The sequence below is a fragment of the Mesoplodon densirostris genome, chromosome 1, assembly GCF_025265405.1.
Source record: "Mesoplodon densirostris isolate mMesDen1 chromosome 1, mMesDen1 primary haplotype, whole genome shotgun sequence".
In the NCBI taxonomy this organism is placed as follows: Eukaryota; Metazoa; Chordata; class Mammalia; order Artiodactyla; family Ziphiidae; genus Mesoplodon; species Mesoplodon densirostris.
The window spans coordinates 184,743,496-184,887,674 of record NC_082661.1 but is presented as its reverse complement, the minus strand read 5'-3'; the positions used below and the strand labels follow the sequence as shown (position 1 = coordinate 184,887,674).

Here is a 144,179-nt window from a genome sequence, read left to right as displayed (position 1 = left end):
GAAATACTGCCTTTTCCAGGCTTCTCAATTACACACCGGATCACCAAGCACATATACCTCTCTTCTCTGACAAGCCAAAGGAGGCCCTTGGAACACAATTGGGCCTTCTGCGATGAAACTTTGGGATGCAGTGTGTTCTGCATGTGCTGAATGGCATAATCCTCTAAATGCCCTCAGGAGGCCTAGGTGACTTTGCATGTTCCAAGTGCCTAGCAAGGCTCAGGGTAAATCTCTACTTTATTACGGGCTGGACCTAAAGTCTACTTTCTGCCTCACTTAGAGAGACGTCGAGCAGGAGACCCCAAAGTGGATTGGAGCCCCGGTGGTGTCTTTCAGGGAAGCTTAGGTGTCTCAACGTGGCAGACCCGCATGGAAAGCAAGCCTGCCCGAGAACCGTGCTCCTGGGGCTGTTTCAAAGCTGTGGAACGCTAGCCATAGAGAACAGATTAGTTGCCGGCCCTTTCACCTGCATAGTGAGGGATGGTCCCAGAGCCGTGTATCCCTTGATTGCGCTCAGAAGGCTTTTGGTACACGGTGCACTTCCTTGGAAAGAAGTGCCCCCGTGAGAGGCTTGAGCACTGTGAGGCCTACTAAAGCTAACGCCGTCCATTGACTAAGACTTCCTGGAAACTGGTGCACCCCTGCCTCTGGTAATGGGAAAATGTGCACCTTACCTCGAGACTAGAGGTCACATTTAGTTGGCACGTTAGCTACAGTATGCTCTGGGCTGAGCTCCCAGGAAGGAAGCGCAAGCGCCCGGTTTCTTCTGCGAAAGCTCACTGCTCCTCAGAGGCATCTGTGGAGTGAACAGTGTCCTTGGTGGTGTGGTGTTCAGGCAGCTTGGAAGCTGCACCGAAGTTGCTTTCCAAAGGGGGAGAGTCGGGCTTCTCCCACACGCTCCACTTTCCAACTTGACCCCACAGCGCCTTTACCGGCACTCTCTGACTGACGACTGGAGACTTTCGGCCACACGGGGCCTTTCTGTGATCACACTTCGTTGCAGGCGGGGACTTTTGCATGCCGTGCATAGCATTACCCGCTTAATGACTTAGTCAGGCCTAGGTGACTTTGGATCGTCCAAATGTCTCACAAGTTGACCGGTTTTTCTGTTCTTTCTGTCAGGCTGGACCTACAGTGTACCTTGCGTCACAATAGAGAGATGACAGGTAAGAGCTGCCAGGGGGCTCCGTAGGCTCAGGGATTCTTTCAGTGCAGTTCAGAGGGCCTCCACAGAGGGAGAGCCACGTTGAATGTAATACTGGCGAAAACGTTGCCCTGGGGCTGCTTTACAGCGCTAGAAATCAAGCTATGCAAGCGAGGATCAGTTCATTGCCCTTCCCTCTGCATAGAAAGGGTTGACCCCAACAGCCTGTTCTGCGCTGTGTGGCTCGGAAAACAAAAAGGGGACTCACGGCACCCACGCTCTCCCTCAGAAGGGAATTCATACGCGACTCTCTGAGGCCTCCGGAGAGCCGAAGAGGAGTGAAAGCACTCGATCGAGTCAGGGTTCATGGAGATGGCTGCACAGTAAACTTTGCTGATAGGAAACACTCGTGCTTATCTTGAGGCCTGGGGTCACGGTTACTTCGCACTTTAGCTAGGGCAAGGCGTGGGATGAGCTCCTGGCAAGGCACTGGCGACCACCTGGATTCGTAGGAGAAAACTCACTTGCTTCCCTGAGCCATTCCTAGCAGTGACTAGAAGACGGGTAACAGCACTGCCTTTCAGTCAGCCTTGAGGCCGCCACTATGTACCTTTCAAATGGGGGGAAATACTGCCTTTTCCAGGCTTCTCAATTACACACCGGATCACCAAGCACATATACCTCTCTTCTCTGACAAGCCAAAGGAGGCCCTTGGAACACAATTGGGCCTTCTGCGATGAAACTTTGGGATGCAGTGTGTTCTGCATGTGCTGAATGGCATAATCCTCTAAATGCCCTCAGGAGGCCTAGGTGACTTTGCATGTTCCAAGTGCCTAGCAAGGCTCAGGGTAAATCTCTACTTTATTACGGGCTGGACCTAAAGTCTACTTTCTGCCTCACTTAGAGAGACGTCGAGCAGGAGACCCCAAAGTGGATTGGAGCCCCGGTGGTGTCTTTCAGGGAAGCTTAGGTGTCTCAACGTGGCAGACCCGCATGGAAAGCAAGCCTGCCCGAGAACCGTGCTCCTGGGGCTGTTTCAAAGCTGTGGAACGCTAGCCATAGAGAACAGATTAGTTGCCGGCCCTTTCACCTGCATAGTGAGGGATGGTCCCAGAGCCGTGTATCCCTTGATTGTGCTCAGAAGGCTTTGATACACGGTGCACTTCCTTGGAAAGAAGTGTCCCTGTGAGAGGCGTGAGCGCTGTGAGGCTTACTAAAGCTAAAGCCGTCCATTGACTAAGACTTCCTGGAAACTGGTGCACCCCTGCTTTTGGTAATGGGAAAATGTGCACCTTACCTCGAGACTAGAGGTCACATTTAGTTGGCACTTTAGCTACAGTATGCTCTGGGCGGAGCTCCCAGGAAGGAAGCGCAAGCGCGCGGTTTCTTCTGCGAATGCTCACTGCTCCTCAGAGGCATCTGTGGAGTGAACAGTGTCCTGGTGGTGTGGTGTTTAGGCAGCTTGGAAGCTGCACCGAAGTTGCTTTCCAAAGGGGGAGAGTCGGGCTTCTCCCACACGCTCCACTTTCCAACTTGACCCCACAGCGCCTTTACCGGCACTCTCTGACTGACGACTGGAGACTTTCGGCCACACGGGGCCTTTCTATGATCACACTTCGTTGCAGGCGGGGTCTTTTGAATGCCGTGCATAGCATTACCCGCTTAATGACTTAGTCAGGCCTAGGTGACTTTGGATCGACCAAATGTCTCACAAGTTGACCGGTTTTTCTGTTCTTTCTGTCAGGCTGGACCTACAGTGTACCTTGCGTCACAATAGAGAGATGACAGGTAAGAGCTGCCAGGGGGCTCTGTAGGCTCAGGGATTCTTTCAGTGCAGTTCAGAGGGCCTCCACAGAGGGAGAGCCACGTTGAATGTAATACTGGCAAAAACGTTGTCCTGGGGCTGCTTTACAGTGCTAGAAATCAAGCTATGCAAGCGAGGATCAGTTCATTGCCCTTCCCTCTGCATAGAAACGGTTGACCCCAACAGCCTGTTCTGCACTGTGTGGCTCGGAAAACAAAAAGGGGACTCACGGCACCCACGCTCTCCCTCAGAAGGGAATTCATACGCGACTCTCTGAGGCCTCCGGAGAGCCGAAGAGGAGTTAAAGCACTCTATAGAGTCAGGGTTCATGGAGATGGCTCCACAGCATACTTTGCTGATAGGAAACGCTCGTGCTTACCTTGAGGCCTGGGGTCATGTTTACTTCGCACTTTAGCTAGGGCAAGCCGTGGGATGAGCTCCTGGCAAGGCACTGGCGACCACCTGGATTCGTAGGAGAATACTCACTTGCTTCCCTGAGGTATTCCTTGCAGTGACTAGAAGACGGGTAACAGCACTGTCTTTCAGTCAGCCTTGAGGCCGCCACTATGTACCTTTCAAATAGGGGGAAATACTGCCTTTTTCGAGGCCCCTCAATTACACACCGGATCACCCAGCACATATACCTCTCTTCTCTGACAAGCCAAAGGAGGCCGGCCCTTGGAGCACAATTCGGTGTTCTGCGATGAAACTTTGGGATGCACTGTGTTCTGCATGTGCTGAATGGCATAATCCTCTAAATGCCCTCAGGAGGCCTAGGTGACTTTGCATGTTCCAAATGCCTAGCAAGGCTCAGGTAAATCTCCACTTTATTTCCGGCTGGACCTAAAGTCTACTTTCTGCCTCACTTAGAGAGACGTCGAGCAGGAGACACCAAAGTGGATTGGAGCCCCGGTGGTTTCATTCAGGGCAGCATAGGTGTCCTCAACATGCCAGACCTGCATGGAAAGAAAGCCTGTCCAAGAACCGTGCTCCTGGGGCTGTTTCAAAGCTGGGGAACGCTAGCCATAGAGAACAGAATAGTTGCCGGCCCTTTCACCTGCAGAGTGAGGGATGGTCCCAGAGCCGTGTATCCCTTGATTGTGCTCAGAAGGCTTTTGGTACACGGTGCACTTCCTTGGAAAGAAGTGTCCCTGTGAGAGGCTTGAGCGCTGTGAGGCATACTAAAGCTAAAGCCGTCCATTGACTAAGACTTCCTGGAAACTGGTGCACCCCTGCCTCTCGTAATGGGAAAATGTGCACCTTACCTCGAGACTAGAGGTCACATTTAGTTGGTACTTTAGCTACAGTATGCTCTGGGCGGAGCTCGCAGGAAGGAAGCGCAAGCGCCCGGTTTCTTCTGCGAATGCTCACTGCTCCTCAGAGGCATCTGTGGAGTGAACAGTGTCCTGGTGGTGTGGTGTTCAGGCAGCTTGGAAGCTGCACCGAAGTTGCTTTCCAAAGGGGGAGAGTCGGGCTTCTCCCACATGCTCCAGTTTCCAACTTGACCCCACAGCGCCTTTACCGGCACTCTCTGACTGACGACTGGAGACTTCAGCCACACGGGGGCTTTCTATGATCACACTTCGTTGCAGGCGGGGACTTTTGCATGCCGTGCATAGCATTACCCGCTTAATGACTTAGTCAGGCCTAGGTGACTTTGGATCGTCCAAATGTCTCACAAGTTGACCGGTTTTTCTGTTCTTTCTGTCAGGCTGGACCTACAGTGTACCTTGCGTCACAATAGAGAGATGACAGGTAAGAGCTGCCAGGGGGCTCTGTAGGCTCAGGGATTCATTCAGTGCAGTTCAGAGGGCCTCCACAGAGGGAGAGCCACGTTGAAGGTAATACTGGCAAAAACGTTGTCCTGGGGCTGCTTTACAGCGCTAGAAATCAAGCTATGCAAGCGAGGATCAGTTCATTGCTCTTCCCTCTGCATAGAAACGGTTGACCCCAACAGCCTGTTCTGCGCTGTGTGGCTCAGAAAACAAAAAGGGGACTCACGGCACCCACGCTCTCCCTCAGAAGAGAATTCATACGCGACTCTCTGAGGCCTCCGGAGAGCCGAAGAGGAGTTAAAGCACTCTATCGAGTCAGGGTTCATGGAGATGGCTGCACAGCATACTTTGCTGATAGGAAACACTCGTGCTTGTCTTGAGGCCTGGGGTCATGTTTACTTCGCACTTTAGCTAGGGCAAGCCGTGGGATGAGCTCCTGGCAAGGCACTGGCGACCACCTGGATTCGTAGGAGAAAACTCCCTTGCTTCCCTGAGCCATTCCTAGCATTGACTAGAAGATGGGTAACAGCACTGTCTTTCAGTCAGCCTTGAGGCCGCCACTATGTACCTTTCAAATGGGGGAAAATACTGTCTTTTTCCAGGCTCCTCAATTACACACCGGATCACCCAGCACATGTACCTCTCTTCTCTGATAAGCCAAAGGAGGCCCTTGGAACACAATTCGGTTTTCTGCGATGAAAGTTTGGGATGCAGTGTGTTCTGCATGTGCTGAATGGCATAATCCTCTAAATGCCCTCAGGAGGCCTAGGTTACTTTGCATGTTCCAAATGCCTAGCAAGGCTCAGGTTAAATCTCTACTTATTTCGGGCTGCACCTAAAGTCTACATTGTGCCTCACTTAGAGAGACGTCGAGCAGGAGAACCCAAAGTGGATTGGAGCCCCGGTGGTTTCATTCAGGGCAGCATAGGTGTCCTCAACATGGCATACCCGCACGGAAAGAAAGCCTGCCCGAGAACCGTGCTCCTGGGGCTGTTTCAAAGCTGTGGAACGCTAGCCATAGAGAACAGATTAGTTGCCGGCCCTTTCACCTGCAGAGTGAGGGATGGTCCCAGAGCCGTGTATCCATTGATTGGGCTCAGAAAGCTTTTGGTACACGGTGCACTTCCTTGGAAAGAAGTGTCCCTGTGAGAGGCTTGAGCTCTGTGAGGCATACTAAAGCTACAGCCGTCCATTGACTAAGACTTCCTGGAAACTGGTGCACCCCTGCCTCTGGTAATGGGAAAATGTGCACATTACCTCGAGACTAGAGGTCACATTTAGTTGGCACTTTAGCTACAGTATACTCTGGGCTGAGCACCCAGGAAGGAAGCGCAAGCACCCGGTTTCATCTGCGAATGCTCACTGCTCCTCAGAGGCATCTGTGGAGTGAACAGTGTCCTGGTGGTGTGGTGTTCAGGCAGCTTGGAAGCTGCACCGAAGTTGCTTTCCAAAGGGGGAGAGTCACGCTTCTCCCACACGCTCCAGTTTCCAACTTGACCCCACAGCGCCTTTACCAGCACTCTCTGACTGACGACTGGAGACTTTCGGCCACATGGGGCCTTTCTATGATCACACTTCGTTGCAGGCGGGGACTTTTGCATGCCGTGCATAGCATTACCCGCTTAATGACTTAGTCAGGCCTAGGTGACTTTGGATCGTCCAAATGTCTCACAAGTGGACCGGTTTTTCTGTTCTTTCTGTCAGGCTGGACCGAAAGTGTCTCTTGCGTCACAATAGAGAGATGACAGGTAAGAGCTGCCAGGGGGCTCTGTAGGCTCAGGGATTCTTTCAGTGCAGTTCAGAGGGCCTCCACAGAGGGAGAGCCACGTTGAATGTAATACTGGCGAAAACGTTGTCCTGGGGCTGCTTTACAGCGCTAGAAATCAAGCTATGCAAGCGTGGATCAGTTCATTGCCCTTCCCTCTGCATAGAAAGGGTTGACCCCAACAGCCTGTTCTGCGCTGTGTGGCTCGGAAAACACAAAGGGGACTCACGGCACCCACGCTCTTCCTCGGAAGGGAATTCATACGCGACTCTCTGAGGCCTCCGGAGAGCCGAAGAGGAGTTAAAGCACTCTATCGAGTCAGGTTTCATGGAGATGGCTGCACAGCATACATTGCTGATAGAAAATGCTTGTGCTTACCTGGAGGCCTGGGGTCATGTTTACTTTGCACTTTAGCTAGGGCAAGCCGTGGGATGAGCTCCTGGCAAGGCACTGGGGACCAACTGGATTCGTAGGAGAAAACTCACTTGCTTCCCTGAGGCATTCCTAGCAGTGACTAGAAGACGGGTAACAGCACTGTCTTTCAGTGAGCCTTGAGGCCGCCTCTTTTAAATGAGGGGAAATACTGCCTTTTTCGAGGCTCCTCAATTACACACCGGATCACCCAGCACATATACCTCTCTTCTCTGAGAAGCCAGAGGCTCTTGGAACACAATTTGGTTTTCTGCCCTGAAACTTTGGGATGCAGTGTGTTCTGCATGTGCTGAATGGCATAATCCTCTAAATGCCCTCAGGAGGCCTAGGTGACTTTGCATGTTCCAAATGCCTAGCAAGGCTCAGGGTAAATCTCTACTTATTTCGGGCTGCACCTAAAGTCTACATTGTGCCTCACTTAGAGAGACGTCGAGCAGGAGAACCCAAAGTGGATTGGAGCCCCGGTGGTTTCATTCAGGGCAGCATAGGTGTCCTCAACATGGCAGACCCGCATGGAAAGAAAGCCTGCCCAAGAACCGTTCTCCTGGGGCTGTTTCAAAGCTGTGGAACGCTAGCCATAGAGAACAGATTAGTTGCCGGCCCTTTCACCTGCATAGTGAGGGATGGTCCCAGAGCCGTGTATCCCTTGATTTTGCTCAGAAGGCTTTTGGTACACGGTGCACTTCATTGGAAAGAAGTGTCCCTGTGAGAGGCTTGAGCTCTATGAGGCATACTAAAGCTACAGCCGTCCATTGACTAAGACTTCCTGGAAACTGGTGCACCCCTGCCTCTGGTAATGGGAAAATGTGCACCTTACCTCGAGACTAGAGGTTACATTTAGTTGGCAGTTTAGCTACAGTATACTCTGGGCTGAGCTCCCAGGAAGGAAGCGCAAGCGCCTGGTTTCATCTGCGAATGCGGACTGCTCCTCAGAGGCATCTGTGGAGTGAACAGTGTCCTGGTGGTGTGGTGTTCAGGCAGCTTGGAAGCTGCACCGAAGTTCCTTTCCAAAGGGGGAGAGTCGGGCTTCTCCCACATGCTCCAGTTTCCAACTTGACCCCACAGCGCCTTTACCGGCACTCTCTGACTGACGACTGGAGACTTTCGGCCACACGGGGCCTTTCTATGATCACACTTCGTTGCAGGCGGGGACTTTTGCATGCCGTGCATAGCATTACCCGCTTAATGACTTAGTCAGGCCTAGGTGACTTTGGATCGTCCAAATATCTCACAAGTTGACCGGTTTTTCTGTTCTTTCTGTCAGGCTGGACCTACAGTGTACCTTGCGTCACAATAGAGAGATGACAGGTAAGAGCTGCCAGGGAGCTCTGTAGGCTCAGGGATTCTTTCAGTGCAGTTCAGAGGGCCTCCACAGAGGGAGAGCCACGTTGAATGTAATACTGGCAAAAACGTTGCCCTGGGGCTGCTTTACAGCGCTAGAAATCAAGCTATGCAAGCGAGGATCAGTTCATTGCCCTTCCCTCTGCATAGAAAGGGTTGAACCCAACAGCCTGTTCTGCGCTGTGTGGCTCGGAAAACAAAAAGGGGACTCACGGCACCCACGCTCTCCCTCAGAAGGGAATTCATACGCGACTCTCTGAGGCCTCCGGAGAGCCGAAGAGGAGTGAAAGCACTCTATCGAGTCAGGGTTCATGGAGATGGCTGCACAGTAAACTTTGCTGATAGGAAACACTCGTGCTTATCTTGAGGCCTGGGGTCACGTTTACTTCGCACTTTAGCTAGGGCAAGGCGTGGGATGAGCTCCTGGCAAGGCACTGGCGACCACCTGGATTCGTAGGAGAAAACTCACTTGCTTCCCTGAGCCATTCCTAGCAGTGACTAGAAGACGGGTAACAGCACTGCCTTTCAGTCAGCCTTGAGGCCGCCACTATGTACCTTTCAAATGGGGGGAAATACTGCCTTTTTCCAGGCTCCTCAATTACACACCGGATCACCCAGCACATATACCTGTCTTCTCTGATAAGCCAAAGGAGGCCCTTGGAGCACAATTCGGTCTTCTGCGATGAAACTTTGGGATGCAGTGTGTTCTGCATGTGCTGAATGGCATAATCCTCTAAATGCCCTCAGGAGGCCTAGGTGACTTTGCATGTTCCAAATGCCTAGCAAGGCTCAGGTAAATCTCTACTTTATTTCGGGCTGGACCTAAAGTCTTCTTTCTGCCTCTCTTAGAGAGACGTCGAGCAGGAGACACCAAAGTGGATTGGAGCCCCGGTGGTTTCATTCAGGGCAGCATAGGTGTCCTCAACATGCCAGACCGGCATGGAAAGAAAGCCTGCCCAAGAACCGTGGTGCTGGGGCTGTTTCAAAGCTGGGGAACGCTAGCCATAGAGAACAGATTAGTTGCCGGCCCTTTCACCTGCATAGTGAGGGATGGTCCCAGAGTCGTGTATCCCTTGATTGTGCTCAGAAGGCTTTTGGTACACGGTGCACTTCCTTGGAAAGAAGTGCCCCCTTGAGAGGCTTGAGCGCTGTGAGGCATACTAAAGCTAAAGCCGTCCATTGACTAAGACTTCCTGGAAACTGGTGCAACCCTGCCTCTGGTAATGGGAAAATGTGCACCTTACCTCGAGACTAGAGGTCACATTTAGTTGGTACTTTAGCTACAGTATGCTCTGGGCGGAGCTCGCAGGAAGGAAGCGCAAGCGCCCGGTTTCTTCTGCGAAAGCTCACTGCTCCTCAGAGGCATCTGTGGAGTGAACAGTGTCCTGGTGGTGTGGTGTTCAGGCAGCTTGGAAGCTGCACCGAAGTTGCTTTCCAAAGGGGGAGAGTCGGGCTTCTCCCACATGCTCCAGTTTCCAACTTGACCCCACAGCGCCTTTACCGGCACTCTCTGACTGACGACTGGAGACTTTCGGCCACACGGGGCCTTTCTATGATCACACTTCGTTGCAGGCGGGGACTTTTGCATGCCGTGCATAGCATTACCCGCTTAATGACTTAGTCAGGCCTAGGTGACTTTGGATCGTCCTAATGTCTCACAAGTTGACCGGTTTTTCTGTTCTTTCTGTCAGGCTGGACCTACAGTGTACCTTGCATCACAATAGAGAGATGACAGGTAAGAGCTGCCAGGAGGCTCTGTAGGCTCAGGGATTCTTTCAGTGCAGTTCAGAGGGCCTCCACAGAGGGAGAGCCACGTTGAATGTAATACTGGCAAAAACGTTGTCCTGGGGCTGCTTTACAGTGCTGGAAATCAAGCTATGCAAGCGAGGATCATTTCATTGCCCTTCCCTCTGCATAGAAACGGTTGACCCCAACAGCCTGTTTTGCGCTGTGTGGCTCGGAAAACAAAAAGGGGACTCACGGCACCCACGCTCTCCCTCAGAAGGGAATTCATACGCGACTCTCTGAGGCTTCCGGAGAGCCGAAGAGGAGTTAAAGCACTCTATCGAGTCAGGGTTCATGGATTTGGCTGCACAGCGTACTTTGCTGATAGAAAACGCTTGTGCTTACCTTGAGGCCTGGGGTCATGTTTACTTCGCACTTTAGCTAGGGCAAGCCGTGGGATGAGCTCCTGGCAAGGCACTGGGGACCACCTGGATTCGTAGGAGAAAACTCACTTGCTTCCCTGAGGCATTCCTAGCAGTGACTAGAAGACGGGTAACAGCACTGTCTTTCAGTCAGCCTTGAGGCCGCCACTATGTACCTTTCAAATAGGGGGAAATACTGCCTTTTTCGAGGCTCCTCAATTACACACCGGATCACCCAGCACATATACCTCTCTTCTCTGACAAGCCAAAGGAGGCCGGCCCTTGGAGCACAATTCGGTCTTCTGCGATGAAACTTTGGGATGCAGTGTGTTCTGCATGTGCTGAATGGCATAATCCTCTAAATGCCCTCAGGAGGCCTAAGTGACTTTGCATGTTCCAAATGCCTAGCAAGGCTCAGGTAAATCTCTACTTTATTTCGGGCTGGACCTAAAGTCTACTTTCTGCCTCACTTAGAGAGACGTCGAGCAGGAGACCCCAAAGTGGATTGGAGGCCCGGTGGTTTCATTCAGGGCAGCATAGGTGTCCTCAACATGCCAGACCCGCATGGAAAGAAAGCCTGCCCGAGAACCGTGCTCCTGGGGCTGTTTCAAAGCTGGGGAACGCTAGCCATAGAGAACAGATTAGTTGCCGGCCCTTTCACCTGCATAGTGAGGGATGGTCCCAGAGCCGTGTATCCCTTGATTGTGCTCAGAAGGCTTTTGGTACACGGTGCACTTCCTTGGAAAGAAGTGCCCCCGTGAGAGGCTTGAGCGCTGTGAGGCATACTAAAGCTAAAGCCGTCCATTGACTAAGACTTCCTGGAAACTGGTGCACCCCTGCCTCTGGTAATGGGAAAATGTGCACCTTACCTCGAGACTAGAGGTCACATTTAGTTGGTACTTTAGCTACAGTATGCTCTGGGCGGAGCTCGCAGGAAGGAAGCGCAAGCGCCCGGTATCTTCTGCGAAAGCTCACTGCTCCTCAGAGGCATCTGTGGAGTGAACAGTGTCCTGGTGGTGTGGTGTTCAGGCAGCTTGGAAGCTGCACCGAAGTTGCTTTCCAAAGGGGGAGAGTCGGGCTTCTCCCACATGCTCCAGTTTCCAACTTGACCCCACAGTGCCTTTACCGGCACTCTCTGACTGACGACTGGAGACTTTCGGCCACACGGGGCCTTTCTATGATCACACTTCGTTGCAGGCGGGGACTTTTGCATGCCGTGCATAGCATTACCCGCTTAATGACTTAGTCAGGCCTAGGTGACTTTGGATCGTCCAAATGTCTCACAAGTTGACCGGTTTTTCTGTTCTTTCTGTCAGGCTGGACCTACAGTGTACCTTGCATCACAATAGAGAGATGACAGGTAAGAGCTGCCAGGGGGCTTTGTAGGCTCAGGGATTCTTTCTGTGCAGTTCAGAGGGCCTCCACAGAGGTAGAGCCACGTTGAATGTAATACTGGCAAAAACGTTGCCCTGCGGCTGCTTTACAGCGCTAGAAATCAAGCTATGCAAGCGAGGATCAGTTCATTGCCCTTCCCTCTGCATAGAAACGGTTGACCCCAACAGCCTGTTCTGCGCTGTGTGGCTCGGAAAACAAAAAGGGGACTCACGGCACCCACGCTCTCCCTCAGAAGGGATTTCATACGCAACTCTGAAGCCTTTGGAGAGCCGAAGAGGAGTTAAAGCACTCTCTAGAGTCAGGGTTCATGGAGATGGCTGCACAGCATACTTTGCTGATAGGAAACGCTCGTGCTTACCTTGAGGCCTGGGGTCATGTTTACTTCGCCTTTTAGCTAGGGCAAGCCGTGGGATGAGCTCCTGGCAAGGCACTGGCGACCACCTGGATTCGTAGGAGAATACTCACTTGCTTCCCTGAGGCATTCCTAGCATTGACTAGAAGAAGGGTAACAGCACTGTCTTTCAGTCAGCCTTGAGGCCTCCACTATGTACCTTTCAAATGGGGGAAAATACTGCCTTTTTCCAGGCTCCTCAATTACACACCGGATCACCCAGCACATATACCTCTCTTCTCTGATAAGCCAAAGGAGGCCCTTGGAACACAATTCGGTTTTCTGCGATGAAACTTTGGGATGCAGTGTGTTCTGCATGTGCTGAATGGCATAATCCTCTAAATGCCCTCAGGAGGCCTAGGTGACTTTGCATGTTCCAAGTGCCAAGCAAGGCTCAGGTAAATCTCTACTTTATTTCGGGCTGGACCTAAAGTCTACTTTCTGCCTCACTTAGAGAGACGTCGAGCAGGAGACACCAAAGTGGATTGGAGCCCCGGTGGTTTCACTCAGGGCAGCATAGGTGTCCTCAACATGGCAGACCCGCATGGAAAGAAAGCCTGCCCGAGAACCGTGCTCCTGGGGCTGTTTCAAAGCTGTGGAACGCTAGCCATAGAGAACAGATTAGTTGCCGGCCCTTTCACCTGCAGAGTGAGGGATGGTCCCAGAGCCGTGTATCCCTTGATTGTGCTCAGAAGGCTTTTGGTACACGGTGCACTTCCTTGGAAAGAAGTGTTCCTGTGAGAGGCTTGAGCGCTGTGAGGCATACTAAAGCTAAAGCCGTCCATTGACTAAGACTTCCTGGAAACTGGTGCACCCCTGCCTCTGGTAATGGGAAAATGTGCACCTTACCTTGAGACTAGAGGTCACATTTAGTTGGCAGTTTAGCTACAGTATACTCTGGGCTGAGCTCCCAGGAAGGAAGCGCAAGCGCCCGGTTTCTTCTGCGAATGCTCACTGCTCCTCAGAGGCATCTGTGGAGTGAACAGTGTCCTGGTGGTGTGGTGTTCAGGCAGCTTGGAAGCTGCACCGAAGTTGCTTTCCAAAGGGGGAGAGTCGGGCTTCTCCCACATGCTCCAGTTTCCAACTTGACCACACAGCGCCTTTACCGGCACTCTCTGACTGACGACTGGAGACTTTTGGCCACACGGGGCCTTTCTATGATCACACTTCATTGTAGGCGGGGACTTTTGCATGCCGTGCATAGCATTACCCCCTTAATGACTTAGTCAGGCCTAGGTGACTTTGGATCGTCCAAATGTCTCACAAGTTGACCAGTTTTTCTGTTCTTTCTGTCAGGCTGGACCTACAGTGTACCTTGCGTCACAATAGAGAGATGACAGGTAAGAGCTGCCAGGGGGCTCTGTAGGCTCAGGGATTCTTTCAGTGCAGTTCAGAGGGCCTCCACAGAGGGAGAGCCACGTTGAATGTAATACTGGCAAAAACGTTGTCCTGGGGCTGCTTTACAGCGCTAGAAATCAAGCTATGCAAGCGAGGATCAGTTCATTGCCCTTCTCTCTGCATAGAAACGGTTGACCCCAACAGCTTGTTCTGCGTTGTGTGGTTCGGAAAACAAAAAGGGGACTCACGGCACCCACGCTCTCCCTCAGAAGGGAATTCATACGCGACTCTCTGAGGCCTCCGGAGAGCCGAAGAGGAGTTAAAGCACTCTATCGAGTCAGGGTTCATGGAGATGGCTGCACAGCATACTTTTCCTCTGAGCAATGCCAGGGCTGCACACAGAGTGGGAATCTCTCCTTTTGTAATGTTACCTTTATCTCACACGCCAGGAACCAAGGACCTTCCCATGTTATTGCAAAAAGTCTTTCTGCCTCAGGCAGAAAAGTCCTTCTCCTTGGCAGCTGGAAAGCTTTTTCCTGTCATTCTCAGGTAAATTCCTCAGGGAGGAGGGTGTTCAGCTTAAGCTATGAAACCTGCAAGGGACCAAATCCCTATACCTTAAGCTCTCATTTCTTGAGCCAAGCAGGAAGACTCTATACACTGAGGTCATTGTCTTCTCAACCATCCTCTTACTGGTTATGAAATCTCACATATATTTTACCGGTTAGATACCAGCCATCTAGGATAACTAGAGGAATTCGCCTCTACTCACCCTAGGAAAGTAAATTGAGCACTTCTCAATTTCCAGCTGGACAGAGGTGTATTTCAGAGCTCTGCAACATTTCACCTACCCACACTCCTTCCTCTGCTCGGGACTCCATGACAGAGACAGTACAGTACAAACATGAGCGAAATCCTGTTCATCTCCATGTGACAGGAAAACAACATTTAATGCTGTAGAAATGGGCCTTATTCTGTCGAGGAAATCATGTCTAGCCAACTCAGGCTTGCACCTCCTACATGAAGGCAGCTATAAACTAATGAGAGGAGACCGTTGTAGTGCCAGCTTGCTGCGTGGATAGTAGCCTGTTCCCTTGTGACTGAGGAGTCTCACGTGCCAGATCAATACAGTGGGTGAAATTTCTTAAATCGAGCGTGCCTCTGAATCACCCTTGACCTCAGGAGAGCAGCTGGCAGGTTACAAATTTCACAGAGTGTTTTCTTCTACTGTGTATGCAGAGATGAGTGCATTTTTTCAAGTGGCTCTTCACATCTTGCTTGGACTGTCGATTTAGCGGAGCTCCCCAGGCACTTAACATTCCACATGGTTATCGTCCAAAGGACAGAATGCTTCTGCTAGACTTTCTCTGAAAAACAGTGTTTGCAATCCATAGTGTTGTGTAGGACAGTCGGGTATCAGCAGGTAACACTAAAGTCTCTTCCTTCCATACTCTGATACTCAGCGGTCCACATATGTAATCAAAACTGCCCTTGGCAAGGCTATGCTGAGCAACCCCAGGGGTCCGGGGAGAGTGCGAATTTCTGTTTCAATAATAATAAATATTACTCAGCTAGCAGGTACAGAAGGCCCTTCAGATGGCATTGAAGAAAGGCCTTCTGCTGAAAAAAACAAATTACTTCCCTTTGGACAGGTAGAAGGCTTTTTCTTCCATTTCTCAGTTCAATATCTCGAGGAGGAGGGTGTTCAGTGTAGGTCCTAGAAGCAGCAGCGACCAACGACCTATGCTGCAAACACTCCTCGCATGATCCAAGTGATGCTCGCGTGATTTCCATGGAGGTCAGTGTCCTCTAAAACATCCTCCTGGGAAAACCATGTATATTTTAGAAGTAGAACACCAGCCTCTCAAAGAAACTTAAAGGCAGTCGACTCTATTCACACTGGCATACTATGCTGCATGCGTCTTATCATTCGGGTGAAGAAGAAGAGGTTTGCAGAACTTTGCATCCATTCTAACACACTGTTCCCTCTGGTGTGTACTGTTGGACAGAGAGTACAAGGTAAGCGGAATTCCTTTTTTCCTCAATTTCACAAGAACAAAGTATCTGCGATTAGGAGGACACAAAGTTTTCATCCAAACTTAAAGGCATTTACCTGTAACCACCCTGGGAAACTGAGCTGAGCGCTTCTCATCATTCGGCTGAAGAGGAAGAGTGTTAATGCAGAGCTCTGCAACCATTCTCACACACTGCACCGTCCGGTATGTACTCTTGGATAAAGAGTACAGCATAAGCGGAAATACTTTTGCTCAATTTGACAAGACCAAAGTAGTTTTGTCCAGAATATGGATCATTTTAGACATTGGAGACGATTTCGAGTCAACTCACCGTTGGTTACCTTACCTGAAGGCAGCTGTATACTAATGTGCAGAAACCGTTGTAGTGTAGGCCTTCAAGAGGGATTGTAGCCTTATTCCAAAGAGAACAAAGAGCTTCAAAGGCCGAATGGATACAATGGGTGACATCTCTGAGGTCCGGCATGCTTGAGATTCACCCATGGTCTTCAGAGGGAAGCTTTGATGACATATATTTCACACAGTTTTCATAGTAGATGGATCCACCGTGTATGCTGACACAAGGGCATCATTGAAGTGCCTCTTCTTAATTTGCATGGCAGTCCCTTTAACAGGGCTTTCCATGCAGGTGGCTTCCATTTGATCCTGCAACCTAAAGAAAGGGCTCTTCCACTAGACCTTCCCTGCAGTACCCAGGAAGCAAGCGCTACTTCTCGTGGAAGAGGAACTGGTCTAAGGAGGTAACAGTAAAGTCTCCGCCTTCCAAATGCTTTGATTAAATGGTCAATGTTCGCCCTGAAAACCACCATAGTAAAAACTACCCTGAGCACTACCAGGCTTCCATGCAAAATGCAAATTTTTCCTTCTGCAACACTACCATTTTCTCACACTCCTGGAACACAAGGCCATTCCCCGGGCATTGCAGGAAGGCTTCCTGCTTCAGAAAGGAAGCTACTACCCTTTGGCACGTTGAGCACTCTTCCAATCATTCTCAGTTACCTACCACAGGAGGAGGTGGTGGTTCAGTTGAGTCCCTAGAAGCAGCAACAACAAAGTCTTATGGCTAATGCTCTGCTCTCGTTTTCTAACTGAAATACTCTCTCCAAGGAGGTTGATGTTTTCTCAACCATCCTTTGGCTAGGAAAAATCACATGTGTGTTATCAGTAGGACATGAGCCTTTCAGACTAACATAAAAGCATTCCCCTGTAGACATCCAGGAATGTAAGCTGAACACTTCTCGCCATTCGGCTGTCGATGAAGAGTATGGAAGACCTCTGGCACCATTCTGAAACCCTGCTTCCCTTGCGGATGACTGCTTGACAGAGAGAGCACAGCGTGCCCAAAGTTCCTTTCATCTCAATTTGAAATGTCAGAAATATTTTCTGGTCGGCTTACAGATCGTTTAAGGCAGTGGATGTGCTTTCTAGCCCACTCACCCTTGCCTCTCCTTCTTGTAGGCAGGTATAATGTAATTTGAGGAAACCGTTTTAATGTAGCATTGCCAGTGGAATTGTAGCCTTTTCCAAAGGTGCTCGAAGAGTTTCCAAATCCCATTCCACCCAATGTGTGAAGATTCTAAGACATCGCATGCATGAGACTCACCCGCGGCCAGCAGAGAGCAGCTCGTAGGATAAACGTTTTACACATCCTTCACTGTCGGTGATGCTACCGTGCTCACTGAGGTGAGTGCAGGTATCAAATGCCTTTTGTTAATATGCCTGGTGGTGAGCTTAAGGGTGCCCTGCACACGTGACTTCCATTAGACTATCCACCTAAGGAGAGGGCTCTGCACGTACAATTCCCTGCACTTCCCAGAAACCAAGCCCTGGTCTGTGTGTAAGAGAGAATGGTCTCCCAAGGTATCAGTAAACACTAGGCCTTTCAAATGATTCCACCACTGGTCACCATTCCTAATGAAAGCTGCCCTCAGCAAAAGTCCTCTGAGCAACTCAGGGCTCCACACAGAGTGGGAATCTCTTCTTTTGTAACATTACCTTTCTCTCACACGCCAGGAACCAAGGCCCTTCCCATGTCATTGCAAAAAGGCTTTCTGCCTCAGGAAGAAAAGTCCTTCTCCTGGCAGCTGGATAGATTTTTCCTGTCATTCTCAGGTAAATTTCTCAGGGAGGAGGCTGTCCAGCATAAGCTATAAAACCTAGCAAGCAACCAAAGCCCTATACCTGAAGCTCTCCTTCTTGAGGCAAGCACGAAGACTCTCTCCACTGAGGTCATTGTCTTCTCAACCATTCTCCTTCTGGTTAGGAAATCTCACATATATTTTACTGGTTGGATACCAGGCTTTCAGACAAACTTGAGGAATTTGCCTCTACTCACCCTAGGAAAGAAAAGTGAGCACCTCTCAATTTTCAGCTGAACAGAGGTGTATTTCAGAGCTCTGCAACATTTCACCCACCCACACTAGTTCCTCTGGTCGGGACTCCATGACACAGACAGTACACCATGAGAGAAATCCCGTTTGTCTGCACGTGACAGGATAACAACATTTAATGCTCTGGAATCGGGCCTTTTTCAGTCAAGGAAATCATGTCTAGCCAACTCGGGCTTGCACCTCCTACATGAAGGCAGCTATAAACTAACGAGAGGAGACCGTTGTAGTGCCGGCTTGCTGGGGGAATAGTAGTTGTGACTGAGGAGTCTCACATGCCAGATCAATACAGTGGGTGAAATTTCATAAGTTGAGCGTGCCTCGGAAACTCCCTTCACCTCAAGAAAGCAGCTCACAGGATACACATTTCAAAGAGTGGTTTCTTCTACTGGGTATGGAGAGATGAGTACATTTTACAAGTGGCTCTCCACATAGTGCTTGGACTGTCGATTTAATGGAGCTCCCCAGGCACTTGACTTTCCACATGGTCATTGCCCAAAGGACAGAATGCTGCTCCTAGACTTTCTCTGCAAAAGAGGGTATGCAAGCTATAGTGTTGTGTAGGACAGACGGGTATTAGCAGGTAACACTAAAGTCTCTTCTTCCATACTCTGATACTCAGTGGTGCACGTTTGCAATCAAAGCTGTCCTTGGCAAGACTATGCTGAGCTACACGAGGGGTCTGGGGAGAGTGTGAATTTCCTTTTCCATAATAATAAATTTTTCTCAGCTGGCAGGTACAGAAGGCCCTTCAGATGACATTGAAGAAAGGCTATCTGCTGAAAAAAACAAACTACTTCCCTTTGGACAGGTTGAAGGCTAATTCTTCCATTTCTCAGCTCAAAATCATGAGGAGGAGGGTGTTCATTGTAGGTCCTAGAAGCAGCAGCGACCAAGGCCCTATGCTGCAAACACTCCTCGTGTGATCCAAGTGATCGTCGCATGATCTGCATGGAGGTCGATGTCCTCTAAAACATCCTCCTTGTGCCTGGGAAAACACATGTATGTTTTAGAAGTAGGACACCAGCCTCTCAAAGAAACTTAAAGTCAGTCAACTTTATTCACACTGGGATACTAAGCTGTGCATGTCTTATCATTCGGGTGAAGTGGAAGAGGTTTGCAGAGCTGTGCATCCATTCTAACATACTGCGCCCTCTGTTGTGTACTGATGGAAAGAGAGTACAAGGTAAGCGTAATTCCTTTTTCCTCAATTTGACAAGACCAAAGTAGTTTTGGCCAGAATACGGAACATTTTAGGCAGTGGAGATGATTTCGAGGCAACTCACCATTGGTTACCTTACCTGAAGGCAGCTGTAAACTAATGTGCAGAAACCGTTGTAGTGTAGGCCTTCAAGAGGGATTGTAGCCTTATTCCAAAGAGACCAAAGAGTTTGAAAAGCCGAATTGATAAAATGGGTGACATCTCTGTGGTCGGGCATGCTTGAGACTCACCCATGATCTTCAGAGGGAAGCTTGGACGACACACATTTCACAGAGTTTTCATAGTAGATGGATCCACCGTGTACACTGACACAAGGGCATGATTCAAGTGCCTCTTCTAAATTTGCCTGGTAGTCCTTTTAACAGGGCTCACTATGCACGTCGCCTCCATTTGATCCTGCAACCTAAAGAAAGGGTTCTTCCACTAGACCTTCCCTGCAGCACCTAGGAAGAAAGCGCTACTTCTCGTGGAAGACGAACTGGTCTAAGAAGGTAACAGTAAAGACTCTGACTTCCAAATGCTTCCAGTAAACGGTCAATATTCCCGCTGAAAGCCACCCTAGTAAAAACTCCCCTGAGCACTGCCAGGATTCCATGCAAAGTGAAAATTATTCCTTCTGAAACACTGCCACTTTCTCACACCCCTGCAACACAAGGCCATCCCCCTGGCATTGCAGTAAGGCTTTCTGCTTCAGAAAGGAAGCTACTTCCCATTGGCATGTTGAGTGCTCTTCTGATCATTCTCAGTTACCTACCACAGGAGGAGGTGTTGGTTCAGTTGAGCCCCTAAGAGCAGCAGCGACAAAGTCTTATGCCTAACAATCTCCTCTCTTTTTCCAACCATGAAATACTGTCTCCATGGAGGTCGATGTTTTCTCAACCGTCCTTGGGCTGGAAAACTCACATGTGTGTTATCAGTAGGACATGAGCCTTTCAGACAAACGTAAAAGCATTCTCCTCTAGACATCCAGGAATGTAAGCTGAACACTTCTCGTCATTCGGCTGTTAACGAAGAGTATGGAAGACCTCTGTCACCATTCTGAAACCCTGCTTCCCTTGCGGATGACTGCTTGACAGAGACAGCAGAGCGTGCCCGAAGTTCCTTTCATCTCAATTTGAAACGACAGATATATTTTCTGTTCAGCTTACAGATCGTTTAAAGCAATGTATGTGCTCTCTCGTCCACTCACCCTTGCCTCTCCTTCTTGAAGTCAGGTATAAAGTCACGTGAGGAAACCGTTTTAATACAGCATTGCCAGTGGAATTGTAGCCTTTTCCAAAGGTGCCCGAAGAGTTTCCAAAACAGCTTCCACCCAATGTGTGAAGATTCTGAGACATCGTATGCATCAGACTCCTCCACGGCTATCGGAGAGCCGCTCGTAGGATAAACATTTTACACATCCTTCACTGTTGGTGATGTTACCGTGATCACCGTGGTGAGTGCATGTTTCAAATGCCTCTTGTTAATATGCCTGGTGGTGACCTTAAGGGTGCGCTGAGCACTTGACTTCCATTAGACCATCCCGTTAAGGAGAAGGGCTCGGCTCGTAGAATTCCCTGCAGTTCCCAGAAACAAAGCACTGCTCTCTGTGTAAGAGAGAAATGTCTCACAAGGTAACAGTAAACACTCGGCCTTTCAAATGATTCCACCAATGGTCACCGTTCCCAATGAAAGCTGCCCTCAGCAAAACTCCTCTTAGCAACTCCATGGCTCCACACAGAGTGGGAATCTCTCCTTTTGTAACATTACCTTTCTATCACACGCCAGGAACCAAGGCCTTTCCCATGTCATTGCAAAAAGTCTTTCTGCCTCAGGAAGAAAAGTCCTTCTCCTTGGCAGCTGGAAAGCTTTTTCCTGTCATTCTCAGGTAAATTCCTCACAGAGGAGGGTGTTCATCTTAAGCTATAAAACCAGCAAGTGACCAAAGACCTATACCTGAATCTCTCCTTTCTTGAGCCAAGCCCAAAGACTCTCTCCACTGAGGTCGTTTTCTTCTCAACCATCCTTCTTCTGGTTAGGAAATTTCAGATATATTTTACCGGTTGGATACCAGGCTTCCAGGAAAATTAGAGGAATTCGCCTCTACTCACACTAGGAAAGTAAAGTGAGCACTTCTCAATTTTCAGCTGAACAGAACTGCATTTCAGAGCTCTGCAACAATTCACCCACCCACACTGCTTCCTCTGGTCAGGACTCCATGGCAGAGACAGAACACTGTGAGCAAAATCCTGTTCGTCTCCATGTGACAGGACAACAACGTTTAATGCTCTGGAAACGGGCCTTTTTCTATCTAGGAAATCATGTCTAGCCAACTCAGGCTTGCACCACCTACATGAAGGCAGCTATAAACTAACGAGAGGAGACTGTTGTAGTGCCGGCTTGCTGGGCGAATAGAAGCCTGTTCTGTTGTGACTGAGGAATATCACATGCCGGATCAATACAGTGGGTGAAATTTCTTAAATTGAGCATGCCTCTGAATCACCCTTGACTTCAGGAGAGCAGTTCGTAGGATACAAATTTAACAGAGTGGTTTCTTCTACTGGGTACACAGAGATGAGTGCATTTTTCAAGTGGCTCTTCACATCTTGCTTGGACTGTTGCTTTAATGGACATCCCCAGGTACTTGATTTTCCACATGATCATCGTCCAAAGGACAGAATCCTGCTTCGAGACTTTCTCGGAGTGTATGCAAAAGAGTGTATACAAACCGTAGTGTTGTGTAGGACAGACGTGTATCCATAGGTAACACTAAAGACTCTTCATTCCATACTCTGATACTCAGCGGTCCATGTTTGCAATCAAAGCTGCCCTTTACAAGACTACGCTGTGTAACCCCAGGGGTCCAGGGATAGTGCGAAATTCCGTTTTTGTAATAATAAATTTTTCTCAGCTGGCAGGTACAGAAGGCCCTTCAGATGGCATTGAAGAAAGTCTATCTGCTGAGAAAACCAGACTACTTCCCTTTGGACAGGATGAAGACTATTTCTTCCATTTCTCAATTCAATATCACGAGGAGGAGGGTGTTCAGTGTCGTCCTAGAAACAGCAGCAACCAAGGCCTTATGCTGCAAACACTCCTCGCGTGATCCAAGTGATCCTCGCGTGATCTCCATGGAGGTCGATATCCTCTAAAATATTCTCTTTGTGCGTGGGAAAATTCATGTATGTTTTAGAAGTAGGACACCAGCCTCTCAAAAAAACATAAAGGCAGTCGACTCTATTCACACTGGGATACTAAGCTGCATGTGTCTTATCATTCGAGTGAAGAGGAAGAGGTTTGAAGTGCTGTGCATTCATTCTAACACACTGCGCCCTCTGGTGTGTACTGTTGGACAGAGAGAACAGGGTAAGCAGAATTCCTTTTGCCTCAATTTGACAAGAACAAAGTATCTCCAATAGGGAGGACACGAAGCTTTCATCTGAACTTAAGGCATTTACCTGTAACCACCCTGGGAAACTGAGCTGAGCACTTCTTATCATTCGGCTGAAGAGGAAGAGTGTTAATGCAGAGCTCTGCAACCATTCTCACACAATGTGCCCTATGGTGTGTACTCTTGGACAGAGAGTACAACATAAGTGGAAGTACTTTTGCCTCAATTTGACAAGACCAAAGTAGTTTTGCCCAGAATACGGATCATTTTATGGAGTGGAGATTAGTTCGAGGCAACTCACAGTTGGTTATCTTACCTGAAGGCAGCTGTAAACTAATGTGCAGAAACCGTTGTAGTATAGGCCTTCAAGAGGGATTGTAGCCTTATTCCAAAGAGAACAAAGAGTTTCAAAGGCTGAGTCGATACAATGGGTGACATCTCTGAGGTCGGGCATGCTTGAGAGTCACCCATGTTCTTCAGAGTGAAGCTTGGATGACACACATTTCACACAGGTTTCATAGTAGATGGGTCCACCGTGTATGCTGACACAAGGGCATGATTCAATGTCTCTTCTTATGCAAGACAGTCCCTTTAACAGGGTTCACCATGCACGTGGCTTCCATTTGATCCCACCACCTAAAGAAAGGGCTCTTCCACTAGACCTTCCCTGCAGTACGTAGGAAGCAAGCTCTACTTCTCGTGGAAGAGGAACTGGTCTAAGAAGGTAACAGTAAATACTCTGCCTTCCAAATGCTGCAAGTAAACCATCAACTTTCACCCTGCAAGCCACCCTAGTAAAATCTCCCCTGAGCACTGCCAGGCTTCCATGCAAGGTGTAAATTTTTCCTTCTGCAACACTACCATTTTCTCATACCCCTGGAACACAAGGCAATACCCCTGGCATTGCAGGAAGGTTTTCTGCTTCAGAAAGGAAGCTACTTCCCTTTGGCACGTTGAGCGCTCTTCTGATCATTCTTAGTTACCTACCACTGGAGGAGGGGGTGGTTCAGTTGAGCACCTACAGGCAGCAGTGACAAAGTCTTATGCCTAAAACTCTCCTCTCGTTTTCCAACCACGAAATACTGTATCCATGTAGGTCGATGTTTTCTCAACTGTCCTTGGGCTAAGAAAACTCACATGTGTGTTATCAGTAGGACACGAACCTTTCAGACCAACATAAAAGCATTCCCCTCTAGACATCCAGGAATGTAAGCTGAACAGTTCCCGTCATTCAGCTGTCAATGAAGAGTATAGAAGTCCTCTGCCACCATTCTGAAACCCTGGATCCCTTGCGGATGACTGCTTGACAGAGACAGCACAGCGTTCCCAAAGTTCCTTTCATCTCAATTTAAAATGACAGAAATATTTTCTGGTCGGCTTACAGATCGTTTAAGGCAGTGGATGTGCTTTCTAGCCCACTCACACTTGACTCTCCTACTTGAAGGCAGGTATAAAGTAACGTGAGGAAACCGTTCTAATGTAGCATTGCCAGTGGAATTGTAGCCTTTTCCAAAGGTGCCCGAAGTGTTTCCAAATCCGATTCCACCAAATATGTGAAGATTGTGAGACATCACATGCATCAGACTCCCCCACGGCCATCGGAGAGACGGTCGTAGGATAAACATTTTACACATCCTTCACTGTCGGCGATGCTACAGTGCTCACTGTGGTGAGTGCAGGTCTCCAACCCCTCTTCTTAATATGCCTTGTGGTGCCCTTAAGGGCATCCTGTGCACTTGACTTCTATTAGACCATCCACATAAGGAGAGGGCTTGGCACATAGAATTACCTGCAGTTCCCAGAAACCAAGCCCTGCTCCCTGTGTAAGAGAGAAATGTCCCCCAAGGTAAGAGTAAACACTCGGCCTTTCAAATGATTCCACCAGTGGTCACCATTGCCAATGAACACTGCCCTTGGCAAAACTCCTCTGAGCAATGCCAGGTCTGCACACAGAGTGGGAATCTCTCGTTTAGTAATGTTACCTTTATCTCACACGCAAGGAACCAAGGCCCTTCCCATGTCATTGCAAAAATGCTTTCTACCTCAGGAAGAAAAGTCCTTCTCCTTGGCAGCTGGATAACTTTTTCCTGTCATTCTCAGGTAAATTCCTCAGGGAGGAGGGTTTTCAGCTTAAGCTGTAAAACTAGCAAGCATCCAAAGACTTATACCTGAAGCTCTCCTTTCTTGAGCCAAGCACAAAGATACTCTCCACTGAGGTCGTTGTCTTCTCTACCATCCTCCTTTTGGTTAAGAAATCTCACATATATTTTACCGGTTGGATACCTTCCTTTCAGGCAAACTAGGGCAATTCGCCTCTACTCACCCAAGGAAAGTAAAGTGGGCACTTCTCAATTTTCAGCTGAACAGAGGTGTATTTCAGATCTCTGTAATATTTCATACACCCACACTGCTTCCTCTGGTCGGTTCTCCATGACAGAGACAGTACACCATGAGCGAAATCCTGTTCGTCTCCATGTGACAGGACAACAACCTTTAATACTCTGGAAACGGGCCTTTTTCTGTCGAGGAAATCATGTCTAGCCAACTCAGGCTTTCACCTCCTACATGACGGCAGCTATAAACTAACGAGAGGAGACCGTTGTAGTGCGGCTTGCTGGGCGAATAGAAGCCTGTTCCATTGTGACTGAAGAGTCTCACATGCCGAATCAATACAGTGGGTGAAATTTCTTAAAGTGAGTGTGCCTCTGAATCAAGCTTTACCTCAGGAGAGCACTTCGCAGGATACAAGTTTCACAGAGTGGTTTCTTCTACTGGGTACGTGGAGATGCATTTTTCAAGTGGCTCTTCTTATCTTGCTTGGGCTGTCGAATTAATGCAGCTCCCTAGGTACTTGACTTTCCACATGGTCATCGCCCAAAGGACAGAATGCTGTTCCTAGACTTTCTCTGCAAAAGAGGGTATGCAAGCCATAGTGTTGTGTAGGGCAGACAGGTAACAGCAGGTAACACTAAAGTCTCTTCCTTCCATACTCTGATACTCAGTGGTCCACGTTTGCAATCAAAGTTGCCCTTGTCATGACTACACTGAGCCACTCCAGAGGTCGATGGAGAGTGCAAATTTCTGTTTTTGTAATAATAAATTTTTCTCAGCTGGCAGGTATAGAAGACCCTTCAGATGGCATTGAAGAAAGGTTATCTGCTGAAAAAAACAGACTACTTCCCTTTGGACAGGATGAAGGCTATTTCTTCCATTTCTCAGTTCAATATCACGAGGAGGAGGGTGTTTTCTGTAGGTCCTAGAAGCAGCAGTATCCAAGGAATTATGCTGCAAACACTCCTCACGTGATCCAAGTGATCCTCACGTGATCTCCATGGGTGTCAATGTCCTCTCAAATATCCTACTTGTGCCTGGGAAAATGCATGTATGTTTTAGAAGTAGGACACCAGCCTCTCAAAGAAACTTAAAGGCAGTCGACTCCATTCACACTGGAATACTAAGGTGCACACATTTTATCATTCGGGTGAAGAGGAAGAGGTTTGAAGAGCTGTGCATTCATTCTAACACACTGCGACCTCTGGTGTATACTGTTGGACAGAGAGTACAAGGTAAGCGGAATTCCTTTTTCCTCAATTGACAAGACCAAAGTAGTTTTGTCCAGAATGCGGATCATTTTAGGCAGTGGAGACGATTTCGAGGCAACTCACCGTTCGTTACCTTACCTGAAGGCAGCTGTAATTTAATGTGCAGAAACCGTTGTAGTGTAGGCCTTCAAGAGGGAATGTAGCCTTATTCCAAAGAGACCAGAGAGTTTCAAAAGCCGAATCAATACAATCAGTGACATTTCTGAGGTTGGGCATACTTAAGACTCACCCATGGTCTTCAGAGGGATGCTTGGACGACACACATTTCACACAGCTTTCATAGTAGATGGATCGACCATGTATGCTGACACAAGGGCATGATTCAAGTGCCTCTTCTTAATTTGCATGGCAGTCCCTTTAACAGGGCTCACCATGCACGTGGCTTTCATTTGATCCTGAAACCTAAAGAAAGGGCTCTTCCACTAGACCTTCCCTGCATTACCCAGGAAGCAAATGCTACTTCTCGTGGAAGAGGAACTGGTCTAAGAAGGTAACAGTAAAGATTCCGCCTTCCATATGCTGCAAGTAAATCGTCAACCATCGCCCTGCAAGCCACCATACTAAAAGCTCCCCTGAGCACTGCCAGGTTTCCATGCAAAGTGTAAATGTTTCCTTCTGCAACACTACCATTTTCTCACACCCCTGGAACACAAGGCCATTCCCCTGGCATTGCAGGAAGGCTTTCTGCTTCAGAAAGGAAGCTACTTCCTTTTGGCACGTTGAGCGCTCTTCTGATCATTCTTAGTTACCTACCACAGGAGGAGGTGGTGGTTCATTTTAGCCCCTAGAAGCAGCAGTGACAAAGTCTTTTGCCTAACGCTCTCCTCTCATTTTCCACCCGCGAAATACTGTCTCCATGGAGGTCGATGTTTTCTCAACCGTCCTTGGGCTAGGAAAACTCACATGTGTGTTATCAGTAGGACACGAGCCTTTCAGACAAACATAAAAGCATTCTCCTCTACACATCCAGGAATGTAAGCTGAACACTTCCCATCATTCAACTGTCAACGAAGAGTATGGAACACCTCTGTGACCATTCTGAAACCCTGCTTCCCTTGTGGGTGACTGCTTGACAGAGACAGCACAGCGTGCCCGAATTTCCTTTTGTCTCAATTTGAAATGACAGAAATATTTTCTGTTCGGCTTACAGATAGTTTAAGGCAATGGAGGTGCTTTCTAGCCCACTCACCCTTGCCTCTACTTCTTGAAGGCAGGTATAAAGTAACATGAGAAAACCATTTTAATGTAGCATTGCCAGTCGAGTTGTAGGCTTTTCCAAAGGTGCCCAAAGAATATCCAAAGCCGATTTCCCCCAATGTGTGACGATGCTGAGATATCGCATGCATCAGACTCCCCCACGGCCATCGGAGAGAAGCTCGTAGGATAAATATTTTACACATCCTTCACTGTCGGCGATGCTACCGTGCTCACTGAGGTGAGTGCAGGTTTCAAATGCCTCTTTTTATTATGCCTGGTAGTGCCCTGAAGGACGCCCTGTGCACTTGACTTCCATTAGACCATCTACCTAAGGAGAGGGCTCGACACGTAGAATTCCCTGCAGTTCTCAGATACCAAGCCCTGCTCTCTGTGTAAGAGAGAAATGTCTTCCAACGTAACAGTAAACACTCGGCCTTTCAAATGATTCCACCAGTGGTCACTGTTCCCAATGAAAACTGCCCTCAGCAAAACTCCTCTGAGCAATGCCAGGGTTCCACACAGAGTGGGAACCTCTCCTTTGTAACTTTACCTTTCTCTCACATGTCAGGGACCAAGGCCCTTCCCATGTCATTGCAAAAAGGCTTTCTGCCTCAGGAAGAAAAGTCCTTCTCCTTGGCAGCTGGAAAGCTTCTTCCTGTCATTCTCAGGTAAATTCCTCATGGAGGAGGGTGTTCAGCTTAAGCTATAAAACCAGCAAGCGACCAAAGCCCTATACCTCAAATTCTCCTTTCTTGAGCCAAGCACAAATATACTCTCCACTGTCATTGTCTTCTCAACCATCCTCCTTCTGGTTAGGAAATCTCACATATATTTTACCAGTTGGATACCAGACTTTCAGGTAAACTAGAGGAATTCGCCTCTACTTACCCTATTAAAGTAAAGTGAGCACTTCTCAATTTTCAGCTGAACAGAGGTGTATTTCAGAGCTCTGCAACATTTCTCCCACCCACACTGCTTCCTCTTTTCGGGACTCCATGACAGAGACAGTACACCGTGAGTGAAATCCCCTTCATCTCCATGTGACAGGACAGCAACCTATAGCTCTGGAAACGGGCCTTTTTCTATCTAGGAAATCATGTCTAGCCAACTCAGGCTTGCATCTCCTACATGAAGGCAGCTATAAACTAACAAGGGGTGACTGTTGTCGTGCCACCTTGATGGGCGAATAGTAGCCTGTTCCATTGTGACTGAGGAATCTTACATGCCGGATCAATACAGAGGGTGAAATTTCTTAAATCAAGCGTGCCTGCAAATCACCCTTGACCTCAAGAAAGCAGCTCGCAGGATACAAATTTCACAGAGTGGTTTCTTCTATTGGGTACGCGGAGATGAGTGCATTCTTCAAGTGGCTCTTCACATCTTGCTTGGACTATAGAATTAATGGAGCTCCCCTGGTACTTGACTTTCCATATGGTCATCACCCAAAGGACAGAATGCCGCTCCTAGACTTTCTCTGCAAAAGAGGGTATGCAAGCCGTAGTGTTGTGTACGACAGATGGGTGTCAGCAGGTAACACTAAAATATCTTCCTTCCATACTCTGATACTCAGCAGTCCAAGTTTGCAATCAAAGCTGCCCTTAGCAAGACTACGGTGAGCAACCCCAGGGGTCCAGGGAGAGTGCGAATTTCTGTTTTTGTAATAATAAATTTTTCTCAGCTGGAAGGTACAGAAGGCCTTTCAGATGACATTGAAGAAAGGCTATCTGCTGAGAAAGCCTAACTATTTCCCTCTGGACAGGTTGAAGGCTATTTCTTCCATTTCTCAGTTCAATATCACGAGGAGGAGGGTGTTCAGTGTAGGTCCTAGAAGCAGCAGCGACCAAGGTCCTATGCTGCAAACACTCCTCGCGTGAGCCAAGTGATCCTTATGTGATCTCCATGGAGGTCGATGTCCTCCAAAACATCCTCCTTGTGCCTGGGTAAATGCATGTATGTTTTAGAAGTAGGACACCAGCCTCTCAAAGAAACATAAAGGCAGTCAACTCTATTCACACTGGGATACTAAGCTGCATGTGTCTTATCATTCAGGTGAAGAGGAAGAGGTTTGCAGAGCTGTGCATTCATTCTAACACACTGCACCGAATGGTGTGCACTGTTGGACAGAGAGTACAAGGTAAGCAGAATTTCTTTTGCCTCAATTTGACAAGACCAAAGTATCTCCGATAAGGAGGACACGAAGCTTTCATCCAAACTTAAAGGCATTTACCTGTAACCACCCTGGGAAATTAAGCTGAGTGCTTCTCATCTTTCGGCTGAAGAGGAAGAATGTTAATGCAGAGCTCTGCAACCATTCTCACACACTGAGCCCTCTTGTGTGTACTCTTGGACAGAGAGTACAACATAAGCGGAATTACTTTTGTCTCAATTTGACAAGACCAAAGTAGTTTTGGCCAGAATGTGGATCGTTTTATGCATTGGAGATGATTTCGAGGCAACTCATCATTGGTTACCTTACCTGAAGGCAGCTGTAAACTAATGTGCAGAAACCGTTGTAGTGTAGGCCTTCAAGAGGGATTGTAGCCTTATTCCAAAGAGAACAAAGAGTTTCAAAAGCCGAATCGACACAGTGGGTGATATCTCTGAGGTCGGGCAGGCTTGAGAGTCACACATGGTCTTCAGAGGGAAACTTGGATGACACACATTGCACACAGATTTCATAGTAGATGGATCCACCCTGTACGCTGACACAAGGGCATGATTCAAGTGCCTCTTCTTAATTTACATGGCAGTCCCTTTAACAGGGCTCTCCATGCACGTGGCTTCCATTTGATTCTGCATCCTAAAGAAAGGGCTCTTCCACTAGACCTCCCCTGCAGTACCCAGGAAGCAAGCACTACTTCGCGTGGAAGAGGAACTGGTCTAAGAAGGTAACAGTAAAGTCTCCACATTCCAAATGTTTCCAGTAAATGGTCAACATTCGCCCTGCAAGCCACCCCAGTAAAAACTCCCCTGAGCACTGCCAGGCTTCCATGCAAAGTGTAAATGTTTCCTTCTGCAACACTACCATTTTCTCACAACCCTGGAACACAAGGCCATGCACCTGGCATTGCAGGAAGGCTTTCTGCTTCAGAAAGGAAGCTACTTCCCTTTGGCACATTGAGTGCTCTTCTGCTTATTCTCAGTTATCTACCACAGGAGGAGGTGGTGGTTCAGTTGAGCCCCTTGAAGCAGCAGTGACAAAGACTTATTCCTAACATTCTCCTCTCGCTTTCCATCCGCAAAATACTGTCTCCATGGAGGTCGATGTTTTCTCAACCGTCCTTGGGCTAGTAAAACTCATATGTGTGTTATCAGTAGGACACGAGCCTTTCAGCCAAACGTAAAAGCGTTCTCCTCTAGACGTCCATGAATGTAAGCTGAACACTTCACATCTTTCGGCTGTCGACTAAGAGTATGGAAGACCTCTGCAACCATTCTCAAACCCTGCTTCCATTGTGGATGACTGCTTGGCAGAGACAGCACAGCCTGCCTGAAGTTCCTTTCTTCTCAACTTGAAATGATAGAAACACTTTCTGGTCGGCTTACAGATTGTTTAAGGGAGTGGAAGTGCTTTCTCGCCCACTCACCCTTGCCTCTCCTTCTTGAAGTCAGGTATATAGTAACGTGAGGAAACCATTTTAATGTAGCATTGCCAGTGGAATTGTAGCCTTTTCAAAAGGTGCCCGAAGAGTTTCCAAAGCCGATTCCACCCTATGTGTGAAGATTCTGAGACATCGCATTCATCAGACTCCCTCACGGCCATTTGAGAGCAGCTCGTAGTATAAACATTTTACACATTGTTCACTGTTGGCGATTCTACCGTGCTCACTGAGGTGAGTGAAGATTTCAAATGCCTCTTGTTAATATGCCTGGTGGTGCCCTGAAGGGCGCCCCGCACACTTGACTTCCATTAGACCATCCACCTAAAGAGAGGGCTCGGCAAAAAGAATTCCCTGCAGTTCCCATAAACCAAGTCCTGCTCTCTGTGTAAGAGAGAAAAGTCTCCCAAGGTAACGGTAAATACTAGGATTTTCAAATGATTCCACCAGTGGTCACCATTCCCAATGAAACGGTGGTCATTGGTCAACGTTTGCAATCAAAGCTTCCCTTGGCAAGACTATGCTGAGCAACCCCATGGGACCAGGGAGAGTGCAAATTTCTGTTTTCGCTATAATAAAGTTTTTCTCAGCTGGCAGGTACAGAAGGCCCTCCAGATGGCAATGAAGAAAGGCTATCTGCTGAAAAAGCCTAACTATGTCCCTTTGGATAGGTTGAAGGCTATTTCTTCCATTTTTCAGTTCAATATCACGAGAAGGAGGGTGTTAAATGTAGGTCCTAGAAGCAGCAGTGACCAAGGCTCTATGCTGCAAACACTCCTCACGTGATCCAAGTGATCCTCGCGTGATCTCCATGGAGGTCAATGTCCTCTAAAACATCCTCCTTGTGCCTGGGAAAACGCATGTATATTTAGGAAGTAGGACACCAGCCTCTCAAAGAAACATAAAGGCAGTCGACTCTATTCACACTGGGATACTAAGCTGTGCATGTCTTATCATTTGGATGAAGAGGAAGAGGTTTGCAGAGCTGTGCATTCATTCTAACACAGTGCGCCTAGTGGTGTGCACTATTGGACAGAGAGTACAAGGTAAGCAGAATTCCTTTTGCCTCAATCTGACAAGACCAAAGTAGTTTTGGCCAGAATACAGATCACTTTAGGCAGTGGAGATGATTTCGAGGCAACTCACTGTTGGTTACTGTACCTGAAGGCAGCTGTAAACTAATGTGCAGAAACCGTTGTAGTACAGGCCTTCAAGAGGGATTGTAGCCTTATTCCAAAGAGACCAAATAGTTTCAGAAGCTGAATAGATACAATGGGTGACATTTCTGATGTGGGACATGCTTGAGGTTCACCCAGGGTCTTCAGAGAGACGCATGGGTGACACACATTTCACACTGCTTTCATAGTAGATGGATCCACCGTGTACGCTGACACAAGGGCATGATTCAAATGCCCCTTCTTAATTTGCATGGCAGTCCCTTTAACACGGCTCACCATGCACGTGTCTTCCATTTGATCCTGCAACCTAAAGAAAGGGCTCTTCCACTAGACCTTCCCTGCAGTACCCAGGAAGCAAGTGCTACTTGTTGTGGAAGAGGAACTGGTCTAAGAAGGTAACAGTAAAGACTCCGCCTTCCAAATGCTTCCATTAAATGGTCAACTTTCACTCTGAAAGCCACCCTAGTAAAAACTCCCCTGAGCACTGCCAGGCTTCCACGCAAGGTGCAAATTTTTCCTTCTGCAACACTATCATTTTCTCACACCCCTCGAACACAAAGCCATTCCCCTGGCATTGCAGGAAGGCTTTCTGCTTCAGAAAGGAAGCTACTTCCCTTTGGCACATTGAGCGCTCTTCTGATCATTCTCAGGTACCTACCACAGGAGGAGGTGGTGGTTCAGTTGAGCCCCTTGAAGCAGCAGTGACAAAGTCTTATGCCTAATGCTCTCCTCTCTTTTTCCAACAGTGAAATACTGTCTCGATGGAGGTCGACATTTTCTCAACCATCCTTGGGCTAGGAAAACTCACAAGTGTGTTATCAGTAGGACACGAGCCTTTCAGACAAACGTAACATCATTCTCCTCTAGACATCCAGGAATGTATGCTGAACACTGCTCATCATTCAGCTGTCGACGAAGAGTATGGAAGACCTCTGCCACCATTCTGAAACCCTGCTTCCCTTGTGGATGACTGCTTGACAGAGAGAGCACAGGGTGCCCGAATTTCCTTTTGTCTCAATTTGAAATGACAGAAATATTTTCTGGTTGGCTTACAGATTGTTTAAGACAGTGGATATGCTTTCTAGCCCACTCACTCTTGCCTCTCCTTCTTGAAGGTAGGTATATAGTAATGTGAGGAAACCATTTTAATGTACCATTGCCAGTGGAATTGTAGTCTTTTCCAAAGGTGCCTGAAGAGTTTCCAAAGCCGATTCCGCCCAATGTGTGAAGATACCTAGACATCGCATGCATTAGACTCCCCAACGGCCATCGGAGAACCACTCGTAGGATAAACAGTTTATCCATCCTTCACTGTCGTCGATGCTACCGTGCTCACTGTGGTGAGTGCAGGTTTCAAATGCCTCTTGTTAATATGCCTGGTGGTGCCCTTAAGTGCACCCTGCACACTTGACTTCCATTAGACCGTCCACCTAAGGAGAGGGCTCGGCACATAGAATTCCCTGCCGTTTGCAGAAATCAAGCCCTGCTCTCTGTGTAAGAGAGAAATGTCTCCCCAGGTAACAATAAACACTCGGCGTTTCAAATGATTCCACCAGTAGTCACCGATCCCAATGAAAGCTGACCTCGGCAAAACTCCGCTGAGTAATGCCAGAGCTCCACACAGAGTGGGAATCTCTCCTTTTGTAACATTACCTTTCTCTCTCACGGCAGGAACCATGGGCCTTCCCATGTCATTGCAAAAAGGCTTTCTGCCTCAAGAAGAAAAATCCTTCTCCTTGGCAGCTGGAAAGTTTTTTCCTCTCATTCTCAGGTAAATTCTTCAGGAAGGAGGGTGTTCACCTTAAGCTATAAAACCAGCAAACGACCAAAGCCCTCTACCTGAAGCTCTCCTCTCTTGAGCCAAGCACAAATATACTCTCCACTGAGGTCGTTGTCTTCTCAACCATCCTCCTTCTGTTTAGGAAATCTCACATATATTTTACCAGTTGGATACCAGTCTTTCAGGCAAACTAGAGAAATTCTCCTCTACTCACCCTATTAAACTAAATTGAGCACTTCTATAAATTTTCAAGTGAACAGAGGTGTATTTCAGACCTCTGCAACATTTCACCCACAAACACTGCTTCCTCTGGTCAGGACTCCATGACAGAGACAGTACACCATGAGCGAAATCCCATTCGTCTCCATGTGACAGGGCAACAACGTTTAATGCTCCAAAAACGGGCCTTTTTCCATTGAGGAAATAATGTCTGCCCAACTCAGGTTTGCACCTCCTACATGAAGGCAGCTATAAACTAATGAGAGGAGACCATTGTAGTGCCGGCTTGCTGGGCAAATAGTAGCTGTTCCGTTGTGGCTGAGGAGTCTCACATGCAGGATTAATATAGTGGGTGAAATTTCTTAAATCAAGCATGCCTCCGAATCACCCTTGACCTCAACAAAGGAGCTCGCAGGATACAAATTTCACAGAGTGTGTTCTTCTACTGGGTACGCGGAGATGAGTGCATTTTTCAAGTGGCCCTTCACATCTTGCTTTGACTGTCGAATTAACAGTGCTCCCCAGGTACTTGACTTTCCACCTGGTCATCGCCCAAAGGACAGAATGCTTCTGCTAGACTTTCTCTGCAAAACAGTGTATGCAAGCCGTAGTGTTGTGTAGGACAGAAGGGTATCAGCAGGTAACACTAAAGTCTCTTCCTTCCATACTCTGATACTCAGTGGTCCACGTTTGCAATCAAAGCTGCCCTTTGCAAGACTACGCTGAGCAACCCCAGGGGTCCAGGGAGAATGCGAATTTCTGTTTTTGTAATAATAAATTTTTCTCAGCTGGCAGGTACAGAAGGCCCTTCAGATGGCATTGAAGAAAGGCTATCTGCTGAAAAAAACAAACTACTTCCCTTTGGACAGGTTGAAGGCTATTTCTTCCATTTCTTAGTTCAATATCACGAGGAGGAGGGTGTTCAGTGTAGGTCCTAGAAGCAGCAGCGACCAAGGCCCTATGCTGCAAACACTCCTCACGTGAACCAAGTGATCCTCGCATGATCTGCATGGAGGTCGATGTCCTCTAAAACATCCTCCTTGTGCCTGGGAAAACGCATGTATATTTTAGAAGTAGGACACCAGCCTCTCAAAGAAACTTAAAGGCAGTCGGCTCTATTCACACTGTGATACTAAGCTGCACACGCCTTTTCATTCAGGTGAAGAGGAAGAGGTTTGCAGAGCTGTGCATTCATTCTAACACACTGCGCCCAATGGTGTGCACTGTTGGACAGAGAGTACATGGTAAGCCGAATTACATTTGCCTCAACTTGAAAAGAGCAATGTATCTCCGATAGGGAGGACATGAAGCTTTCATCCAAACGTAAAGGCATTTACCTGTAACCACCTTGGGAAACTGAGCTGAGCACTTCTCATTACTCGCCTGGTGAGGAAGAGTGTTAATGCAGAGCTCTGCAACCATTCCCACACACTGCACCCTCTTGTGTGTACACTTGGACAGAGAGTACAACATAAGCGGAATTACTTTTGTCTCAATTGACAAGACCAAAGTAGTTTTGGCCAGAATACGGATCATTTTAGGCAGTGGAGATGATTTTGAGGCAACTCACCATTGGTTACCTTACCTGAAGGCAGCTGTAAACTAATGTGCAGAAACCGTTGTAGTGTAGGCCTTCAAGAGGGATTGTAGCCTTATTCCAAAAAGAAGAAAGAGTTTCAAAAGCCGAATCGATACAATGGGTGACATCTCTGAGGTCGGGCATGCTTGAGAGTCACCCATTGTCTCCAGAGGGAAGCTTGGATGACACAGCTTTCATAGTAGATGGATCCACTGTGTATGCTGACACAAGGGCATGATTCAAGTGCCTCCTCTTAATTTGCATGGCAGTCCCTTTAACAGGGATCACCATGCAGGTGGCTTCCATTTCATCCTGCATCCTAAAGAAAGGGCTCTTCCACTAGACCTTCCCTGCATTACCCAGGAAGCAAGCGCTACTTCTCGTGGAAGAGGCACTGGTCTAAGAAGGTAAAAATTAAGACTCCACATTCCAAATTCTGAAAGTAAATGGTCAAACTTCACCCTGCAATCCACCTTAGTAAAAACTCCCCTGAGCACTGCCAGGCATCCATGCAAAGTGTAAATTTTTCCTTCTGCAACACTACAATTTTCTCCCAACCCTGGAACACAAGGCCATGCACCTGGCATTGCAGGAAGTCTTTCTGCTTCAGAAAGGAAGCTACTTCCCTGTGCACGTTGAGCGCTCTTCACATCATTCTCAGTTACCTACCACAGGAGGAGGTGGTGGTTCAGTTGAGCCCCAAGAAGCAGCAGTGACAAAGTATTATGCCTAAAGCTCTTCTCTCATTTTCCAACCGTGAAATACTGTATCCATGGAGGTCAATGTTTTCTCAAACATCCTTGGGCTAAGAAAACTCACATGTGTGTTATCAGTAGGACACGAGCCTTTCAGACAAACATAAAAGCATTCTCCTCTAGACATCCAGGAATGTAAGCTGAACAGTTCCCCTCATTCAGCTGTCAATGAAGAGTATGGAAGACCTCTGCCACCATTCTGAAAACCTGCTTCCCATGTGGATGACTGCTTGACAGAGACAGCGCAGTGTGCCTGAAGTTCCTTTCGTCTCAATTTGAAATGACAGAAATATTTTCTGGTCGGCTTACAGATCGTTTAAGGCAGTGGAAGTGCTTTCTAGCCCAGTCACCCTTGCCTCTCCTTCTTGAAGTCAGGTATAATGTAACGTGAGGAAACCGTTTTAATGTAACATTGCCAGTGGATTTGTACCCTTTTCCAAAGGTGCCTGAAGAGTTTCCAAAGCCGATTCCACCCAAAGTGTGAAGATTCTGAGACATTGCATGCATCAGACTCCCTCACGGCCATTGAGAGCAGCTCGTAGGATAAACATTTTACACATCCTTCACTGTCGGCGATACTACCATGCTCACTGAGGTGAGTGCAGGTTTCAAATGCCTCTTGTTAGTATGCCTGTTGGTGCCCTTAAGTGCACCCTGCGCACTTGACTTCCATTAGACCATCCACCTAAGGAGAGGGCTCGGCATGTAGAATTCCCTGCAGTTCGCAGAAACCAAGCCCTGCTCTCTGTGTAAGAGAGAAATGTCTCCCAATGTAACTGTAAACACTCGGCCTTTCAAATGATTCCACCAGTGGTCACCGTTCCCAATGAAAACTGCCCTTGGCAAAACTCCTCTGAGCAACTCCATGGCTGCACACAGAGTGGGAATCTCTCTTTTGTAACATTACCTTTCTCTAACACACCAGTAACCATGGCCCTTCCCATGTCATTGCAAAAAGGCTTTCTGCCTCAAGAAGAAAAGTCCTTCTCCTTTGCAGCTGGATAGCTTTTTCCTGTCATTCTCAGGTAAATTCCTCAGGGAGGAAGGTGTTCAACTTAAGCTATACAACCAGCAAACGACAAATTCCCTCTACCTGAAGCTCTCCTTTCTTGAGCCAAGCACAAATATACTCTCCACTGAGGTGGTTGTCTTCTCAACCATCCTCCTTCTGGTCAAGAAATCTCAAATAAATTTTACCGGTTGGATACCAGGCTTTCAGGCAAACTAGAGGAATTCGGCTCTACTCACCCTATTAAAGTAAAGTGAGCACTTCTCACTATTCAGCTGAACAGAGGTGTATTTCAGAGCTCTAAAACAGTTCACACACCCACACTGCTTCCTCTGGTCGGGACTCCATGACAGAGACAGTACACCATGAACGAAATCCCATTCGTCTCCATGTGACAGGACAACCACGTTTAATGCTCCTGAAATGGGCCTTTTTCCATCGAGGAAATCATGTCTAGCCAACTAATTCTTGCAACTCCTACATGAAGACAGCTAAAAACTAACGAGAGGAGACCGTGTAGTGCCAGCTTGCTGGGCGAATAGTAGCCTGTTCTGTTGTGACTGAGGAGTCTCACATTCAGGATCCATACAGTGGGTGACATTTCTTAAATCGAGCATGTCTCCGAATCACCCTTGACCTCAAGAAAGCAACTCGCAGGATACAAATTTCACAGAATGGTTTCTTCTACTGGGTACATGGAGGTGAGTGCACTTTTCAAGTGGCTATTCACATCTTGCTTAGACTGTCGATTTAACGGAGCTCCCCAGGCACATGACTTTCCACATGGTCATCACCCAAAGGAGAGACTGCTGCTCCTAGACTTTCTCTGTAAATGTGTGTATGCAAGTCATAGTGTTGTGTAGGACAGACGGGTATCAGCAGGTAACACTAAAGTCTCTTCCTTCCATACTCTGATACTAAGCGGTCCACGTTTGCAATCAAAGCTGCCCTTGGCAAAGCTATGCTGAGCAACCCCAAGGGTCCACAAAGAGTGCAAATTTCTGTTTTTGTAATAATATATTTTTCTCAGCTGGCAGGTACAGAAGGCCCTTCAAATGGCATTGAAGAAAGGCTATCTGCTGAAAAAAACAGACTACTTCCCCTTGGACAGGATGAAGGCTATTTCTTCCATTTCTCAGTTCAATATCACGAGGAGGAGGGTGTTCAATGTAGGCACTAGAAGCAGCAGCGACCAATGCATTATGCTTCAAAGACTCCTCACGTGATCCACGTGATCCTCACGAGATCTCCATGGAGGTCGATGTCCTCTAAAAATCCTCCTTGTGCCTGGGAAAACGCATGTATGTTTTAGAAGTAGGACACTAGCCTCTCAAAGAAACTTAAAGGCAGTAGACTATTCACACTGGGATACTAAGCTGCACGCGTCTTATCATTTGGGTGAAGAGGAAGAGGTTTGCAGAGCTGTGCATCCATTCTAACACACTGCACCCTCTGGTGTGTAGTGTTGGACAGAGAGTACGAGGTAAGCAGAATTCCCTTTGCCTCAATTTGACAAGAACAAAGTATCTCCAGTCGGGAGGACACAAAGCTTTCACCCAAACTTAACGGCATTTTCCTGTAACCACACTGGGAAACTGAGCTGAGCGTTCTCATCATTCGGCTGAAGAGGAAGAGTGTTAATGCAGAGCTCTGCAACCATTCTCAGAAGCTGTGCCCTCTTGTGTGTACTCTTGGACAGAGAGTACAACATAAGTTGAATTACTTTTTCCTCAATTTGACAAGACCAAAGTAGTTTTGGCCAGAATACGGAACATTTTAGGCAGTGGAGATGATTTCGAGGCAATTCACCATTGGTTACCTTACCTGAAGGCAGCTGTAAACTAATGTGCAGAAACTGCTGTAGTGTATGCTTTCAAGAGGGATTGTAGCCTTATTCCAAAGAGACCAAAGAGTTTCAAAACCCGAATAGATACAATGGGTGACATCCCTGAGGTCGGGCGTGCTTGAGACTCACCCATGGTCTTCAGAGGGAAACTTGGATGACACACATTGCACACAGATTTCATAGTAGATGGATCCACCGTGTACACTGACACAAGGGCATGATTCAAGTGCCTCTTCTTAATTTGCATGGCAGTCCCTTTAACAGGGCTCACCATGCACGTGGTTTCCATTTGATCCTGCAACCTAAAGAAAGGGCTCTTCCACTAGACCTTCCCTGCATTACCCAGGAAGCAGGCGCTAATTCTCGTGGAAGAGGAGCTGGTCTAAGAAGGTAACAGTAAAGACTCCACCTTCCAAATGCTTCCAGTAAATAGTCAACGTTCGCCCTGAAAGCCACCCTAGTAAAAACTCCCCTGAGCACTGCCAGGCTTCCACGCAAAGTGCAAATTTTTCCTTCTGCAACACTACAATTTTCTCACACCCCTGGAACACAAGGACATTACCCTGGCATTGCAGGAAGGCTTTCTGCTTCAGAAAGGAAGCTACTTCCCTTTGGCATGTCGAGCACTCTTCCGATCACTCTCAGTTACCTACCACAGGAGGAGGTGGGGGTTCACTTGAGCCCCTAGAAGCAGCAGTGACAATGTCTTATGCCTAGTGCTCTCCTCTCGTTTTCCAACTGCGAAATACTATCTCCATGGAGGTCGATGTTTTCTTAACCATCCTTGGGCTAGGAAAACTCACATGTGTGTTATCAGTAGGACACGAGCCTTTCAGACAAACATGAAAGCATTCTCCTCTAGACATCCCGGAATGTAAACTGAACACTTCTCGTCATTCGGCTGTTAACGAAGAGTATGGAAGACCTCTGCCACCATTCTGAAACCCTGCTTCCCTTGCGGATGACTGCTTGACAGAGAGAGCACAACATACCTGAAGTTCCTTTCGTCTCAACTTGAAATGACAGAAATATTTTCTGGTTGGCTTACAGATCGTTTAAGGCAGTTTAAGTGCTTTCCAGCCCACTCACCCTTGCCTCTCCTTCTTGAAGGCAAGTATAAAGTAACATGAGGAAACCATTTTAATGTAACATTGTCAGTGGAATTGTAGCCTTTTCCAAAGGTGCCCGAAGCATTTCCAAAGCCGATTCCACCCAATGTGTGAAGATTCTACGACATCGCATACATCAGACTCCCCCACGGCCAGCAGAGAGAAGCTCGTAGGATAAATATTTTACACATCCTTCACTGTCAGCGATGCTACCGTGCCCACTGAGGTGAGTGCAGGTTTCAAATGCCTCTTGATAATATGCCTTGTGGTGCCCTAAGTGCGCCCTGCACACGTGACTTCCATTAGGACATCCACCTAAGGAGAGGGCTCATAACGTAGAATTCCCTGCAGTTCCCAGAAACCAAGCCCTGGTCTGTGTTTAAGAGAGAATGGTCTCCCAAGGTAACAGTAAACACTCGGACTTTCAAATGATTCCACCAGTGGTCACCGTTCCCAATGAAAGCTGCCCTCGTCAAATCTCCTCTGAGCAACGCCAGGGCTCCACACAGAGTGGGAATCTCTCCTTCTGTAATGTTACCTTTCTCTCACACGCCAGGAACAAAGGCCCTTTCCACGTCATTGCAAAAAGTCTTTCTGCCTAAGGAAGAAAAGTCCTTCTCCTTGGCAGCTGGAAAGCTTATTCCTGTCATTCCCAGGTAAATTCCTCTGGGAGGAGGGTGTTCAGCTTAAGCTGTAAAACCAGCAAGCGACCAAAGCCCTATACCTGAAGCTCTCCTTTCATGAACCAAGCACAAAGACTCTCTCCACTGAGGTCATTGTCTTCTCAACCATCCTCCTTCTGGTTAGGAAATCTCACATATATTTTACTGGTTGGATGCCAGGCTTTCAGCAAACTGGAGGAATTCGCCTCTACTCACCCTAGGAAAGGGAATTGAGCACTTCTCAATTTTCAGCTGAACAAAGGTGTATTTCAGAGCTCTGCAACATTTCACCCACCCACACTGCTTCCTCTTGTCGGGCCTCCATGACAGAGACAGTACACTGTGAGCAAAATCTCGTTCGTCTCCATGTGACAGGACAACAACATTTATTGCTCCGGAAACGGGCCTTTTTCTGTCGAGGAAATCATGTCTAGCCAACTCAGGCTTGCACCTCCTACATGAAGGCAGCTATAAACTAATGAGAGGAAACCGTTGTAGTGCCAGCTTGCTGGGCAAATAGTACACTGTTCTGTTGTGACTGAGTAGTATCACATGCCGGATCAATACAGTGGGTGACATTTCTTAAATCAAGCATGTCTCTGAATCACCCTTGACCTCAAGAAAGCAGCCTGCAGGATGCAAATTTCACAGAGTGTTTTCTTCTACTGTGTATGCGGAGATGAGTGCATTTTTCAAGTGGCCCTTCACATCTTGCTTGGACTATCGAATTAATGGAGCTCCGCAGGTACTTGACTTTCCACATGGTCATCGCCCCAAGTGGAGAATGCTGCTCCTAGACTTTCTCTGCAAAAGAGTGTATGCAAGCCGTAGTGTTGTGTAGGACAGATGGGTATCAGCAGGTAACACTAAAGTCTCTTCCTTCCATACTCTGATACTCAGCGGTCCACGTTTCCAATCAAAGCTGCCCTTGGCAAGACTGCGCTGAGCAACCCCAGGGGTCCAGGGAGAGTGCGAATTTCTGTTTTTGTAATAATAAATTTTTCTCAGCTGGCAGGTACAGAAGGCCCTTCAGATGGCATTGAAGAAAGGCTATCTGCTGAAAAACCAGACTTCTTCCCTTTGGACAGGAGGAAGTCTATTTCATCCATTTCTCAGTTCAATATCAGAAGGAGGAGGGTGTTCAGTGTAGGTCCTAGATGTAGCAGCATGCAAAGCCCTATGCTGCAAAGACTCCTCATGTGATCCTAGTGATCCTCGCATGATCCCCAAGGAGGTCGATGTCCTCTAAAACATCCTCCTTGTGCCTGGGAAAACGCATGTATGATTTAGAAGTAGGGCACCAGCCTCTCAAAGAAACTTAAAGGCAGTCGACTCTACTCACACTGGGATACTAAGCTGCGTGCGTCTTATCTTTCGGGTGAAGAGGAAGAGGTTTGCCGAGGTGTGCATCCATTCAAACACACTGCGCCCTCTGGTGTGTACTGTTGGACAGAGAGTACAAGGTAAGCGGAATTCATTTTGCCTCAATTTGACAAGAACAAACTATCTCTGATCGGGAGCACACGAAGCTTTCATCCAAACTTAAAGGCATTTCCCTGTAACCACCATGGGAAGCTGAGCTGAGTGCTTCTCATCATTCGGCTGAAGAGGAAGAGTGTTAATTCAGAGCTCTGTAAACATTCTCACACACTGCACCCTCTGGTGTGTACTCTTGGACAGAGAGTACAACATAAGCGGAATTATTTTTGCCTCAATTTGACAAGACCTAAGTAGTTTGGGCCAGAGTACGGATAATTTTAGGTAGTGGAGATTATTTCGAGGCAACTCACCATTGGTTACCTTACCTAAAGGCAGCTGTAAACTAATGTGCAGAAACCGTTGTAGTGTAGGCCTTCAAGAGGGTTTGTAGCCTTATTCCAAAAAGACCAAAGAGTTTCAAAACCGGAATCGATACAATTGGTGACATTTCTGAGGTTGGGGATGCTTGAGACTCACCTATGGTCTTCAGAGGGAAGCTTGGATGACACACATTTCACACAGCTTTCATAGTAGATGGATCCACCCTGTACGCTGACAAAAGGGCATGATTCAAGTGCCTCTTCTTAACTTGCATGGCAGTCACTTTAACAGGGCTCACCATGCACATGGCTTCCATTTGATCCTGCAACCTAAAGAAAGGGCTCTTCCTCTAGACCTTCCCTGCATTACCCAGGAAGCAAGCACTACTTCTCGTGGAAGAGGGACTGGTGTAAGAAGGTAACAGTAAAGACTCCAGCTTCGAAATGCTTCCAGTAAATGGTCAACGTTCACCTTGAAAGCCACCCTAGTAAAAACTCCCCTGAGCCCTGCCAAGCTTCCACACAAAATGCAAATGTTTCCTTCTGCAACATTACCATTTTCTCACACCCCTGGAACACAAGGCCATACCCCTGGCATTGCAGGAAGGTTTTCTGCTTCAGAAAGGAAGCTACTTCCCTTTGGCATGTTGAGCGCTCTTCTGATCATTCATAGTTACCTACCACTGGAGCAGGTGGTGGTTCAGTTGAGCACCTACAGGCAGCAGTGACAAAGTCTTATGCTTAAAACTCTCCTCTGGTTTTCCAACCGTGAAATACTGTATCCATGTAGGTCGATGTTTTCTCAACTGTCCTTGGGCTAGGAAAACTCACATGTGTGTTATAAGTAGGACACGAGCCTTTCAGACAAACATAAAAGCATTCTCCTCTACACATCCAGGAATGTAAGCGGAACACTTCTCATCATTCATCTGTCTACGAAGAGTATGGAAGACCTCTGCCACCATTCTGAAACCATGCTTCCCTTGCGGATGACTGCTTGACAGAGACAGCACAGCCTGCCCGAAGTTCCTTTCGTCTCAATTTGAAATGACAGAAATATTTTCTGGTCGGCTTACAGATCGTTTAAGGCAGTGGAAGTGCTTTCTAGCCCACTCACCCTTGCCTCTCCTTCTTGAAGGCACGTATAAATTAATGTGTGGAAACCGTTTTAATGTAGCATTTCCAGTGGAATTATCGCCTTTTCCAAAGGTGCCCGAAGAGTTTCCAAATCCGATTCCACCCAATGTGTGAAGATTCTGAGATATCGCATGCATCAGACTCCCCCACGGCCATCGGAGAGATGCTCATAGGATAAACATTTTACACATCCTTCACTGTCACCGATGCTACCATGCTTACTTATGTGAGTGCAGGTTTCAAATGCCTCTTGTTAATATGTCTGGTGGCGCCCTTAAGGGTGCCCCACGCACTTGACTTCCATTTTACCATTCACCTAAGGATAGGGCTCGGCACGTAGAATTCCCTGCAGTTCCCAGAATCCAAGTCCTGCTCTCTGTGTAAGAGAGAAAGTTCTCCCAAGGTAACAGTAAACACTCTGCCTTTCAAATGATTCCACCAGTGGTCACCGTTCCCAATGAAAGCTGCCCTCAACAAAACTCCTCATAGCAACGCCAGGGCTCCACAGAGTGGGAATCTCTCCATTTGCAACGTTACCTTTCTCTCACACGCCAGGATCCAAGACCCTTCCAATGTCATTGCGAAAAGTCTTTCTGCCTCAGGAAAAAAGTCCTTCTCCTTGGCACCTGGAAAGCTTTTTCCTGTCATTCTCAGGTAAATGCCTTAGGGAGGAAGGTGTTCACCTTAAGCTATAAAACCAGGAAGCGACCAAAGCCCTATACCTGAAGCTCTCATTTCTTGAGCCAAGCACGAAGACTCTCTCCACTGCGGTCATTGTCGTTTCAACCATCCTCCTTCTGGTTAGGAAATCTCACATATATTTTACCGGTTGGATACCAGGCTTTCAGGCAAACTAGAGGAATTCGCCTCTACTCACCCTACGAAAGTAAACTGAGCACTTCTCAATTTTCATGTGAACAGAGGTGTATTTCAGAGCTCTGCAACATTTCACCCACCCACACTGCTTCCTCTGCTCTGGACTCCATGACAGAGATAGTAAACCATGAACGAAATCCCGTCCATCTCCATGTGACAGGAAAGAATATATATTGCTCCTTAAACGGGCCTTTTTACATCGAGGAATCCGTGTCTAGCCAACTCAGGCTTGCACCTCATACCTGATTGCAGCTATAATCTAACGAGTGGAGACTGTTGTAGTTCAGGCTTGCCAGGTGAATAGTAGCCTGTTCCGTTATGACTGAGGAGTCTCACATGCCGAATCTTTACAGTGTGTGAAATTTCTAAATTTGAGCATGCCTGTGAATCACCCATGACCTAAGGAGAGCAGCTTGCAGGATACAAATTTCACAGAGTGGTTTCTTTTACAAGATACGTGGAGGTGAGTGCATTTTTCAAATGGCTCTTCACATCTTTCTTGGACTTCGATTTAACGGAGCTCCCCAGGTTCTTGACTTCCACATGGTCTTCCCCTAAAGGACAGAGTGCTGCTCCTAGACTTTTTCTGCAATAGAGTGTACGCAAGCCCGAACTGTAGGTTTATTCCAAGTTGACCAAAGAGTTTTAAAAGCCAAAGTGATACAATTTGTGAAATTCCTGTAATCTCGCCTGCATCAGATTCACCCCTGGCCTCTGGAATGCAGCTTGTAGGATATTCATTTCACAGTCTTCCCTCTAGACTAGTCTACCTTTTATGCTGAGATGAGTGCTTCTTCTTATTTTGCCAAGCTGTCTCTTTAACAGTGCTCCCCATTCAATTGACTTACATTTGATCCTCCGCCTAAGGTGATGGCTCTGCCCCTAGACTTTTCCTGCAGTATGCAGTAAGAAAGTCCTACTCTCCGTGTACGAGAGACACATCTAACCAGGGAATATTTAACATGGCCTTGCAAATGCTTCCTCAAAATGTTCTAGATTCACAAAGAAAGCTACCTTTGGCAAAACTCTTCTGAGCATCCCTAGGATTCCACAAATAGTGCAAATTTCTCCTTTTGAAATATTATATTTTCCCCAGCCATCTGGAAGTTAAGGCCCTTCATATAGCGTTGAAGAAAGTGTTTCTGCTTCAGAAAGGAAGGTACTTCTTTGTGGCAGTTTGAAATTGTTTTCCCTACCCTTCTCAGTTAAATACCACCGGGAGGAGGTTGTTCAGGTTAGGCCCTAGAAGCAGCAGCGACCAAAGCCCTATGCCTACAGCTCTCCTAGTGTGATCCAAGCACGATAGTCCATCTCCACAGAGGTCGGTGTCTTCTCAACCATCCTTCTTTTGGCTTGAAAACTCACATATATTTTACCAGTAGGACCCCAGCCTTTCAAAGTAAAATTCATGTGCCTGTAGTTACCCTAGGAAACTAAGCTGAGCACTTTTTGTCATTCGGCTGAAATGAAGAGTATTGCAGAACTCTACAACCATTCTCACACACTGCTTCCTCTGTGGATGAGTCTTTGACAGAGACTCTCTGACAGAGACAGGACACAGTGCCCGTATTTCCCTTCTTCTCAATTTGAAAAGACAGAAATATTTTCTGGTCGGAATACAGATCTTTTAAGGCAGTGAAAACGCTTTGTAGCCAATGCACCCTTGCCCCTCTTACAGATATAAACTACCGTGAGGAAACCATCATTGTGTAGGCCTGCCAGAGGAATTGTAGCCTTATTCTGAAGTGAGCGAAGAGTGTCAAAAGGTGAATGAATACAATGTGTGAAGTTTCTGTGATCCAGCAATCATCAGACTCACCCATGGTCTTTGGAGAACAGCTCATAGCATACACATTTCACATAGCCTTCACTCTAGACGTTTCTATCGTGTATGCTGAGATGAGTGCATTTTTAAAGTGCCTCTTCTTTATTTGCCAGGTTGTCCCTTTAACAGGGCTCCCCATACACTTGACTTTCATTTCGTCATCCACCTAAGGAGAGGTATCTGGACCTAGTCTTTCCCTGCAGTACCCAGTAAGCAAGCCCTTCTCTCCGTGTAAGAGAGACAGGTCTAACCAAGTAACACTAAGGATTCGGCCTTTCAAATACTTCCATTAACTGTCAACGTTTGCAATGAAAGCTGCTGTTTGTAAAACTCCCCTGGGCACTGCCCAGTCTTCACGTACACTGCGAATTTCTCCTTCTGTAACATTACCTTTTTCTCACCCACGTGGAACACAAGGCCCTTCACATAGCATTGCAGATGCATTGCAGATAGGCTTTCTGCTTCAGAAAGGCAGCTACTTCTCTTTGGCTGGTTGTATGCTTTTCCCTCTCCTTCTCAGTTCAATACCACAGGGAGGAGGGTGTTCAATATAGGCCGTAGAAGCAGCAGATACATGAGTCTTACATCCACAGCTCTTCTTTTGTTATCCAAGTGCGAATGTGCATCCCCACATTGGTCAATATCTTCTCAACCATCCTCTTTGTGGCTAGGTATTCTCACATATGTTTTACCAGTAGGACACCAGCCTTTCATACAAACTTAAAGGCATCCCCCTCTAGTCACACTAGGAAACTAAGCTCAGCCCTTCTCGTCATTCGGCTGAAGATGAAGAGTATTTCAGAGCTCTGAAGCTATTCTCACACCCTGCTTCCTCTGGTGGTGACTCTTTGAAAGAGACAGTACACTGTGAATGAAATTCCTTTCTTCTCAGTTTGAGATGACAAAAATATTTACTGGTCTTAATATGGGCCTTTTAGTAGTGGAAACGCTTTCTAGGCAACTCAGGCTTGCACCTCTTACCTGAAGTCAAATATAAACTAAGCTGAGGAAACCGTTGTAGTGCAGGCTGTCAGACAAATAGTAGCATGTTTCCAGTTTGACCGAAGAGTTTCAAATGGTGAATCAATACATTGTGTGAAATTTCTGATATCTAGCATGTATCTGACTACTCATGGCCTAAAGAGAGCAGCTTGCAGGATACAGATTTCACACAGTGATTGCTTGTACCGGCTACCCTAAGATGAGTGCATTTTTCAAGTGACTCCTCTTGTCTTGCTTGGCTATCCCTTTAACAGGGCTCCCCATGCACTTGACTTCCATTTGATCATCCACCTAAGGAAAGGTCTCTGCACCTAGACTTTCTCTGCTATAGACAGTAAGTAAACCCTACTCTCCATGGAGGAGAAACAGGTCTAAGCCGGTAACACAAAGCCTCTTCCTACGAATTGTTTTCACAAATGGTTTCACTTGCCATTTCATACTGCCCTTGGCAGTGCTCAGCTGAAGATCACCAGACCTCTAATTGCAGTGGGTATTCCATCCTTCCTAATATTACTCTTCACTGAAATGTCCGTGCCTGGCCTTGGTACACATGGGTGTGAAGAAAAACCTTGTACATAGGAAAGGAATCTGTTTCTGCTAGGAGGGGTGAAAACTTGTGTCTTAACCATTCTTGGTCAAACACCTTATGGAGAAGCATTTCAACTGTAGCCCATATAAGTCTCGAAAAGACCAGTCCTTCCCCAATGCTTTCATCTCTCTGTCACTGGCCTAAGGTCAGTCTCCCAGTCTATGGTATGTTCTCTCCTTCCTCCTAGTAGCTTGCAAAAGTCCGTATGTTTTACCCAGTAGGATGCAAGCCTTGCAACAGGCTTAAAGACATTCACTTCTAGTTACCCTAAGGAATTAACCTAAGTCTGTCTCTTCATTTAGCTGGAGATGCAAGAATATTGCCAAGTTCAGGAACAATTCACGAAGTCCTACTTCCCTTGGGGATGATTTTTTTGTTTTGTTTTGTTTTGTTTTTTTACAGAGAAAGTACATTATGCCTGAAATTCTTTTCCTCTCACTTTCAGAAGACACATAGGATTACAGCACAGAACACAAGCCTTTTTAGGTAGTGGAAGTGCTTTCTCTCCAAGTCACCTTTGCACCTCTTAGCTGAATGCAGCTAAGGAAAAAAATCGCACTGTAGGTACTTGTTTGAATTACAACTTCTGACAACCAAAAATGTTTGAAAACGTCAAAGTTAATCAAATGTTGATCAAAATGAGTTTTTCAAACAAGGACAAGTTGAGCATAAACTGAACATAGTATTTAAAAAGTTGCACTGCACATATTGTTAAAAGCATAGGTTGTTTTTTACACTAAATTTCGTATTTCTTGTTATGCACATTTGGTTTCTCAACACATTGATTTATTAAACTTATATCTCAATGTGATTTGTTTATAAATAATTGTTGAACAAGTGAAAATAAATTTCAGAGTCAGGGGAAAAATACCGGCAACAAGTTTAATTACTTGTCAATGAATAATAACTGCATTCAGACAATTTAGGATTGAGCTTCTTTTAAATTAAAAAAAAGTAGATGGGCTTCCCTGGTGGTGCAGTGGTTGAGAGTCCGCCTGCCGATGCAGGGGACACGGGTTCATGCCCTGGTCTGGGAGGATCCCACATGCCGCGGAGCAGCTAGGCCCGTGAGCCATGGCCACTGAGCCCGTGCGTCCGGAGCCTGTGCCCCGCAACGGGAGAGGCCACAACAGTGAGAGGCCCGCGTACCGCAAAAAAAGAAAAAAAAAAAAAAAGTAGAAATCCTTGTTATTTTAAAGTCTTTAAAGAAAAGTCTTTGTTTGTTTAAGGATTACCTATGCTAATTAAGTGGTATTGATTTTGGTTACCTTATCAGCACACAGTCCTCTGCCTATTAGGTCATTGTGTGGACTGGTTTGATTTTAGCCAGATTATCCACTGAGTACATATACAAAGCGGGGAACTTTACATTAAAGAAACACTCGGAATGGGTTTTCAGCTGTGTCGACAAGGGGTGACTTCTATCCAGGCCCTTTGTGGCTGAGTTGCACAAAGAGAGTATGTAACATTGACAGAATGCAATCCCAGGCACTCTTCCAAGTATTCTATCTGCATGATTTCATTCAATACTGACAGCAACGCTCTTAAGGTGGCTATTAATATTATTATCTTTATTTATTTATTTTACAGAAGAGGAAACTAGGGTGTACAGACGTTAACTTGCACGATGTCACGCGGACAGAGGGAGGTGCACCAGGATTCAAACGCACAGTTTGACTCCTGAGCCTGCAAACGTCTCTATTTTGCTATTCTGTCTCATCTGTCAGTGCACTAGTCCATTAGTACACTACTACGATTCACAGAACTTCATGTCTGTAACAACTGTGGCTAAACGATGGATGTGCTTCGTGTGGCTGAAGATCCTAATGCCACTGACAAGCGCCGCTCTCAGCGCGCAGGTGGGAGCTGGACAGGTCCTGTCTCCTAGGTAATGACTGAAGCACAGGCGGCCGATAAAGCACCCTTCTCCCCAGACCCAGAGGGCTGATGTCATTTCCTTCGTCTGGGCGGTTGCACCAGTGACACGGAGGGTTGTAGGGCGGTGTTAGGTACCCGAGAGACCTGCAGCGCCCTATGTCACTTCCTCCCAGAGACGCTGTTTCCTAGCAACACCTTCCCACTTCCGTTCTTAGTACAGCCTCCTCGCTTACTGCAGAGTTGATCTCTGAGAGCAGCCAGGCGCAGGCCCAGGAGAGGGGGCCAACAGCTGGTTCCTCCAGTCGTGGGGAGACATCCGCAGGAATTCAGAGTGAGTACAGACCGCGGGACTTGAGGGTTGTGGAGAATCGGGGCAGAGGCGGCGCTCGGCTGTGCACGTACCTGGCTAGTGGCGGGTGCATGGTCGGCCACACGGGGCAGAGCGGGCAGGGACAGGGCGCCACCTGGCCGGGTCGTAGCAGTCCCCCTCCCCGCTCTGCTGAGGGCGGCGGGGAGAGTGAGCAGCCTCCTCCTGGAGCACTGGAAACGTCCACAGGACCAATTAACAGAGATTTTAATGCAGTTCATCGCAGAAGCTTCTTTTTGTTTTATCTAATAGTATTTCAATACTTGTGAGAGGGAAGAGTGGCTGGAAAAATATCACTATTTACGATCTTTTCCTTTCCTTTTGTAAACTTAAAAAAAAAGTTATGTTCTTAGTTATGTACACTAAGTCCCCTACCTATGAACCTTCAAGTTGCGAACTTTAAAAGATGCGAACCTGCATTCTCATGTCCAATCACGTACGTTAGTTCACGTGTATGGTGTACACTGTCACGTGTGTGCATCCTCTACAAGTGGTTGTGCTTTTGTGTACTTTACTGTACAGTACTTTATAGGGCACAGTAGTTCAGTATCTTTATTTCAAGCCCAGGATCCCCGGAAGCAAGAAGGTAGATAGAATTGAAAGCAGCCAGGAAGCAGAACATGTGCCATCAACGTCAGGCATGAGTGAAATTGCAGCCTGCCCTCCATCTCCTATTGCTGACAATCCTTCAACTCTACCATCTCCCACCTCCTCTCCCTCCTCCAGTCAGTAACTCTTCTTGCCTGTTCACTTGATGCCGACCTCTGTATGCTAGTTGTTGTACTGTACTACTGTTGGGTACCTAGGCTAAATTTGTTGGAATTATGAACAAATTGGACTTATAAACACAATCTTGGAATGGAACTCATTGGTATGTAGGGGACTTCTGTACTTCAGGGGTCCCCAACCCCAGGCCGCAGACCCCTGATAGGAACCAGGAACCGGACCGCACAGCAGTGGTTGAACGGCGGGCGAGTGAGTGAAGCTTCATCTGCCGACCCCCATAGCTCCCCATCACTTGTATTACCGCCCGAACAATTCCCCCCACCCACCATCTGTGGAAAAATTGTCTTCCACGAAACTGGTCCCTGGTGCCAGAAATGTTGGGGAACGTTGTTGTACTTTATGCTGACAATCGTCTTCTTTGTAGCCTTTTAAATAAGTATGGCTGTTTTGTAGGCTATATTATACTTTTTGAATGGAAGAGAGGTGAAAAAGTTTCTATTTTAATTGGCAACAACCTATTGCACTCATTATTTAAATGAGTGCAATAATTGTAAAACTTATTTAGGATAATAAAATAGTTGTAGAAATATTTTTGGATAACTATAGTTTTAATTATATTTTTCTGAAAACAAGTTTGTTAGTAGAATTTTCTTTTTCTTTACAAGAGCTCTGTTTATTACTCTGCTACTTAACAGTGAAGATATAGCTCAATGTTCATATGATGCTTTTCTGGTTTTAGTTTGGCTTTGGGGGCAGGGAGGGAGTACTAAATGTAGTAATGGAAATTCTCAAGCATGCAGAAAAGTTTGGTTTTTTATATATTTCAGCCACCATCAGAGGTTGAATTATCCCTATCATTTGTTAGCCATTTTATAAAATTAGAAAATTAAAATAAACACTATGTCTGATAAAGTTTTTAACACAACTTTGGCATATACAAAGAGTCCAAAAGTCACCAAAAGAACTACTTTCCAGGTAAAGTATTTTTATTTTGAATGATTTTACCAGGTAAACACTGTATTAGGAATATTGGACTTGAAAATGCTTCTATTCAATACAACAGTCCTATGTAAAGCTGGAGTAAATCTATGTTTCTTTTGAAATTTTGCAGATGATTGTATTTGGGCTCCAGTATTACCAACTCTTCTGTGTGGCTTTAAGACTACCAAACTAAACTCAATACTAGGTTCTTACTATATTAAAAAGTTAAATTAGCTTTTAAAAATTGAATAGCAGCTTCTAATTGCCATTTTCGTATAAAAATTGTTTTTTTTCCCCTGGTGTAGCATTATAACATTTAGGCTTTCTCTGTCCAGTCACTACAATTTTGAACTCAGCCTCTAAATTTGCAGTATTGATTACATCTGTTAACAGCAATATGCTGAAAAAAAAAGATCATAAAGAATACCAATTTCTTCCATAATGCCAAATTATAATGAACCCTGTCTAAATTGAGTCCTTCAATTAATTTGCTTGGTGTTGTCTGTCTTCTTTAATTTAACCCAAAGCTCCATGAGGAAAGGAATTGTCTGTGATGTTCTGCATTGAGTCTTAGGGGTTAGGTGCATGGCATAAGGTAAGCTTTCAGTGAATATCTGTTAAATGAATGAAACTTAAGTTTTAAGGCAGTTATTAATCAAGCATTATTTGTTTAAAGAATGAATTCAATATATGAGACCTCCACATTTGGGTAGAAATTGATTTTAATTATCTCATTTCAGGATGAACTAATAAAAGCAATTACAGCTCGCTCAGCCAGACAAAGAAGTTTTGAGTACTCAGATGACTTTGACAGTGATGAGATTGGTATGTGAGAACATGGGAAAGTAAACCACTTTCCTTCTTTTTGCTTCTTTAGTTGGGTTTAGCCCAACTCTGCAAAACAATCACTATGTTAAAATAATACCTATGAATTCACAGGTTTTAGATCTCCAACTTTTCTTTTTTTTGTTTTGTTTTTTTGTGGTACGTGGGCCTCTCACTGTTGTGGCCTCTCTCATTGTGGAGCACAGGCTCAGCGATCATAGCTCACGGACCTAGCTGCTCCGCGGCATGTGGGATCTTCCCAGACTGGGGCACGCACCCGTGTCCTCTGCATCAGCAGGCCGGCTTTCAACCACTGTGCCACCAGGGAAGCCCTCCAACTTTTTAATGAGTAAAACGCCACTCTTAATTTTAAAGAAGTTGTATGATAGTCCTTGTTTTTTTTCTAAATGTGTGTTAGTGGTAAACCACATTGGAGATAACAAGTTCATCTTTAAGGTCAACCCTATGAGGTAATAACTAGGGCCCATAGAACTAAACTTTGTGCACGTTAGGATCACTTTTATAATGCTTTTTTATAAATCAAGGGTTTTTTGGCTGTGAAAGGGAATCAGTTTAAAAAACCCAGTATATCAGTACTGTATGGTTAATTTGGTTTCTTTTGATTATGTAAAATATTAATATTTTACATTTCAGGATAAACATACAAAATTATAAACTTGAAATTCAGTGTTTTATACTTTCAGTGAATAACTCTCAATGCTCTCTGTAAAAGTAATCAGAACAATAGTTAAATCATTGCTTTATGGTTCAGTTAGCATTCTTTATTATTCTTCTCATAGTAAAATCTAATATTGTGGCATGGATGGAATTGCAGTTCCAAAATTTTTATGAAAAAACATTATTAGCCAATTCTTCCATTTACAAATATTGTTGATTTTATGAAGTTTTTGAAAAAATATAGAAAAGCTTTAGAGTCCAAAATCTAATTTAAATGTCCATGGCTGATTATTACTTTGAAGAACTTTTGAAGGACTTTTCTCAGAGCAAGCACAGTGCTTGGCTTGACAAACTATTCATACTTGATAAGTAAGTTTTGAATAAATTAATGAAACTGAAATTTTTATTTTACAAATGCCAATAAAACACGCCAAAGTTAGCTGTTTTGTAGGGCTGCAAATCTATTCACAGTTGTAAATTCATTTCCAGTCTTTAAGGTAATCTTTTGGATTGATGTAATCTTCAAAACTTTAAAATATACTATTGAAAATATTTTTGTCTTCTATTTTTCAGTTTCCTTACGTGATTTTTCTGACACCTCAGTAGATGAAAATTCAGTTAAGAAAATGATTAATGATTTTCATATATCAGATGATGAAGAAAAGAATTCTCCAAAACTGTCTTTTTTGAAAACCAAGAAATCAGTCAATGATGTGAGGAAAGATGAGCCAGTCGTCTCTATCAAAAATGATGAGATGGCACCTGATGGTTGTAAAAGCATGATTGTAAATCCCTTATCTGAATCTCAAAATAAACAACAAGAAACTGAAAAAGAGAAAATTAAAATGGCAACGAAACCTATCTTCCAATCAAAAGCGCATCTTCAGGTAATTTGTTAGGTTACTGTAATTGCATTTCTTTAAAATTTATTTTAAGATAATCAGTCACAAAATACTTTTATATGGTAGCTAAGAGATTCTTTAAAATTTTTATTTATTTATTTATTATTTATATTTGGCTGTGTTGGGTCTTCGTTGCCACTCGCAGGCTTCAGTAGTTGTGCTGCATGGGTTCAGTAGCTGTGGCTCATGCGTTCTAGAGCACAGGCTCAGTAGTTGTGGTGCATGTGCTTAGTTGCTCCGTGGCATGTGGGATCTTCCCAGACCAGGGATCAAACCCGTGTCCCCCACATTGGCAGGCGGATTCTTAACCACTGCATATGGTGGCTACTAGCTATTTAAGAAAAAAAAAACAGACTTAACTTTTCCATATTACAGATATAAATAAAAATAATAGAACCATAGAGAAAAAACATAATTCTGATGTCCAGTTGTACATTCAGTATTGTATCTCTGCTAGTGCCTGATAGCTGGCCGAAGTACCTTCAGTCATCCACAGCTGTGGCTCCAAAGCTCCTGGGTCCAGCCTTGCTTAGGCCTGTGAGCTCCAATTTTGTTTTTAGCAGTGGAACTACAATGGAATCCTTTCTAATCCATCTCACACTCCACACATCAGGGTTATAGCAGCATTGGAGCTAGTCCTTAAAAAAATCATTTCCATACAGCCATTTGCCAGAATATTTGTTTGGCATTTGTATATTTGAAGGGGGTAGTGGGGGGAGGTGTTGTTGCTGTCATTGTTTAAGCCTCCAGACTTTCCTTAAGAAAAAAGAATCTCCATTTGGTTTCTCTGTTCCCCAGGAAAATCCACTAAAACTCAATTTTCTGTGGAGATGTTCCTGGTGTGATTACAGTAGTTTCTCCACAGTTCTACTGAGCTCTGTGCATAGTGCAGCAGAGATGGAGTGAAGCAGGCACCAACTGCTGTGACATCCCCTGGGCTGTCATGCAGAAACAAGGGCATAGAAGTTTAAGGATTTGGAGTCTTCCAGTCTTTTTCTGTTCTATAGAAAAAAAATAGTAGTTGATGCTAACCTTCACAAAAACCTCTTTCCTTCATATCATCATTAAATATGGTACTGGTAAGTATTTCATACTTTATATAATAGCACTGGTAACCTTAGGCAAAGCTATATTTCAGACACTCCTTTTTCCACCCCCACAATTCCATCCACTTTCAAATGAGGAGAAGATATGAGCAAGCAGGGATACTAGGGGAAAAGCTACTGCAAGTTAATTATGTGTGACCTCAGCCGTAGGGTAAGCCTCACTATCTTCATGAGGAGGGGGAGGAAACCTGCTCTCCTTTCCTACAGAATTGTTTTAAGAATCTACTGAAGTATGTCTCAAACTATAAACTTCTACAAAAGTGTAAGCACAAGGCTTAATGAAACAGAATTAACTTGCTAAAATGTACCTTCCCAGTGTACTGAGTAAAATCAAAAATGGATAGAAGGGAAATGTAATCAAACAGTGAATAATCCATTACATCACCATTTCCCAAAGTATTTTCCACAGTTTGTTCATTGGTATTGAGGGGAAAACACAGAGTTATAGGAATTTTAAACCAACTTCTTTATGAACTTCTTGGAACTGTTAATAAAGACATATGCACGGGGAATCTTCAAGAAAGAGTATGCAGTGTTTCCTAGTCTTAGTTGAGTTTAGAAACTTATTTTTATGGATTATGTTTATTCTATTTGTCCTGATTCTAAAAAGCTTTTCATTAGGTTAATAAGAAAATGTGAACATATTATAGAAGCTAAAAATTAGTCTGATATAGATAGAAGTATATAATTAGAACTTTATGGTAGATAATCAGCAATAATCCACCCATTTAATACCTTTTTGAAAACCTGTGACAGGTCTTCCCTGGTGGCGCAGTGGTTGAGAGTCCGCCTGCTGATGCAGGGGACATGGGTTCATGCCCCAGTTCGGGAAGATCCCACATGCCGCGGAGCGGCTGGGCCCGTGAGCCATGGCCGCTGAGCCTGTGTGTCCGGAGCCTGTTCTCCGCAACAGAAGAGGCCACAACAGTGAGAGGCCCGTGTACAGCAAAAAAAAAAAAAAAAAAAAAAAAAAAAAAAAAAAAAAAAAAAAAACAAAACCTGTGACAAATTAAAATGAATGGAGATATACTGTATTTTGACCACAAGATAGCTCAGGATCCTAAATGTGCAATACTGTGTTTTTAAACAATCATTAACCATTTGCAATTAAGTATATGTAGGATAAAATAAATTTACCAAAACAAGTAATCATTTACACTTGATTGTAAAATAAAACATTTTGATAATGTATAGATGTATTTTTTTTCTGAAAACTTGATGATGCTTCTGGAAGTGGAATTTTGGTATAAAATATATTAAAATCATTATTCCTAGGTTATTCAAGTTGAAGAAAAATGTTGAGGTTGCTGGTTAGTGCCTGGCATGTAGAATTCATTAAGTATTTGAATGTATAAATGAATAAATGAATAATTCATTCTTTAAAGAAGGAAAGTGGTTAATGAACTTGGCTTTATCCTTCTCTAAATTTTTAGACTTTTTTTTCTTATAGAGTTTAGAACTTAATATTTTTAATGTGGTGAGATATTGCTGAGTATCACTTAATCCTTTATAAAAATATTAGAACCTGAAGTTTCCTTTGTTCTTGCTTGTCTGCTGTAACTAGTACAATAATCAAACTCTTTCACTTTTATCAGGTAATGGTCACATTGGTAGTGATTGTAGAAAGTAATTTTTACAGGTTATGCTGTTTTTATTTTAACTTTAAAGCAGGAGAACCTTGACTCCATTAGCATTGGAGTCTGGGTGCTCCTGCTTTAATCCCACAAACTAGAGTTTATGACTATGGGCACATGACCTCTTTGTTCCTCATTTTATTTACCTGTAAAATGGAGACAATAGTTGAACCACCACTAGGGGTTTGAGGCAATTAAATTGAGTTCATGTATTTGAAGTGCTTAGAGCAATCTTGGCATAAATTAAGTACTCTATAAATGCTTTTACTATTCATTTTATTATTCAGCATTTGTTCATAAGCAGATCATTTTATTTATCCCACATATTTATTGTGGGTACAATATGTTTCACTGTTACAAGCACTGTGATAGTAGTTATCACTGCGGCATTACAAAGACCTAGTACCAATCCTCCAATACTGTCTTAGTCCGTTCGGTCTGCTGTAACTGAATACCACAGACTGGGTGGATTATAACCAACAGAAACCTGTTTCTTACAGTTCTGGAGGCTGGAAGTCTGAAATCACAGGGCTCACATGGTTGGCTAGGGCCCTCTTCCGGAATGCAGGACTTCTCATTGTATCTTTATGTGGTGGAAAGGGCAAAGGAACTTTGTAGAGCATTGTGTTAAGGGAATTAATCCCATTCATGAAGAATCAACCCTCATGACTTAATCACCTCCCAAAGGCCTCACCTCCTAACATGTCACTTTTGGGGTTAAGATTTCAACATAAGAATTGGGTGGGGACACAAACATTCAGACCATAGCAAAGACTTTACAATTTGGTGGGAAGGTGTATAAAAGGTATAGTAAGAACACAGGAAATTGGGCATCTAAATTTACCTGAGGGCATTAGGGAAGGCTTCCTAGAGGAGCTGGTGTTAATAGATATAACAGACAAATAATAGTACCTGTAGTCACGACTCTCAGATGCAAATGACCCAATTCAAACATCAGTGGAAACAGTCTATCCCTGTGTTGAGCATGGAGGTCAGAAGTCCTTGCTTTAGGTGTGATTAAGTGTAGAGAATCGGTATTTCTATATCATCAGGATTCTCTCTTTTTACTTTTGTCCTCCCTCCCTGACCCTCTCATTATTTCCTCCTGCACTGTCACTGCCCCATTTACTCCATCCCCTGGTCCATTTTTCTGTCATTTGGTTTCTTTGTCTCAGACAGCCCTTCACTTGGCAGCAGAGAATGCCACTAGTGGTCTCTAAATCACATCCTTCCAGCTCCATGGCCTTAAAGGCATATCCACCAACTCCAAGTAGAAAAATCCTTACCTCCTGACTGCCTGCTGTGGTCAGGGGAAATGAAGTTTCTGTGATAAGCTTCACAGGAAGGAGGGGGCTGCATCACGTGCCCATCATTCTCACTGAGGTATGGAGGAGATATTTATTAACCCACCAGAATCACATGGATAGAAAGGAGGAGAGGATACCCAAAAAGAAAGCAGGAGTGGTGGACAAACCAGAACAGGAAATGTCTATATAATCATTGATATTCATTGAGCACTTCCCATGTGTCAGACACTGTGTTGTGTGCTTTGTATGTATTATCTTACTCAAGTCCCATGAGCACTTTAGCAAATCTTAGCTAATTCTACCTATAGGAAAACTGGGGTGTGTGACAGTTATCTGATTCATGTAAGTTTACAATGCTAATAAGTGTCAGACCAAGATTCAAATATGAAATATCAGAAATAGGCAACCCATACAGAGAGTGTGTAGAATGGTGGTTATGAGGGGCTGGAGGGAGAGAGAAATGGGAGTTGCTAGTCAACAGATGTAAAGTTTCAGTTATGCAAGATGAATAAGTTCTAGAGCTCTGCCTTATGGCATTGTGCCTTTAGTTAATAATACTGTAATGTGCACTTGAAAATTTGTTAAAAGGGTGGATCTCCTATTAAGTGTTCTTACCACAATAAAAAAAAATGACTCAAAACCAGGCATTATACAATATTCTGCTTAAACTGAGGTTCCACATACAGGCAAACATTTGTCAGGAGGAGAAACAGGAAGTGGACATCCTAGACAGAGGGAAAGCTTGGGTGGCAAGCTCTGGTGTCAGGAGGGATGAGGCACAGCTGCAGAAGGACAGTGAGCCCAGCATTTCAGGACAGATTAATAAGTGGGTGTGTGAGTGATAAGGCAGCACAGGTAGCCAGGGACAAAACCATGAAACATTTTATATTGTTCAGAGGCAATGAGCTTTTTATTCTGTAAGACTGGCTGATGGGGAGCCATTGAAAAATTTTGTGGAGAGGAGTGATGTGACCTGATTTGTGTTTTATAAGTATCACTGAGGCAGTAATCTAGGCAAGAGTAGATGAGGAACTGAGAGTGGGGATGTAGAATGTGGGGTAATTGAGAGAGAAATTTAGCAAGTAGAATGGATAGGGTATTGTGATTCTTTGGATTTTGTGGGAGGAATCTAGGATGACTCTTGGATTTTGGACTGGACATTTGACCAGAGTTTAGGACATACATAAAATTGGCAATGAAACATTTATAGCAGTTCCAATTACGTATGTTTGTAGAATCTTCTAGCAGGATTTATAACTCCACTTATAGATAAAAAGGATAAAGGTATTCATTAGTTCAGTTTTGAAGTTTCATCACAAAAATACATTGGTAGAACAATGGAGAGATGGATATGTATAACAGGTAAAATTTAGGGAAAAATTCATGTAAAATGTTTCTTATCATGTTTTGAGGGCTGGAAGTATACCAGCATTAGACTGTTGTTTTAAACTTAGAAGTAATGAAATAGCAACTGAGATATTTTAATAACTGCTGGAGAGGTTTTATGGACTCAGAGAACAGCAGCTCACAAGTTATCCAGTTGTCTGTTCCTCCTTCCAGGGACATTTAGCTCTTCTACTCCCTGTACTGACATCATCTTTATACTTGTAACAGCACTTACCTTTGTCTTATAATTTTATTTGTTTAGAATCGTCTCCTTTCCCAACCTCTAAAATCCTTGGACAGGGCCATTGCCAGTGTCTTGATTCTGAGGTCCATTAATGTGAGTGATGTGTGTGGGGCCTGGCAGCAGATACTCAATAAAGGTTTGATGGATGAACTGCCTCATTTTATAAAGGCTGAAACTCAGGCAGTTTGCTTTTGTTTGTTAATTTTTTTTTAATACTATGAGAGTTGATGGGTTAACTACTCACAAAAGTGAAGTATATTAGTTACTTCCAGGATGACAGCCATTAAAAAAATTTATTTGGTTATGAACTATCGCCTCCTTGTACTTTCTGGAGTTCTGTGTAGAGAAGGGTGTGGGCTTCTTCTACACTCTCCAGGATAGAAAACCAAGGTCCTTGGGCACAGGAGGGAAGTGTGGTGGCACCTGCAGTGTGGGAGAAGCCATGGCCATTTAAAAAATGTATTTTTTTAGTGTATTAAATTGTATTTAATGTATTAAAACATTGTATTTTTCTGCAGAAAATAACAGCAGCCTTGAAGCAGACAACCACTTTAAGCCTTCACCTCGGCCAAGGAGCATGTTGAAAAAGCACAGCCACAGGGAGGAGAAAGACAGGCTAGGAGAAGACAAAGACACTGCCCTCCATGAAGAATTAGAGGCACATTCTGCGCCATCGTTCCTCCCAAGGCTGAATGGCAGACAACCAGAAACTGAGGAAAATGTATTCTCTGAAAACCTTGACCCTGAGGTTTGCACTACTGCTAAACTGTGTTTCTAATTCAGGTTTTTGCATCTGATTATGAGAGAAAGAATATTTGTGTGTGTGCGTGCATGTGTGTGTGTTTTACATGATTTCTTCAGCAATTGATAAGGAAATAATTTTAACTTTTTAAAAATATATTTTATTGGATCTAAAACTCAATTGCAAGATATAGCAAAAATACAGCATTATTTTATGTACTGCTAAGAAAGAAGAAAACTGCTAAACTGTAACATACGATGCATCCAATTTCAGACAAAGTAAAATGTGAAAAAAACTGTTGCCTTTTTGAATCTATGCAACACTTTAATTGCAAGAGTTTTTATTTACATATCTTTGAAATGTATAATTTATGGCCAGCGTCATTTTATTCATTTGGTTTTAATCACTCAACAAATGTATATTGAGTGTTCACGGCACAGTCCTATATTTTTGGGGATATACCAGAAAGGATGTAGATATGATCCTTCAGGACTTCATCAGGAGTTTACTGTGTATTGTTTTTAGGGAAGAACACTTGGCCACCTGTCTTTACATTTCACTATGGTTAGAGAAGTTCCACCTCACATTTCAGAAGGGATAAGTATGGGAAGAACATTCATCCTCCACCATCTGCTTGAGCAGATCAGAGAAAAGGGACTAAACAGTACTGGCTAAGCTTCTTTCTTCTTCTCCTGACTCCTCTGTGCTACTGATGTGAGAAAAGATCTGCTCCCTGGGAGGTGGTACAAAAGCAGACAGAGGAAGTCCTTTGTATCACAACAAAACAGATGAATCTCTCCAATTCAGGTCAGAAGTATGAGCACAGAAGGCTCTGATTCCACTCATTCTGTAGGTTAGCTTTACCAGAAAAGCTGGCAATTTGATATAAATCTGCCTGACTTCAATGTGCTATGTCCTAATTTGTTCTGAAAATCAGGTGAAGAGGGGGTGTTATCAAAACCAAACAATTATTTTATGTTTAATAAATTCATCTGGCCAAGTGGATATTGTGTTAGTTCACTGTAGTTGCTGTAACAAATTGCCACAAACTAGATGACTTAAAACAACAGAAGTTCTCTCAGTTCTGGAGGTCAGAAGTCCAATATCAGGGTGTGGACAGGGTCATGTTCCCTCTGAAGGCTCTAGGGAAGAATCCTTCTTTGCTTCTTCCAGCTTCTGGTGGTTGTCAGAAATCTTTGGTGGTCCTTTGCTTGTAGCTGCATCACTCCAGTCCTTGCCTCCATCAACCCATGGTCTTCTTCCCTGGGTCTCTGTGTCTCCCCTCACTTTTCTCTAAAAAAAAAAAACACCAGTCATTTGATTTAGGGTCCTCCCTACTCCAGTAGGTTCTCATCTTAACTAATTCCATCAGCAAACACCTTATTTTCAAATAAGATCATGTTCAGAGATTTGGGATAGACATGAATTTTGAGGGAACACTATTCAAACTGGTAGTGATACCTAACTTTAATTGCTCTTTGTGCTGTATTCTATATTCCTTGATTTAAAAAAAAGTATTTCTAATGTTTTTAAAGTAACATTATATTATGACAGAAAATTTAATTGAAAAATATCTACCCATAATCCCACCACCTAATAACAACTATATTCATTATTCTTACTCCCCTTTTGGGCTGTTTTCCTATACTTGTTTTTATATTTGTCATCTTAACATTCACAATGTTTTGTATCATGCTTTTTTGTTTAATCTCTTAACATTAGGTCATGAAGTGTTTCCATGTTGCTGGGTGATCTTGAGACTATGTTCACCTTAATGACTATAACATAGCCCATATTGTAGAGATATTATCTTTGTTGGGTATATTAGATACTTCTGTTTTTAATAGTCTAAATTTTACTTATTCCTCAATATAAAATTTTCCTGACCATGCTCTGAATCTTCTTTAAGCCCACATTTTCAGGGATTTCCCATTTATTTTTTATCCAACCCTTCTCTCTCCTATGTCTATAATCTTTGGCTCTGGAAGAGTCTATTTTCATCCACATTCAACTATGCTGAAGCCTCTTTAACTTTGTATAAGCTTTCACATGACACTGTACCTCTCTCCCTATTGCCTTACATTCCTGCAAATGTCACAGCTGGGTATCGAAAGGGTGACATTTTCTTTCTTGCTACAACCTCACTTCCCACCTTTCCTTTGTGTGTGCATGTGTGTGTGTGTATGATTATATATCTCTATGTTTATATGTTAAATTAACTCATTATTCCTAGGATAAAATCTAGTCAATCATTGTAGACCATTTCTGTGTGGGATTTGATTTTTTAATATTTTGTTAAGATTTCTACATCAATATTTATGGAGGTTGTCTATAATTTTTTCCTCATAATGTTATCAGGTGTGCGTAGCATATGAGTTGGGGAGTGTCTCTTCCTCCTTTATTTTCTAAAAGTTTGTTTGGTATGAAACCAAAAGTTTAGTGTCATTTTCCCCTTAATTGAGAGAATTCACCAGTGAAATTATCTGGGCCTAGAATTTTCTTTGTGGAGAGGTCTTTGACACTTTGATTTTTTTTTTTTTTTGGCAAATATTTGGTATCCAGATTTTCTCATCAGTTTGGTAATTTATGTCTATTTAGAAATTTGTCCACTTTATCTGAGATGTTGAATTTATAAAGTTGTTTGTGATATTCCCATATCCTTTTGATGACAGTAAAATTATCATGACATTCCATCTTTCATTTCTAATATGTAGTTTATGTTTTCTGTCTTTCTTGTTAAATTTTGATAGGCATTGCTCAGTTTTGTTAAAACTTTCCTAAGAACCAGTGTTGGCTTTGTTAGCTTCCTCTGTTGTTTGTTTCCAATTTCATTGATTTTCACTCTTTATTATTTCTTTCTTGTATTTTCTTTGGGTTTAATTTGCTTACCTTTAAGTTAGAAAATGTGTCCATTCATTTTAAGCTTTTCATCCTTTCTGTCAAAACCTTTGAAAACTATAAATTTTCCTCTAATGCACTGATTAGCAGCACTCAATTTTTTTGATGCCATTTATTTTCATTATCATTCCTTTAAATATATTTTCTAATTTCCTTGTGATCTCTTTTTTGACCAAATGGTTATTTTATGGTGAATGATTTTATTTCCACATATTTAGATCTTCTCTAGATATATTCTTGCATAAATTTATAATTTTATTTTATTATGATCAAAGAATATATCTTATATGAATTCACATTTTTTAAAGTTGTTGAGATTTTTTTCATGGCCCAGACTAAGTGTGTCTTGTGAAAGTTTCATTTGTGTTAACAAAGAATGTGTGTTCTGCAGGTGTTAGATATAACGTTTTGTAATTTCAGTTTGGTCAAGATGGTTGGTAGTGTCATTCAGATCTTCTCCATTCTTACTGAATTTTTGTCTAGTTGATTTACCATGTACTAAATAGAGTGTGTTAAAATCTCCAGTTATGTTTGTGAATTTCTCTGTACTTCCTTTTTTTCTGTCAGCATTCCATGACTCTGTAATTAGACACATACACATTCATCATTATTAGTTCTTGACCCTATTTAGCATTATGAAATTTTTGTATCTCTGGTAATGCTTCATATCTTGCAGTTTGTTTTGCCTGATACTTCAACATTTCAGTATTTGCATGGTATAACTTTTTCCATCATTTTCTTTCAAACAATTTTTTTTTATTTTTCTTTAAATGACTCTTGTAATAGCAGTTTGGTATTACTTTTTTATCAAGTCTGACAATCTGCTTTTTAATTGCAATCTACTTATGAATTCATTATTCTGTTTATGAGTGTTTAGTCCATATACTTTTTTAAAATAAATTTATTTATTTTATTTTTGGCTGCATTGGGTCTTCGTTGCTGTGAATGGGCTTTCTCTAGTTATGGCCAGTGGGGGGCTACCTTTTGTTGTGTTGTGCGGGCTTCTCATTGTGGTGGCTTCTCTTGTTGTGGAGCATGGGCTCTATGTACACAGGCTTCAGTAATTGTGGCTCTCAGGCTCAGCAGTTGCGGCTCACGGGTTCTAGAGTGCAGGCTCAGTAGTTGTGGCCCATGGGCTTAGTTGCTCCATGGCATGTGGGATCTTCCCACACCAGGACTTGAACCCGTGTCCCCTGCATTGGCAGGTGGATTCTTAACCAATCCTCCACCAGGTAAATCCAGTCCATATACATTTAATGTAAGTACACTTAGGGCCAATTTGTTGCTGTTTGTTTTCTATTTATTTTATCTATTTTTAAAAAATTAAAGTTGTTGTTCCTCTATAACTTCTTTCTTGACTTTTTATTCAGAGTTAATCACATAGGTTTTAGTTTTCCATTAGTTTTCTGTTGCCTTTTGACTATACCTATTCACATTATATTTTTAGTAGTTGTCTTATGGATTAAAAGATGCATCTATAAATGATCAGAGTACAGTTGACACTGTATTGTTTCACATTTAAAATAGAAACCTTATCACAGTATAGTTCCATATACTCCCTCATCCATCATGCTGTTGATGTCATGTATATTACACCTACATATGATATAATTTCCACAACACACAGTTATAACTTTTCTTTAAAGAGCTTTTTAAACTTTTTGTCTTAGACTTTTAAAGAACTAAAAGAGGAAAAGAATAAACATTTATAGTTTTCTTAGATATATATACCATTTCTAGGGATCTTCATTTCTTCCTATAGATCCAGATTACCTTCTAGTGTTATTTCCCTTCAATCTTAAGAACTAATTTTTGCATTTCTTGGTTTACCAGTGATGGATTCTCTCGTCTTTGCTTATCTAAAACATATTCACTTTATCTTCATTTTTGAAGGACAGCTTAGTTGAATATACACTTCTTGGCTGACAGTTTCCTTCCTATCCTCAGCTCTTTATAGGTTTCCATTGTTCCTGGCCTCTATTATTTCTGTTAGGAAATCAGCAAAAATTTATTTTGCTATCCTCATTATACAATGTTTCGTTTTTTTCTGGCAGCTTTCAGAATTATTTTCAAGATTTAATCTTTTTTCTTAGAATTACAGCAATTTGACTATGAAGTACCTAGGTGTGGTTTTCTTTATATTTATTCTGCTTGGGTTTTGTTGAGATTTCAGGATTTGTAAACTGATAATTTCCATGCAGATGGGAAGTTAAATTTTTTTCTCTGTTTTATTTTCCTTCCTCTTGTTTTAATTACATGCACACTGAAATTTTTGATATGTCTCACTGATCTCTAAATTTCTTTCATGCTTATTTAATCTTTTTTTCCTTTGTTTTTTTAGATTGAATAAGCTGTATTGTTCTGTCTTCAAGTTCACTGCCTTTTTCTACCATTCCTGATCTGCTGTTCAGTCTATCAGTGATTTTTTTTAAATTTCAGTAGTGTTCAACTCTAGAATTTCCATTGGTATTTTTTGTATTTTCTGTATCTAATAATAAGATACCCCATCTATTCAGCCACTATGTATATATTTCCTCCTAAGTGCTTGAAAATATTTATAATCCCTACTTTAAAGTTCTTGTTTGCTAATTGCAACATCTGGGTCATCTCTGGCTTGGTTACTATAGAGTGGTTTTGTTGTTTTTGTTTTCATGAGTATGTGTCACCATTTTTTTTAACATTACTTATTAACTTTTTGATTGACTACTGAACATTATGAATTATATGTTGTGGAGATTCTGGATTCTGTTATGTTCCTCTGAACATGTGTTCTAGCACACAGATATTATGGCTAGACAAATTCCCAGCTCTGTCTCCCTTGCCATTGACATTGACTGAAATCTCTGCTTAGTTTTTTCACTTTCTAGCTACTGTGATTTTACAGGACCCTCTGAGGTCTTTCCCATGCCATGCATAGATGAGCCAAGTGTTTGAGGTGGATTTATATGCAGATATTGGGATTCATGCCTTCTGCAGCTGTTCTCCAAATTTATTGGCTGATCTTCTAGTCCTAAACTCTATCTTCTGACCCCTCAAGCCAGTCTAGTAATGCTGCAGCCTTCTACTAAGCTGCACATTTGGGGGAATTTCCTCAGGAAAATGGTGACTAACTTGAAAATCTCCTTGGGTAAATCTTCTCTTCTCAGGGTAGACTCCAGTGTTTGAGCCCTTCTGTCATCTGCCCAGATGGTTTCTCTCTATTGCTTTTGACATATAATTTTCTTTGTAAATATTATGGGAAAGAAAATTAAAATTTATTATCTATGCAACAAAATCAAACTTCTTACATTATAATATCACCTTTAGAATAGAGTATTATTCTATAAAGAGATGTTTAATTTATGCACACAAATATAAGTACTTCATTTCAAATATAATAATTATTTTAGTTCAGATATAGGAATTTTGAGGAAAACTAAAGTTTATGAAATCTATGTAGTTTTTATTTTATTCTATTTTATTTTGCGTTATGCGGGCCTCTCACTGTTGTGGCCTCTCCCGTTGTGGAGCACAGGCTCCGGACATGCAGACTCAGCAGCCATGGCTCACGGGCCCAGCCACTCTGCGGCATGTGGGATCTTCCTGGACCGGGGCATGAACCCGTGTCCCCTGCTTCGGCAGGCGGACTCTCAACCACTGCATCACCAGGGAAGCCCCTATGTAGTTTTTTTATCTAAAATATTTGGAAGTAACTGTCTACTTGGTCTTATAAATTGCTTTCATTTGGTCAACAAGTAATATTTGTTTGAAACTAGGTTTTTACCTACTATTTCCTTTATACTTTCTAATAAAGTATATGCTTAGAGAAAGAGATGTCAAATATTTACCTTAAATATTTCTGAGATTTGATTTTAGAGCAGCAGGAGTTTTGAAAATATAGAGGTTTCAGTTAAAGAATTGGAATAGCTCTTAGTGACCTCTTTTATTATTATTATTATTTTTATTATTATATATCTTTTTGCGGTATGGGGGATTCTCACTGTTGTTGCCTTTCCCATTGTGGAGCACAGACTCCGGACGCACAGGCTCAGCAGCCATGGCTCACGGGCCCAGCCGCTCCATGACATGTGGGATCCTCCCGGACCGGGGCATGAACCCGTGTCCCCTGCATTGGCAGGCAGACTCTCAACCACTGTGCCACCAGGGAAACCCTGACCTATTTTAATGATCAAGATATAAAGGCTTGAAAGTTAAGCATATTATAACCTCCTTTGACTTACTTTTGGTGTTTAGCAGAAAACTAATAATGCAGATTTCAGAGTTATGAAGTAGTTTTAATAATCCTATTGCCTCCCACAAATCTTGAGAACTAAACTTACTAGTAAATACATTTTCTTTAAATAGGATGCATGGTTAACATGTCTATCATCATCATCCCTTAAAGAAAGTCTTGGAAATTCCTTTTCACTAGTATCTGGGGAAAAAGCCTCCATTACAGGTGATTATATCAAATTATTTTACCTTATTTTATTTATGAACTCTGTGTTGCTTAGAATGTTATTTGTAAAAGAAATAATACTTTACACAGTTATAGGGAAAATATATGTTTGTGTTTGCCTGAGTTTTAATCCCCAAAATACAATTTATTAACCATGTGCAATTTATTAACAATTTATTAACCAGATGCAGAACTTGATCTCTCAATGTCTCAATCCCCCAAGTTATAATAAGGCCAATCTCATAAGGCTATTGTGAAAATTAAATGATACTATACATTTTAGCCACTAACTCAATTCCTGGCACAAGTACAGTATTCACTAAATGTGAACTATTATTATGTAGATGTTGCTGCAATAGTCAACATAATGGTTAGGTGAACTTTTAGAGTGAGATTAAGCTGGATTTGAATCTAGGTACAACTACATGAGACAGTAACTAACCTTTCTGGCCCTGTATGTTGCTCTTTAAAATGGGATTAATAAGAGTAGGGTGGTTGTGAGAATTAAATTAGTTTTAATCCATGTAACTCATGTAGAACAGAACCATCATTAGCACATAGTAAGTGTGAGGTATGAGTAGTTAACATTGTTCCTTTCCTTAGTCTTATGACATATAACTTAATGAGAGCTAAAGGCATAGCTGTTTTTAAGACTGGGATGTATAACTTACATTTATTAAGTGCTTACTATGTAGTATAATTTTTGTCATATTACAGATGAGAAAAACTGAAGTGCAAAGATATTGGGAAACATATCCAAGGTCAGTGATGGAGCCATAATTTGAATCTTTGGCTCCAGAGTCCTTGTTCTTTTCACTGATTACTTTGATTAGCAGCTCTAAAAAAATCCATTAATGATACTTTGAATCATAAGTAGTCTCCAAATATGAATGTATAACTGGAATTATAAAGTGATATTATATCTAGCTTACCTCAAAATGAGTTCCCCAGAAATGGCTGTAATGAAAGCCTTGTAATTAAGACTTTGATAGTAAAGATACAGGTTGGCCAGTAGGTGGATCTTAGTAGAACTGAAAGTTGGTGATCAACGCAGAAAGCACTGATTTTCTGTTGAACATTCTAAAGTGTGGTAGAATCAGAATAATAGAAGCAATTCTGTAAAAGCAAAACTGAATCCTCCATGCCAGAGTTTAAGCCTGTCCCTTGAGCACTGAAAGGGTAAGTACTAGGCCTTCCCTTCCTGCCCTTTTGGTATCAGAAGCAACACTGCATCTTAGTGGGAGTAAAACTCTAAAGGATGGCTTTATTCTCTGTGTGGTGGCCTCTTCTAGAACTGCATTGATTCTTGATTCTCTCTACATCTGTACAGTATTATAAGTGTATTGCTAGTAACTGTAGTATCTTAGAAATCTGTGCCTCTTGCTCCAGCTAAGAAACACAGGCTTTTGAATAGAATAGATATTGCCATTTCACTTACTTGGTTTATACACCAACAAAGGCTTGTGGCATGTCTATGGTTTAGGGTTGTTTTTCCATTTTCTAAGGTGTGTCAAATGCTTTAGTAGATTTAGTAGTCATTTTTTTCTTTTGTAGCTCACTTGGGAAAAAAAGTTTATTCTAGTTGAATATGATAGTTTTCTCTATTTATTATTTTGCAAGAAATAGATTATAGACAGTTTTAATTTAGCAGAAAGCAAATGATTCTGTTATACACCTTATTAATTCAGAAGGGAGATTTAGTTCTGTTACTTTGTCACAAAATAGATCAGAATGAAGAATGCACTGAAAACCATAATTCCTTGAAATCAATTAAAAATGAAGAGAACTCATTTTTGATAGACTTTGTTACTACACTTGAGAAACCCAAGGAAAGTCAAGTGACTACTGGTGACCTTGAAGAAGAAAAGGAGAAAGCTGAACTGATTATGAATAATGACTTAACGTTTGATGATCCACCACTATTTCAACTTCAGAGTATCTTATGCACTGAGTCTGTAAAGGTATTTATATAAAATTGTACCTTTTATACTACAGCTTAAAATTCAAAATAGAACTTTTAAATATTTTATCTTCCATGTTAGGTACATCTGAATTATCTGTGGAAATAATGGTATTATACTGTCAAGTGATTCTTATTCAATAGAATTTTAACTTCAGGGGAGGTTTGCAGTGAAAATAATAAAACCCAACATTTCATTAAAAGTTATCAGAGTATATGATCATAATATACTTTTAAATGTTTCAGAAATACATACCCAGAAGTGGGTAGGTTTCTGTAGGTCTTCACGTTATAAAAATGCAGCTGTCTGGAATAATTTCTAAGGTTTTGAGTTAGTGAAGGATATTCCTTTGGATATCATTTTTAAATATTTTATAAAATTTAATAAATGTCTTTAAGAAAAGTTTATCAACATCCATACCTATTTAAATGGATGGACAGGATCATTATCAGGAATATTATTATTATTACCTTGAGAAGATTTGTGATATGTAGGATTACTTATCCCTACACTACATTGCACCAGAGTACTATACTGTTAAAATTTATGGGGAGCACTTTAGTCTTTATTTCTCCTAAATTTTCTTTTTGTGTGTGTGTGGTACACAGGCCTCTCACAGTTGTGGCCTCTCCTGTTGCAGAGCACAGGCTCCGGACGTGCAGGCTCAGTGGCCATGGCTCACAGGCCTAGTTGCTTCATGGCATGTGGAATATTCCCAGACCAGGGCACGAACCTGTGTCTCCTGCATCGGCAGGCATATTCTCAACCACTGCGCCACCAGGGAAGCCCTATTTCTCCTAAATTTTCTTTATGCAGTTTCTCCTGCAGTTAATTGGTGACTATGTATACTTATTACTAGGGGAGATAACAGTTAGCTGAGAACTTGTGGTTGAACAAGACTTTTATAATACAGAGTATTAAGTTTTTATTAAATTTTATGGCGAATTAAGCCACATTCCAGGTATATTGTCATTAACCAGTTTCCTTAGGAAAAAGTGCTAATGCCAAGCTAGGGATGTGTTTACACCTGCTCTCACTTTAGTGTTAGCACCCATCTGTCCGTGTAAAGTAGAAAAGTTATTCCTTAAAAGGAAGAAGGGTACTCTGGAATTCATAGACAGCTCTTAGAAATGTTTAACAGAGGTAATTCTAAATTAGAACAGGTGATTTATATATAACAAGTAAGATTATAACATATTTCTTTTGAATGAATCCTTAGCTTTATTCTTACTCTCTACTGAGTGATCTGAAGTCTGATTAATCATTCACCTCTAAGGTTTCTTTGTTGGATTCTCCCCATGGAATAAAATGCAGACTCCTCACCACTGGAGACCTCATACGATTCTTCCCGGACCTTATACTTCTCAGCTCTCCCTGCCATTCACTGTGCCTCAGCATCTTTCACCTTTTTTGGTTTCTCAAAATTATCATGCTCTCCATAGAACATCATGTGGCCCTTTGTTATTCATTATTTGTCTGAGCTCCGATGTCGAGCCTTCAGGTAGGCCTTCCCTGATCACATTCATTATTGTGGCTCATCAACTCCACTCTGTCCCTGTCACTGGACCCTAGTTTATCTCCTTCATGAGTGACATTAGTTTACGTGTTTATTGCCAGTCAACCTCCCTAAAATGTAATATCCTTATTTGTACCTGGTGACAGAAATACTTGATACATAGTAGATGCTTTAAAAACATAGATTTACTGGAAGATTGGCCTCTAAGTCTAACTGTGATAGATACAGTGAGTAATCCATCTTTGGCCTTTTCTATTTAATAGAAAATAATTCAAGATAGAAATATGAAGAATAAAAAGTCAACAAATAATAGAGCATCCAATGCATCTAGCAGGTAATAAAATTATCATTTTCCTTCAGTTATGGGTTTACATTCCAAGAAAACTAGTTTTAGTTTAACTTCTGTACAGTAAATTTCATTTGGTGTCACTTAATTTTCTTCTTATGAGAACAATGAAGTAGTTACTTCATAGTAAATCCCCCTAGTTGAATATATTCATTTATAAAAAGGAATTGATCAATGATCCTCTATGTTCTACATTGCTCCTGGGATAAGTTTCTTTCTTTTATTTTTCCTGAGACAGTAGATATACAGTGGTAATAAAGCTAAAGTCCAGCATTCACCTTCTATATTAAATGTCTTTGTCCAACACATGAAAAATTGTACTTTTAACTTAGAGGTTCTATGGACTAAGTTGGTTTATTAAAATGATAGGAACTCATAAATGCTATTCAAAACCTTCTGAATCTTTTAAATTATCATTAGTCAAATAGAACAGGGGTCAGCAAACGTTTTCTGTAAATTTGCCAGTTAGTACATATGTCAGGTCTTGTAGGCTATATTGTCTCTCTTGTAACTACTCAGTTCTGCTATTGTAGCAGGGAAGACACTGTTGGTATTATGAAAATAAATGAAAAAGCCAGGGTTCAATAAACTTTATATACCAGAATAGATGGGGGCCAGATTTCCCCACAACACTGAAATAGAGGTTACTAGTCTAACTTTATATTTAAGATGGTTTATGTAGCAAAATAACATAAGAAACTATTAAAATCTACTTATTAATATTGTCTTTTCCCATGTAACTTGAGTCCATGTTTGTTAAAAATGTTTTAATTACAAAACCTAAAAAGAAAAATTGCATTGAAGCTATATAACTTAAAGTAATAAAATTTAAATTATGTTGAATAAGGGTCTTTGTGTACTAAGGACACATCATTTTCAAAGTAATTATAATTTATTAAATTATAATGTAATTTTCAAATATAGTATTTGCAAAATCTAATGAATCTCTCTTCTACCAAGTGCAATTGTAATAGTTTATCTTGATTCATTTGGATCTTTTCAGATTAGTGACCCCTGAGTTCTTAAAGAAACCTGGTTCTCTAAGGAGAACTCCGTTGACAGTTCCCACGTCTCACTATTTAGGGACTTTGAGAGTCTTGCACCAAAAGCCTTCACAGAAACAGAACACAGAACCTGACGGAGCAGATAACATAAGGGCAGCTGTTTATCAGGTAAAAAGGAAAATATATTTTTTTTAAAGTTAGAAGAATTAATCACTCACATAAGATTTATCAGGAAATAAAATGACCCTGTCAGAGATGATGATTTAATGTTTAATTTATTTCCTTTATAATACCTGAGCAATCCAAAGCTTTTTTTTTCTTTTATACTAAATTATCTCCTCCAGGCTTTGTTTAACTGATCATAGTTGTTTTTAAAGAAAGAGAATATGCCATGGCAATTGATAAAAATACAGCAAAAGCAGAATATAGTTGAGGTACACCTATGTTCTATACCTTTTCTCCTTAAAGTTTACATAGTTATGAACAAAAAGCGTTTTAATTTTTTTTTCTTTCCTGAGACTTTCTGTATTTGAGTTAAACTTACATAGAAGAAAGCTGTCCTAATTTTTTTACAATTCCAAAAAGAAGTCTTTTTTTTGTCTTATTTGTTGTACAGAATATCGTACAATTTGGAAAATTGTCCATGTGAATTTCAGAGAAAAATGTTAATGTATATAGTTGTACAGAATATAGTACACTTTGGAAAATTGTTGTACAGAATATCATACACTTTGGAAAATTGTCCATGTGAATTTCAGAGAAAAATGTTAATATATGTAGTCATTATATTACACATTATATTACACATATATAAATCATATAAACACATGATTTTCTTAATTCTTGCTCATCTTTACATATTAGAATATTATCAGAAAAATAATGATACTAGTACATATAAAATCTATAAGTTTTATGTTTTGCTTTTTTAAGGTTTTAATCATATATTTCAGAAATAAATAAGAATTCTAATTCATTTGCAAAACTTTGAATATCATATTGCCTTTTTTTTCCCACAAGAGTGGTTAGAAAAGAAAAATGTTTATTTACATGAAATGCACAGAATTAAAAGAATCGAAAGTGAAAACTTAAGGATTCAAAATGAACAGGTATTCTGAATATAGATGTGAAAAATACTCTGGATTTTTAAGTCAGTAAAATAGTCTGAATGTTTAATATTTCTAAATCAACTGTTTTTCAAATGGTGAAATAAATTGTATATAAAATAATTGATTTCTGATTTTATTTCTCTGGTACTTTATACACTTTTAGTTTGATATAAATATAACTGTTTTACATGAAAACATGGATACACAGAGATTTTTATTATTTATATGTGAGCAATAGCTTTGGCACTACTGATTATGAACTTGTTTTTTCTGTGACCACGTACCTATTTCATTATTAAAAATTGACTTTGATATTGCAACTTAGCCAGGAATATCAGGTCATCAGACATTAACCTTCAGTTTTCCCCTTTTCTATCTTGAGTTTTGTATGTATCTTCAAGAGCAACCTCTACCTGAGTATTTGCCCCTATCCTTCCCACTGACTGGAGCTGGGCTCTCATTTCATTCTCTCCTGTACTTCACCCTCAGCCTCTAACTCCTGCCTACAACATGCTCCAGTTCTTTCCCATCTTCTAAAGTAAAATCCCTGAAAAAAACAAAAGAAAAAAAAAACAACCCTTCATTGTGTTTTTAATACTACCATGGACAGAAACATATTTCTCCAGCGTACAGCACTGTGTGGAGCAGCCCTGCAGAGGACGTGCCTGGACACTGGCACTGCCTTTGTAGCATTATCTGCCACAGTCAGTGCCAGATACCTCATTTGCTCTTCATAAATCAGTGAGGGAGCTCATACTTTTACTTCTAAATTATGTTATCTCTGTAATAAATCTTTATATACTTTAATGCTATGCAATATTATAAGGCAAACAGAATATTATGGGATTAGATTGAAGTAAGTAAAGTAATAACATACTTGCTATATGTTCACCTACATGTTTTCTAATCTGGCATATGTTTTCAACACTTGGGATATGTTTATGCAGTAAGAATTTTACGCTCTGAAGTCAGTCAAAACTCAGGATTAAAGCACAGATCTGTAGTTTACTGTGTGACTTGGTCAATTTACCTCACTCTGACAGGCCAGAAAGATCAAGTTAAAGTTAAAATATCAGGAAAGTTACAGGCCAGAAAGGTAAAGTATATAACTTTACCTTTCTGGCCTGTAACTTTCCTGATATTTTTCTTTTAGTGCGATATTGCATTATGAGCACTTTGCAGTACCAATTAGCATTTTACAGTTTATTTTCATAGCATTTGTTCAGTATACTTCCAAAAAAATTCCTTCCCATGCATGGTAGTAGATCAATATCTGATAAATGTTTAAGAAAGGACATTTTAAAATGCAGTGAATAATTCAGATAACATTTTTATCAATTAACTTCTCTAAATCTATTTTAAATAGATTGCTTTGAAACCTAAATTGATGAATATGAAGGGAATTTTAAAAAAATGAATGTATGTATATCTATATCTATATATATTTGTCTATTTATACATATACATATTACTGTCTATTATTTTCCAAAATAGAAAAGAGCTTCTAAGAGAGAAGAAGCCTTAGCATCATTTGAGGCCTGGAAAGCCATGAAAGAAAAGGAAGCAAAGAAGGTAGCTGCAAAAAAAATGGCTTGAGGAAAAAAACAAGAAGAAAACTGAAGAAGAAAGTGCTGTGAGAAAAAGAGGAGCACTGCAAGTATGCAGTGGTTTTGATTATCTAAATTATTTTTAAAATATTTGAAAGTTAATGATTAACTGTGTTTTTACTATTTTATTATATTCACATTAAATAAGAAAGTAACTGAACTTTTTCAGTCTTTTGAAAAATGGAAAGAGAAAAAGATGGAATATCTTAAAGAGAAAAGTAAAAAAGAGAAAGAATATGAAAGAGCTAAGAAACAGAAAGAGGAGGAAACTGTTGCTGAGAAAAGGAAAGATAACTGCTGTTGAAAAATGGTAATCCAAAATAATAAATGTTTTGATAGATCTTAAATTAGTAACACTTTAGGCTTTTCTAAAATTCATTTACTTGAATGTTACTAATGCACTCAGTCTCATTATTGCAAAGACACATTAGGGAATCTTTATTATATATTCTCCTTTAACTTGCCAGTGTTTTGACTATCATACATAGGGATGAAAAAAAAGGACGCTTTTTTCAAGGAAAAGGAAAAAGAGAAAATAAATGAGAAAAGAAAAGAAGAACTGAAAAGAGCTGAGAAAAAAGATAAACAATCTCTTGATGAATATGAAAAATGGTTGGTAGGTGTTATTTGTTAATGCACTGTGTCTTTTAAATGTACTTGTTCTGACTTTTCTGTCCCTAATTCCAGTTCTATTTGTCCTATGACTACTGACCATTTCTACCTGGAAGCTACCTTGTTGAATTCATTCTCTCCTACATATATCATAATTTATTTGATCTACTCATTTCTATTAATGATTCTACTATTCCTTAAAACACTCAGGCTTAAAACTTTAGTTATAATAATGTTTCTTACCTACATCCCGACATTTAGTCACTTACCAGTCATGCCCATTCGTCCTTTGCAATGATTCTTCTACCTAAAATTATAAAAAAGTGTACTGACAAGTGTATTACTGAAGGTATACCAGGTTAATTTAGGTGGAACTTGGTCCTGACACACAGTAAAATTGTATTTAATGAGAAAGTTATTCTATTTTTTATTTTCTTTTGACCTTTCTGATGACCTCAAGGAGAAGGTCTTATTTAAGTGTTTTTTAATGAAAGCAATCAAGTATGAACGTTGGGAGAAATGATATCTAACAGGACTTTATATTCTTTGTTTCAATGTACTTATGTTTATAGTTACTTTTCAGTGACGGCAAGCAAAATACTGTTTCCTGTTTTAAAATATCAATATAAATATGTATTTTATTCATTTATTTTTGAATAAGTAAATAAGTAATGCATTTCAGATGCATAAGTACTTTATGTGAATAGTTAACACATTCACATGTTCAGCAATCAAAAAGTGCAAAATTTCTCCACAGGGCTTAGGGTCCAGTTGGGTTTCTTATCAAATTTTTTTGTGTGTGTGCTGTACGTGGGCCTCTCACTGTTTTGGCCTCTCCCATTGCGAAGCATAGGCTCCGGACGCGCAGGCTCAGTGGCCATGGCTCACGGGCCCAGCCTCTCCGTGGCATGTGGGATCTTCCCAGACCGGGGCATGAACCCGTGTCCCCTGCATCGGCAGGCGGACTCTCAACCACTGCGCCACCAGGGAAGCCCTATCAAATTTTTTGAATTCATGTCTATCAGCAAGTTAAAAAAATGTCATCCAGAGTATTTTTTTATTTGCATTTCTCTGGTTAGGATTGAGCTTGAGTATCCTTTCATTTGTGTGAAGATAATTTGTATTTTTTTTCCTGTAAAGTGTCAATTCATAAACTGAACATTTTTTCATTGGTCTTTTTCTTACTGATTTCTAGAAGCTTTTTTAGGTACTAGGGAAATTAGCCTACCATTTCTGATATGAGTTACAAATTTTTTCCCATTGTATTGTTGGTCTCTCAACTTTGCTTATATCATTATTATAGGAAATTTATTTATTTATTATTTATTTTTCGCTGTATTGGGTCTTCACTGCGCACAGGCTTTCTCTAGTTGTGGCAAGCAGTGGCTACTCTTCATTGTGATGTGTGGGCTTCTCATAGCAGTGGCTTCTCTTGTTGTGAAGCATGGGCTCTAGGGTGCATGGGCTTTAGTAGTTGTGGCACATGGACTAAGTAGCTCTGGCTCACGGGTTCTAGAGAACAGGTTCAATAGTTGTGGCACATGGGTTTAGTTGCTCCACAGCATGTGGGATCTTTCTGGACCAGGGCTCAAACCCGTGTCCTCTGCATTGGCAGGTGGATTCTTAACCACTGTGCCACCAGGGAAGTCTTATATCATTTTATTCCATGAAGAATTTAATTTTATTTTCAGGTTTCAAATCTATCAGTCTTTTTTTATGGCTTCTGATTTTCAGGTGTAGATGAAAGGACTTTCTCCAAAATTTAGGGTCAAAGCTGCCATTTTTCTTCTAATAACTTTATGATTTTAATATTTAACATTTTAACATTTGCTCTACTTAGAATTTATCCTAGTGTATGATGGGAAATATGATTCCATCTTTATTTTTTCCACATACATCTTTCATAAAACAGCACATCTTTTACCCACTGATTTGAGGTACTGTCTTTATTATATGATACATTAGATCATTCCCATATTTTCAGGTCTGTTTGTTTCTTAACTTTCTGTTCCATTGGTCATTATCACTGTACATATTCTAGTACGACACTGTTTCATCATCAGAACTTTATATATTTTCATATATGTTTGGGTTAATCTCCCTTCATAACTCTTCATTCAAAGTATTTCTGAATATTCTTGGGGTTTTTTTTTTCCACATAAATTTTAGAATCAGTAGTAGCTAGAGACACACACAGGACCCAAATCAGGCTATTTAAAGATAGGATAAAAAGATGTAACACTTAGGAATAAACTTAGGAAATGTGCAATACCAATATAAAGAAAACTTCTGAAGGACACAAATGAATACCTGAGAAATTAGAACAAACCTGTCCTTGTATAGAAACAATCTTATAATGATGCTATAAAGATGTCAGTTTTCCCTGAAGTAATTTACAAATTTAATGCAATCCTAATAAAAATACAAACAGAATTTATTGTTGTTTATGTGTTGAGTTTAGTACTGCTATAATGCTAAATCCATGCAGAGAAACAGTAATAAGGCGATCAAAATTGGTTCAGTCGTTTGAATGAGGATAGTAGTGTTCTATGATGATTTCCTTAGATTAAACTCTTAAATAATGCTTTGTTCTAAGAAAAATTAAAAATCTTCTTATATTAAGGGGATGTATGTTAATTCTGCTAGTATCTTTTAGAGTAGTAACTGAATGTAAATGTTTCAGTTTTCAGTTTTATTTTCACATTGTCTTGAAAATTAGATAGAATTTCCTTAGTGACTAAGTCATAGTTAGGTACACAATGTTTTATTACAGTGGTTAGTCACTTTCTCATTCTAATCAATCCTCTGGAAGACAAAAACTCACCAAAGACCTAAGACAAAATAACTTGCTTTGGTATACAATATATCCCTACAATACAGTGCTACCTAAAAAAATATCCATGTACAACATGTTACAGCTCTATTCCCCATCTTACCAATTTCTTATTGAAATTTGTTTGCAGGGAGAATGGAAAAATACCCCTATAAAGAAGAGCTAATTACTTCAATTTTCATGTAAAGTAACATCTCAAAATTTTGATGTAAAACCTAGTTTTGGGAGTGAGCAATTGATGGGTCACTTTAGGTGAAAATTGTAGCCAAAGATCAGGTAAGATGCTTCTTCAAGCTGGTTCCCAGATTAATTCATAGTTACATTTAATAAGAAAATAAGCAAAAGATTCAGCCCCCAACAAACAGTAGACAGAAGGACTTTTTAAGAAACCTCTTTTAATTATTACTCAAGATAACATTGATTTATGTAAATTGATATTAAGGTTGATAATTATTTGCCTATTTCCTGCCCTGACTTTTTAGCACCTACCGGCAAACTCAAGGTTGCGTCCAGTTCCTCTTTCTCCCTATGTTAAATGGAATAGGCAATGAGGTTTTTTCAGTCAGTTTCTGAGGACACTGTATGGTCTTTGCTTTTCTCTCATCTAGCTAGAGGGCCTGCCTCTCTCTAAAGTAATAAGATGATTGACCATGGTCCAATTACAGATTTTATTTTCTCAGTTAGGATTCTGAAATGAGGTTCTCTGTTTATTAGAAATAGCAAGGATGAAAACATTCTCATGATGAAGAGCAAAATGTTAAGACAAAAAGAAAATTTCACACCTCTCTTCAATCCTTTTGTTATATGTGAATAATTGTATGTTAATGGAAACTTACATTACCATATTCTTCTTGTGACATTATCAATTCCATTTATGTACTGATGAAAGAAGCATAGACACCTAATAATTTACCAAAATACCACTCCTCCCGTGCCATTCAGCCTGCAGAGGCAGGGTTGTCCAAGTGTTCCATGACACCACTGCTCTTTGGAATACAAGGAAACCACTAAACTTTATAGTTTTAGCAGAAACTTGAAGAAACAGAGAGACAGTCCAAACTGCAGGATGAAAGACCAAATGCTATTAACATTTCAAGTATTCCTAGATCATTTTTTTTTTTTTTTTTTGCGGTATGCGGGCCTCTCACTGTTGTGGCCTCCCCCGTTGTGGAGCACAGGCTCCGGACGCGCAGGCTCCGGACGCGCAGGCTCAGCGGCCATGGCTCACGGGCCCAGCCGCTCCGCGGCATATGGGATCCTCCCACACCGGGGCACGAACCCGTATCCCCTGCATCGGCAGGCGGACTCTCAACCACTTGCGCCACCAGGGAGGCCCCCCTAGATCATTTTTTAGATTTCATATTAATCCTCAGATACTCAGTCATTTCTTGGAAGGGAGTATAGCAGGGAAATGAAATGGTTCTAAAATTCACCTGGTAAAATAAAAATGTGAGACGATGGAAGATAATATTTTCAAAATAATATGAAGCAGGACTGTACCAATCAAGCAATGAAATATGAACTTACCATTTCACTCTCCTGTGAATCTGCATTCTTCTACCCTCCTGGATTATTCCCATCAAGTCTCAGGATAAGTAATCTTAATAAAAATAAACTCTCTTAATTCTTCATTTCCCTGCAGCTATGATCCTCATCTTTTTTTTTTCTTTTTTCTTTCTTTTTTTTTTTTTTTTTTTTTTTTTTTTTTGCGGTACACGGGCCTCTCACTGTTGTGGCCTCTCCCATTGTGGAGCACGGGCTACGGACGCACAGGCTCAATGGCCATGGCTCACGGGCCCAGCTGCTCTGCGGCATGTGGGATCTTCCCGGACCGGGGCACAAACCCGTGTCCCCTGCATTGGCAGGCAGACTCTCAACTCTCTTCCCACCAGGGAAGCCCCTCATCTTTTTTAATAGCTGAACTTCTGGAAAGTTTGTTTACACTTCCTTAGTTCTTCATATCCTTTTCTTCCTCAGGAAACCCCCATCTTATCCCTTTTCTGAAACTAAACTTTGAGAGTTACGATTTTGCCAGAGCATCTAGCCTATGATATGTATTCTTTTCTGCCCTGTTTCCTAGACCTCTGGGCATTCTGCACAGTCGATTTCCCCTTCCACTTGAGCTGCCTCCTCCTCTGCTGCCATGTTCCCCCCCGGTTTACCTCTCAGCATTCTGCCTTTCTTCTCCAAATCACCTGTTGACAACTCTTTTTTTTCCCAAACCTGTGTTCTAAATGTTACCATGGCCTGCCAGGCCCCATCTGATCTTACACATATACCTTGTCATTCTCATCTGGGACCCCGCTCCCATCTCCCACCAGGCTTTATTCACACTAGCTCTCTGGCTTCCTCTCCCATCTCAAGTTTGCCTCACTTGTCAGAGTCCTCACACACACACTTCTGTCTGCATGGGGTGCCCTCCCCTCAGTGCCCTTCACCAGTGACTCCTCTTACCCATCACGTCTCAAAGTGACTTTCCCTGAATCCACTTTTCTTTGAAAGTACTTCCTTTCATTTTTTGTCAATCACAACAGCTTGTTTATATGTTTCACAGAATTTCACACAATTTGGAATTATCTGTTGTTTATGTACTTATTTATTAACCATCTATTTTGAAAGTTCCCTAAGGGACAGGAACAGTAACCTGTGTGTTTGTATTTTATAATCACTTCATGCATGGCTCCCTGTATACTGCTTGACCCAGAGTAATATCTCAGTGCTTAACATTGAATGAATGAACACAAATTGTAGTATAGTACAAGTAGAATAATAGCCTCAAAACCTGTTACCTGTAAGGATGTATTATATAATAAAGGAACACAAATTAATGGATGCAAGGTAATAACAGTTGGGATTATTTGTGACATTTGGACATAAAATCACTTCAAACAATTACTTTACTGCAATACAAACTTCAAAAGATTTAAACATTAAATATAAAATGCCAAACAATAGAATACAGCATATTAATAATACAAAATTAGAAACCAGTATATTTGCTGGCTGGAGGGTAATTTTCTACAACTTTGGAGAATAAATCATTATTGTCCAGCAAAGTTGAACATATTCATACCCTACAAACTGGCAATTTCACTCCTAGGCATATACTTGGAGAGGAAATCTTGGCTTATAAGCACAAGGAATCAAACAGGGATATTTACAACCGCATCGTCTTTGTGTGGAAAAAACATTAGAACTTCATGTCTTCAACACAAAAATAGATTAGTAAACTGTGATATGTTGATATACTGGAATTCTGTGCATCAATGAACTAGAGCTACAGCTCCATATAGATGGATCTTAGAAATATGGTCATAAATAAAAGACAGATGCAAAAGATTATATAGCATGGTACCTTTTAGCATAAACTCAAAAACCCTGCAAAACAAAATTATTTGTTGTTTGGCGATGAATACGTGTATGTGATACAGGTATTAAGGGATGCACTGCAACTATAAGCACTAAATTCAGTAATGGTTATCTCTGGATGGTGGAGAAAAAACAGGTATGGTGAGGGAGTGGGTACAAGGGCTGCACAAGTATTGGTCATGTTTTATTTCAAAAGGCAGGTAGTGGGTACGCAAATTTTGACTATATTACTCTTTAAACAGTTTAGTTGTCTATGGTTGAAATATTAATATTTTGGTAAAAAAATAATGACTAAAAATAATGTAGATAAAATGCTGCAAGGATAATATTTATTATATGAAAATATGTAAATTGCTAAAAATTACAAGCACCAATACCCATACAGTTAGAAGAGTCAAATAATAGAGCAAAAATTTCACAAAAGCACTAAAGAAATGAAAATGTGCTCAAGCTCAATAACAAGCAAAGAAACATGAACCTCAATATTCCAATATTTTTAAACAATGTGAAGTATCCTCTGCTGCCATCACGTACTCAACCTCTGCACCCAGTAAATTTATTTCTGAGACTCTGTTCTCAGAAAGTCATCACTAACTTCTAATAATTATTCTCTTTGAATTATGGGATTACCGGTCTTTTTTTTCCTATTTTACATAATTCTTTTTAATATTATCACTTTTAATATTTAAAAAATTAAGTGGTGCATTAATGCCTATTGATAGTATACTCATACATTAACAATATTCCCTAGTTGCTATTACTTTATAACCAATTAAGCTAGCAAATGACATTTAAATACCTTATAATGATTATTTTGTTCTTCAGCAAGCAACTTGATATGAAAATAATGGTCATATTTGTATATAAATTTATATATAAATAGTTTTCTATTTTCTCTTTAGGAAAAAAAAGAAAAGAAGGAAAGAACTGAACGAAAACAAAAGAAACATCATCATCCTTTTCTTGAAAATGAGGCACTTCCTCCATGGAGCCCTCCAAGCAGAACTGTGTTCTCAAAAGTGTCCTGATAATTCTTACTCTTGCATTATTTAGTTATTTATCAATTCACCAATTTTAGCCAATCTAAATTTAAAACTATTAATTCAATTATTTATAGTTAGAAGAGTCTATTTTAATTAAATGCCAGTCACTTCTGCTGACAATGAAAAAGATGCTTTAGAGCTTAATCAGTGAAAGCATTGAAAGCATTTTAGAACTGTAGATAAACTGCTTCAAATGAAGAGCTAATAATCAGATTGCTTTTACCATTGAAATACATAACCCTTTATCATGTTCTGATAATTCTTATAGTCTGATGATCCATGATCACTTTCCCTAACCTGTTCATGTTATTAGTATGTTTATTCTCCAATATAAAAAGAAAACCATCTAGGTACCATAATCATAGAAATAATTGATTTTGCGAATGATTGCACATCTGGATTCGGGTTTTAAAATGAATGGTCACTGGGGAGTATGCATATATTGTTTCTTCTAAAACAAATCTTTAGTTCAAAGTAGTTGCATTTGCACTGTGCAAGTTAGAATTTTGGTCAACTGAAGCAGTAGTTCAGTAGAATCATCCAATCACTGAGGCATTTCATTTAAGAATGTTGCCATATATATATATATATATATATATATATATATATATATATGTATATATATATATATATATATATATATATATATTTGTGGTACGCAGGCCTCTCACTGTTGTGGCCTCTTCCGTTGCAGAGCACAGGCTCCGGATGTGCAGGCTCAGTGGCCATGGCTCATGGTCCTAGCCGCTCCACAGCATGTGGGATCTTCCCGGACCGGGGCACGAACCCGTGTCCCTTGCATTGGCAGGCGGACTCTCAACCACTGCACCACCAGGGAAGCCCTGCCATATGTTTTAATATGAGTATTCTTTATCCGTTCCTGCTTAAGTGAAAATCATAGGCACTTTATAATGAGCAGACCTCTGAAATGTGTCTTCCTAAATTCTATCTCACTTTACTATTTCATTGATATCAAAAGATGTCCATTTCATGGTAATTATATACATTACTTATGGAAATTCCACAAGAGTCCAAGGTCATTATCGCTGTTTTTATTTTCCAGACTAAAGCCATAAAGATGATAATGGCAATTTTTGTCCTCTTAGCTAATCCAGAGTCATCTACCTTATATTTAGAAGACAGCTGTATGGGAAGGTAATTTGTAGAAAATGTCCAAAGAATCTATTTTTTAATTTGATCTCTGCATATCCTTATTAATCGGACTCATACTTGAACTGGTCAACTAGTTTATCACAGACCAAATATATGCCCTCAGAGTTGAAATGCTACTGCAGCCAATGATGCAATGCAATGATAGATGAGAAAAAAGTTACTATTTATGAAGCACCTGTTGTATCCTCTCTACTAGATCTTTACAAGTATTAGTTTTTGTCTTTACAACAACTATTCAGAGTACATGTTATTAGCTTCATTTTGCAGATAAAAATACTGAGACTCAGAGAAATCAAATAACTTACCACACATTTAGCATGTGACTGAGCTGGGATTAGAGCTAATGAAGTCTCTCTACCTCTAGAATTCAGATGCTCATGTTCATGCTCTCATGTGACCTCAGAGAATTGTAAATTCTGTCAAGACCTCTGTATTATATCAACCTTAAAAACACATTTTACTTCTCAGATCCTAAAATCATATATTGTTATCCATAGATTATCTTTCCTTTAAGAAATAGCTGTTTGTTATTAGAGACAGTTAACCTCATTAGATCTTCAAATGAAAAAAATAATTCATAGTATTTAAGGAGTTAGTCAAATGCCCGTGTCTAGTATTAGAATGTCAGAGCACCCAGCGAGTTATGGAACTTAGGCTTTCAGACAGTTACTTGGGAGGTTTCACACTCTGAGGATTAGCCTTCTTGCTGCAGTGGATGTGCAAGGTAAGAAAGGTGTCGTGGATCACTTTGTAAGATCACATCAGTGCTACAGATAAATTTAAAATTTCATAACTAAAACTGAAAGCCTTTTTATACTACTGGAACTAGGAGAATCTGTCATGAAATTGAACTAATTACCAGCAGTATCAGTATGGGATTTAGGGCCTCCCTTATTTCATTTGTGTGTCCCCCACAGTACCAAACAGAAAAGAGTAAGTATTTATTGTATTGAATTCTATTCGTAGCTTAAAAGATATTTGCAAATTCCAGGGAAGTAAAAGGAAAAATAGAAAAATGTACAGCTACTTTTATGAATGTGAGATCTTAAGTGTTTGTCATAGATTTCACAATAAATATTGACAAGCATTCTGAACATTTCTTCTAATTTATCATGCATAGTGGATTAACTATTATCACCTCTGAGTTGTGAGAATTGAAGTTAGTTAATTAATATAAAGAATATGGCACATAAGAAAAGGCTTAATAAATGTTCATTGTTTGCACTTACTTCCTAGCTTGAGCCGTTTGTTTCCCCACCTCATGTTTGTGAGAAGGTTAACATGGATGAGGCTGATGATGATGAGTTAACATTTCACTTGGTTGGCATATAAGAAGAAATCTCTGCTTTCCTCGCCAGTCTATGTTGTAGCACTCAAATATAGAGGTGACCTGTGTTTGGGACCTTCTAAAAAGAAACCTAAATACTAATTCCTTAGCATTGCTTGTGAGGTCAATGAAAAGGGAAATTGAGGTGTTTGCAAAGACCCAACAAGTCATTTCCCTCAAATGGAATTTTCGTCTTACTACGCTAAATAATATATTATTTCCTGTTTACAATAAGCTGTGCTGATTGAATTGTCTAGTTGAGTGAAATCACCTCTTTGCTTATAGCAGAAATAAAGTTGAGTTCTCGGAGCTGGATGAAAATACAGTGCTATTTACTTTCTGAGATCCAAAGGGGAGAATCAAGCCAGGTAATATTCTCCTGAATATATTTGTCTACTTAAATTGTATGCTTTCCCCATATTTCCTTAGAAATTATCAGATATCAATATCATTAACTTCCATTAAGTTTTTGTTATAGTATGAGGGAATGTTAATTCAAATTAAAGACACTAAAAACCTATAGATTTTCAGATTAAACTTCTAGTTGTGTAAACTGTATTGAGCACTTGAAGAATGCTGACACTTAAAGTAAATAGGAATTTAATGAATATTTTAAAAGATTACTGAAAACAATTCCCCTAGAAATTTAAATAATAATACTAAAAAATAAAATTTTATTCAGAAATGAAGTTTCATAATAACCAAGAAAATCAGTGACATAAGTAAAAAGAAACAATATGGCATTTTAGATCTGTAGGAGGTTAAATTTTTCTTAATGTAAGAAAATAAGAACTGTTCAGGCATAACAATATTCCAGTGGTTTGTACTGTACCACATTTTGAAAATGTTAGTAGTTCATTTATTTTTTATATAGTATTGAAACTGATATTTTTGATGTTGCCAAAACAGTACCTGATAGTATTTAGCTGTCCAAAGGTATATGTACCTTAGTGTGATATAACTATGAATCTGAAAGGAATTTTAACAAGCCTGGTCCAGACTTATTTCTAAATTGAAGAAACTGATTTCCAAAGCCTCTGACTTGCTCAAGATTACACAAATGACCATAAGAATTCTAGAGTGACAACTCAGGTATCAGGTTTCCCAGCTGTAGACTGTCCACCATTCCACAATTTTGATAATCTGATAAAATTTTTGCTCTAACTCTTTTAACTGTGGTCGTTATTAATGTCATTGATTTTTATCCTCTCAGATGTGCCCTTGCTCTTTCACAGCCTTCTCCATAACTATCCACCAGATCAGAGCTGTTTGTGCACCTACACTGTCACTGAAAATGTGGGGAAATACTGACATTTTTAAAATCCTGAATCATGGACTAAGTAGAGAAAAAGTATTTTACAAAATAGGAGAAATTGATGTTTGTCAAAATAGCTCCCAAGAATAAACTAATACAGAAAACACATTTGCCTGATTTAATTTTGACTCTGTTTTCAATAGTGCTCTATTAAAAAGTATTTAAACCCATATGCCTCCATTCTACACAAAGCAAAGATACTATCAATTATCCTGCTTCCTAGGTACATTGGCTGACAGAAATAATGAATACTATGTAACATTTAACTGAAGACTTCTCTGAATTCTTTTTACTTTAAAATTTCATGTCATTTGGTTATTTTGAAACATGTGTTACATATAGTTGTATAATGTTAACTTGTGTCAAATAAATTCTTGGTATTGGATTTAGGATGTTTTAAGAATTATTTTAGGAGATGTGTTTAATGTCTGCTTTTTAGTAGCATATTTTCATGTAATGTTTAATTAAAGTGAACCATACAAGATTTATTTTATTGGGTGATATTATTTATTGACTGTGCCCAAATGTATTTCATAATGATAGAAGATATGGTGTGAGTTTTATTTGTGGGCTAAAGGTGAAATAATCATATTTTGTTGATATATCTTTTATTAAAAATCACTGAAAATTTGGATATAAAACTTTTTTACTTAAAACACTACACAAATTACAAAGGTACTGTAAGTATCTAATTATTAATAACTAGAAAATGCAAATAGCAAAAATTACCCACATTGTCTTTTCCCAAAGACAATCATAGTTAATATTTTGTTTTCTTCCATTTTTTATTTTTAGTTCATTTTCCTCCATACATGAAATTAAGCTGAGAGTCAATAATGTAGAGATACAGTTGCCTCTCCTTTCCCCTCTCTCTATTTTTCTCTGTGTCTCTCTATTGCTCTACCATGCTGCTGTATGTCTGTATACATATGTGTGTAAAGGTATGTGTGTATATTATATAAAATACAACATATGCACATACATGCATATATTCAAACATACATATTTTTATTCTTTAAAAGTGAGATCAAATTACATATTTGGTAACCAGATTTTTTCCACTCAACAGTACATAATGAACATATTTCCACATTATTACACCTTTCAAATAATCTTTGATGCAACTACAATTTATTTAACCTATTTTTGAACAATTTGTTTCCTTAAGAATGTTGACTATAATAAGTAATAATACAGTCAACATTCTTGTAGTCAATAGCCTTGTTATTAGTGATGGTAAACCTCATTAAATTTGTGAAATGAAAAAATAATTCAGAATATTTAAGGAGTTAGTCAAATGCCTGTATCTAGTATTAAAATGTCAAAACATCCAGTGGGTTATGTAACTTAGGCTTTTGAGACAGTCACTCAGGAGGTTTCACACTCTGAGGATTAGCCTTCTTGCTGCAGTGCATATACAAATTGAGAAAAGTGTCATGGATCGCTTTGTAAGATCACATCAGTGCTACAGATAAATAAATTTCATAAGTAAAGCTAGGAACAGATTCATACTGTCAGGACTATAAGACATGGAATGGGAGTTTAATGGGTACAGAATTTCAGTTTTGCAAGATACAAATATTTCTGGAGATTGTTTGCACAACCATGTGAATATCCTCAAAATTACATAACTGTACACTTAAAAACTGATTTCATTATGTTGGGAAAGCTTAGGTATATTATAATATTTACAGTTAAATAGATTGAGCCCTACCAAGAAAACTGTTTTCATTTTCCTTGGTGTATTTTTTTTTTTTTTTTGCAATATGTGGGCCTCTCACCGCTGGGGCCCCTCCCACTGTGGAGCACAGGTTCCGGATGCACAGGCCCAGCGGCCATGGCGCATGGGCCCAGCCACTCCATGGCACGTGGGATCCTCCCAGACCGGGGCACGAACCCGTGTCCCCTGCATTGGCAGGCAGACTCTCAACAACTGTGCCACCAGGGAAGCCCTTGGTGTACTTCTTTTAAGCAAAAACAATGAAAAAGAAAAAAAGAAAGAAAGAAAGGAAGGAAGGGGAAGAAAGGAAAGAGAAAGAAAGAGAAAGAAAGAAAGGAAAGAGAGAGAGAGAGAAAGAAAAGAAAGGAAGAAAGAAAGAAAAAGAAAAGGAAAGAGGGGAGCCAGACTAGAGCTCACTGGCTCATTCAGTCTAAAGCAGTGGTCCCCAACCTTTTTTTTAGGTACGTGGGCCTCTCACTGTTGTGGTCTCTCCCATTGTGGAGCACAGGCTCCAGACGTGCAGGCTCAGTGGCCATGGCTCACAGGCCCAGGCGCTACGCGGCATGTGGGATCTTCCCGGACAGGGGCACGAACCTGCGTCCCCTGCATTGGCAGGCGGACTCTCAACAACTGCGCCACCACAGAAGCCCTGGAGGGTTGTCTTTGTCTTCTTTATGGTTTCCTTTGTTGTGCAAAAGCTTTAAGTTTACTTAAGTCCCATTTGTTTATTTATGTTTTTATTTCTGTTACTCAAGGAGGTGGGTCAAACAAGATCTTGCTGTGGTTTATGTCAAAGAGTGTTTTTCCTAAGTTTTACTCTAACAGTTTTATAGTGTCTGGTCTTATATTTAATCCATTTGGAGTTTATTTTTGTGTATGTTGTTGGGCAGTGTTCTAATTTCATTCTTTTACATGTAGCTATCCAATTTTCTCAGCACCACTTATTGAAGAGGCTCTTTTCTCCCTTGTATGTTCTTGCCTCCTTTGTCATAAATTAGATGCCTATATGTGCATGAGGTTATCTCGGGGCATTCTACCCTGTACCACTCATCTATATTTCTGTTTTTGTACCAGTACCATACTGTCTTGATTACTCTAGCTTTGTGCTATTGTTTGAAGTCAGGGAGCCTGATTCCTCCAACTCAGTTTTTATTTCTCAAGATTGCTTTGGCTATTCAGGGTCCTTTGTTTTTCCATACGAATTGTAAGATTTTTTGTTCTAATTCTGTGAAGAATGCTATTGGTAATTTGATAGGGATTGCATTGAACGTGTAGATTGCTTTGGGTAGTATAGTCATTTTCACAATATTGATTCTTCCAATCCAAGACCACAGTTCATTTCTCCATCTGTTTATGTCATCTTTGATTTCTTTCAAAAGTGTTTTATAGTTTTCTGAGTATAAGTCTTTCACCTCCTTAGGCAGCTTTATTCCTAGGTATTTTATTCTTTTTGTTGCAATGGTAAATGTGAGTGTTTCCTTAATTTCTCTTCCTGATTTTACATTGTTGGTATATAGGAATGCCAGAGATTTCTGTGCAATAATTTTGTATCCTGGAACCTTACTAAATTCATTGATTAGTTCTAGTAGTTTTTTGGTGGCATCTTTAGGATTTTCTATGTATAGCATCATGTTGTCAGCAAACAGTGAGAGTTTTACTTCTTATTTTCCAATTTCTACTCCTTTTATTTATTTATTTTTTCTTCTCTGATTGCTGTGGCTAGGACTTCCAAAACTATGTTGAATAAGAGTGGTGAGAATCAACATCCTTGTCTTATTCCTGATCTTATTGGAAATGCTTTCAGTTTTTCACCATTGAGTATGATGCTTGCTGTCAGTTTGTCATATATGGCCTTTATTATGTTGAGGTAAGTTCCCTCTATGCCTATTTTCTGGAGACTTTTTATCATAACTTGGTGTTGAATTTTGTGAAAATCTATTTCTGCATCTATTGAGATGATCATATGGTTTTTATTCCTTAATTTGTTAATGTGGTGTATCACATTGATTGATTTGTGTATATTGAGGAATCCTTGCATCACTGGGATAGATCCCACTCGATCCTGGTGTGTGATCCTTTTAATGTGCTGTTTGATTCTGTTTGCTAGTATTTTGTTCAGGATTTTTGTATCTATGTTCATCAGTGATATTAGCCTGTAACTTTTTTTGTGTGTGATATCTTTTTCTGGTTTTGGTATCAGGGTGATGGTGGCTTCATAGAATGAATTTGGGAGTGTTTCTCTCTGCAATTTTTTGGAAGAGTTTGAGAAGAATCAGTGTAAGCTCTTCTCTAAATGTTTGATAGAATTCACCTGTGAAGCCATCTGGTCCTTGAATTTTCTTTGTTGGAAGATTTTTAATTACCATTTCTATTACATTACTTGTGATAGGTTTGTTTAGATTTTCTAATTCTTCCTGGTTCAGTCTTGGAAAATTGTACCTTTCCAAGAATTTGTCCATTTCTTTGTGGTTGTCTATTTTATTGGCATATAGTTGTTTTTAGTAGTCTCTTATAATCCTTTGAATTCCTGAAGTGTCAGTTGTAATTTCTACTTTTTCTTTTCTAATTTTATTGATTTGCGTCTTCTCACTTTTTTTCTTTATAAGTCTGGCTAAGGGTTTATCAATTTTGTTTATCTTCTCAAAGAACCAGCTTTTAGTTTTATTGATCTTTGCTATTGTTTTCTTCATTTCTTTTTCATTTATTTCTGCTCTTATGTTTATGTTTTCTTTCCTTCTAATGACTTTGGGTTTTCTTTGTTCTTCTTTCTCTAGCTGTTTTAAGTGTAGGGTTAGATTGTTTATTTGAGATTTTTCTTGTTTCTTCAGGTGTGATTGAATTGGTATAAACTTGCCTCTTGGAACTGCTTTTGCTGTATCCCATAGGTTTTGGGTTGTCCATTTTCGTTGTTATTTGTCTCTAGGTATTTTTTATTTCTTCTTTGATTTCTTCAGTGATCTCTTGGTTATTTAGTAGTACAGCGTTTAGTCTCCATGTATTTGTGTTTTTAACTGTTTTTTTCCTGTAATTGATTTCCAATCTCATAACGTTGCTGTCAGAAAAGATGCTTGATATGATTTCAATTTTCTTAAATTTTCTGAGGCTTGATTTGTGACCCAAGATGTGATCTATCCTGGATAATGTTCTTGTGCATTTGAGAAGTGTAATCTTCTGTTTTTGGATGGAATGTCATATAAATATCAATGAAATCTATCTGCTCTATTGTGTCATTTAAAGTTTATGTTTCCTTATTAATTTGATGATCTGTCCATTGGTGTAAGTGAGGTGTTAAAGTCCCCCACTATTACTGTGTTACTGTCGATTTCCTCTTTTATAGCTGTTAGCATTTGCCTTCTGTATTGAGGTGTCCAATATTAGGTGCATATATCTTTATAATAGTCATATCTTCTTGGATTGATCCCTTGATCATTATGTAGTGTCCTTCCTTGTCTCTTGTAACACTATTTTAAAGTCTATTTTATCTGATATGAGTACTGCTACTCCAGCTTTCTTGATTTCCATTTGCATGGAATATCTATTTCCATCACCTCACTTTCAGTCTGTATGTGTCTGTCCCTAGGTCTGAAGTGGGTCTCTTGTAGACAGCATATATATGGGTTTTGTTTTTGTATCCATTCAGCAAACCTGTGTCTTTTGGTTGGAGCATTTAATCCATTCATATTTAAGGTAATTATCAATATGTATGTTCTTATTACCATTTTCTTAATTGTTTTGAGTTTGTTTTTGCACATCCTTTTCTTCTATTGTGTTTCCCACTTAGAGAAGTTCCTTTAGAATTTGTTGTAGAGCTGGTTTGGTGGTGCTGAATCCTCTTAGCTTTTGCTTATCTGTAAAGCTTTTGATTTCTCTGTCGAATCTGAATGAGATCCTTGCCAGGTAGAGTAATCTCGATTGTAGGTTCTTCCATTTCATCACTTTAAATATATCGTGCCACTCTCTTCTGGTTTGTAGAGTTTCTGCCGAGAAATCAGCTGTTCATCTTATGGGAGTTCCCTTGTAAGTTACTTGTTATTTTCCCCTTGTTGCTTTTAATACTTTTTTTGTCTTTATTTTTTGTCAATTTTATTACTATGTGTCTTGGTATGTTTCTCCTTGGGTTTATCTTTCCTGGGACTCTCTGTGATTCCTGGACTTAGGTGACTATTTCCTTTCCCATGTTAGGGAAGTTTTTGACTATAATCTCTTCAAATATTTTCTTGGGTCCTCTCTCTCTCTCTTCTCCTTCTGAGACCCATATAATGTGAATGTTGATGAGTTTGATGTTGTCCCAGAAGTCTCTTAGGCTGTCCTTCATTTCTTTTCATTCTTTTTACTTTATTCTGTCCCATGACCGTGAATTCCACCATTCTCTCTTCCAGGTCACTTATCCGTTCTTCTGTCTCAGTTATTCTGCTATTGATTCCTCCTAGTGTATTTTTATTTCAGTTATTGTATTGTTCATCTCTGTTTGTTTGTTCTTTAAGTCTTCCAGTTGTTTTTTCTTTAATTCTTCTAGGTCTTTGTTAACCATTTCTTGCATCTTCTTTATCTTTGCCTCCATTCTTTTCCTGAGGTTCTGGATCATCTTCACTATCAGTGTTCTGAATTCTTTCTGTGGAAGGTTGCCTATGTCCACTTTGTTTAGTTGTTTTTCTGGGGTTTTATCTTGTTCCTTCATCTGGTACATAGTCTTCTGCCTTTTCATTTTGCCTATCTTTCTGTGAATGTGATTTTCATTCCACAGACTGCAGGATTGTAGTTCTCCTTGCTTCTACTGTTCTCCTTGCTTCTACTCCTTGCTTCTACTTCCTCCATCCTTTGAACTTTTCTGGGAGGATATGAGACTTGCTGCTGCTAAAACTGCTCTGTAACCATTAATATCCATAGGGAGGATTTAATCAATATGCCTATGTAATGAAGCCTCCATAAAACCCCAAAAGAACAAGGTTCAGAGAGCTTCTGGGTTGGTGAACATGTGGAGATTCAGAGAGAGTGCTGTGCCTGCATTCTCTGTGCCCTTTTCCCATTACTGTGCCCTATGCATTTCTTCCATCTGGCTGTTCCTGAGCTATATCTTCTTAAAATGAACTGGTCATCTAGTAAGAAAATGTTTCCTGAGTTTTGTGAGTCACTCTAGCAAATTAATCAAACCCAAAGAGGGAGTCATTGAAAGCTCCAATTTATAGCCAGTGGATCAGAAGCACAGGTGACAACCTGCAGAAGTGGGGGGGGCGGCAATCTTGTGAGACTGAGCCGTTAACCAGTGGGACCTGGGTAACATTCTATCTACTTTTTTTTTTTTTTTGGCTGTGTTAGGTCTTCATTGCTGCACACTGGCTTTCTCTAGTTTTGGCCAGCAGGGGATACCCTTTGTTGTGGTGCTTGGGCTTCTCATTGCGGTGGCTTCTCTTGTTGCAAAACATGGGCTCTAGGGCACACAGGCTTCAGTAGTTGTGGCATGCAGGCTCAGTAGCTGTGGTGCACAGGCTTAGTCACTCCGCAGAATGTGGACTCTTCCTGGACCAGGGCTCAAACCCATGTCCCCTGAATTGGCAGGTGGATGATTAAACACTGCACTACCAGGGAAGTCCTGATAGCATTCTATCTACTTGAAGGTAGTATCAAAATTGAGTTGAATTGTAGGATGCCCAGCTGGTGTCAGAGAATTCCTTGGTGGTGTGGGAAAATTCCCCCAACAGTGGAATTGGGTGCAGAATCTTGCTATCTAAAATATAACTTTTCTTGTTTCTGATCATTATTTATAGTTGCTTCTCTCTGAAAACAAAGGATATCCTTCATTTTTAATGCAACACTGTTTATATTTTTTGATTTAATGTTGGCATTGTTAATGTGAATAAACAAAGTTACTACAATGATAACAGACCAAAGTGGAAAGAAGACTGAACTAGTAACCAGGAGAATGGAGTGTTTTTGTTTTTGTTTTTGTTAGCTCTTCCATTTGCAAACAGTGTGGCCTTGACACATCTTTGAGATTTCTGCTCCTCAATTTATTCATTTGCAAATTTAGGTGATTGATTAGATTATTTCTAAGACACCTTTCAGATAGAGTTTATGACTTAAAAAAATATTTTAAGTGAATCTTCATAAAACAATACATTAATAACTGGTTGAAAAAATCTCATAACACATTTGTCATTAACTGTTTTTATAGATCTCCTTGTCCTTATTATTGTAGAACACTTGGAGCAACTGTTCTAAGCACTGAAGTCTCTACTGGAATTGAGCACTTGGAGGAAAAGTGAAGGTTCAGGCTAGTACAGCTCATTGCATTACTTCTTTACTTGCTCTTAGAAGAGAAAAACTTAGGCCTTGGCAGGGACAACACCCATAAAAATGTCATTTAGCTGAACATTTTGTGTGAGATATTTGTCTTTTCCTGTCCAGAAAAAGAAATGAAGCAACAACATTCAGAGGAAGTACAAATTTATTGCAAGGATTTACAAAAACTTCTACTTAAAATGGAAAGGGTACCATTAATATTGTCAAGACTTTCATAGAATAACTGTCAATAGTTAAATTTCTACTATGCTCTAGTACATTTTATATAGTACATGACAATTTATTTACATCTACTGTGTAATATATTTAGTCCACACATGTGTGTTTTCCTATTTTTTCTGTCTTAGAAAGAAGTCCACAAAACTTTTTCTTTTTCTTTTCATTTATTTTTTTTAGCAATTATACATATAAAATATTTACATGGACTGGAGAGAAATTTTAGTGACCCTGTTTCTGCTCTTTTTATCAACATTCAGTGTGAAAGACCGTGTACTTGCCAGTCCCACAGCTAGATTTCCTGTCTTCATTTTATTGCTGATACAATACCACTTAAAGAAGATTTTTGGCATCCACATACTACTTAGGCTCCTCCCTAGTCCCCAAGGAGGAGTATAGTTTTGCCCAAGCCAATCAAGACAATTCCATCCTACTTGCCAATGATTTCTTTAAGCATGGGTGTCCTGGCTAGAGGAGTTTAAAGGGAAGTATTGGTGGGGTTTCTGGGGCAGTGTTTCCGTTCCTGCCTTTGTATACTGAATGCCTGATGTTGGGAGCTTCTGCAACCATGTCAAGAGTATGAGGGAAAAGCCAAGAGGATCACAGAATTTTGAGCTAGAGTGCTGACTCTGTTGAGTTGTTGAGGTAACTAACCTACCTTAGAACCAGGTACTTCCAGACCTTTTGTTATATGGAATAACATGTGTTTCTATTGATTAAACCACTTTGGGTAAGCTTCTCTGTAATTTGCAAGTGAAAGCATCCATATTATTTCCATGCACTCCTTTCATTGTCCTATGTGGTCCAGTCAGGAGTTGGAAAAGAACTGTCAGTACAGATTCTGTATTCCCCCAAAATGGGCCTGAGATTGTATCCATCAAATAACAATGTTGGAGTATACTATCATCTCATATTAGTTCTTTTTAGTCTCATATTAGTCCAGTGAATTTGAGGTTCTTGATGTCTCATCACAGAAAGAATTCAGTGAGAAACAAACTGATAGGTAAGAAGTGGATTTATTTAGAGAGAAACACAATTCACAGACAGAGTGTGGGCCATCTCAGAAGGCGAGAGGCCTCAAAATATGGTGTGGTTTGTTTTCATGGGCTGGGCAATTTCATAGACTAATGAGTGGGAGGATTATTCCAAGTATTTTGGGGAAGGGGAGAAGATTTCCAGCAGTTGGGCCACTGCCTACGTTTTGGCCTTTTATGGTTAACCTCTAAACTGTCATGGCGCTGGTGGGTGTGTCATTTAGATGCTAATGTATTACAATGAGTGTTTAATGAGGCTCAAGGTCCACTGGAAGTGGAATATTCCACCATCTTGGACCTAGTTGGTTCAAACAAGTTTTTGTCATGTCTTATGGCTATGTTATTATTTTAAAGGTTGTGCCCTGCCCCCTTCCCTCCTGTTTCAGGATGATCATCCAGCTTCATCTTTTGGGTGACTATCCAGATAAACAAAGCGAAACAGAGATCATTGGCCTAAATTATTAACCATTAGGGAATATTTGCCTCGACTCCACATTTTGCATATTGGGTTTTTAATGGGTGGTTTACAGGACACAGCAGGCTTCTCAGCTTGAATCTCAATTCACTCTCCCTCACTGCAGAAGTAAGACATGTCTGGGCATGCCCAGTGGGTAAGCAGGTTGGGCTCTTCAGAGGACTCTTGGTGTAAAGGTTTGAGGCCTACTGGAGGAGAAAGGGGATGAACAAGTTTTGCTTAAGAGTGACAAATGGAATATTGTCTGCTATATCTGTAAACAAAGGATGTCACAGTCATCAGTGATTGCAGCCACCAGCCGAAGGTGAGCTGGTGAGCTCCGAGGGACCTCAGGAAAGAAACAAAGAATACCTGTCATCTATCAGCTATCAGACTGCAGTCACTCCCTGACTGTGAGTAAGCAAGCCCTGAGGAAACTCAGGATGTGAAGACTCAGGATACTGGACCCAGACAGCTGAGGTACATATCAAAGCAGTGTTCTCAGTGATCCCAGACTCTTGCATCTTTGTATACATATAAAAGTGCTGATTTCCTTAATTTGAGATATCTGGTTTTCTTTAATTAACAATAATATTTTGATGTTCAGACTACCTACCTTTTGCAAAACTCCTATACATCCTGGCTCCCTCCTTCGCCTCCTTAAAGCAGTTCTCTCAGGGTTATTTGAGATGCTGCCTCCCAGGCATGAAGTCCTAAAAATTTCTGCCAAATGAAACATCACTCTCAACTTTTAGGTTGTGAATAATTTTTTATTCGACAAGAGCAGCTTCATATTATCAGAGAGGAAGAGTGATTTGGAGAAATCTGCAGTTCATTTTTGTGGGCAGAATTTCTTCTGCCCCCCTTCAAATTAATAGGTTGAGGTCCTAACACTCAGCCCCTCCGAATGTTGCTGGGTTTGGCAACAGGGCCTCTAAAAAGTTAACTAAAGTTGGGAGAGGGCTTCCCTGGTGGTGCACTGGTTTAGAATCCTCCTGCCAGTACAGGGGACATGGGTTTGAGCCCTGGCCCAGGAAGACGCCACTTGCTGTGGAGCAACTAAGCCTGTGGGCTACAACTACTGAACCTGTGCTCTAGAACCCATGTGCCACAGCTACTGAGCCTGCGTGCCACAACTACTGAAGCCTACTTGCCTAGAGCCCATGCTTTGCAATAAGAGAAGCCACTGCAATAAGAAGCCTGCACACTGCAACAAAGAGTAGCCCCCGCTCGCTGCAACCAGAGAACGCCTGCATGCAGCAACGAAGACCCAACACAGCCAAAAAACAAACAAAAAGAAAAAAGTTGTAGGGAGAAAAATCTTTTTCTCCACCAACTTATGATCTGGTGTGTGTGTGTGTGTGTGTGTGTGTGTATTGAGTGGTGTATGCAAATTAATTGACAATACACAGATTAACAGAAAAAAAGACAATGCTTATTCACATGTATACAAAAGCACTCATAGGTGAGTAACTCACTGAATAGACAGAGGTAAAGTTTTATATACCAGTATATCAAAAATAGGGGAGGTGATTAAGGGCTTCAGTGGGATAGTATGGATAGCTCTATTAGACTAATTTTGTTGCTAATGGGAATTGGCTGGAAGCTCCCCCAGAGAGGGTGGTTTATAGCAACTGAATTTCCACTACTGGTGCCAAGGGTCAATCTCCCAAACAGGAAACTCTCTCAGTGTGGGTCCATGGCAGCTGTACTTTCATAAGGCTCTGCTTAAATTTAGGTAATGCTTCTTTCCCTGGTTGTTGATTGTTCAGATATTTTCAGCGTAAAGTAATCTTTATATGACTTTGATGGGCTATTAATTCCTTCATGGTTAAATGGGGTCATTAGGGTGGACCCTAATCCAATATGAGTGCTGTCCTTATAAAAAAAATGAGACATGGATACACAGAGGAAGAACACCATGTGAACAGGAAGACAGCCCATGTAGAAGACAGAGAGGCCTCAGAAGAAGCCAACCCTGACAGCACCTTGATCTTGGACTTCTGGCCTCCAGAACTGTGAGAAAATTAATTTCTGTTGTTAAGCCATCCAGTCTGTGGTATTTTATTATTGCAGCCTTAGAAAATGAATATACACAACTTTTCTTTGTTTTGTTTTTTCTTTCTGATTCTTATGAATTACATCAAAAAGTAACAAAGTCTACATGCAAGGATAAAATAAAGGAAGTGTTTACTCATAAGTCTCTGTGAAATTTGGGGTGTTCAAAGAGGCATTTTCTAAGGTCAAGTGAAAAGGTGGCAAGAAAGAATTAACCCACTTTAATACAGGACTGTCAGTACTGTAAGGCTCTGCTGGAGTACAACTTGGTGGGAAGGGGTTATTAATAGCCAGAGGCACCATCTCCAGCAACAGATCCATCTTCCAGAGGCCATGCTTTTAGATAATGCATCAGAGCCTTCAGCGTGTGAAACTATAGTAAAGCACAGCAAGGCAGAGCTCAGGAGACACTGAATGTTAACAGGACTTGCTTGTGGCCATATATGAAGTCCCTCTAGAAACACCTGGAAGTAATTTGGAGAAACACTAATGGTGGGAGATGGGATAGACAGATATGGGTTAATAATCTACCATAGCTGGATGGTATCAACCAGCACCAGATAATTCTTTCTATTTTATCTTCTTCCCTTTCTCTTCCCTTCCCTTCCTCTCTCTCTCTCTCTTTCTTTCTTTCTTTTTCTTTCTGCCTCTCTTTCTTTCTTTTTTCTTTCTTTCTTTCTCTCTCTCTCTGCCTCTCTTTCTTTCTTCCCAGATCAGGGCTCAAACCCATGTCCCCTGCATTGGCAGGCAGATTTTTAACCACTGCGCCACCAGGGAAGTCCCCAGAAACCATTTTAAACAACACAGTGGTCATCAAACAAGGCCACTGGGTATGATGGAGTAAGGCACAAGCAAGAGCTCTCTGTGATCATGTCATCATATAGGATCAAAAAAGAAGTATGGGCCTCCCTGGTGGCGCAAGTGGTTGAGAGTCCGCCTGCCGATGCAGGGGATACGGGTTCGTGCCCCGGTCTGGGAGGATCCCATATGCCGCGGAGCGGCTGGGCCCGTGAGCCATGGCCGCTGAGCCTGCGCGTCCGGAGCCTGCGCGTCCGGAGCCTGTGCTCCGCGACGGGGGAGGCCACAACAGTGAGAGGCCCGCATACCGCAAAAAGGAAAAAAAAAAAAAAAAAAAAAAAAAAAAAAAAAAGAAGTATGAAATCACAAAATGAAGAAATATTCTCCTAGTCTAGCTAACAAAACTGACTTGTTTCCTTACAAGTTAATTTTAGCTCCAGTCCAAATAAACCAACCAGTTCTAAGACATTCTTTCTTTTCCCTCAATAAAATGTAACTCCATTCCTCATACCTTTTTCTACTGAAAATACACATTCTACTTTCCTACTGTACATTGAAATGTTTCCATATTATTCCTATTAGTTTTAATTACATGTTTAAATTAGAATCCTCAACTCTTAAAAACCTTAATTTTTAGTGAATGTTAAGAAGTAACAATTATGAACTGCCTTTTACATTAGCATTCTGTAGATTGGTGAACATAAATATTAGTGATAATTTCTAAAAACATTTGTTTTCTTATAGAGAACATCTCAGGGTGGCACCAAACATTTTCACTAATAGTCCTAGATGCCTTTAGTTTCTCTATTTAGGAATTGATATCTCAGTATCTTATCGTTTTTTGGAAATTTACCTAGCTATTTAAAAACCTTTCATCATTTAAAATTAGTACAACTCTAGAACTTTTAAGTCACCAAACACCTGGAAAGATCATTTCTAAAATATAATTATTTTTAAAGAGTTTACCCAAAGGTTCTTATCTCACTTACATTTAAAGTCTCATCATATGAATTTATTTTCCTTACAACTTCCTTGTAAGTTCTTATTTGACTTCTATCAAGCCTCGGTACTGTAAAGTATTACACCTCATGTTGATGACTCTAACAGCATGTCTATATTCATTAGATCAACCAGCTTAAATTTTAATACCAAGTATCAACTTAATATTGTTTATTTCTCAGTTCACGTGAATCTGAAAGTCATTTTGGCTGGTTTCTTTATTTGTAAGTGATTTCTTTTATATTAAATAGAGCTATTTATAAATTCAATTTTGATAATAATTTCCAGAGGTAGAGATATCTCATATGTATAATGTGTACACAGACATTAAATATAAACAGGCACAACTAGAGATCTCATGTCTTCACTTAAAAACTTAGTTATTAATCAGGTACCACAATATAAACTTATTAGTTTACAAAGAACAGTTGGAATACATTAAAGTTCCTTAGTTAGATGACTCAGGCTTTACAATTTGTAAAGTTTGTCTCAGGGAGCATTCCCAGTGGTTTGAATTTTAAAACTGCCATTTTCCCCCTTGGTTTCAGGTCTTGCCTGATTGAGCTAATTAGGCCCAGTGTCAGGTCCCTGTAGCCTTATTTACATTCTGGTTTGTAGAGATCTGTACGAGAAAAACAGTTGTTTTTAGTTCCCCAAAGAACATGTCTGTCACCTAAATGATACTAAAAGATTTTATCAGTGACATGATTTCTTACTAAACTGAAATTTATTTTGAGTTCTATGTTCTAGAACTTTAGAGTTTAATTTATCATGCCTTCAAAGGTTTGTATAAGGCATTCAGCAAAGACCTTCATTTTGAGTTCACAAGTTAAGCTCAGAGCAAAATCACTATTTTTATTTTTATTAGCCCTTGAATATTAGTTCCCAGTTTTTACTTATTAGTATGGCTCAGGTAACACTATTGGTTTCCTTTAGTATGTTTAATATTTTCTGAAGGGCAATATATATGCCTTGTCTTCTAATACCATGGAGGGGAAGCATTCCCTAGTGAAACATGCCTATCTCATAATATAATTAAAAAAAGGGATGTAACCATCTTATATAAAGCCCATTTAAATATACCAATTTAATACACTTTCATCTCAATTCTGTCAAATTTTATACCTTTAACTTTAGCTTTTATTAGGATCCAATCAACAAGCTTTTATCTTACAGGAGGAGTTCTAAAAGTTTTTCTTGTTCCCTGTCCACTTTATCTATTTTTATATAAAATGCTCTGGGATCCCCAGAGTAGGGTTGAGCCAAGAACTCAGACCATTTTGCCTAACTGTTGCCCCAAATAATTGCTGGTCAGGTATCACAGTGTAAATTTTTTTTCAGTCTCTTAAATATATTTTAAAACTGGGTAAATAGAATGGACTTGTTTGGCTTTTAATATTGAGAACCAGTAGGGAGTCCCTTTTGGTCCATTTAACCTTAGGTAGTATAGTAATATCAAAACCTCATGTTTTAATCATATAAATGTCCATTTTATTTATCCCATTTTAAATAACCATCTACAGTTTTTTTATTCATTTGAGATAATTCCTTTCAAAATTTCTACCTTGTTGGAAATAGTATCTAGACTTTCCTTACAGGATGTTTCCTGTTAACATTAATTATTCTAATGCTTTATTAGCATCTCTAAGACCCATTGAGGGGACATAAAGACCCCAAATGAAGCTTCCCAGACCAGTTTTCCTGTTTTAAATTAAAGACATCCTTAGGTTAATCATTAGATATATTTTTTCCACCTTTAATTTGACTTTTGTTTTTATAGTTACCAATAAAACAGCTGTTTATGAGAGTGCTCTAGATTCACCAATTTGTTAGTTTCCCCAATATTAAAAGGATCCATCATTTGGCCATTAATAAAATATATGTATTAATAGTGATTCAAACCACTAAGATGCAAGCGTTTTCCCCATAAGAGAGTGGGGGAGGATGCCCCGTAAGTAAAATCCAGAGAGTTTACCCTCAAAAATAGTATGACAGAGGTCAAGTTTTCAAAACATATACATGAATATTCACACGGAATGTCCTAAAAATATCAGGTAGAACACTTACATCTCAAAAGACACAGATAAATGCATGTTTCCCCTTAGAAGGCCTTTGTTTAAAGTCGGAATTCTGGAAGGATGTTTTTACCAAGCAGGCTTTTTAACCTCAATTTAACTTAGCTACATATGCCATAAAGGAGCCTCCTCATTTTTAGGGTGAAATTTCCAAGTAAATACTTGTGAGTTTTGTACGTATATTAACTTGGCTGAGGTATTAGTTGGAGGCTGGCAATCTGTCATCCTTTTTTTTTTTTTTTTTTTTGAAACCTTTATTTCCATTCTGTTTACCAAAATAAAATTGCTGGTGACGATAGTGTGATGGGCCAGGGTGCTGCTTGAAAGCTTAACTACTCTAGGTTTTGCCCCAGAGTTGTTTCAGCCCCTCTTATGTGTCTTGGGCTCTCCCAGTGGTGTATAAGTTTACCACAGGTGCTCAGTTCACGGAATGGCCAGTTGTTATGTGTACCCGGTTGAGCAGGTATTTAATTAAATGAGTGGGTTTCTCTACAGGGACAGCTGCACAGCATGAGGTCTCACCTCCACCACTCCTGCAAGTTTCTCAGTTGCCGGAGAAAGCCGTTGCAAGCCAGGAGGAGAGATTCCCTCCTTCGGAGCTCAGAAGGTCTCATAAAATTTTAGTTTTTATTTCGACAAACTCTATTAAGGTAGCCAATTCAAGGAAAAATGACAGTGCCATCTTCCCCCTAATAACTCAGTCCCATCTTACTCAGTGTTTAACTGAGCAAAGTCTTCCCAGTCTCTAAACTGAGGATAACTACTCAGTATCCTAACTGAGTCTCTCTTCCCAGTGCCTTTTACACTGAGGATAACCCACTTGAGCAAAATCTTCCCAGGCCTTTGACTGAGGATTACCCAGGTACCTCTTCTTGAAACCAAGTTTCAAGGATAACCAATTCCCTCACTGGATAACACTTAGGATCATCAACCAATAATGTGAGATCTTAGAACCAGGAGAGACTCACCAAATTCATCTGGACTGGCCGAGGATGTGGATGGGCACAAAAGGCCTCTGCTGACACCAAGGCTCCGGATCCTTGTAGAGTTCAGGAGAAGGAGAGGAATCTGCTCTGGTCCCTTCTTCAGTCGCCATAACTGTGGACTTAAAAAATTATTCACAACCTAAAATTTGAGAGTTATGTTTTATTTGGCAGGAATTTTTAGGACTTTAAGCCTGGGAGGCAGCATCTCAAGTAACCCTGAGAGAACTTCTCCAAGGAAGCGAGGTGGGGAGCCAGGTTATATAGACGTTTGTAACAAAGAGCAGGTAGTCGGGAACATCGAAAGGTTATTGTTAACTAAGGAAAACCAGGTATCCCAAGTTAAGGAATTTTGTGCTTTTCTATGTATGGGAAGATGCAAGAGTCTGGGCTCACTAAAATCATTCCTTTGATCTGCACCTCAGCTATCTGGGGCCAGTACCTGTGTTTTCACATCCTGAGTTTCCTTAGGGCTTGTCATAGGGAGTGGTTGCAATTTGATGGCTGCTGATGGCATGTGTTCTTTCCTTCCTGAGTTTACAGGGCTCACTGGCTCACATTGGAGGGCTGCAAGTGCTGATGACTGTGGCATCCTTTGTTTACTGAGATGGCAGGAAATATTCCATTTATCAATAGGAAAGAAGCAGTTTCTTGCATTAGCATTTGAATAAAGCAGGCAAAACTATAGATGCATCAGAGATCACACTTTGTGGTCAATGCATTATTCTGTCTCCAGAATAGAATTTTAATTGATTAGATCCCTCTCCATTAAATCCACCTGGATTGTATATTAAATAATAATTTATCTTTCCCAGATTTGTGTTGATTTAATAAGGGACTACAAACCTCTATATTAAGGACCTGAGCATCCTATGAAAAGTAACTTGTTAACTAATGCAAAAAAGTGTCAAGCAAACTTCATTGATTTAGTAGAAATCTTCCTTTTCGAAAATACTAGCCATGAAAATGATTTAACAAAAGGAAAAGAAAAATGCTAATTCAATAATTTTGAACAATAACATTGATTTATCTGAAGAATGTTCCTTGAATAAAAAAACTATAATACAGTATTACATTTTAAACTTATCATTTTTGCCTAAGGACTTTGAATCATGTATTGAGGTATTATTTTATATATTCTAGCTCAGCATACCCATGTGTCAATATCATCACTGTTTTATTTTATGAAGAATCAGAATTCTTCTCTTGCTGTTTACAAAGAATCTACATCAATATCTTGAGACCTAAAAGATGACAGTAGTGTGTTTGCAACCCACAAGCAAACCATTTTAGAGATTTCAGCTGTGAAACAGAAATGACTTTTAAATAGCATACAGGTAATTAGTGGAAAGAAGGGAGTGGAAACACCTTATAGTATTTGCTTCCTGATTAAAGGCATACAGCCTTTGTGCAACTTCATATCTGTCTCCTGCACTGGCTCCTCACCTGGAGGCTCCTTCTCCATGGCTTGCCCACCCTTTCATCTCACTCAGGTGTCAGTTCCTCAGGGAGACCTTGCCTGGCACCTTATTTAAGAGAGTACCCTCATCCTTCATTACTCTGTTTTTTGTTACAGCACCTATTCCACCTGAATTAAATAATACAGGTCTATATTTCCTTAGCAAAAATATTTGAGAACAATTAATTTTAGAAAGAAAGTGGGTGGTTTTTACTGTATATTTGTAACACCCTAATACCCCTGGTCTGAGCCACCATCTCATAATGAAATTCATTAATATCAATTTCTAGTAGGATAAAAAAGACTGTAGATAGCTTCATGTCAGTTCAAGGGAGCTATTGTCATGAGATAAGTTATAAAAATTTGTACTTTGGCTTTCAGGCCTCTTGGAGTTTAGAACTGGAAATAGGGGATTTGGAGAAATATATATGTTTCCATATATATATAAACAAACATATATTTATTAAACAAATTTATTAAACAAAAAAACATATATTTATTAAACAAATTCTATATAGAAACAAACATTTTTATTAAACAAATTAAAAAATATATATATATTAAACAAATTTATGAAATAAACATATTTATTAAACATATATCTATTACACAAATTTCTTACACAAATATCTTACACAAATTTATTAAACAAATTTATTAAATATATATTTATTAAACAAACAAATTTCCTGAATATATTCAGGAAAAAAAGCATACGCCCTTTTTGGTGAACCCTTTTTGATTTTCACGGCAGTGAAAATCAGCTCAACCCCATTATAAAAATGAATTTCAAAAACAAAACACAAAAGCAGTGAAATTCTTAAACAATTCGTTCAGGGGCTCTGATGCAACCTGGATTGACCCCATCTACACTCACAGCTCGATGAGACATAAGGCTGCACACTTGGGGCTGAGAGGATTGGTGAGGTTGGGGGAGCAAATGCAGACCCTTTAAAATAATAATGCATGCCACCCATTCCCTGGGTCCCAACTCTCCAGGTTTAAGGGAATCTTACTACAGCTAAAACATGCATGGGAAACCCAGAGGATGGGACACCGTGTGATCCAGAAAGGTTTCTACAACATATCTCATTTTCCCTCTCCTGGTGCTCGTGTTCCCCATTACAGTTGCTTAACTCTCAATCTCCCCACTTGGAGAGTCAGCGCCTTTAACCTCCTGTTGCGCACAGTTTGCAAATTGTGCGGAGGATGAAAGGGAATAGGGAGAACCAATGAGAGTCCAGCTCTAGGCATTTGGATGGGCATATTTCACTCTAATTTCCCATCAGGAAGAAGAATTAACAAAAGTCTCAGCCTGCCGCCCCGGAAGCAGAATAGGGCCTGAAGCAATCCTGCGGTTCTGCAGCCAGCTCACAAAAAAGCAAGGTGAAAAATGGAGATCAGGGGCACAAAAATTCACAAACCTGCAGAGTTATAAAGGACAACTATGAGTCCAAATATTTGTTGAGGGAAGGCAATGAAGAGGACTTGAAAGGGAGGCAGAATTGCAGGAAACTTATTTCAAGATGTAGATTGGAATCAACATTAAAGCACAGGAGAAGCTGCAGAACTTCGACAAAGATGCACTGGGCCAAAAAGGGCGTATGCTTTTTTTCCTGAATATATTCAGGAAAAAACGCATACGCACTTTTTGGCCAACAAAGCAAGTGCACAATGCAAATCCGCACAACAAAAAAGTCTGACTGCAAACCAGTCAAGAGGGACATCCGAAAAAAGTGCAAAATCCAGAAAGGCAGGACAGGATGTGGTTAACAGGGAGACTTGTTACGCTGATGGGTGGGATGTAAATTGCCAAGAGCCACTCTGGAGAAGTGCAGGGTGTTTCCTAAAACATCTGAAAAACAGAACCATAGAGCCTAGGGCACTTCCACTCATGGATGTATACCTTGGGAAAACTGAAAATCAACAAGACACAGCCACCCCAAAGTTTAGGGCTGCTCTGTTTACAAGAACCTTGAGATCGATAATCCTTAAATATCCCAGGAAAGACAAAAATGGTTAAAGAAGTTGTGGTACTTACGTACGATAGAATATCCCTCAGCCATGAAATCAATGTCATAAGGCCAGTAGCAGCATAATGAGTGGATTTAGGTACGATGACTGAAAGTGAAATAAGTCACACAGAAAAATAAACTTATCCTAAGATATCACTTATAAAGGGAATGTAAACATGGTTACACATGAACTGAATTAGAAAACAGAACAGAGTCTCACATTTAGAAAACACATTTATGCCTGCTTAAGGGGAAAGGTGAAGTGGGGTGATAGAAAAGCCAGAGTTTGATAATAGCACAGGTACCATTCCATAAAACAAATATGTAATAGACAAGACCGACTCCTTGCTCAGTGAACTGGACACAACAGCCCATATTCCCCACAGAGGAATATATCTAACTAGTAAGAATCTTAAAACCTATGTATTGATATGTCTGTGTAAGAGAATAAAGTGTGTCTAGAGCGAAATAAACACGGCAGAGAAACTCAGCTCAACCCCATTATAAAAATGAATTTTGGGCTTCCCTGGTGGCACAGTGGTTGAGAGTCCACCTGCCGATGCAGGGGACACGGGTTCTTGCCCCTATCCAGAAAGATCCCACATGCCTCAGAGTGGCTAGGCCCATGAGCTATGGCCTGAGCCTGTGCTCTGCAACAGGAGAGGCCATAACACTGAGAGGGCCGCGTACTGCAAAAAAAAAAAAAAAAAAAATTAGTTTCAAAAACAAAACACAAAAACAGTGACATTGTTACACAATTCCTTCAGGGGTTCTGATTCAACCTGGATTGACCACATCTACACCCACAGCTCGATGAGACATAAGGCTAGACACTTGGGGCTGAGAGGATTGGTGAGGTTGGGTGAGCACATGCAGACCCTTTAAAGCAAAAATGTCTGCCACACATTCCATGGGTCCCCACTCTCCAGGTTTAAGGGAATCTTACTACAGCTAAAACATGCATGGGAAACCCAGATGATGGGACACCGTGTGATCGGAAAAGGTTTCTAAAATGCACCTCATTTTTCCTCTCCTGGTGCTCGTGTTCCCCATTACAGATGCTATACTCTCAATCTCCCCACTTGGAGAGTCAGCACCTTTAACTTCTTGATCCGCGCAGTTTGCAAATTGTGCGGAGGATGAAAGGGATTAGGGGGAACTAATGAGAGTCTAGCTCTAGGCATTTGGACGGGAACAAGTCACTCTAATTTCCAGTCAGGAAGATGAATTAACCAAAGCCTCAGCCTGCCGACCCGGAAGCAGAATAGGGCATGAAGCAATCGAGCGGTTTTGCGGCCAGCTCACAAAAAAGCAAGTTGAAAAATGGAGCTCATGGGCACAGAAATTCACAAACCTGCAGAGATATAAAGGACAACTATCGTCCAAAAATCTGCTGAGGGAAGCCACCGAGGAGGACTTGAAAGCGAGGCAGAATAGCAGGAAACAGATTTCAAGAGGTAGATTGGGATCGCCTTTAAAACACAGCAAAAGGAGCACAACTTCGACAATGATGCACTAGGCAAAAAAGGGTGTATTCGATTTTTCCTTTTGGCCGACCAAGCAAGCGCCCAATGCAAATCAGCCCTACAAAGAAGTCTCAGATCCGACTGGTCAAAAGGGACATCAGAAAAAAGTGTAAAAACCAGAAAGGCAGGACAGGACGTGGGGAACAGGGAGACTTGTTACGCTGATGGGCGGGATGTAAATTGCTGAGAGACACTCTGGAGAACTGCAGGGTGTTTCCTAAAATATCTGAGAAACAAAACCATAGAGCCTAGGGCACTTCAACTCATGGGCATATATATACCTTGGGAAAACTGAAAATCAACAAGACACAGCCACCCCAAAATATTGGACTGCTCTGTTTACAAGGACATCGACTTCGATAATCCTTAAATATCCCAGGAAAGACAAAAATGGATAAAGAAGTTGTGGTACTTACGTACGCTGTAAGATCCCTCAGCCAAGCAATCAATGTCATAAGGCCTGTAGCAGCATAATGAGTGGATTTAGGTATGATGATTATAAGTGAAATAATCACACAGAAAAAGAAACTTATCACAGGATATCACTTATAAAGGGAATGCAAACATGGCTACACATGAGGTGAATTAGAAAACAAAACAGAGTCTCACATTTAGAAATCACACTTATGCCTGCTTAAGGGGAAAGGTGAAGTGGGGTGATGTTAAAAAACCAGAGTTTGATATTAGCACAGGTACCATTCTGTAAAAAAAATATGTAATAGACAAGACCGACTCCTTGCTCAGTGAACTGGACTCATCACCCCCATTCCCCGCAGAGGAATAAATCTGACTAGTAAGAATCTTAAAACCTATGTATTCATATGTCTCCGTAAGGGAATAAAGTGTGCCTAGATCAGCATAAACACGGCAGTGAAAATCAGCTCAACCCCATTATACAAATGAATTTCATAAACAAAACACAAAACAGCGACATTGTTAAACAAATCATTCAGGGGATCTGATGCAACCTGGATTGACCCCATCTATATCCACAGCTCGATGAGTCATAAGGCTGGACACTTGGGGCTGAGAGAATTGGTGAGGTTGGGTGAGCAAATGCAGACCCTTTAAATCAATAATGTGTGCCACGCATTCCAAGCGCCCCAACTCTCCAGGTTCAAGGGAATCTTACTACAGCTAAAACATGCATGGGAAATCCAGAGGATGGGACAGCATGTGATCGGGAAAGGTTTCTAAAACACTCCTTATTTTTCCTCTCCTGGTGCTCGTGTTCCCCATTACAGCTGCTTTACTCTCAATCTCCCCACTTGGAGAGTCAGCGCCTTTAAACTCCTGTTCCGCACAGTTTGCAATTTTTGCGAAGGATGAAAGGGAAGAGGGGAACCAGTGAGAGTCTAGCTCTACGCATTTGGACAGGCACATGTCACTCTAATTTCCCGGCAGGAAGAAGAATTAACCAAAGGCTCAGCTAGCCACCCCGGAAGCAGAATAGGGCCTGAAGCAATCCTGTGGTATTGCGGGCAGCTCACAAAACAGTGAGTTGAAAAATGGAGCTCAGGGGCACAGAAATTCACAAACCTGCAGAGTTATAAAGGACAAGTATCGTCCAAAAATCTGTTGAGGGAAGCCAACGAGGAGGATTTGAAAGTGAGGCAGGATTGCAGGAAACTGATTTCAAGAGGTACATTGGAATCACTTTCAAAGCACAGGAAAAGTGGCACAACTTGGAAAATGATGCACTTGGCGAAAAAGGGCGTATGCGTTTTTTCCTGAATATACTCAGGAAGAAAACGCATATGCCGTTTCTGGCCAACCAAGCAAGGGGACAATGCAAATCCACACTACAGAGAAGTCTCACTTACCACCGGTCAAAAGTGACATCCGAAAAAAGTGTAAAAACCAGAAAGGCAGGACAGGACTTGGGGAACAAGGACTTGGGGAAACCTGAAAATCAACAAGACACACCCACCCAAACGTTTAGGGCTGCTCTGTTTACAAGAACCTGGACTTCAATAATCCTTAAATATCCCAGGAAAGACAAAAATGGTAACAGAAGTTGTGGAACTTATGTACGATGGAATATCCCTGAGCCATGAAATCAAAGTCATAAGGCCAGTAGCACCATATGAGTGGATTTAGGTATGATGATTCTAAGTGAAATAAGTCACACAGAAAAAGAAACTTATCCTAAGATATCACTTGTAAAGGGAATTTAAACTTGGCTACACAGGAACTGAATTAGAAAAGAGAACAGAGTCTCACATTTAGAAAACACACGTATGCCTGCTTAAGGGGAAAGGTGAAGTGGGATGATGAATAAAACCAAAGTTTGATGTTAGCACAGGTACCGTTCCATAAAACAAATATGTAATAGACAAGACCGACTCCTTGCTCAGTGAACTGGACTCAACACCTCCTATTCCCCACAGAGGAATAAATCTGACTAGTAAGAATCTTAAAACCTATGTATTGATATGTCTCCATAAGGGAATAAAGTGTGTCTAGATCGGCATAAACACGGCAGTGAAAATCAGCTCAACCCCATTATAAAAATGAATTTCAAAAACACAACACAAAAGCAGCGAAATTCTTAAACAATTCATTCAGGGGCTCTGATGCAACCTGATTGACCCCATCTACACCCACAGCTCGATGAGACATAAGGCTGGACACTTGGGGATGAGAGGATTGGTGAGGTTGGGTGAGCAAATGCAGACACTTTAAAGCAGTAATGCGTGCCACCCATTGCATGGGTCCCAACTATCCATGTTCAACGGAATCTTACTACAGTTAAAACATGCATGGGAAACCCAGAGGATGGGACACCGTGTGATCGGGAAAAGTTTCTAAAACACTCCTCATTTTTCCTCTCCTGGTGCCCGTGTTCCCCGTTACAGCTGCTTTACTCTCAATCTCCCCAACTGGAGAGTCACTGCCTTTAACATCCTGTACCGCATAGTTTGCAAATTGTGCAGAGGATGAAAGGGAAGAGAGGGAACAATTGAGAGTCTAGCTCTAGGCATTTGGACTGGCACATGTCACTATAATTTCCCGTCAGTAAGAAGAATTAACCAAGCGCTCAGCCTGCCGCCCCAGAAGCAGAATAGGGCCTGAAGCAATCCTGCGGTATTGCGGCCAGCTCACAAAAAAGCAAGTTGAAAAATGGAGCTCAGGGGCAGATAAATTCACAGAACTGCAGAGTTATAAAGGACAACTATTGTCCAAAAATCTGTTGAGGGAAGCCAATGAGGAAGACTTGAATGTGAGGCACAATTGCAGGAAACAGATTTCAAGAGGTAGATTGGAATCACCTTTAAAGCACAGGAAAAGCGGCAGAACTTCGACAGTGATGCACTGGGCCAAAAAGGGGGTATGCTTTTTTTCCTGAATATATTCAGGAAAAAAACGCATATGCACTTTTTGGCCAACCAATCAATCCGCAATGCAAATCTACACTAAAAAGAAGTCTCACATCCCAATGGTGAAAAGGGACATCCGAAAAAAGTGTAAAAACCAGAAAGGCAGGACAGGACGTGGGGAAAAGGGAGATAGCATCCCGCTGCTGGGCGGGATGTAAATTGCCAAGAGCCACTCTGGAGAAGTGCAGGGTGTTTCCTAAATCGTCTACAAAACAGAGCTACAGAGCCTAGGTCACTTCCACTCATGGGCGTATACCTGGGAAAATTGAAAATCAACAAGACACTGCCTCCCCAAAGTTTAAGGCTCCTCTGTTTACAAGAACCTCGACTTTGGCACACATTAAATATCCCAGGAAACAAAAAATGGATGGAGAAGTTGTGGTACTTACGTACGATGGAATATCCTTCAGGATGAAATCAATGTCATAAGGCCAGTAGCAGCATAATGAATGGATTTAGGTACGATGATTCTAAGTGAAATAAGTCACACAGGAAAAGAAACGTATCCTAAGATATCACTTAAAAAAGGAATGTAAACATGGCTACACATGAACTGAATTAGAAAACAGAACAGAGGTTCACATTTAGAGAACACTTTTCTGCCTGCTTCAGGAGAAAGGTGATGTCGGGTGATGCATAAAACCAGAGTCTGATATTAGCACAGCTACCGTTCCATAAACAAAATATGTAATAGACCAGACTACTCCTTGCTCAGTGAACTGGACTCAACACCCCCTATTCATTGCAGAGGAGTATATCTGACTAGTAAGGTTCTTAAACCTATGTATAGACATGCCTCTGTAAGGGAATCAAGTGTGTCTTCAGTGACGCAAACACGGTAGTGGAAATCAGCTCAAGCCCACTATAAAAATAAATTTCAAAAACAAAACACATAAACAGCGAAATTCTTACAAAGGTCCTTCAGTGGCTCTGATGCAACCAGGATAGACCCCATCTAAACCCACAACTGGATTAGACATAAGGCTGGACACTTGGGGCTGAGAAGATTGGTGCGGTTGGGTGAGCAAATGCAGTCCTTTTAAAGCAATAATCGTGCCACCCATTCCATGGGTCCCAACTCTCCAGGTTTAAGGGAATCTTACTACAGTTAAAATGCACATGGGAAACCCAGAGGATGTGACACCGTGTGATCTGGAAAGGTTTCTAAAACACACCTCATTTTTCCTCTCCTGGTGCTCGGATTCGCCATTCCAGCCACTTTACTATCAATCTCCCCAATTGGAGAGTCAGCGCCTTTAACATCCTGTTACACACAGTTTGCAAACTGTGCAGAGGATGAAAGGGAAGAGGGGGAACCACTGAGAGACTAGCTGTAGGCATTTGGACGGGCACATGTCACTCTAATTTCTCGTCAGGACGAAGAATTAATCAAAGGCTCAGCCTGCCCCACCAGAACCAGAATAGGGCCTGATGCAATCCTGCAGTTTTGCGGTGAGGTCACAAAAATGCGAGTTGAAAAATGGGGCTCAGTGGCACAGCAATTCACAAACCTGCAGAGATTTAAAGGACAACTCTCGTCCAAAAATCTGTTGAGGGAAGCCAATGAGGAGGACTTGAAAGTGAGGCAGAATTGCAGGAAACAGATTTCAAGACGTAGATTGGAATCACGTTAAAAGCACATGAAAAGTGACAGAACTTCGACAATGATGCACTTGGCCAAAAAGGGCTAATGTGTTTTTTCCTGAATATAGTCAGGAAAAAACGCATACGCACTTTTTGGCCAACCAAACAAAACTCTGCACAACAAAGAAGGCTCACTTCCCACTGGTCAAAAAGAAATCCCGAATAAAAGTGTAAAAATCAGAAAGGCAGGAAAGGCCAGGGGAACAGGGAGCCTTGTTATGCTAATTAGAGGGATGTAAATTGCCAAGAGCCACTCTGGCGAAGTGCATGGTGTTTCCTAAAACATCTAAAAAACAGGGCTACGGAGCCTAGGGCATTTCCACTCAAGGGCGTATACCTTGGGAAAACTGAAAATCAACAAGACAGAGCCACCCCAAAGTTTACGGCTGCTCTGTTTAGAAGAACCTAGACTTTGGCACATCTTAAATATCCCAGGAAACAGAAACTGGATAGAGAAGTTGTGGTACTTATGTACGATGGAATATCCCTCAGGATGAAATCAATGTCATAAGGCCAGTAGCAGCATAATGAATGGATTTAGGTACGATGATTCTAAGTGAAATAAGTCACACAGAAAAAGAAACTTATCCTAAGATATCACTTATAAACGGAATGTAAACATGGCTACACATGAACTGAATTAGAGAACAGAACAGAGTCTCACATTTAGAGAACACTCTTTTGCCTGCTTAAGGGGAAAGGTGAGGTGGGGTGATGCATAAAACCACAGTTTGATGTTATCATTGGTACCGTTTCATAAACAAAATATGTAATAGACAAGACCTACTCCTTGCTCAGTGAACTGGACTCACCACCCACAATTCCCCGCAGAGGAATATATCTGACTAGAAACAATGTAACATTTTAAAAACCTATGTATTGATATGTCTCCATAAGGGATTCAAGAGTGTCTAGAGCGGCATAAACATGGCTGTGTAAATCAGCTCAACCCCATTATAAAAATAAATTTCAAAAATAAAACACAAGAACAGAGAAATTCTTACAATATTCGCTCAGGGGCTCTGATGCAACCTGGACTGACCCCATCTACATCCACAGCTGGATGAGACATAAGGCTGGACACTTGGGGCTGAGAGGATTGGTGAGTTTGGCTGAAAAAATGCAGACACTTTAAAACAATAATCATGCCACACACTCCATGAGTCCGAATTCTCCAGATTTAAGGGAATCTTACTACAGTTAACACATGCATGGAGAACCCAAAGAATGGAACAACGTGTGATCGGGAAAGGTTTCTAAAACGCACCTCATTTTTACCTCTCCTGGTGCTCGTGTTCGCCATTCCAGCTGCTTTACTATCAATCTCCCCACTTGGAGACTCAGCACCTTTAACAGCCTCATTCGCACAGCTTGCAATTTGTGCAGAGGAAGAAAGGGAAGAGGGGGATCCACTGAGAGACTAGCTATAGGCATTAGGATGGGAACATGTCATGCTAATTTCCTGTCAGGAAGAATAATTAATCAATGGTTCAGCCTGCAGCCCAGCAACCAGAATCAGGCTTGAAGCAATCGTGCGCTTTTGCGGCCAGCTCATAAAAAAAGCCAGTTGAAAAATGGAGCTCAGCGGCACAGCAATTCACAAACCTGCAGAGTTTTAAAGGCCAACTATCGTCCAAAAATCAGTTGAGGGAAGCCAACGAGGAGGACTTGAATGCAAGGCAGAATTGAAGGAAACAGATTTCAAGAGGTAGATTGGAATCACCTTAAAAGCACATGAAAAGCTGCAGAAGTTTGACAATGATGCACTTGGCCAAAAAAGTGCATATGCGTGTTTTCCTGAATATATTCAGGACAAAACACATATGCCCTTTTTGGCCAACCAAGCAAGAGGGCAATGAAAAACCGAACTACATAGACGTCTCAATTCCCACAAGTAAAAATGGAATTCCGAAAAAAAGTGTAAAAACCCAAAAGGAAGGACAGGCCGTGTGCTACAGGGAGCCTTGTTAAACTGATGTACGAGATGTAAATTGCGAAGATCCACTCTGGAGAAGTGCATGGTGTTACCTAAAATATCTAAAAAACAGAGCTACAGGGCCTAGGGCACTTCCACTTATGGGTGTATACATTGGGAAAATTAAAAATCAAAATGACACAACCATCCCAAAGTTTAGGGCTGCTCTGTTTACAAGAACCTCGACTTCTGTAAACCTTAAATATCGCAGGAAACAGAAAATGGATATAGAAGTTGTGGTACTTACGTACGATGGAATATCCCTCAGCTTTGATCAATGTAATAAGGCCAGTAGCAGCATAATAAATGGATTTATGTACGATGATTCTAAGTAAAATATGTCACACAGAAAAATAAAATTATCCTAAGATATCACTTATAAAGGGAAGATAAACATAGCTACACATGAATTGAATTATAAAACAGAACAGAATCACACATTTAGAAAACACACTTATGCCTGCTTAAGGGGAAGTGTTAGGTAGGGTGATGAATAAAACCAGAGTTTGATGTTAGCACAGGTACCGTTCTGTAAATAAAATATGTAATAAACAAGACCCACTCCTTTCTCAGTGAACTGGACTCAACACCCCCTATTCATTGCAGAGGAGTATATCTGACTAGTAAGGTTCTTAAACCTATGTATAGACATGCCTCTGTAAGGGAATCAAGTGTGTCTTCAGTGGCGCAAACACGGTAGTGGAAATCAGCTCAAGCCCACTATAAAAATAAATTTCAAAAACAAAACACATAAACAGCGAAATTCTTACAAAGGTCCTTCAGTGGCTCTGATGCAACCTGGATAGACACCATCTACACCGACAGCTGGATTAGACATAAGGCTGGACACTTGGGGCTGAGAGGACTGGTGAGGTTGGGTGAGCAAATGCAGATCCTTTAAAGCAATAATGTGTGCCACCCATTCCATGGGTCCCAACTCTCCAGGTTCAAGGGAATCTTACTACAGCTAAAACATGCATGGGAAACCCAGAGGATGGGACACCGTGTGATCGGGAAAGGTTTCTAAAACGCACCTCATTTTTCCTCTCCTGGTGCTCCTGTTCCCCATTACAGCTGCTTTACTCTCAATCTCCCCACTTGGAGAGTCAGCGCATTTAACCTCCTGTTCCGCACAGTTTGCAAATTGTGCAGTGGATGAAAGGGAAGAGGGGGAACCAATTTAGAGTCTAGCTCTAGGCCTTTGGACGGACACATGTAACTCTAATTTCCCGTCAGGAAGAAGAATTAACCAAAGGCTCAGCCTGCCGCCCCGGAAGCAGAATAGGGCCTGAAGCAATCTTGCGGTTTTGCGACCAGCTCACAAAGAAGCGAGTTGAAAAATGGAGCTCAGGGGCACAGAAATTCACAAACCTGCAGAGTTATAAAGGACAACTATCGTCCAAAAATCTGTTCAGGGAAGCCATCGAGGAGGACTTGAAAGCGAGGCAGAGTTGCAGGAAACAGATTTAAAGAGGTAGGTTGGAATCGCCTATAAAACACAGCAAACGTGGCACAACATCGACAATGATGCACTTGGCCAAAAAGTGCTTATGTGTTTTTTCCTTTTGGCCAACCAAGCAAGTGGGCAATGCACATCCGCATTACAAAGAATTCTCACTGCCCACTGGTCAAAAGGGATATCTGAAAAAAGTGTAAAAACCAGAAAGGCAGGACAGGACATGGGGAATAGGGTGACTTGTTACGCTGATGGGTGGGATGTAAATTGCCAAGAGCCACTCTGGAGAAGTGCAGGGTGTTTCCTAAAACATCTGAAAAACAGAACCACAGAGCCTAGGGCACTTCCACTCATGGGTGTATACGTTGGGAAAATTGAAAATCAACAAGACACAGCCACCCCAAAGTTTAGGGCTGCTCTGTTTACAAGAACCTCGACTTCGATAATCCTTAAATATCCCAGGAAAGACAAAAATGGTTAAAGAAGTTGTGGTACTTACATACATTGTAAGATCCCTCAGCCATGCAATCAATGTCATAAGACCACTAGCAGCATAAGAAATTGATTTATGTACGATGATTCTAAGTGAAATAAGTCACACAGAAAAAGAAACTTATCCTAAAATATCACTTATAAAGGGAATGTAAACATGGCTACACATGAACTGAATTAGAAAACAGAACAGAGCCTCACATTTAGAAAACACACCTATGCTTGCTTAAGGGGAAAGGTGAAGTGGGGTGATGCATAAACCCAGAGTTTGATATTAGCACAGGTACCATTCCATAAAACAAATATATAATAGACAAGACCGACTCCTTGCTCAGTGAACTCGACTCAACACCCTCTATTCCCCACAGAGGAATATATCTGACTATTAAGACTATTAAAACCTATGTATTGATATGTCTCCATAAGGGAATAAAGTGTGTCTAGATCGGCATAAACACGGCAGTGAAAATCAGCTCAACCCCATTATAAAAATGAATTTCAAAAACACAACACAGAAGCAGCGAAATTCTTACACAATTTGTTCAGCGGCTCTGATGCAACCTGATTGACCCCATCTACACCCACAGCTCGATGAGACATAAGGCTGGACACTTGGGGCTGAGAGGATTGGTGCGGTTGGGTGAGCAAACGTAGACCCTTTAAAGCAATAATGCGTGCCACCCAATCCATGGGTCCCAACTATCCAGGTTCAATGAATCTTACTACAGCTAAATCATGCATGGGAAACCCAGAGGATGGGACACCATGTGATCGGGAAAGGTTTCCAGAATTCTCATTTTTCCTCTCCTGATGCTCGTGTTCCCCATTACAGCTGTTTTACTCTCAATCTCCCCACTTGGAGGGTCAGCGCCTTTAACGTCTTGTTCTTCACAGTTTGCAATTTGTGCGGAGAATGAAAGGGAAGAGGTGGGAAACAATGGGAGTCTAGTTCTAGGCATTTGGACGGGCACATCTCACTCTAATTTCTTGTCAGGAAGAAGAATTAACTGAAGGCTCAGCCTGCCGCCCTGGATGCAGAATAGGGTCTGAAGCAATCCTGTGGGTTTGCGGACAGCTCACAAAATAGCAAGTTGAAAAATGGAGCTCAGGGGCACAGAAATTCACACACTTGCAGAGTTATAAAGGACAACTATCGTCCAAAAATCTGTTGAGGGAAGCCAATGAGGCAGATTTGAAAGCTAGGTAGAATTGCAGGAAAGAGATTTCAAGAGGCAGATTGGAATCACTTTTAAAGCACAGGCAAAGCCGCAAAACTTCGACAATGATGCACTTGCCCAAAAGGGCATGTGTGTTTTTTCCCTGAATATATTCAGGAAAAAACGCATAGGCCCTTTTTGTCAAACCAAGCAAGCGGGCAATGCCAATCTGCACTACAAATAAGTCTCACTCCCCACCAGTCAAAAGGGACATCCTAAAAATGTGTAAAAACCAGGAAGGCAGGACAGGCCTTGCCAAACAGGGAGCCTTATTAGGCTGATGAGCGGGATGTAAATTGCCAAGAGGCACTCCGGAGAAGTGCATGGTGTTTCCTAAAACATCAAAAAAAACAGAGCTACAGAGCCTAGGGAACTTCCACTCATGGGCGTATACGTTGGGAAAACTGAAAATCAAAAAGACACAGCCATCCCAAAGTTTAAGGCTGCTCTGTTTACAAGAACCTCGACTTCGGTACACCTTAAATATCCCAGGAAAGAGAAAAATGGATAGGGAAGTTTTGGAAGTTACTTAAGATGGAATATACCTCAGCCATGAAATCAGTGTCATAAATCCAGTAGTAGCATAATGAATGGGTTTAGATTCGATGATTCCAAGTGAAATAAGTCACACAGAAAAAGAAACTTATCCTAAGATATCACTTATAAAGGGAATGTAAACATGGCTACACATGAGCTGAATTAGAAAACAGAAAAGTATCTCACATTTAGTGAACATTCTTATGCCTGCTTAAGGGGAAAGGTGAGGTGGGGTGATGCATAAAACCACAGTTTGATATTAGCACAGGTACCATTCCATAAACCAAATATGTAATAGACAAGACCTACTCCTTGTTCAGTGAACTGGACTCAACACCCCCTATTCACCATAGAGGAATATACCTGACTACTAGCAATCTTAAAACCTATGTATTGATATGTCTCTGTAAGGGAATCAAGTGTGTCTAGAGTGGCATAAAAACGGCAGTGTAAATCAGCTCAACCCCTTTTTAAAAATAAATTTCAAAAATAAAACACAAAAACAGAGAAATTATTACAATACTCGTTCAGGGGCTCTGATGCAACCTGGATTGACCCCATCTACACCCACAGCTCGATGAGACATAAGGCTGGACACTTGGGGCTGAGAGGATTGGTGAGTTTGGGTGAACAAATGCTGACACTTTAAAGCAATAATCATGACACCCTCTCCATGGGTTCTGACTCTCGAGGTTTAAGGGAATCTTACTACAGTTAAAACATGCATGGGAAACCCGAAGTATGGAACACCATGAGATTGGGAAAGGTTTCTAAAACGCACCTCATTTTTCCTCTCCTGGTGCTCGGGTTTGCCATTCCAGCCGCTTTACTACCAATCTCCCCACTAGGAGACTCAGCACCTTTAACAGCCTGATTTGCACAGTTTGCAATTTGTGCAGAGGAAGAAAGGGAAAGGGGGAACCACTGAGAGACTAGCTATAGGCATTAGGATGGGAACATGTCACTCTAATTTCCTGTCAGGAAGAATATTTAATCAAAGTTTCAGCCTTCAGCCCCTGAACCACAATAGGCCCTGAAGCAATCCTGCACTTTTGCGGCCAGCTCACAAAAAAGCCAATTGAAAAATGGAGCTCAGCGGCACAGCAATTCACACACCTGCAGAATTTTACTGGACAACTATCATACAAAAATCTGTTGAGGGAAGGCCATGAGGAGGACGTGAAAGCGAGGCAGAATTGCAGAAAACATATTTCAAGAGGTAGATTGGAATTGCCTTTAAAGCACATGATTATGGCAGAAGTTTGACAATGATGCACTTGGCCAAAAAGGGCGTATGCGTTTTTTCCTGAATATATTCAGGAAAAAACGCATACGCCCTTTTTGGCCAACCAAGCAAGTGGGCAATGCAAATCCACACTACAAAAAAGTCTCACTTCCCACCAGTCAAAATGGAATTCCAAAAAAAGTGTAAAATCCAAAAAGGCAGGACATGCCATGGAGAACAGGGAGCCTTGTTATGCTGATCAGCGGGATGTAAATTGACAACATCTGCTCTGGAGAAATGTCTGGTGTTTCCTAAAAGTTCTAAAAAACAGAGCTACAGGGGCTTCCCTGGTGGCGCAGTAGTTGAGAGTCCGCCTGCCGATGCGGGGGACGCGGGTTCGTGCCCGGGTCTGGGAGGATCCCACATGCCGCAGCGTGGCTGGGCCTGTGTACCATGGCCACTGAACCTGTGTGTCTGGTGCCTGTGCTCCACAACGGGAGAGGCCACAAAAGTGAGAGGTCATCGTACCACAAAAAACAAATAATAATAAAAATAAAAAAAATAAAAATAAAAAACAGAGCTACAGAACATAGGACACTTTCATTCATGGGCGTATAACTTGGGAAATCTAAACATCAACAAGAAGAGCCACCACAAAGTTTAGGTCTGCTCTGTTTACAAGAACCTCGAAATCTGTACCTCTTAAATATCCCAGGAAAGAGAAATATGGATAAAGAAGTTGTAGTACTTTAGTACAATGGAACATCACTCAGCCATGAAATCAATGTCATAACACCAGTAGGACCATAATGACTGGATTTTGGTACAATGATTCTAAATGAAGCAAGTCACACAGAAAAAGAAACTTACCATAAGATATCACTTATAGAGCAAATGTAAATATGGCTACACATGTACTGAATTACAAAACAGATCAGAGTCACACATTTAGAAAAGCCACTTATGCCTGCTTAAGGGGAAAGGTGAGGTGGGGTGATGAATAAAACCAGAGTTAGAAATTAGCACGGACACCGTTCCATAAACCAAACATGTAATAGTGAAGACCTACTCATTGCTCAATGAACTGGACTTAACACACCCTATTCACAGTAGAAGAATATATGTGACTCTTAAGAATCTTAAAAAGTATTTATTGATATCTCTCTGTAAGTGAATCAAGTGGGAGTGAAGCCACATAAACACAGTAGCGCAAATCAGCTAAACCCCATCATAAATATATATGTATTCAGGAAAAAGGCATACGCTCTTTTGGCCATTCAAATGAGTGCCAACTGAAAATCAGCACTCCAAAGAAGTCTCACTTCGCATTTGTCAAAAGGGCCATCCCGGAAAAGTGGAAAACCAGAAATGCAGCACAGGCCATGGAGAAAAGGGAGCCTTGTTACGCTGATGGAGGTGATGTAAGCAGCCAAGGCCACTCTGGAGAAGTGTATGTTGTTTCCTAAAACATCTAAAATACACAGCTACAGAGCATATGCCACTTCCACTCTTGGGCGTATATCTTGGGGAAACCAAAAATCGACAGGACACAGGCTCCCCTACGTTTAGTGCTGTTCTGTTTAGAAATGCCTCGACTTGGGTACAACTTACATGTCCTTGGAAGTAAAAAATGCATAAAGAAGATGTGGTACTTATGTACAATGGAATATTACTGAGCAATTATTCAGTGAAATAATGCCAGTTGCAGCAACTCTTGGAGTCTGAGGTACGATCATTCTAAGTGACATAAGTCAGACATAAAAAGAAACTTATCATAAGGTATCGCTTATAGATGGTATCTAAAAATGGCTACACATGAACTCAATTAGAAAACAGAAACAGAGTCACACATTTAGAAAACACACTTTTGGCTGCTAAAAGAGAATTTTGGAGTGGGGTGATGCATAAACCAGGAGGTTGGAATTAGCATAGATACAGTTCCATAACCAAAATAGGTAATCGACAGGACCTACTCTTTAGCTCAAACAGCTGGACTCAGCACACTGTTGTCACTGGAAAAGGATATATAAGACTAGTAAGAATCTGTAAAATAATTTATTGATGTCTCTCTTTAAGTGAATCAAGTGGATAGATGTAGAGCAGGAAGAAAGACAGTATTGAAAATCAGCTATACCCCATTATAAAATTAAATAATAAGAACAAAAATAAGACAGTGAGAGAGAGAGAACTTCTTACAAAATTTGTTCAAGGGCTGTGATGCAACCTGGACTGAACACATCTAGACACACAGCTAGATGAGACCTAAGGCTCTACACTCGTGGGTCTGAGAGGCTTGGTGAGGATGGGACAGCAAATGCAGCAATTTTTGAGTAATACTGCCTGGCCCCCATTCCATGGGTCCCATATCTCCAGGTGCAGGGGACCCTTCCTACAGCGAAAACATGAATGGGACATCCAGAGGATGGTACATCGTCTGTTTGGGAAGAGTTTGGGAAAGTCAGCTCATCTCCACTTCTCCTGGTATTCGGGTTCCCAAGCTCCTTTCCTTAGAGTCTCCCCACTTTGGGAAGGCAGCATACCCAACAGCCGGCTTTTCACAGCTTGGAGTTTTCCGTGTGAAGAAGGGGAATGGGGAGATGGAATGAGACACAAGCCCTAGATGTTTGGACAGGCATATGCCACTCTAGTTTCCTAATCTAGAAGAAGAATTTCCCTGTCCTTCAGGTGCCCCAGTAACTGGAATGGGTCTGCAGAAATCCTGCCCCTTTTTGGCTGCTTCCCTAAACAACAAGTTGAAAACTGGTGCTCAGGGGCACTGCAATTCACAAACATGCAGGGTTGTAACTGACACCTCTAACGGAGTCATTTCTTGAGCCAAGTATTTGTAAAGGACTTCTAAGCAAGGCAGAATTGAAGGAAAGGGATTTCAAGAGGTAGTTTGCACTCACCATTCAAGCACATGCAAAGCTGCTGAACATCTCCAGTGATGCAGTTTGCCAAAAAGGCCATATGTGTTATTCCTTAATATATTCAGGAGAAACCCTTACTCCATTTTTGGCCAACAAAACAGGCAGGCAATGTAAATTAATACTACAAAGAGGTATCACTCCGCATCAGTCAGAATGGCCAAGCTCACAAAGTGTAAAACCTGAAATGCAGGACAGGGTGTGGAGAAAAGGGAACCCTGACAAGCTGATGGTGGGAATGTAAATTGCTAACAGCCACTGTGGAGAAGTGGGTGGGGATTCCTTAAAAATCTAAAAAACAGAGCTTCAGAGCATATGGCGCTTCCACTCCTGGGCCTGTATCTTGGAAAAAATGTAAATTGACAGGACCCAGGCACTCCAAAATTTATGCAGCCCTGTTTACAAGAACCTCTACTTGGAAGCTACCTAAACGTCCTGGAAGGAAGACTGGATAAAGAAATTATGGTAGATATGTACAATGGAATATTACTCAGCCATGAAATGAATGGAATAAGGCCATTTGCAGCCACTCTGAAGGACACAGATACATTCATACTAAGTGTCATAAATCAGACAATGACAAATATCATGTGATATTACTTATCGGTGGAATCTAACAATTGATACAAAGGTACTATCTTACAACACAGAAACAGAGTCCCAGACTTAGAAACTTATGGTTACCAAACTGGAAAGGTGTGTTGGAGGCATAAATCATGAGGTTGGAGTTAGTATATACATATTTACAGAAAGAAAACTTGTAATCAACATGGACCTGCTGTAGAGCACTTGGAACTCTTCTCAACACCCTTTAGTAACCTCAATGGGAAAATAATTCCAAAAAGAATATACAGTCATCTCTGTGTAAATGAATCATGTTGGTGTATATCAAAAATGAACACAACATGGTAAATCAACTATACTCCATTATAAATTTAAAATTAAATTATAGAAAAGAAAAATGATCACTAAATTCGTTTAGTCGTGGTGAACGTGCTAGTGTCACATCCCTCGACACAGACCCAATTTGGTCCCAAGGTTGGACTGTTATGGGCCTGGGGACCTCGGGAGGATATGCCAGCTACTTCGACCCCTTGAACATGTAGTACCTGGTCCCCTCTGCATGGGATCACAATCTCCAGATCTAAGTGTACCCTCATACTACTAAACCAACCCTCTGACACCCAAAGGATAGTGGACTCTCTGGGCTGGATGACATTTGGAAAAACACCTGGTCTCAACATATCCTGGTGTTTGGGCTCCAACCTCCCGACTCTTTCATTAGGGTCATCCCACTCTACAAGACAGCATCCTCAACAGGTGATTTTGCAGGGGTTTATACTTGTTTGGGGGATAAAAGGTAAGGGGGAAGAAGGAATGGGACAGAAGTCCTTACATGTTTGGTCAGGCACATTCCACTCTAATTTAAAACCCAGGAACAGGACTTTCCCTACATCTAAGGTTGTGTCAGTAACCAGAGAGGGACAGTAGATATCCTGCCGCCTTCTGTTTCCCATAACAACAATTCTAAAAATGGACCTTATAGGCACTTCATATTCACAATGCCTGGGGAGTTGTAAATGACGACAGCCCTCAAAAAATGTCTTGGGGTAGGTAATCGAAATAGACTTCAAAACAAGGCAACCTTTCAATAACCCTTTTTCAAGGGGGAAATTTTACTCACACTGTTCAAAAAAAAAAAGCACATATGAATATGCTCACCATTGCTTTATGTTAGACAAATGCAAAGCAGATGTACAAAGAAGTATCACCTGGAACCACTCAAATAGCCATCCTTACAATGTCTAGAAACAAGAAATTCTTCAGAGGGTGTGGAAAAAAGAGAAACCTACTACTACTTATTATTATTTTTTAAATCTGCGTTGGTTCCTTGTTGCTGCGTGCAGCTTTTCTATAGTTGCAGAAAGGGGGGCTACTCATCGCTGTGGTATGCAGCCTTCTGTTTGCGGTGGCTTCTCTTGTTGTGGAGCACAGGCTCTAGGCACACAGGCTTCAGTAGTTGTGGCATGTGAGCTCAGTAGTTGTGGCTCATGGGCTCTAGAGCGCAGACTCAGTAGTTGTGGTGCACGGGCTTAGTTGCTCTGTGGCATGTGGGATCTTCCTGGGCCAGGGCTCGAACCTGTGTCCCCTGAACTGGCAGGCGGATTCTTACCCACTGTGCCACCAATGCTACGTTACTGGTGGCAATGCCAATTGGTAACAGCCACTATGGAGCACAGAATGGAGGTTACCAGAGTAAGGGGAGGCGGGAGGGATAAACTGGAAATTGGGATTGACATATACACACCACTATATATAAAAGAGATAACAAATAAGGGCCTACTGTATAGCACAGGGAACTCTACTCAATACTCTGTAATGACCTCTATGGGAAAGGAATCTAAAAAGGATTGGATATATGTATAACTGCTTCACTCTGCTGTGCAGCAGAAAGTAACACAACATTGTAAATCAACTATACTCCAAAAAATTGAAATTGAAATGAAATGAAATGAAATGAAATAAAATAAAATAAAATAAAATAGAGCTACCAGATGATCCAGCAAGTTCACTCCTGTGTGCATATCTGGAGGAAAGCATAAATCGAAAAGACACATCTTCCCCAATGTTCACTGCAACACTCTTTCCAATAGCAAAGACATGGAAGCAACCAAAATGTCCATCAACATATGAATATAGGTAAAGAATATGTGATACATATATATATATATATTGAATATGACTCAGCCATAAAATAGAAGAAAATAATGCCAATTTCAGTAACATGGATGGACCTAGAGATGACTGTACTAAGTGAAGTAAGTCAGACACAGTAAGACAAATATTGTATGATATCACTTCTACGTGGAACCTAAACATTGATACAAATGAACTAACTTACAAAACAGAGGCAGACTCACAGACTTGGAAAACACACTTATGGTTACCAAAGGGGAAAGGTGAGGGGTAGGGATAAATCAGGAACTTGGGGTAAACATACGGATACTACTATATATAATATAGATAAGCAACAAGGACCTACTGTGTAGCACAGGGAACTCTACTCAATATTCTGGGAATACCTTTATCAGAAAAGAATCTGAAAAAGAATGAATATATGCATATGTGTAACTGAATCACTTGCTGTGCAGCTGAAATGAACACAACATTGTAAATCAACTATACTCCAAGAAAATTTAAATTACAAAATAAAGAAAATCACCTATATTTCAAAAGAAAAAAAGAATTCCCATATATTTTTATGGCTTGATAGCTTACTTTGTTACTGCTCAGTATTATGCCATTCCCAGAATATATTAATACTGTATCATTTCATTCACCTATTGGAGGACACCTTAGTTTCATTCACATTTTGGCAATATTGAATTAGGTGCTATAAATATCCATATGCAAGTTTTCGTCTGGAAGTATGTTTTAAACTACTTTCAGTAAATATCCATGAGGACACTTGCTGGATTGTACAGTAAGGGAATGTTCAATATTATAGAAAGTGTCAATCAGACTACCAAAGTAGCTGTATTATTTTTCATTTCCACCAATAACAAATGACATTTCCTATTGTTCCACATCCCCTACAGAATTTGTTCTTGTCATTGTTCACATTTTAGCCATTCTAATGGCTAAAATTGTACGTAATTGTATTGTTAATTTGCTTTTTGATGGCAGCATGTAATCTGAATTACTCTTCTGTATACTTATATGCACAGTGTCTATTTTCTTTGGTGAGGTGTCCGTAAAGTATGTTGGTCCACATTTTATTTAGGCTGCTTTCATTTTTTTCTACCCAACCTGTATTTGTTTTATTTATTTTCATGCCTTATTGCATTAGCAAGGACTTGAAGTAAAATATGGAAAAGGAGTCATGAAAGGGGACATCCTTGCTTTTACCTGAACTTAGTGGAAAAGCTTCATGTTTCTGACCATTAATCATGATGTAAGATAAAAGTTTCCTGTAGATCTTTGTTATCAACTTGAGAAACCTCCAGTCTATTTCTTTAACTGAGAGTTCTTATGAAGAATAGGTGTTAGATTTTTTCAAAGGTCTTCTGAATCTTTTGATATGCTAATGATTGTCTTTAGGGTGTTGATATGATGGATATAATTATTTGATTTTAGAATGTTGAACCAGCCTTGCATACCTGGGATTATTCCCTCTCATTCATTATATAAAATTCTCTCAAAATATTGTTGGATTCGATCTGTTAATATTTTGTTGAGGATTTTTGCATTGATGTTCCTGAGAGATATTAGTCAGTTTTCTTTACTATTCATATGTTCCTCTAATCTTGGATGCTGTGGATTTAGTGTCAGACATTCATTTGGGGAGATTCTCAGTCATTTAAAAAAATATATTTTCTGTTCTTTGTTATCTTTATTCTCCTCCTGCTATACCCATTATGTATAGGTCACAGCATTTTCATTGTTCCACAATTATTGATTACTCTGTTCTGCTGATTTCTTTCCTGCCCGTTTTCTCTTTTCTTTTGAGATTTAACGGTTTCTCTTGATATGTCTTCAAGCTCACAGATATTTCTCCTCAGCCAGCTCTTTGACTGCTAAAACAAAATACAAGAGACTTGGTATTTTATAAACAACAGAATATTTTTGTTTTCTCATAATTGCTGAGGCTGAAAAGTTCAAGGACAAGTTACCAGGGGCTTCTCTGGTGGCACAGTGGTTAAGAATCTGCCTACTAATAAAGCGGACACGGGTTTGAGCCCTGGTCCGGGAAAATCCCACATGCCATGGAGCAACTAAGCCTGTGCACAACGAATACTGAGCCTGTATTCTAGAGCCCACAGGCCACAACAACTGAGCCCGTGTGCCACAACTACTGAAACCCGCACGCCTAGAGCCCGTGCTCTGCAACAAGAGAAGTCACCCAATGAGAAGACCGCACACTGCAACAAAGACCCAACACAGCCAAAAAATTAATTAATCAATCAATCAATCAATCAATTAATTAATTTTTAAAAAAGAATAAGTTGCCAGCTGTATATGTATCTGGTGAGGGAACAATATCTGGTTCATAGTGTGGGTCTTCTCGCTCGGCAATGATATCATGTGATGTGCATGAGATCTTCTGTGTGCTACATTTATTAGGTCACTAATCCCATGTTTGAGGTCTCTGGCCTCATGACCTAATCACCTCCCAAAAGCTCCACCTCCTAATACCATCAACATGGGAGCTGGGTTTCAAAATTTTAAAATGAGAGGTACAAAATCTTTACACCATAACAGGGACCACAGAGTTAACTGATTTTTCCTTTCATGTTAAAGGTTTGCACATTTATATTTATTATATAATCTCAAAACCCTTGTTTTTTTAAGATCCTTTTCCCGTATATGCCAGTACACACCATTGAGTAGAGTTCCCCGTGCTATAAAGCAGGTCCTTATCAGTACTTATCTACTGTATATATACTAGTGTGTATAGGTCAGTCCCAATCTCCCAATTCATCCCTTCCCCACTTATCCTCTGGTAACCATAAGTTTGTTTTCTATATCCATGACTCTATTTCTGTTGTGTAAATTAGTTCATTTGTACCTTTTATTTTTCCTTTTTTAGATTCCTCATATAAGCAATATCAAATGATATCTGTCTTTATGTGTCTGACTTGCTTCACTCAGTATAACAATCTCTAGGTCCATCCATGTTGCTACAAAACCCTTAATTGTTAAGGATAACGCTCAATTTTTTTCCAGTATCATCAGCAATTCTTTCTGGCAGACATGTGACAACACTTTTTAAACAGGGATATTGAGACCAAGGCTCCTGACCTGCAAACAAACAAAACATCATTTATATAGTAAAAACTTTGCACATCAAAGGATGAAAGCACTTGGTCTAAATCCCTTTGCACCCACTGCTGACAGAGGGCAGAGGAGTTTGACTCACTAATCTTCCTTACGTGCACTTCTTCCTAATGGGTTATTCCATCTAAAACTTATAAGAAGCGGGAATGCATCATGGAACACACCAATCTCTACTACAGATTCTGAAGCAGCGAAGAAACAAAAACAAAAACATGATGAATCCATCCGAAGGGTTCTGTCCACATTGTTACAATAGTTTCCCTCCCACTGTGAACCCTTTTCAAACCCTATCACTTGAAACTAGTTTTATTTTTTTTTCAACAAAAATAATGTTAATCTGCAGTCACATGGTCCAGTAATATTCCACTATCCCTTGTGCAAGTATGTAGGGATTCGAGGAGCTATGGGAGGCTATCATGAGAGGTTCCCTAGAGTAATTAGGACATTTCATTTAATGTTGGCTCTTCTCCCTAAGATGTCTGCTGTCCTCTTCTTTTTGTGGCTACTAGCATTGAGAAAGTGACCAAGATAAGGCCCTTCTCTTTTCCTGCCCATGAATGCAGCTGTGATTAACCCCACAGACCTTGGTGCTTCCAGAATCCCCTGAAGCTACTGACCCTCCATGCATGGCATGACATAGATAAGGATGGTGACATGTATATTTGTATAAGGCATGCTATAAAATTTTCGAGTCTTCCCTTCCTCATAATTCCAAAGAATAGAGTTCTTTGGATTTCTGCTTAATGCTGCTGGAGTTGGTAGATAAGTTGAGGGAGGTATCAGGGCACACCAAAAGAGAGGGTAACTGCACAGAAAATACAAGCAGGTATATTTCTGTGTAGTTTCAAGCAGCTTATATGCTATATGAACCATGGTGACATGTTGAGCCTTCCTCTTTCTACTAGTAGTACAACAAACATAAAGGATATTTAGGCTGCTTGTTTTATCCCCACCTCTCTCAATTGATCTGCATTCACATATAGGACAATGAAGGGCCCTTTCTACCATCTTAACCAATACTTGAGAACTAGAAAATGTCCAGATGTTTCCAGGGATTATTTTCATATTCCCCAATCAGGCCTATGAAGGAATCTTACCTATTGTGTTTAATGAAGTCATATCTCTGACGGCATCCCATCATCAACAAAACTGGAAAGAAATTTGAAGGGTCTTAGATTTTACCATATTTGAAATTCCAATATTTTAGCCTGACACGTTTTTGGATTTTAGAAAAAAATATTTTAAATGAGACAAAAATCATTTTTATGACACAAAAAGACAGCAAGAGTTTTATATTTTTATCTGTTCCACTTGCACACAAAAGTCTCATGGGGTTATGTAAAGCACTCCTGTTGGGTGCTGTCCGTGTAAAGCTTAGGAATCTTAAGCTTCAGTCATCTGAAACTTTTAAATTAGGATGCAAGCAATCCTGTCCAACATTTGAGCAGAGCAAGACACTGTCTTTATTTTATTTGTCAGGTACTTAATCTGTCTTTTGCCCCAAGGAGAGAAACAACTGGCATCTTCCATCAATGTGTTGTACAAAAATCTTTGAACACAGAGTGCAAGCAAAGGCTGATACAAGATGTGAAAAAAATGAGAGACCCTTGTGGCATTTTCTCCTAACTTATTGCAATCTCCCATTTAAAATGTGGGAATAATCAATCTTCTGAGGAAAAAGGCCCAAGGAAGGTTGTTGCTTCTGTGGAATAATGGGATTGCTAAAGATTTCAGGAGGCAAGATGAATTAGTGAGAATGACCATGAGAAATTAGAGAAAAGTCAGATCCATGGATGAAGTGATGTTTACCTCTGTGAATCAATGAGAAGTAGGAGCAAATGAAAAGAAAGCTGAATACAACATTTTCTGAATAAATGTAACCTTTCAGCTGTCATAGAAAAATTAATACTCACTATGATACAACATATTTAGTTTAGAAAGTTAACTTAAATTTAAAGCTTAATAATTAGATTTATTGAAGAAACAAAAAACATATTTGTGGTTTAGAATAAATAATGTGTTCTGCTACAGATAAGAAGACTACATAAATAAATAGAAATAAGACTAAATAAATAAGTAAATAGGAAAATAACAAATTAGATGTTATTAACAATAAAAACTGACACTCATCTAAAGAAAGAGAAGGAGAGACAGAAAGAGAGAAGAACTCATAGCAAGCATATATTAAAAACTCCTAAATAAGAAGTCTTCAGATATTAAAAAAATAATAATAATAAGTCTTCAATAAGAAGATAATGTAATAGCAAAAATGGGGAAAATATACCAAAAGATATTTCAAAAAAGAGAGTACAGAATGTTAACTAAACATATCAAAAGAACTTGGCTTCTTAGTAGTCAATTAAATGAAAAAAAGTAATACCTGGAATTATCATTTGCCAACCAGAAAGTTCAAATGAAAATGACAGGTATTATCAAGTTTGACAAGAATGTGTATAATCCTTGAATCTCATTCACTGCTGCTGAGGATGAAATCATACAAATGAGTGAAGTAAGTCAGAAAGAGAAAGACAAATACCGTATGCTAACACATATATATGGAATTTAAGAAAAAAAAATGTCATGAAGAACCTAGGGCTAAGACAGGAATAAAGACACAGACCTACTAGAGAATGGACTTGAGGATATGGGGAGGGGGAAGGGTAAGCTGTGACAAAGCGAGAGAGTGACATGGACATATATACACTACCAAGCGTAAAATAGACAGCTAGTGGGAAGCAGCCGCATAGCACAGGGAGATCAGCTCAGTGCTTTGTGACCACCTAGAGGGGTGGGATGGGGAGGGTGGGAGAGAAGGAGACACAAGAGGGAAGAAATATGGGAACATATGTATATGTATAACTGATTCACTTTGTTATAAAGCAGAAACTAACACACCATTGTAAAGCAATTATACTCCAATAAAGATGTTAAAAAAAGAAAAATCATACAAATGTTTTGAAAATATTTAGAAATATCTAAAAACATAAACACATGAAAGCTATGACTCGAAAATTTTACTACTACATGTATACTGAACAATAATTTATACACACACCACCAAAGCTCAAGTTCTAGAATTTATATAACAGTGCTATTCTCAATAGACACAAACTGAAAATCACTCGTATTGTAATACACATTGGAATAAATTAATTAATAGTTAAATATTTACACTATGGAATCCTATGCAACAGTGGCAATGCATGATCACAACAACAGGCAACCATATAGGCATATTCACAAGCAACATAAACTAAAAAAGCCCAATCCAAAAGTGATTTTACTGTGCCATGCCATTTATATAAAATACAAAATACAGGTAACATGATCTTTTTGTTAGATAGAAGAACAATATTACACCTTAAGGGGAGTCACTAGAATGGGACCAGGGGGCCTCTGAGTATCTGGCAATTTTCTGTGTCTTTATCTAGAAGCTATGTATAGAGTGTATTCAGATTCTGAATTTTCTGAAATTTGTCATTTCCTTACAAACCATGCATGTTTTTAGCTCTTTTTTATACATAACAAAAAGTAAAAATGATAGACTAGGGAAGTCAAATATATTAGCACTTTAATATCCATGCTTTTCAAGGTGGAAGTGAAAGGTATTAAATACTTGACATTGTGATTACTTCTTAAAAGTAAGGTGAAAATTTGAGATTAATAAATAAGACATACTTCTTCATATATAATCCTCAAACAGGAGGGGTAGAAAGGAGTATTATTTTTTTTATTTAATACAGAATCGATAAGATAGAAAATAATGAAAACAGACTAGGTTTAAAAAAGAGCACACTGGACTTCCCTGGTGGCACAGTGGGTAAGAATTTGCCTGCCAACGCAGGGGACAGGGGTTCAATCCCTGGTCTGGGAAGATCCCACATGCTGCAGAGCAACTAAGCCCGTGTACCACAACTACTGAGCCTGTGCTCTCGAGCCAGCAAGGAACAACTACTGAGCCTGCATGACACAACTACTGAAGCCTGTGCACCTAGAGCCCATACTCCACAACAAGAGAAACGACCGCAGGGAGAAGCCCGTGCACCACAACGATGAGTAACCCCAGCTTGACACAACTAGAGAAAACTTGTGCAGCAACGAAGACCCAAAACAACCAAAATAAATAAAATTAAATCTTTTGACTTCTGAGATGACTCACTCACGTGGCTGTAGGTAAGAGGCCTCAGTTCCTTGCCACATGGATCTCTCCTTAGGGCTGCTTGAGTGTCCTCATGACACGGCGGCTGGCTTACCCCAGGATGAGCGATCTAGCAGAAACCAAAGCAGAAGCTGCAATGTCTTTTAAACTTTGGAAGCTGCACTTTGTCATTTCTGCGATTTCTTATTAGTTAAACAGTCAGCCCTTTTCAAGTGCGAGGAGTCACACAGGTACATGAAGACTGGGAGATAATTAGGGGATAATTAGGGCCATCTTGGAGGCTGGCTTCCAAAGTGGCTGACTAGCCGAAGACTGAATTTTGTTTTCTTCACTTCTGGAGAGAAAATGGTCAGTGAATCTCATTGGTGGTCTTTGAGATGTACCAAAGCTACCTCTTGCTCTCACCCCCAGCCGTGTGACCGACAGGGTCTTGGTGCTCCGGCCGGGTGCCAGGCCTGTGCCTCTGATTTGGGAGAGCCGAGTTCAGGATACTGGTCTACCAGAGACCTCCAGCACCTTGTAATATCAAATGGCGATAGCCTCCCAGAGATATCCGTCTCAATGCTAAGACCCAGCTCCACTCAGAGACCAGCAAGATCCAGTGCTGGACATCGCATGCCAAACAACTAGCAAGACAGGAATGCAGGCCCACCCATTAGCAGAGAGGCTGCCTAAAATCATAATAAGGCCACAGACACCCCAAAACACACCACCGGATGCGGACCTGTCAACCAGAAAGACAAGATCCAGACACACCCAGCAGAACACAGGCACCAGTCCCCTCCACCAGAAAGCCTACACAACCCACTGAACCAACCTTAGCCACTGGGGACAGACACCAAAAACAACGGGAACTACGAATCTGCAGCCTGCGAAAAGGATACCCCAAACACAGTCCCCAAAGACAAATGAGAAGACAGAGAAACACACAGCAGATGAGGGAGCAAGGTGAAATCCCACCAGAACAAACAAATGTAGAGGAAATAGGCAGTCTACTGGAAAAAGAATTCAGAGTAATGATAATAAAGATGATCCCAAATCTTGGAACTGGAATGGAGAATGTACAAGAAACGTTTAACAAGGACCTAGAAGAACTAAACAGCAAACAAACAATGATGAACAACACAATAAATGGAATTAAAAATGCTCTAGAAAGAAACAATAGCAGAATAACTGAGCCAGAAGAATGGATAAATGACCTGGAAGACAAAATAGCAGAAAAAATTACCACAGAGCAGAATAAAGAAAAAAGAATGAAAAGAATTGAGGACAATCTGAGATACCTCTGGGACAACATTAAACACACCAACATTCAAATATAGGGGTCCCAGAAGTAGAAGAGAGAAAGAAAGAGACTGAGAAAATATTTGAAGAGATAATAGTTGAAAACTTCCCTACTATGGGAAAGGAAATCATTAATCAAGTCCAGGAAGTGCAGAGAGTCCCATACAAGATACGCCCAAGGAGAAACATGCCAAAACATATATTAATCAAACTATCAAAAATTAAATACAAAGAAAAAATATTAAAAGCGGCAAGGGAAAAACAACAAATAACATACAAGGGAATTCCCATAAGGTTAACGGCTGATCTTTCAGCAGAAACTCTGCAAGCCAGAAGGGACTGGCAGGACATATTTAAAGTGATGAAAGGGGAAAAACTACAACCAAGATTACTCGACCCAGCAAGGATCTCATTCAGATTTGACAGAGAAATTAAAACCTTTACAGACAAGCAAAAGCTAAGAGAATTCAGCACCACCAAACCAGCTTTACAACAAATACTAAAGGAACTTCTCTAGGCAGGAAGCACAAGAGAAGGAAAAGACCTACAAAAACAAATCCAAAACAATTAAGAAAATGGTAATAAGAACATACATATCAATAGTTACCTTAAATGTAAATGGATTAAATGCTCCAACCAAAAGACATAGACTGGCTGAATGGATCCAAAAACATGACCAGTAAATATGCGGTCTACAAGAGACCCACTTCAGACCTAGAGACACATACAGACTGAAAGATAGGGGATGGAATAAGATATTCCATGCAAATGGAAATCAAAAGAAAGCTAGAGTAGCAATTCTCATATCAGACAAAAAAGACTTTAAAATAAAGACTATAACAGGAGACAAAGAAGGACACTACATAATGATCAAGGGATCAATCCAAGAAGAAGATATAACAATTGTACATATTTATGCACCCAACATAGGAGCACCTCAATACATAAGGCAAATGCTAACAGCCATAAAAGGGGAAATCGACAGTAACACAATCATAGTAGGGGACTTTAGCACCCCTCTTTCACCAATGAACAGATCATCCAAAATGAAAATAAATAAGGAAACACAAGCTTTAAATGATACATTAAACAAGATGGACTTAATTGATATTTATAGGACATTCCATCCAAAAACAACAGAATACACTTTTTCTCAAGTGCTCGTGGAACATTCTCCAGGATAGGTCATATCTTGGGTCACAAAAAAAAAAAAAAGCCTTGGTAAATTTAAGAAAATTGAAATCATATCAAGTATCTTTTCCGACTACAATGCTATCAGACTACATATCAATTACAGGAAAAGAACTGTAAAAAATACAAACACATGGACGCTAAACAATACACTACTTAATAACCAAGAGATCGCTGAAGAAATCAAAGAGGAAATTAAAAAATACCTAGAAACAAATGACAATGAAAGCATGAAGACCCAAAACCTATGGGATGCAGCAAAAGCAGTTCTAAGACGGAGGTTTATAGCAATACAATCCTACCTCAAAAAACAGGAAGCATCTCAAATAAACAAGCTAATCTTACACCCAAAGCAATTAGAGAAAGAAAGAAAAAAAACCCCAAAGTCAGCAGAGGAAAGAAATTATAAAGTTCATATCAGAAATAAATGAAAAAGAAATGAAGGCAACACCAGCAAAGATCAAGAAAACTAAAAGCTGGTTCTCTGAGAAGATAAACAAAATTGATAAACCATTAGCCAGAGTCATCAAGCAAAAAAGGGAGAAGACTCAAATCAATAGAATTACAAATGAAAAAGGGGAAGTAATAACTGACACTGCAGAAATACAAAGGATCATGAGTGATTACTGCAAGCAACTATATGCCAATAAAATGGACAACCTGGAAGAAATGGACAAATTCTTAGAAAAGCACACACTTCCAAGACTGAACCAGGAAGAAATAGAAACTATAAACAAACCAATCCCAAGCACTGAAATTGAGACTGTGATTAAAAATCTTCCAACAAACAAAAGTCCGGGACCAGATGGCTTCACAGGCAAATTCTATCAAACATTTAGAGAAGAGTTAACACCTATCCTTCTCAAACCCTTCCAAAATATAGCAGAGGGAGGAACTCTCCCAAACTTATTCTATGAGACCACCATCTCCCTGATATCAAAACCAGACAAAGATGTCACAAAGAAAGAAAACGACAGGCCAATATCACTGATGAACATAGATGCAAAAATCCACAGCAAGATACTAGCAAACAGAATCCAACAGTGCATTAAAAGGATCATACACCCGGGCTTCCATGGTGGCACAGTGGTTGAGAGTCTGCCTGCCGATGCAGGGGACACGGGTTCGTGCCCCCGTCCGGGAAGATCCCACATGACGCGGAGCGGCTGGGCCCGTGAGCCATGGCCACTGAGCCTGCGGGTCCGGAGCCTGTGCTCCGCAATGGGAGAGGCCACAACAGTGAGAGGCCTGCGTACCGCCAAAAAAAAAAAAAGGATCATACACCAAGATCAAGTGGAGTTTATCCCAGGGATGCAAGGATTCTTCAATACAGGCAAATCAATGTGATACACCATATTAAAAAGCTGAAGGATAAAAACGATATGGTCATCTCAATAGACATAGAAAAGGCTTTCAACAATATTAAACACCCATTTATGATTTAAAAAAACCTCCAGAAAGTAGGCATAGAGGGAACTTTCCTCAACATAATAAAGGCCATATATGACAAACCCACAGCCAACATCGTTCTCAATGGTGAAAAAGTGAAACCATTTACACCAAGATCAGGAAGAAGACAAGGTTGCCCACTCTCACCACTATCATTCAACACACTTTTGGAATTTTTAGCTACAGCAACCAGAGAAGAAAAAGAAATAAAAGGAATCCAAATCGGAAAAGAAGAAGTTAAGCTCTCACTGTTTGCAGATGACATGATACTATACATAGAGAATCCTAAAGATGCTACCAGAAACCAACTAGAGTTAATCAATGAATCTGGTAAAGTTGCAGCGTACAAAATTAATGTACAGTTATCTCTTTCATTCCTATACACTAAAGATGAAAAATCTGAAATAGAAATGGAGGAAACACTCCCATTTACCACTGCAACAAAAAGAATAAAATACCTAGGAATAAACCTACCTAAGGAGACAAAAGTCATTTACTCAACAAACTATAAGACACTGATGAGAGAAATTAAAGATTACACAAACAGATAGAGACATATACCATGTTCTTGGATTAGAAGAATCAACATTGTGAAAATGACTATACTACCCAAAGCAATCCACAGATTCAATGCAATCCCTATCAAACAACCAATGTCATTCTTCAGAGAACTGGAACAAAAAATTTCACAATTTGTATGGAAACACAAAAGACCCCGAACAGCCAAAGCAATCTTGAGAAGAAAAACAGAGCTGGAGGAATCAGGCTCCCAGACTTCAGACAATACTACATAGCTACAGTAGTCAAGATGGTATGGTACTGGCACAAAAACAGAAATATAGATCAATGAAACAGAAGGGAAAGCCCAGAGATAAACCCATACACATATGGTCACCTTATTTATGATAGAGGAGGCAAGAATATACAATGGAGAAATCACAGCCTCTTCAATAAGTGGTGTGGGGAAAACTGGACAGCTACAGGTAAAAGAATGAAATTAGAAGATTCCCTAACACCATACACAAAAATAAGCTCAAAATGGATTAAAGACCTGAACGTAAGGCCAGACACTGTAAAACTCTTAGAGGAAAGCACAGGCAGAACACTCTATGACATCAATCACAGCAAGATCCTTTTTGATCCACCTCCAAAAAAATGGAAATAAAAACAAAAATAAACAAATGAGACCTAATGAGATTTAAAAGGTTTTGCACACCAAAGGAAAACGTAAACAAGACGAAAAGACAACCCTCAGAATGGCAGAAGATATTTGCCAATGAAGCAACTGACAAAGGATTAATCTCCAAACTTTACAAGCAGCCCATGCAGATCAATATCAAAAAAAACAAGCAACCCAATCCATAAATGGGCAGAAGACCTAAATAGACATTTCTCCAAAGAAGATATACAGACTGCCAACAAACACATGAAAGAATGTTCAACATCACTGATCATTAAAGAAATGCAAATCAAAATTACAATGAGGTATCACCGCACACAGGTAAGAATGGCCATCATCAAAAAATCTACAAACAATAAATGCTTCAGAGATGTGGAGAAAAGGGAACCCTCTTGCACCGATGGTGGGAGTGTAAATTGATACAGCCACTATTGAGAACCGTATGGAGGTTCCTTAAAAACCTAAAAATAGAGCTACCACTACCATATGACCCAGCAATCCCACTACTGGGCATATACCTGGAGAAAACCATAATTCAAAAAGAGTCATGTTCCACAATGTTCATTGCAGCTCTATTTGCAATAGCCAGGACATGGAAGCAATCTAAGGGTCCATCAACTGATGAATGGATAAAGAAGATGTTGCACATCTTCAATATAAAATGGAATATTACCCAGCCATAAAAAGAAATGAAATTGAGTTATTTGTAGTGAGGGGGATGGACCTATAGTCTGTCATACAGAGTGAAGTAAGTCAGAAAGAGAAAAACAAATGCTGTATGCTAACACATATATATGGAATCTAAAAAAAAAGAAAAAATATGGTTCACAAGAACCTAGGGGCAGGACAGGAATAAAGACGCAGACATAGAGAATGGACTTGAGGATATGGGGAAGGAGAAGGGTAAGCTGGGATGAAGTGAGAGAGTGGCATGGACTCATATATACTACCAAACGTAAAATAGATAGCTAGTAAGAAACAGCTGCATAGCACAGGGAGATCAGCTCGGTGCTTTGTGACCACTTAGAGGGGTGGGATAGGGAGGGTGGGAGGGAGACGCAAGAGGCAGGAGATATGGGGATATATGTATATGTATAGGTTGTTCACTTTGTTATAAAGCAGAAACTAACACACCATTGTAAAGCAATTATAGTCCAATAAGATGATATAAATAAATAAATAAATAAATAAATAACTTATGCCCCCCCAAAATTAAATCTTTTATAAAAATAAATAAATAAAAAAGAGCACTCAATAACGTGGTAACTCTAAACCTAAGTATTTTCAGTACTATAGTAAATGTAACTGGATTAATATCTCCTATTAAAGTGTAATTTTTTATATTATGTGCAACTAAATTTTTTTCACAATATACAGGTAAAATAAAAGAATTACGTTAGAAAGGAGAAAACATTCCATGTATTTTAAAACAATAAAACAATAAGCATGTAATATCATGCTTATAATAAGCATATAAAAAGCATCTTAGATAATGTAGTCTTTAAGTTCAGAACAATTTGTCATTATTGTAATTAGTATTATTATCCCAATTTCTTAAAAGTATTTCAATACTTTTTCTATTTGAAAAAATATTTTAATATTTTTTTCTTCATTCTTTTGTGGTCTAATACATGGTAAGTATTTAGGTGCTAACATAATCTAAAAATATATGTTGTCATTTTACAGCTGAACAAAACTGAATCAAGAAGAAATAGATAACTTGAACATACTGATCACTAAAAGCAAAGCAGAATCTGTAATTTAAAAAAAACTCCCTACCAACAAAAGTCCAGTATCAGATGGTTTCACAGGCAAATTCTACCAAATATACAAAGCAAAACTTACACTGATTCTTCTCAAACTCTTTGAAAAGATTGAAGAGTAAGGAATACTTCCAAAGACATTCTATGAAGCCACCATCACTGTGATATCAAAAACAGATGGGGGGTGGACTTCCCTGGTGGGACAGTGGTTAAGAATCCATCTGACAATGCAGGGGACATAGGTTCAAGCTCCGTTCTGGGAAGATCCCACATGCCGCGCAGCAACTAAGCCTGTGTGCCACAACTACTGAGCCTGCACTCTACAGCCCAGGAGCAACAACTACTGAGCCTGATATCCACAACTGCTGAAGCCCACGCACCTAGAGCCCATGCTCTGCAACAAAAGAAGCCACCGCAATGAACAACCTGTACACCACAATGAAGAGAAGCCCCCGCTCGCCACAACTAGAGAGAGCCCGTGCACAGCAACGGACACCCAATGCATCCAAAAAGAAAGAAAGAGAGAAATTTACTAAACAAACAAACAAACAAACAAATGGGGACTTTTCTGGCTGTCCAGCAGTTAAGATTTCGCCTTCCGGGGGGGAAGGTTCAATCCCTCATGGTGGAGATAAGATCCCACATGCCTAACAAACAAGAAACCAAAACATAAAACAGAAGCAATATTGGAACAAATTCAATAAAGACTTAAAAAAACACACACAGAGAAAGACACTACCAAAAAAAGAAAATTGCAGGCCAATATCTTTGATAAATATAGATGCAAAAATTCTCAACTGAATATTAGCAAACCGAATCCGACAACACATAAGAGGATCATACACCATGACCAAATTTGATTCTCCCCAGTGTCACAAAGTTGTTTCAACATATGCAAATCAATCAACATGATACACCCCATCAACAAAGGAAAAACACAAACAAATGATCATTTCAATAGACGCTGAAAAAGCATTTGAAAAACTTCAACATCCATTCATGATAAAAACACTTACCATGTCTTCCCTGGTGGCGCAGTGGTTGAGAGTCCGCCTGCCAACGCAGGGGACACGGGTTCGTGCCCCGGTCTGGGAAGATCCCACATGCCGCGGAGTGGCTGGGCCCATGAGCCATGATCACTGAGCCTGTGTGTCCGGAGCCTGTGCTCCACAACAGGAGAGGTCACAACAGTAAGAGGCCCGCATACCGCAAAAACAAACAAACAAACAAACAAAAAAAACCACTTACCAAAGTGGGTATAGAGGAAACATATCTCAACATAATAAAAGCTATTTATGACAATCCCACAACCAATATAATACTCAATGTTCACAGGCTGAAAGCCTTCCCCCTAAAATCTGGAACAAGGAAAGGATGCCCACTCTCACCTCTTCTCTTCAACATAGTATTGGAAGTCTTAGCCACAACAATCAGACAACAAAAAGAAATAACATCTAACCACATTGGAAGGGAAGAGGTAAAGTTGTCATTATATGCAGATGACATGATGATAACATATATAAAGGAAACTCTAAAAGTTCCACACAAAAACTACTAGAACTGACAAACAAATTCAGCCAAGTAGCAGGATACAAGATTAACATACATAAACTGGTTGCATTTCTTGGTTTTTCTTTTTCTTTTTTTAATTTATTTTGGCTGCATTGGGTCTTCATTGCTGTGCACAGGCTTTCTCTAGTTGTGGCCAGTGGGGGCTAGTCTTCGTTGTGGTGCACAGGCTTCTCATTGCAGTGGCTTCTCTTGTTGCGAAGCATGGACTCTAGGCACGTGGGTTTAAGCAGTTGTGGCACATGGGCTCAGTAGTTGTGGCTCACGGGCTCTAGTGTACAGGCTAAGTACTTGTGGCACAAAGGTCTAGTTGCTCCACGGCATGTGAGATCTTCCTGCACCAGGGCTCAAACCCAGGCCCCTTGTATTGGCAGGTGGATTCTCAACCATGGAGCCACCAGGGAGGTCCCTGGTTGCATTTCTTTACACTAACAATGAAATATCAGAAAGGAAATGTAAACAAGCAATCCTTTTTTAAATGGCATCAAGAAAATAAAATACTTAGGAATAAACCTCACCAAGGAGGTGAAAGACTTATATGTTGAGAACTACAAAACATTAGTAAAGGAAACTGAAGATGATTCAGAGAAATGGAAAGACATCCCACGCTCTTGGATGGGAAGAATTAAAACTGTTAAAATGGCTATACTACCCAAAGCAATCTACAGATTTAATGTGATCCCTGTCAAATTGCCCATGACACTTTCCCCAGAACTAGAACAAATAATCCTAAAATGTATCTGGAACCATAAAAAGTGAGAACGGTCAACACAATCCTGAGGAAAAAGAACAAAGCAGGAGGCATAACCCTCCTAACCTTCAGACAATACTACAAAGTTACAGTAATCAAAACCGCATGGTATTGGCACAGAAAGAGATACATGGATCAATGGAATGGAATAGAGAGCCCAGAAATAAACCCACACATCGATGGTCAATTAACCTTCGACAAAGGAGGCAAGAATATACAATGGGGAAAAGAGAGTCTCTTCAGCAAGTGGTGTTTTGAAAGTTGGACAGCCGTATTCAAATCAGTGAAGTCAGAACATACCCTCACACCGTACACAGAAATAAACTCAAAACAGCTTACATGCTTAAATATAAGATAGGACACCTTAAAACTCCTAGAAGAGAACATAAGCAAAACATTCTCTGACATAAATCATACCACAGTTTTCCTAGGTAGTTCTCCCTAGGCAGTACAAATACAGTAAGCCACCTACATATGAACCTTTAAGTTGCAAACTTTCAAAGGTGCAAACGTCCATTCGCACGTCCAATTCACATGTAAGTTAGTTCATGTGTCTGGCATACATTGTCATGTGCTTGCATCCTCTATAAGTGGTTGTGCTTTTGTGTTCTTTACAGTACTGTGTAGAGTACAGTAGTCCAGTACCTTTATTTCAAGCCCAAGATGTCTGGAAGCAAGTGTAAAAGCAGCGGTGATGTAGCTGGTACTGTTAAGAAGGGCCAAGCGATAATGATGGAAACAAAAGTGAAAGTAATTGAGAGAGTGGAGCGAGGCAAAAAGATGTTAGACATCGCTCATTCTTATAACATGAATCATTCAATCATTAGCACGCATCTAAAGAACAAGGACAAGATCATGGAACATGTGAACT

The 144,179-nt window shown here is 41.1% G+C and overlaps 1 protein-coding gene across 1 annotated transcript; it reads left to right on the top strand.

Annotated features, from left to right (window-relative positions):
- The first annotated feature begins 52,178 nt into the window (after nucleotides 1-52,178).
- On the top strand, nucleotides 52,179-86,878 carry LOC132498917 (microtubule-associated protein 9-like). The gene is given in 15 exon segments (XM_060113166.1): nucleotides 52,179-52,253; nucleotides 53,000-53,084; nucleotides 54,336-54,620; nucleotides 54,623-54,649; nucleotides 60,860-61,089; nucleotides 68,326-68,419; nucleotides 70,145-70,380; nucleotides 72,160-72,230; nucleotides 73,246-73,414; nucleotides 74,269-74,355; nucleotides 75,850-75,945; nucleotides 75,947-76,012; nucleotides 76,111-76,291; nucleotides 76,451-76,578; nucleotides 83,679-86,878. Coding segments are annotated over 15 exon segments (1,956 nt in total). The 3' UTR covers nucleotides 83,805-86,878.
- The last annotated feature ends 57,301 nt before the right edge of the window (nucleotides 86,879-144,179 follow it).